Source organism: Ylistrum balloti, unplaced genomic scaffold, assembly GCF_031769215.1.
Source record: "Ylistrum balloti isolate Yb309-2 unplaced genomic scaffold, AGI_CSIRO_Ybal_v1 Utg369662, whole genome shotgun sequence".
Taxonomy (NCBI): Eukaryota; Metazoa; Mollusca; class Bivalvia; order Pectinida; family Pectinidae; genus Ylistrum; species Ylistrum balloti.
The window spans coordinates 78,941-223,119 of record NW_026781912.1 but is presented as its reverse complement, the minus strand read 5'-3'; the positions used below and the strand labels follow the sequence as shown (position 1 = coordinate 223,119).

The window sequence follows — 144,179 nt, the reverse complement described above, 5'->3', positions numbered from 1 at the left end:
ACAAAGTCTCAAGTCAAGTGACCGATTGTGATCGCCGTTTGCCCGTCGCCCGTCGCCCGTCGTCCGTTGCCCGTTGCCCGTCGCCCGTCGTCCGTTGCCCGTTGCCCGTTGCCCGACGCCTGTCGTCCGTTGTCCGTCGTAAACAATTGACATTTTTGACTTACTCTTGAAAACCAAAAGGCAGGTCCAGGGTGGTGATATTGGGCCTGTAGTATGCTGGGATAAATGGTTACCGAGTTTGTGAAAATGAATGACCTTGGCCCACTTTCAAGTTAACAGTGCTTGAACGACTTCTAAAAAAAAACACAAAATGCTGACACTGAGCCAGAAGCATGCTTGGATGAATTAATACTGAGTTTGTTCATATCATTGTCATTGACCTGTTTTCAAGGTCATAGGTGTCAAATACAGTATGTCAAAATCTTTAAATGACTTTTCAATAACCAAAAGGTCCAGAGTATCCATTTTGGTCCTGTAGCATGATGGGATGAAGGGTTATCAAGCTTGTGGAAATAAATTACCTTTACACTTTTCATTGTTACAGGTGTCAAATATATTTAAATGTTTAAATGACCTTTCTCAATAAACAAATGGCAAAGTGCTGATATTGAGCCTGTAGTATCCTGGGATGAAATTCTACCATTGTTGTCTATATCCTTGGCCTTGACCCTTTTTCAAGGTCACAGATGTGAAATGTGTTGAAATGTCTAAACGGCTTCTCCTTAATAACTAAAAGGCTCAGGGTATTGATATTGGGCCTGTAGAATGCTGTGATAAAGGGCAACCAAGTCTGTATTGATTAATGACCTTGACCCATTTTTAAGGTCACAGGGGCCAAATATGTCAAAATTTTTAAACGACATTTCTCAATCATCAAAAGTCCATGGTCAAGATGTTGAGCCAGTAACATGCTGGGATGAAGGGCTGTCATGTTTGTTCAAGATCACAGGGGTCAAATATGCTAACTTACAACATCAGAGAGTGTTATAAGTTTCATTTAATTGAAAATTTTAGGCCTTCAGACTTAGAAACTATAAGTTCTGTTTTGCTTGTCCAAATGCTGGGATTAATGGACAGGTTCTAAATCTGTCCAAAGACCTGAAGACCTCACGTGACCATTTACACCCATGGGCCTCTGATTTCTTTTAAGTTCAATGTTAAGAAATCCTAAAATATTCTTTAATAAAAGAAAGAAAGAAAGAAAGAAAAGCAAGCAACTGGGGTTACATTGTATTCTGCTATTTGGTTTCGTTAAACATAGGTAATCATTTTATATCTTAGAAGTATTGAAGCATAAGTTTTGACGAGAACTTTATCTATCATGCAATAAAACAAATAATTTCCGGATTTCCGAGAGATCCGGAATATCAAGTTTCCATGTATTCATTATGAGAGCGAATGATATATAAATAATGGTGTTCGTTACCTACCTATCCGAGATAAAAAGTTAATCAACAAGTCTAACACAACATCCAATTAGCACACTGTGTGAATACCACATCTGTAACCAACCATTTTACTGACAAACATATTTTAATTTGTACCTTTACAGGTAGTAAGGCGGTATCCACACGCCAATCCCATCAACAAATTTCCAGCGTTTTTGTTCATTATTAGCGCCTTTCTTGCCTTGAAGTCCTTAAATAATACTACATTGCTACATATACTTTATCTTCGCTGGAGATATCTAACTCATATCTAACACGCGTTAGGCAGCTCCAAACCTTTCTCACGAGCCTTGAACAACCCTGTATAGATTTGTTCATATGGAAATGTTCATAGTATATTTCCTGTAAGTTACACGAGAGAAACTAAACAACAATAATCATGATAAATAAAACAAAAGCATATCTTTTAGTATAATGTTCGAAGAGGGGGATGCTTTCACAGTCACGAGGCCTACATGTTGTGTTCCTATTTATTTTGTACAAAACTACATTTGGTCTGTTGTGTATTAACAAGTTCTGTCAGAAACCGGCATCAACAACACCAAAAACAAAGAAAATACCGTCATGTCAACACAATCTTAATTCAAATTGAAATCCAATCAAAATAGGAAAAATATGAACGAAGGAAAGATTTACACTGACACTTCTAAAACCATCTACATGGAGAATAACTAAGACCAGGAGTTCCGGAAGCGTAACCGTCTTCTGCACCATCAAAGTCACCAACCACGTAAATCTTGGTCTATCAAATGAAAAGATGTCAGATAATAACACGATCAAAAACAAACGGAATCATCAGTTATACTAACAAGCATAAAAATCCCAACTTCATATCGCACATCTTTATTCTGGATTTTATCTACATTATACGAATATTACAATTTATTTATCTAACAATTTACTTATAAAGCACACACTAAAATATACCTATAACTAAGTCCTACTATGACAGTATTTATACACGTGACACAGTCACCCAGTCCGACAGGAATATCAACAGGCATGTTTCACGGTAACCCAGTCACACAGGAACAGTAACAAACACGTTACATAGTCACCCAGTCCGACAGGAATATCAACAAACATGTGCCACGGTAACTCAGTCACACAGGAACAGTAGCAAACACGTGACACAGTCACCCACTTCGGCAGGAATATCAACAAACATGTTTCACGGTAACCCAGTCACACAGGAACAGTAACAAACACGTTACATAGTCACCCAGTCCGACAGGAATATCAACAAACATGTGCCATGGTAACTCAGTCACACAGGAAGAGTAACAAACACGTGACACAGTCACCCAATCCGACAGGAATATCAACAAACATGTTTCACGGTAACCCAGTCACACAGGAACAGTAACAAACACGTGACAGTCACCCAGTCCAACAGGAATATCAACAAACATGTGCCATGGTCACAGAGGAACAGTAACAAACACGTGACACAGTCACCCAGTCCGACAGGAATATCAACAAACATGTTTAACGGTAACCCAGTCACACAGGAACGGTAACAAACACGTCACATAGTCACCCAGTCCGACAGGAATATCAACAAACATGTTTCACGGTAACCCAGTCACACAGGAACAGTAACAAACACGTTACATAGTCACCAGTCCGACAGGAATATCAACAAACATGTTTCACGGTAACCCAGTCACACAGGAACAGTAACAAACACGTTACATAGTCACCCAGTCCGACAGGAATATCAACAAACATGTGCCATGGTCACCAAGTCACACAGGAACAGTAACAAACACGTCACACGGCCACCCAGTCAGACAACAACAAACACGTGACAAGCTCACCAAGTCACAGCGACAGCAACAAATACGTGACACGGTCACTAAGTCAGACAAGAGTAACAACATACACGGTCACCCAGGAACAGCGACAAATCTGTGACACGGTTACCCAGTCTGACAGTTACAATAACACACGAGGCACGGTAACCCAATGGCACATGAACAACAACAAAACGTGACATGGTAAAATAGTCCCGTTCAATCACTTCTTAATTCAAGTTGGCATAATGTGTGGAGAAAACAAGAGTCTGGTTGAACGAGACTTTACGGTAAATCAGTCACAGAGTAACAGCAACATGTGCTGATGACCCAGCGACACAGAAATAACGGTCTGGGGTCTGGCTCGTTTACTATGCCGATCATGGTTAAGTGGAAAAGTGTGTCCGTGAAAGCTTCGTATACCCTAATTGCTTCCCTGTTTAGGGACAAAGAACTTGCTCAGTGGTGTTGACAGGCAACAAATAGTGTCCACCCACAGGGAATTGCTTAAAACGTAAATCATTCGCGTTTATATAAACGTCTCTTTGATAAATCATGCACGTACTTTTCTTGAGTTAAACAAATGATGGACATGCATGCTGAATGTTTGTATGGACGGATGATTATCTTTTGACAAAACATACCAGCGTTTGATACACTGTACACGTACAACGGATAGAATACGGTACCACACCTTAAGTCACGTGGGATATGCACGTGCGCTAGGCACGACCGGATGCAAAATATGTCTCCCATTATCCAGACAATACCTGACATCTTTAGATATTGATAAACTTAAATTTCAAATGGTTAGGCTCGCCTGCTGTTTTGTCGGAATGAAAAGAACGACTTTTATTGACAAATGTTAAAAAGTGTCAGGCTTTAATTCTGTACAGCTGCGCATACATCAAACAATATATCATTAGAAAATGTATGTACTCATTGTATTACTGTCAGCTGTTTCAGTATCATGCTTTACACATATATATAGTGTACTGTATATTTTCAAGCTGTTGTCAAATTAATATTTCCTAAGTAGACATTATAAATAATTATCAAATATATATTTCGTCGATAGCAGATAAGTTTTATAGAAGAGAGTAGTAAGCTGTGAGGTATTGTGTCTACATGCACTTCTTAAAAATCGAAGGGTTTTTGTCGACATAATCAAACAGTATGAAACAAAATGTATTTATTTCGCTGTAGAGAAGGGTCTGGACTTTGAGATGATCTTGGATCTTCGATAAGACGACTTTTTCGACATATATATCAACAGTCTATGTCGGAACATAAATCTGTTGTTCATATACATCTTGCATAATATAAACAGGAAGATTTATGTCCAATGAAACAAAAAATGCATTTTCGATTTGTGAAACCAATCATCCTTAATTCAAAAAATCGAAAATCCTGTCATTTAAGCTCGTTCACCTCTCGGGACCTGTTCGTTTGTGCAGATGAACCAGTACGTTTGGTATATTACATACATGTAACATTTCAGGCACAAATAAAATAAGATCAGGTAAAAAAGGGTAGAAAAATCCTGGTCCAACTGGCCGAAGCGGTTTCCGGTATACCTACATGGGTGTAAGATTTTACTGGAGGGTGGAATCGGGGACCAATATTATTACCTTCTACAGATGATGTTTGTGGAGGTGATTTTGAGTTGGAATACGTTACCAAACACTTAGATGCTGTAAGATATAAGAAATAAATATATATAAATATATAAATAATATAAATAATATCGGACGTGAATCTTCCTGAATTTACAGCAAAGAACATATATTGCGGTATACAAAAATACATATAGTTATTATAAAAAAATTGGCAATCCCTATTGTTAGTTCAAAAATATATTGTGAACGCATACTCCATAATGCTTAAATGTGATGAAAGCTACATTTGTGAAGGAAAACAAATCGTGGAGTGTGTGTAAATAACATGTCAGAATTAAGCATTGACAAAATAGATGGCATTCACAGAAACACAATACTATGACACAATTCGCATACTAGTGATTACTAAAACATATTCCTTTTTCAATCATTATCATTTCACATCGCTCCTGTAAGACCGTGTGTTGCATTGACGATAGTTATAAATGTCAAAATATGCAGCATCGCGTTTCAATAGACATAAACAACACGATCGTGATACTTTGTCATTTTTTGACGTCTGCACTATACTTCTTTTCTTTGATGATTCACGAGCCGTTTTTCTGCCATTGGTAATTGATTTTCACAGCTAGGTTGCTTTCCTTTATGGATTTGATTCCACAAAATTGGTTCCTGAAACAAGGATAATGGCGATGGTTTGTCGCGAAGTATTTCGTGTTCACAGTCCGCAAGTAACACTTCCTTCGATGTGCCGACAATAGAATGCCTTCATCTTAACACCGAAAAAAACAACTGATATTTTTATCTTAAAAGGCAGACTATTGGCGTCACACGTTGGATATGTAAAGGCTATGATACCGTTTTCATGTTACTGGTCGCATTATCAATTATATGGATCAGCCTGAAAAATAGACATGAGGAAAACAATATTTTCAAAAGGACAATTTAGTCACGTTTGGAACTGATAAAAAAATCCTTTAACATATGGATGGATGTTGTTACGGATTTGTTTACAAACAGCTGTTCCGCCCTCAATGTATAGGTGATATATTGATGCCGAATCAAGATGAAAGAAAAGTCCGTATACGTCGCCTAATTCAGTTCTTACACTGTAACTTAGTGACAAGGGGTCCGACGTATTTCTTACGCATCGTTCGTAATTTGGTTTGCGCATAAAAATATGATTGGAATTGTCCAATTCAGGGGCTAGTGGTGAGGAAAACATCCCTGACCTCTCAAGTCATGTCGAGTTGTAGCTTCTTACGTCTAAGCCATAGACAAGTGCGTAAAACATATGTGCAACTAGTATGAGATATATCGAATTGTTAACGAAATCTTCATTCAACTTAAAATTGATCAGACAATTATGAAATATGATGAAATGTTAACAATAGTGATAGAGCAACAAGGCGATGTGTTCCGGAAGAGAAAAGATCATTTATATCTACGGTGTTGTGGCTCATCCAAATTCTCATAATCCCAGGCACGTTCGATGCTATTTTTGGCGTACCTAAAATTATAATTGGCTTTCCCAATTATCATTTAATAATCGTAGTTAATTTCATTGAGAAGTGAAATAATTTTAAGACGTGATTGGTTTCTATAGTTAAATAAAATCGCCTCTTTAATTGCAGTCAAATGCAAATTTCAATTAGTTTTTATTTCTCGTCTTCTTCGTGAAACTATCAACGGCAATACCAATACAGGTAGACAGCTGGGCAGTGATGAGGAAAACGACCTCTGTGTGTAATGGGTTGAGATTTCCTTTATATATAGACAGCAATCTAGCAAAAAAATCTATATTTAGCTTCAATGATCCTCAATTATACTCTAATGATGGCGATGACAGGCCATGAAAATTGATTCCGTTTCACAAATTGATCTCACTAATTATTGGTCAGAGAAGACAATTTCTACTGACTGCGGTAACCCACTGATAAATACATGGTATGGATATGGTGCCATTATCAGAAACTGTGCACATTAGATCGATGTGATCAGATCTCCATCTATACAATCTACCGGAAGAACGGATTCTAACATAATTATAGAAGCAATTAAGGTGTCCGGAGCATCATCATCCTGCAGTATATGAACAACATATTAGGAAAATCATAATTATGATATGTCAGTGGTGTCAGTATCAATCATTTTCATCGATTGTGCGGTTCATAGATCGAAAATATTTCTCCTTCTACAATGTATGCCTTTTGCTGAGAGTGCTCTCTCTCTCTCTCTCTCTCTCTCTCTCCACATAAGACATCATTTGATATACATTGCATTATTACATTTTGTTCGAAACTGGATACATACCGACTTTCTTCCACTGTCCGAGTTAAAGAGATGAATTAAAGACAGAACATTTTGTAACCACACATCTTCGTATAGTTAAACTTTTTGCAGAGACAATAAGAGAAAGTCATTCTTAATTACTATGAAATATAGACATGGTTAAAGTGTACTCACAAGAAACCATAAAAGTGAAAAAAATAACTCTCAGTATACCGTTCCGCACATGGCACGACTGCATTTATAGAAGCGATTAGGAATGGGCACAAGCAGAGTACTCTTTTAGGGAGCTTTGTTCATGTGACAACCCATGCTTGACAGGAAAATCACACTTGGCTTCATTTTGAAGACGTATTTAAAACGCTCTTGTATTCTGTATATATACAACAGGACAAATTTTTTCTTTGCTTTAAAAAGGGGTGATTTTAAACGTCACTATGTCCAAATTTGACTACATATTTAAATGAGTTATTTAAATATGCAAATTGGATTTTCCCGACATTTTCCATTTACGCTTGATCAAGATCTACTTATTATGTAAGTAATCAACACGGACTAGATGAATTCGATTTTAAAATGCTGGTGATTGGAATATCGAGAAAAGCGGACTTACCTATTACCTTTTCACTTTTTTCAAGGTCTTATCATCGCAACGCAGTAAAATGTTACAATGAACTTGTTTATTTTTCATTGACTGATATATGACTAACCAGTAATCATTGTTTTATTCCAAAATGAGCTTTTGTAACGATTATACATTTTTCCTAACCAAAAAAGGAAAAGGAAAATGATAAGATATTGTTCTAAAGAGCAGGGAAAGAGAAAACCTATGTTTATTTTGTGATAAGAAAGAAGTCTTAACCCGTATCGTACCTCAACATTTCAGTGGAAGATAGTAGCTAAGCGTAGAATTCATTAATTTGTTATTAGGTATACGTGATGCACTTAATACCCATGTATTTTTTTATTAGAGTAACCTCCCTTACATGAACGTATTCCAGAAGCATTGCAATAATGCGAACAGGTCCCAAATTTTATTTAAGAACGAAAAATACAACTTCATTCAGTGATACCAGAATGTATTTGTCATTAATTTAAAGAATAATTTTATATATGAACAAAGCATATTTTGTAAGATGTAAGCTGCTATGGATTTAAATGCATTGGTTATGCAAATATCTGGGTACCGGAGGAGCAGTTTACAGTATACTTATCTGACGAGAATAGGGTTAAATAAACATTTCTCGCCGATGTTTTTTTTTTTTTTTTTTTTCTCACTTCCTTCAAAATTATTTCTTAGTGGAATACTGCTTCCGGTTTTCTGATCATCAAAAAATGAAGACAACACATATGGGAAGGAAGGTAATTATTTCGAGTTTCTGACTTTATTTCCATACTTTAGTCTTAAAAGAGCTACATTGTATGCTACGCTCTTATTGGTCCGGACGCGTTACACCAGTTTTCTGTTGTAAGTTATAATCGTTGCTTAGAAACCCTACAGATAGTTCATGGGCTCCTGAATCTATGAATAACTGTCTTATACTTCAATATTGTACCGGTAGGTGTATGGCAAGCTAAATCTTCATTTATTCACGTTGATACTGTGCTTAATCGAATTCTTTAAGATATCTAATTTACCAAATGAAGTATTTAATTAAGTACATGGAATATCTGAAAATTAGGTATGTTATATCTGAAACGAGACATGCTGTATCGTACTCGGTGTTCCGTATTTCTTTTACTAGACTGTAATAGACAGATGAACGACCGGACCACATTTTCCCCGCGACAATCCGTGTAGTACTATCACCAATGGTGATATATTCCTTGTCGTATGGAGTAGGTACAGATAGTCCTTGAAACACTCGGGGACGTTGTGTCGGGCTCGATAGTGATGTAATTGTGACTGCGGCTTTGATGAGGCACCATCATGTCAAAATGATTGAGACATCAAGCAAGGTTAAGGCCATCAATATTCTTTCTCGACATTTGAGTCTTCGTGTATCGTGAGTAGCCTTCGGATGTTTGGCACGGTCTCTTCACCAGGACATGCAACGTTGTTCACTTTTTTCGAGGTGAAACAGTCTAATGCTGGAGACCATGAGACGTTGGTCCTTGTTCTAGACAGACATGGCTCGGCCTTCAGGAGTCTGGAACAGTTAGCTGTACAAGGACAATTTAATTTATGATACTAAAGTAAAAGAAACGACCTCTCTTGTATTTCCTTCGGGAGTCTGACGAGAATGGCGTCAGAACCAGCATATTTTGAAGTATTGGTAGCTGCTCTGTTCGTTGATGACATAGCGGTATTTTATTGATCTGTCATAGCAATAGCTCATTGGCAGAATCATTCCGTTGAATCTAGTCTCCATCTTTGGATCAACCCCAAAATTGATATTTTCTGATTGTTTTCAACATTGAGAGCAACTTAGTGGTTCGGTCTTCCACCGTATGCGATATGTAACAACATGGTTAAAAAGATATAGACATTAAAAGACTGCTAATCCTATGGTAAAATTCCGAACTGTCGATATTTTATAAAAAAAAAAAAAAGTACTTAAAATTCTTTTTTTAACAAACATTATCTTCCATTGCTACAATAAAACAGACATGCAATATCGGGTGAAGTTATAGAAGTTGTGGTAGTGAACGTTCGCATGAAAGATGAAAAAAAATGAAACGTGAATCTTCCCATTATCATTGATCATTGGTGTCGCTTTGTTGTTGTTTTATTTGCTTCAAGATAATTATTTTCAATTAAATTTCCATACTTGTTAAAATGTCGTAGCTTGTTAAGGGATTCAAAGTGTATAAAATGATAAAATGATGTATCGCATGGAATGGTGGTTTGTGGGGGATTCGGCTAATGTTAAGTTTTGATGGTCATAAGTTTATGATTCTTTGTCAGTTTGTGAAAGTATACATGTAATGGAAATTAGAGATATTAGAGATATATTAGGCAATATTCAATTCAATGTTAATAAATATCCTGGATACGTCACCAGAACACTGACGTTCGTCGATGAGACAACGTAATAGGACGAGTTACAGAGACGGAAAATTAACAAACAGGAACACTGTTAGTTGGCACTTAGGTCAGGGAACGGTTATCGTCTCTTACTGTGTAGACAGCAGGTGTAATTTTTACAGTAACATCACACTGAGTACACACCCTCCTGTAATATCTAGAGCAAAATTAGGCAGGATCTTGTCGCTGTCTGAGCTAACAATAAAAAGGTCAGGCATGATTCACAATGCTACTTACCAAAAATGTTTTCGGATCATATACCAATGATACATCGGTACATATTAGCATGCAAATTCAATTATTCTACATTCGTTTCTCCACACCTTGTAATAGTCTCAAGCTGTGTTTGTGATACCAGTCAAGTCGTCTGCTGGAGACTGACACGAATGCATGTGATCCCTTTGATATATGTAATACAGGCTGTGGTTGGGGTGAAGAGCCTTTGCAGTTTGAAGAACAACTATGAGCTTCGCGATTGATTTGTATTTGTGATTTGTCAATCAGGACAACCATGAATCTTGCACTTTGCTCTTAAACAATGCATATATATACACTGTACACTGAATGTGAAATCACAGACTTAGATATCTAGGCCCGTATTGAAACCTAGGAGTTTGAAGCTGTTTTTCATACTGGAATCAATATTCGAAAACGATCCCCCTCCCTCCCCAACAAAAAACAAACAAAAACAAACAAATATTAAAAAGAGATAAATAAATTAAAAAAAATATTTTCAAAAAAAAAAAAAAAAAAAGTTTCAACAAAACACTACCTTAATACATTTCAACTGTTCAAATCTCCCTTCGTTTACAGGCCGTCGTCCGTTGGTCTTGGAACAGTTCTCTAATTTCTAATATTAGATGGCGCTTTCTCCGAACAATGAATATAAGTTATTTTTCGATTGAGCAGAAAAGCAAAATGACCGACAGACGTCCCTATTGTATTTGGAAGTTGAAGTTTGTTATCGTATATTTCTTAAGAAGGACACGGTGACCCTTTCTCAAATTTTATAAGCAAACTCCTCTTGGTCCCAAGTGTTGCTGCCATCTTGCATTTTGACAGTTGAAGATTCATATAGCTGTTCACAAAAACTAATTGATTGCCTATTCTCAAATGCCATAAGTTTTCCCTTGATCCCTGGTTGTGCACAGGTAATTTTGAGACTAATATGAAAAACCAAACGTTCTGACAGATTTTGGCGGTTTCCTTGCTAGAGCAGTTCTGAATGAAAATTCTCAAATTGTATACGTTTGTTCCCCCTCGGCCACTATCTTTGCGTTACGCAGAAAGAATTGAAGGTTAAGATCCCACCGATAACGCCTAATGAAGATCCTACGGTGGTGGTCGTGAAGATCCTTTTGGGATCTCGTGTTACATTTTATACGTGTTTTAATTGCTGCAGTGGATGTCTGTGCATGTACATGCTGTTATTAATGGTAGTTTTATGAGAAGCATGTCCCGACACCGACATGCAAATATGACTTAACAAAAACACCCGGTATGCATTTAATTTCTTTTGATCTATGGTATTCGACTAAAGATAAACCAAGAGAATTATTTGTAAAAGAAAGGGTGATTACTCCGAATAATTAAATACAGAAATCGCAATCTAATGTCCAGCACACTCTTACAATCTCTATACATCTACTCCAAGGAAGTAGTTAAATTTCGATTTAAAGAGAATCGTGACGTTTTTAATGAATTACTTGTAACTGGTTAATTAGGAATGTAGACGTGCGTCTTATCTCTTCTTAAAACAACATTTATGAACAGTCTAGATAGTAGTCCGAAATACCTGAGTAGTATTTCGGATTATTTCGCTATCATTTGTTAAAGCGATAGTGATCGATTTTAGCATTAACGATTTACAGTTGGCATATTAGAGACTAGGGTGGTATTTGTGTTGGGACCAGGTAACACACCGAGGTGAACGCGGTACAATTTATCCGGGGTGAGTTATCTAATATATTACTCCACACAGACAGCGTTGTTTATCCAATATCTTGTTTAAATGCCGGTATCGACGATTATCTATTTCACTCACTTTTATATTAAAGAGTAATTTATATAAATTTTGTAGATAAATTACGTAGATATCCTTGGATGTTCTATGGATAATTAACGCTCATTGGGCGGTCTTTTTTCTTTATTACTATTAGATAACACACACAGGACTATGTCTGTTCTCAATAATGGTTTTTAACTCACTATTAGAAATCTGTCTTCGACATCGAAATCTTCCGTACATGGACCCGACGTCTCTCCTATTTCAATTTTTGTATGTTAAATATCAAATATGAGAATTTGCTTTCGAGACATAACTATAAAACTTTCTACGGAAGAAAATGTTCAGATTTTGAAAAAGTGTTATTGACTACGTATGTACATGGCTTGCTCAGACGCACGCATGCCCTATATATCGACCCTCCAATAAATCATGTTTTTCTGATTTCTAATCCGCACGTCTGTCAAATATCCGGGTTATATTTTTTTAACACTTTTGTTTAAAAGCATACCGACAAAAATAAACATGGAACACTTAGAACACTCTGGGCTAATTCTAGCTACACACGGGACACTTCTCAGTGGTTGTATAATATATCGTCGCTATTATATTCGGATGGTGGTGGTGCAGATCCACTGTTTGTCTTCCTCTCGAATCGTACTTAGATCTGGGTATTGTAAATCTCTTGAAGACAAATGCTTGGTCTTAAATCTGTCAACATTCATATCAAAAATACATGCAGTTGAAAATACTCACAGGATTCTGACAGAAAAATCAGACATTCAACTCGAAATATACTTCACAAATTTATATTTCAAGAAGTTTTTAAAGAATGTAAATCGTGTGAGTTTTCATGTATTGACAGAAGGAAAGATATTTATTTTAGTAAAATAGCATAAACTCTTACGCCCAGCCTCGTAAAAAAGGGGTGAAGGAAGGGTGGGCGAGATGGTATGAAGATATACCTGTGGTACATCTGTTTCACATAAGTTGACATTTTTCATTTCCATGTTGTCTATTTCTCTGGCGAAAATTAATAAATGAAATAAAATAATATTTCTGTACATCTGTAATATAAATGTGTGTTTACGTTGACCTTTTGACATCTACTCATATATCCGTTAGAATGTTTCGCCGGAAAGATTAACAGTAATTGGCGTTTTCCATTATAATGTTCGTCTCTGCGGAAGTATTGACGTCTAGCAACATCTCTCGGTACAATGTTTGTTTCTCAGGAAATATTGACGGTAATTGACATTTCAGTGTACACATGCACGAAGACCTAAGAGATCTCCACAAATTGGAATCTATACTCGTTTATAATTGTGGTGTGTATGTCTCATGTGGCATTCACCTTACAATAGAACACTGAAATTGTGTTGTCAGTGTATATTCATTTATATAATGACGATTTCACAAGGATTCAAAGTTGAACAATAATCCTTTATATTTTCTATTGTTTGACTGTGAAAAGTAAAAAACAAATGGATTCGTGACTTCCATGAAAATTACAAAAAATCGATTAGATACGAAAGAAAGCAATTAGATTTTAACGATAACATGACTTAATCACCATTTTATCACAGAGTAAAATAATATTACACAATATTATTATATCATTGTGTTTGCATCAGATATTTTTACATGTACAATGTTTACAAATATTCGAACCGGACGCTATAAATAAAGTTAAAGTCAATCTTATGTCATACATATAAATTCTTATGTTTGAAGTCAATAAAATGACAATTGATTGTGGTCATTACGCTTCGCTCCAAACCAACTTGGGTGTCGTTTAAATGTAGGACCACGGTTTCACCTGTCAGTAACTTGAGAAGATATTAAGTATTAATAGGTGTTTGAAATTGAACGGGAAATTATCATATCGTGCGTTTCAATGTGTATGTAAAATAATTTATCAAATACATGTTAAGAACCACTAGAGGATACCTTACACCGGGATATTTTCGCTACATGGTTTTTTCGCCCTTGTACCATCATACATGATTGCACCCATTAATTGGTTGTACAAAATATTCAACCCATCTTAATTTCGCCCTCCATAATCACAGAGGAAAAGGTCGAAACCGTGGCGAAGCTTTCCTCGTGTCCAATATAGTGAAATATATTGACATTTCACAATACGTTTGTCATTTTGCTGGGGCGTTTCTTTATAGTAACTGTGACTACCACACTGAGCAACAAAAGAGAGGCCCGCCAAATGTTACATGTAGCACAACACGGCGGAGACTCTTACCTTCTTGTGAGACACAACCGACAGGTAATGGGGATCAAACCACACACCTCGCTCCTCCAGCGACTGAACTTTCACCCTTACCCCGCCCTTCCTCTTGACCGCACGCGCACAATACAGTATATCTAAATTGATGTAATGTTATTTCTCATCTTTCTATTGTAGACTTTATATAGAGAGTGGAAAGACTCTCTCCATCATATATTCATACGTTCAATTTTAAATAAGGTAGGATAATATTGCTTCCAATGGATTCTTGAAACCATGTGGGACACCTTATTTTGATCATACTGACCAGTCTATTGAAAATTGACATTCCCTTTACGTGCTGACGTAAACTCTTTTCAGGCGAGCACGCAACGAAAAAAATTCCTCCACATTAAATATATATGTTTTATGGAAAAAATATCTCGCGTGCACATTTCCAGAAAAAAAAATCATATGATATTTAAAAAAAGATACTTTTATCTCTTAAGAGAAAAAGATATAAATATTATTCGCGTCACATCTGTTCAGAGGGGACAGCAGGTATATGAAAGTACGCACGTGACAAATGTGGTGAAATGGTTTTTTATTTCTTCTTTACGTGCGCACGCAATAGTAATTATATACACACGTATTAGAAGAAATATATACTCACTGTAGTGCAGACACGTAATAGAAACAATATATACACGATGTCCACTCTGTACCTCGGTACTGGAGCACTGGAGCAGAAAATTGACGTTTGGAATTTCTAAAGTGAAGTTGATGTGATGAATTTATTATGGAAGTACTCCTTTATCTGAAACATAGAATACTTAGTAGTGAATAATCCACACAGAAGTAAAAGGAAATGTGACGCAGACATCCCACCCTTGTCTGAAGTGTCGTAATGGTCAGGCTTATGGATGCATTCTGTACATGTAACAGAGTGGAATGGGAAATCTAATTGGATTTGATGTACACTTTGTTATATACGGCAATTAATTCTAGTCCTACTCCAACTAAAACCAAACTAAAATTAGCGTAAATCTATACATTTCCTGGGACTGTAGAAATAAACTCTCACCCCCAGAGAATTCGTGAGGACAAACGGGATTGGTTTACTCAATATTCTACAGACACGATAGTCCAAAGTCTGTGCTCTGTAAATGTTAATGTTTAAACAAAATAATAATAACATATGTAATTCATCATAGCATTGCAAATCGTTCGTGAAATCCCGTCAATTAATTGGAAAATGAGTTTTAAGATAGCTATGGATACGGATGAAAACTATGCCATAGTATGGGTGTAACGAGAGCATGGATTCACCTTCAATGAGGGTTATATCCATTCAGTCAATCATTCTTAAAAGAATTAGGAGTCTGAAATATAGAATGATTACAAAATAAAAGTCATTGTTCCGCGATCGTGGTGTCAAATCCACACTACAAGATTCACTGACAAGGATGATATTGTGCCTGCAGATAAGGCGTCCAATAACTTGGTACTTGTCTGTAGATATTATTACCTTTCCTATATATAAAAAGAACTAGACTTACTTGATAACGAAGGAAATTCAACTTATACAATATGCAATCGTCAAGGAAGAAATACTGGCTAATCATGTTTCAACATTACAATCATTTCAATGATTAGGATTAGGACCTCCCTCCTTTATACTGGATATACATGACATGTATAGCATTGTGCTTGAAAATAATGCGTCCTAGAACTTGATCTTAGTCTGCAGACATTATAACATTTCTTGCATACGAAAGAAACTAGGCTTACTTGATATCGAAGGAAATACTACTTATGCGTTATGAAATCTTTTTAGCTTTCAACGACGAAATACTGACTAATCATGCTTCACAATAACAATAATATAGAGTGCCCGTTAATGATAAGGATTTGGGCCTTCTCCGTTTCTTTTGGATATCTAAACCTCATCCGAATATTTATAATAGCGTTTTATTGCTGGCTCGTCTAGTTGTTCAACCAAGCCTTTGTCCAAATTTCTAACTACATATTACTATCAAACAGTCTGAATGTAATACTGTTTACACAAAAAGGGAATCAACAGAATGTGAATTTTATAGAACTCAAAAGAGCATTGGACGAATTTTCAACGCTTCTTCTATAAGAACATTTGGTTTTTCCATTCTGTACATCACCATACCAAATTCTAAATTGAAAGAACGCATTCGTTCTCGTGTTACGAAATCTATCTTTTCCAAGAAAGGGAAACGGTGGTACAAATATATGGTTGTGAACTCTACTGAAGCTTATTTCGTGACAAATCAACGAAAAGATTGTTGGAAAGGAGGACGAAATCATGTAAATGGTCGAGTTTCTGAATGATTATCTTCGTCGAGTTTGATGGTAAGATGTTGCAACAGACTACCGGCATGCCTAAGGGTACACACTGTGCCCCTCTGCTGGCTAACTTGTTTTCGTTTCAATATGATGCCGAATTTACCAAAGAAATTATCAGAAAAGGTCACAAATCGCTTGGAAGAGCTTCAGTTTCAGATATATTGATGGCGTTTTGCCTTTTAATAACTAGAAATTTATTTCCCACGTCAATTGTATATACCCACCAGAGTGGACATCAAGGACATCAGCAACTGCTTACCTTCATCTTTTCTAAAACGAAACCAACATGGACTACTTTCCATCAAGCTGCACAATATGGGTGATGATTTCAATTTCCCTATTATAAAATTACCATTTTTAGATAGCACCCCAAACCCATGGTGTTTTCATATTGCATTTGGGAACGTGACATTACTCACTTGGATTGACCAAGATGGCGAGTGTCGATGCAGCAGGAGATATTTACTCTCAGTATGGCCTTGTTATGATTGTACTTTAAAGTAATTTGTGTGAATGTGTGAATATTTCCCCCCGATTTTGTGTGTGTGTTTTGTTTTTGTTTTTGACTTTGTGTTTTCTTTGTTTTTTATTTGCATTTGGATTGAGATTTTATGTATACATTTTGTATTTTCTTATACATGTCTTCAGAATATCTACATGTGTACATCTGGATATACTAGTGACTGAAAAGAAATTTATACCCATTCATAAAATTGCACTTTGCGTCATACTTTGTTAGCTTGGTCAGATGACATCCAGTCACTATATATACATTTTCTGGACAAGCACATACAAACGTTATAAAGCTACCAGCAATGGCTCTACAATACTGTCATGGAAGCGGTCAATATACCCATACACAGGAACCACACGGTAATGTTGTTATATATACCCACACAGGAATGTTGTTATATATACCATACACACCACACGGTAATGTTGTTATATATACCTATACAGGAACCACAAGGAACCACACGGTAATGTTGTTATATATACCCATACACAGGAACCACACGGTAATGTTGTTATATATACCTATACACAGGAACCACACGGTAATGTTGTTATATATACCCATACACAGGAACCACACGGTAATGTTGTTATATATACCCACACAGGAACCACACGGTAATGTTGTTATATATACCTATACACAGGAACCACACGGTAATGTTGTTATATATACCTATACACAGGAACCACACGGTAATGTTGTTATATATACCTATACACAGGAACCACACGGTAATGTTGTTATATATACCTATACACAGGAACCACACGGTAATGTTGTTATATATACCTATACACAGGAACCACACGGTAATGTTGTTATATATATACCTATATATATACACAGGGAACAGGATATACCTATACACAGGAACCACACGGTAATGTTGTTATATATACCTATACACAGGAACCACACGTTAATGTTGTTATATATACCTATACACAGGAACCACACGGTAATGTTGTTATATATACCTATACACAGGAACCACACGGTAATGTTGTTATATATACCTATACACAGGAACCACACGGTAATGTTGTTATATATACCTATACACAGGAACCACACGGTAATGTTGTTATATATACCTATACACAGGAACCACACGGTAATGTTGTTATATATACCTATACACAGGAACCACACGGTAATGTTGTTATATATACCTATACACAGGAACCACACGGTAATGTTGTTATATATACCTATACACAGGAACCACACGGTAATGTTGTTATATATACCTATACACAGGAACCACACGGTAATGTTGTTATATATACCTATACACAGGAACCACACGGTAATGTTGTTATATATACCTATACACAGGAACCACACGGTAATGTTGTTATATATACCTATAGACAGGAACCACACGGTAATGTTGTTATATATACCCATACACAGGAACCACACGGTAATGTTGTTATATATACCTATACACAGGAACCACACGGTAATGTTGTTATATATACCTATAGACAGGAACCACACGGTAATGTTGTTATATATACCTATACACAAGAACCACACGGTAATGTTATTATATATACCCACACAGGAACCGCACGGTAATGTTGTTATATATACCTATACACAGGAACCACACGGTAATGTTGTTATATATACCTATACACAGGAACCACACGGTAATGTTGTTATATATATATAATGTTGTTATATATACCTATACACAGGAACCACACGGTAATGTTGTTATATATACCTATACACAGGAACCACACGGTAATGTTGTTATATATACCTATACACAGGAACCACACGGTAATGGAACCACACGGTAATGTTGTTATATATACCTATAGACAGGAACCACACGGTAATGTTGTTATATATACCTATACACAGGAACCACACGGTAATGTTGTTATATATACCTATACACAGGAACCACACGGTAATGTTGTTATATATACCTATACACAGGAACCACACGGTAATGTTGTTATATATACCTATACACAGGAACCACACGGTAATGTTGTTTTATATACCTATACACAGGAACCACACGGTAATGTTGTTATATATACCTATACACAGGAACCACACGGTAATGTTGTTATATATACCTATACACAGGAACCACACGGTAATGTTGTTATATATACCTATACACAGGAACCACACGGTAATGTTGTTTTATATACCTATACACAGGAACCACACGGTAATTTTGTTATATATACCCATACACAGGAACCACACGGTAATGTTGTTATATATACCTATACCCAGGAACCACACGGTAATATATACCCATACACAGGAACCACACGGTTGTTATATATACCTATACACAGGAACCACGCGGTAATGTTGTTATATATACCTATACCCAGGAACCACACGGTAATGTTGTTATATATACCTATACACAGGAACCACACGGTAATGTTGTTATATATACCTATACACAGGAACCACACGGTAATGTTGTTATATATACCTATACACAGGAACCGCACGGTAATGTTGTTATATATACCTATACACAGGAACCACACGGTAATGTTGTTATATATACCTATACACAGGAACCACACGGTAATGTTGTTATATATACCTATACACAGGAACCACACGGTAATGTTGTTATATATACCTATACACAGGAACCACACGGTAATGTTGTTATATATACACCTATACACAGGAACCACACGGTAATGTTGTTATATATACCTATACACAGGAACCACACGGTAATGTTGTTATATATACCCACACAGGAACCGCACGGTAATGTTGTTATATATACCTATACACAGGAATGTTGTTATATATACCTATACACAGGAACCACACGGTAATGTTGTTATATATACCTATACACAGGAACCACACGGTAATGTTGTTATATATACCTATACACAGGAACCACACGGTAATGTTGTTATATATACCCATACACAGGAACCACACGGTAATGTTGTTATATATACCTATACACAGGAACCACACGGTAATGTTGTTATATATACCTATACACAGGAACCACACGGTAATGTTGTTATATATACCTATACACAGGAACCACACGGTAATGTTGTTATATATACCTATACACAGGAACCACACGGTAATGTTGTTATATATACCTATACACAGGAACCACACGGTAATGTTGTTATATATACCTATACACAGGAACCACACGGTAATGTTGTTATATATACCTATACACAGGAACCACACGGTAATGTTGTTATATATACCTATACACAGGAACCACACGGTAATGTTGTTATATATACCTATACACAGGAACCACACGGTAATGTTGTTATATATACCTATACACAGGAACCACACGGTAATGTTGTTATATATACCTATACACAGGAACCACACGGTAATGTTGTTATATATACCTATACACAGGAACCACACGGTAATGTTGTTATATATACCTATAGACAGGAACCGCACGGTAATGTTGTTATATATACCCATACACAGGAACCACACGGTAATGTTGTTATATATACCTATACACAGGGTACTTTGTTATACAGAAGTGAATGCATGCACCAGGTACCATAACTGAATATTAGTCAATACGGCAAGACATTGAGTTCGCACAGATGCATTTTTATTCTCATAAACGGAGAAAACCTGGGTATTGTTGCTATTTATCCGAACAATGTTTATGATTATTTGGCCTTTAGTTACCCTGCTGAACCCTACAGATGTTCTCCTAGTTTTCTATTTGTTGAGCTTTTGGACTTCAGACCAACGGACCTTCGAAACACAATGTACACCGTCTCATCTAAATGTTTACATAGAGATTGAGCCGTCAAAATGATATCACTACACAAACTACATACAAACGCACAGTCACAAAAGGCGATGTCCTATTTCATCATTTGTCGACAAATTACCAAGTCTGTGGTAGAATCCTATAGAGTTTACCTTGAACAGACATCCAGTATACCACACACCTACTAAAAGAATATTTCATTTCACATAGATGAGTAAGTATATACACATTTCTATGTCTGAACGACGGCCATTAACAACACAAAACGATTTGTGCACTCAGGTATGTAAGTATAAGTTGCACGTGAGCTGGCCGAGATATATCGTTACCTCTTTATACAACACATCAACTTACCTGTACATAAAATGTATATATGCATGAGCAATCATTTTGTTAAAGAAAGGCCCATCAAGCTCATTCAAGCTTGAGTGACAACTTTAAAGGGTATAGAATCCCCGTGTTACGTTATACGTGATGTTATACACAGCTATCATTGATGTGTGTGAAACTGTAGCTAGTTTAGTCATGTCATGCCGATGTTTTGGGCGCGGTGTTCTGTACAGCAAAGAATGAGAATGGGAGAGAAATGAAAGAGAAGATGGAACTATATAGATGAAATTTATGGGAACGAATGGGGCGCTGGGTAAATGGAAATTGGTGATCAAGAACTACAGTACGGTAGAGGATGGGGTTGGGAAGAGGAGGCATACACTATAAACAGTAATCGGAAAGTTAGAAGAGAATTCCAAATAATTTATTAATGTTTCAAACGGAGACATAGGAAAAGGATACGCTGTTGTATCGAAATAGAATAAAAATACGATGAAATGATTTCGGGTGTTTGTGGGGTGTGGTGAGAGTGCGTGAATACTGCAAATATCAAATATTGAAGAGAAAATATTAATGTGGCGGCAAGGAAGTTTGACAGCGAGAAGCGAAGAAAAGTTTGTTTTACGACCTGGTCTGCCTGTTGCCCAGAGAATTCGTCAGTGTTGGTATATACACTGAAACGTTTCTCATTGACTGTGTCAGTCAGAAATCACCAAAATGACACAACCAAATGGCCGCCTTCGTTCTATTCTATCCTCTACATTTTTAACATGTACTTTAACACATGTCGAAAATAACTCTTCATTTGATAGGAGATATTATGTGAATCGTTTCGAAGTTTTAATTTTTGTTCGCGTAGGTCTGCAAGAATTAAAAAAACTTTTATAGAAAACTCGTTTCACAAAATCTGATATGAAATAAAGCCTCATTTAAGATCCCATATACATGTTCAATAATAAATGGAAACTACATGGAAATAGCTCAAAGTGGGCACCGCAATCGTACAGGGCAGGGAGAGAGGCAGTACCATGACACAGCCAAGTACCACAAGGCATCAGAAGACAAGGGGATACATGTACATATAACACGAAAACGGCGAACATTAAACGGGCAAATATAACTGTGTGGGTGACAATGGAACATGGTGCGAGACTCAAGTAAACGGTGGAATGTAAAAAAAATAGGGGTAAACGAAAAAATAGGAGAAATTCAGGTTAACAATTGAATAACTGCAACAAATATAAAAGTTTATTGGTCTGAAATGTGGCAATGAAGAACAAAATTTACAAAATGGCACATGAAAAACCCTGTGTATCATGTCTCAGTTCTATTTGATAAGCAGATATAGTCTATAATTCATGGTGTCAATACCATACCTTCAGAAGTCAACAATGGACGATTGTTTTACCCATTAGACTTTCGATAGGGGGCGAGGTGATCAGGCTATCATAAAACCAATATGCTTCTTCGTATCATTAAGTATATACAAACATGGATATGTGTCTTATCAAAAGTGGAACTCCTCGTCAAGCCTGAAGATTTACACGTATTTCTGAATTCGGTCTAAACTAATATTGCTTCGATAGGAAGTATGTTTAAATAATCATATATAATGTTAAGAAGAACAAGGAAATCTGATGAAATTGCATGTTTCCACTTGGGTTGAGATAAAAATCGAATCCAGCCTTATTGACATAAAGGCAGTTAAAGCCGTTCGTGGGGATACAACCAATACCTGGATTAGAATTCACGTAACACTGACAATGCGATATAAATTCAATATCGTCTGGAGTATTAGGTCGGTTTATTGATGAAACATTTTTAAAATGAGGTACAAGAGCGTCGTATTATTGCAATAATAGTACTCAGACAACAAATAAACTTCAAACTGGCACATGATACGAGTAGCGCCATGCGAGTACTAAACAGAGAGTAGGAGAAATCTTCATAGTGAACCAATAATTTCCGTCAGTCATCGTAAACTCTTCTGTTCCCAGTTCTACAATGATACTCAAGGCTTTGTCAGAACTAATAAATCGTTCACAAGGTCGGAATATTTATTCTCGCTTAAATCTGATTACAAAACTTCCCAGTAACAATTCAGCATTATTGAAGATAGAAAGCTTGATCGATTTTTTCAGTCTATTAAATTATGCATACAATGCAATTGAACGAATGTACTTATTCAGTATCTAAGTCGATTTGTGTTTTCTCCGAAGAATTCTTAGATAGTGACTTAAGAAGTAAAATAATTTCAGTTCAAATTGCCAATAACCTTATTCTCACCATTTTGCCGAGAGAATTGTGTTGCCTTCCCTTGTGTTTTTCGTTATGTCGTTCAATAAGTAGCAGCAACAGGCTGTTCGACTCCAGCCATGACAAGGACCTAACTAGAATGCCATTTAGATGGTAAAATCGTCCTTAAGCTGGATCTCTGTTTTTTCATGATTATGAATACAATGGTGTTCTCGGTTGATATATTTCACTAAAGTTTATGAAACCACCTCTCCGTATACACATGTCCATAATTGGTAAATATTGTAAACTATCGGGCTGCTTTCTGTTTGTTTCAGATCAAGTAATATCAAAGCGATCATCATTTTTGTTGATGTTTTAAACATTTCTGTCTAGGGAAAAGGCAATCACCTTTTATATATTATCTATTGTTACTGCAAGCCATATAGAGCTCGTTATACCAACAATTCTCAGACGGAGGCCAAATAAAAGAAATCACAATATCTATCAACTCTTGTGTTTTATTCCTGTACTTTGCGGTTTAGTTAGCTTGGTAAAAACTTGTCTGGAAAAATCTTGATAACACTAATTAATCTCCAAAACCACTGTCTGTATGTCGTAAATCTTCTCAGATTCACCAGGGCACCAAAGCTTGTCTGTTTGAATCTATAGGACGTAACCTGCTGTCCCGTGGTATGATCGCAAGAGGCGACAAAAAAAAAACGGATCTCTATATTTTCTAAAAAAAAATCTTCATATCGTCTCCCTTGACCATGCCTCACTTTGGCCTATTGTTAAGCTTTAGCGCTTGTTAAGAAAGCTTTGAGTCTTTAAAATGATCAGTAATTTGGTAGGGTCACGACTGATTTGCCCATTCGCTGTATAATGTGAGTTGTATGCTGAGCTTCTTCTGCAGTACGTTATAAAGTCGGTACCAATTTCACACTATCACAAGAAGGCTTACACAAACATATCGCAGTCTCCCAAAAACATGCACTTATCGCATACATCCATCTTGCATACACCGGAGGTCATTCCTTAAATGACCCTAAAGCTGTTAGTAGGACGTGAAACAATACCGACAAACCACTCACCTAACCCTCAAAGTCAAGTTAAGAGCACCAAGTCGCCGTCAAGGCATTCTCGGCCGCCATCGGCTGTCAAGCTAGTCGTTATATGATCTACTAGAGTAAAGATGAGAGATCTGAAAAGAGTAAAAAACATTACCACCCTTGTTTGGGCAAACTTCAGCGAAAAGGCCGAAAACGATATATTGGCAAGTAAAGTGTTAGTAATAAAGCTCTGCCTTGAAAGGATACATTTTAAGATAGTCAGTAATTAAGTCGACTTTTACGGCTATTCAGTGTGATCAAGCACCATATTCTTATGTCCTATGTTTTAGGTATGGATAAAAATTGTCATAAATCTACCTCACCATCAAAACATTGTGACACGAACATATACTATGTTAACTAGGTACCTGTAGTCCCGAAAGACTACATAAAATACTGTAAAATAAGTCGCGGGACATTTATTTTCGCGATATTTGTTTATTAAGACATTCGCGAAAAATTGACGCCGTGAACATGTTTGTCATGCATTTATATAAGTAAGTGGAAACGTAGCCTTGTCGTTTCCGAGTTATTAAGTTTTATCTGATGAAAAATATGCACGCGCATAACTGTCTTTAAACACTACAAGAACTGGTACATGCATTTCCTTCTCTAGAAACCATTACAAGACGTACACGTACATATAACTTCCCTAAATCCCCTTCAAGTTAATCCTGTGTGAATTTGATATGTACCAACCCACAAAGTCAACAAAATTTCTCTTTGAAACATTTGATCATTAAATTGTAAGAATTGAATCTATAAACATTGCTCTGTTGTATGCAGCTACTTCAGATAAAAAAAAATTATGTGTTTCCTAATTGTTTTCTCCTATTTTCAAGGTTTTATACCTCAACTCATTGTATTTATTGACACAGTTGATATCTCGTTATTTGCTGTTGTCTGTTTCAACAGACACTGACTTATTCTCTCCATATCATTTCTACTCTTCATTTATCATTATCTTATCTCAGTTCGTGTAAACGATATAAAAATCATATTTTATTTGTGTAATTTGGTCAAATATTTGTTTTGTCGTTGTCACGCGGACGTCAGTTAAAGCCACGTTTCTGTACACATAATGTACCGTCGGAGTTGTATACTCAATAAAAAATATGAAAGATGATTTTTTAATTCGATATTTTTAGATTGTATTACTGCTGTTTATGAAGTCTATACTGAGAGCGTCATTAAAACTTCAAATTTTACAAGTGTTCCCTTCTACTTCAAAAAATCAAGCATTGCATAATCATAATATTCTATTGCTTGGATTGATTTCTGCTTTCAACAACTTGCCTTTGAAGTGACGATATACACATATTACATTGTGTTTAAGTGCGCTCTCATGCCGTAAGTACTGTGTGTATAGATAGCAACCCCCAGGAACATCGTAGACTGTAGAATTGGGGGATCGTCATTATTTCACACCTATTCATATTTAGGCTGTATTGAAATTTCAAAATGCCACAAATTAAAATCTGCAAAAAATATGTTCACCCACGTGCTAATTAAAGATATACACAGCAGGTGGGACCAAAATATGAGAGTAAAAATATACATACATAAGACAGAATGATTGAATAGACAGACAATACATCTTTACTTGTCCTTTCCATTCATTTATTCATTCGTTCGTTCGTTTGTGCGTACGTTCGTTCGTTCACGGAATAATATATTGATATACAGTATGTCAGTCGTTCGTTCGTTCCTTTATTTACTTATTTATTCATTATCAGGGACGTGAAAGAGAGACGTCATTGGTTTCAGTCAGGATCCCGTTGTTAACAGAATTCTCGGTCAACCGCTTTACGAAATAGAATTTTTAAAGATTTAAAATGTGGTGAAATAAAACAACATAAAATGTTTTTTCACTACTTCCATCTATATAGCGTTGTTTACGTGGTGTATGGCTTCATAAGTTTATTTGGGTGGTACACGAGATCCTATTTGTTGACTTGATACTATCAGACACCGGAAAGCGGCCTTGCCTGTCGTTTAGACGGTACCAATACTTACATGCTCTGTCACCTTTATCGCCTGTATGTACCTGTCAATTTCTCACCTGACTAATGACGCCCTGTCACACTTCAATAACTGTTTACGTGTGCCCGCTCCATACCTTCCCTAATGAAGATATAAAGTTATTTGTGCACAACTAGTTGAGACGAAACTTTTGCTCACAAACAATGAAAAACCATTGAAGCTTTATCGTCCATTACATCAAAAATAACACCTTTCATCAGAAATTATTTTCTTTTGCGCCGTCAGTTTTTGAAACGGCGAAGTTTCCCTTTCAATAGAATAAGAAGAAAAAACGCTTCTATGCTTTGGTGGTTAGCCCGTTATCAGTATATATCATGGTGATTATAATTTGACTGAACCGATTATGATATGAAATAAAACTTTTTTTTTACATATTGTTGCAATGTGATGCAAGGGTACATGAAAGAAGACAGCTTTCTCAGACGCTTTTCAGCTCTCTTTATGGACCTTATTAGTATGAAATTACTTAAGCTGGCAAATAACACTATTACGTTAAAATAACACGTTATAAATTGTGATGTGACATTATTATGTTTACCATATGACGCATCCTAGACACATCCAACTTACCCTGTTAATGTAAGGAACGACAACTCTGGATACGGTTTGATTTTGAAATTATCAAATTACATAAATTGGAGTATTATATGATATCACTTGTATACCTCTCGATTATGTTATTCAAGACATTCACATTTTTTCGAATATTTCGAAATTCAGTACAACTGACATCAAAGTTGTATTTTTCACATGATAATTTTTTATATCATCATAATTATAGAGATATATCTCAGTCCGTGACTATATATTGTATTATTGAAAAAGAAATCTTCAAATATGACATATTTGCTATACATGTAGAATTAATCTTGTATTCTTCTATTGTTTCCTTAAATTCAGCATTTTTCACAAGAGAAAATTGTTTACGAAGGAATTTTTTTAATGGTGTAATTCTATGCATAAATATAGAAACCAAAAATATGAATTTTTTTTAACATTTTAGCAATTTGGACCCTGCCTTGCCCCTGGCAAGTTTTTAGGAAGCAAAGTGATATTGATAGAATATATAATTCTAATTGACAAATAAATTATTTAGAAAGAACTGCAACAATTTCAATTTTCTAATGAGCTTATTAGATTAAAGTTTGTGTTGATCGAAACCATTATAAAGTTTACCAAGACCTCCCACAGAATATGATGAGTTCTGACCTGTATCGGTTAAGTGATTCCCATGTCCCTGTGATAGAAAACAACGATATCGATCTGTGGAATCAGTTTCGATCCCCGTCCTGCGTCCTTGTTCTGCCATGTGGCACGATATCTCCACGAATCTCTCTGATGTTGATTGTTACTGTTTTTAAAAATTCTTACAGATGATGAGGGAGGAATACATCTCGAAATATTTAAGGTTACCCTATCATAGTGTACTCTTTCATCACTTTGCAACAAACGAGAAAGAGAGCTTGACCGGAAATCGAACCCAAGTCCTTCAAAGACGAAGCAATTTTCTACCGATTACTATTGAACTGGAACCCTCATTATGTCTTTTAAAAATGTAAATAATTAAAATTGATGCACATTGGAAAGTTATGCGTTTAAAGTCGATCGTTGTTTCGCATCCAATTATGCATTTTCTCCTGTCTGAATAAGGAGCGGTCTACTCGGCGTCACAAAGCTAATGGACCTAATGAAAATTGTGACAATTTACTCTTAACGTCTTAGCAATCAAATTTAAGTCTGCAGTAATAGCATGTGGTCGGTTGTCAAGGCTATTTTGTTTTTATTTCAAAGATACATTTTGAAAAAAAGTGTTCAAGCGCTTTATTTTCCCATTAAAAATCAAGTGTGCGCAAAAAGCAATCACCATGGGCAGAACGGGCTCGAAAATAGTTCAAGCGAACATTGACTTAAGGCTATATGCCACGTTCAAATGCATGCCTATGCAAATAGGAGTTGTCTCCCTTCAAACAATTTCGTTTTACCTTAAATACAAGGAAAAGAACATTCATCACATTTGTTCGATTTACTTTATCCATAACTGTATTGCATTAATTATACATTTTATTGTACATGTCATTTCTACTCTGGATGTCTATGAGGTTTTTTTATGAAGAGTGTGGGGAAGTTTTACAGTCGTCTCTGTGATACCATAGAGAGATGTATTTCTTTATGCTAAATGAAGTTATATGTGTTCGATGCTCATAAGTATGCCTGATGGTTTTGTTGTTCCTGTCTTATTTTTTAGCTCATTCTCATTTGAGAACTTGACATTACTTATCAGTGTCCACAAAGATTGTATTCGATGGGTGTCGCTGTTTCAGCACGGAGCTTATTCTCCGTGTTCTTTCTTTGGTTTATATTTTCCACCGTTTGAACGATTTAAGGTTGGAATAAAGATGATTTTGATATGTTGTTCTTTACGCAGTCATTTTACAGTGCTAAAATGAATGTAAATTTTGAATTGCTACCTATCATTTTTCGTTATGAACGTTTTCAATTCGTACAATCTTCTATCAGATATAGTAGCAGTACACTGCAATGATGATGGCAGATGACCTTGAAAGTTGTCATAATTCTTATTTCTACTTTTTGTTCTTGCAACCAATAAATTCTTTTTCAAGCAAAAATATATGTCGATGATCATTAAGAATACGACTCTTGACAAGTAGTTATTTTGTTCGTAAGTTAATTATATTTTACAGAAACATTATGTTTGCCCTTTTAATCAATATCGGGAGGTGGTTTTGTGTAATAAAAACACGGACTTCAACTAGGATGTAACATTTCTGGTAATATTGCAGCATTACCAGCGACATATCATTATAGATATTTATAGATACGATGTAAATAATGACAGTTTTTCTATCTACTGATGTAATCAGTCAGTCTTCTGTTGGAGTTATAATCAACTTAACTAAGCTTATTTACTACATAGACATGCAAATTTCGTTCAAATTACTCAACAGAAAATTAACAATGCAATAGAAATGTTCACTTAGAAAACAGTATTTTGGCATAGAGTTGAAAAAACCGTGAATTTTAGCGACATTTACAAAGATTTTGTCTGCAGTAAATAATTTTGAACCGTTTACAAATCCTTTCAAGTTTGGTAAAATTTACATGAAAAATATTGATTTTGTGTTATTAGCCAGAAAAAGCTGGAAGAATAAAAACATCACATCACAGCAGTTTGTATCAGTACTGTTAAGTAGTAAAATCTAAGGGGGAAATGCATACCTTTAAAAATATTTTTTCTAAATTTTCGATTCAGTTTCGTAAAGCTGACAAATCTTGAAACATTTGGTTCTTGATAAAACTTCTATGATTTCTCGTACGAGATAGTTTCTCCAGCTGGTGTTGACGGAGATAACCCAGATTTGTAGGGCCTATAGAGGTAGATAAATACTCCACTATCTTAAAAAGCGAAATGTATTGTCCTAAATCGCAAACTAATCTAGTTATGTACACTACAATTGGTTTACTGTACAGGGTCCAGCTTCTGATATATATGTTTACATGAATCTGGTTAAAGTTGTAGTGCAGGAAACAAGGATGAGCCGTTTAATTACTAAATACGTCCCATACTGCTGGAAGTATCCGTATCGTGTAAACTGTGGTTTGCAGTAATGACAGATACAGGTAATGAGACGTAGGTATAAATCACAAATATAACCTAATTATTTAAGTATACGCCAAACTTACTTCATGTTTTCAAACGACTTCTGATCATTCACATGAAATTTTACTAAAATTGCAAAAAATATAAACACGGCTCCTTATTGAGTAAAAGTAAATTATGTTCATTGGAATTCAATTTAAGCGTAACTCAATTTACCCTTAATGGCATATCATCGAAATGGGGTACCTTGAACTCATATAATTTGATTATGTTGTGAAAGTTCATAAAACTAACAGCACTTTATTAAAAAAGGCAAGTAAATAAACATAATTTTGATCCTTTTCTAAAACGATGATTTTATGACAAATTCTAAAAAATCTCATGGGCTTCAAAGCACACATACAAACAAAACAAAAACAAAATCGAAATCACACGAATGTGCAATTCAGATAGCGGAATCCACAGCTATTTATCTTTGTAGGCGTGCATGTCTCTCTTTGCCGTTGAAAGCGTACCTTTAACGTGTATTTGAAAGGGATCTTTTAGATCAGTTCAAGTATGAAAGCGAACACACAAGACCAAATATTTAATAGACCGTCCGGACATGCGCGCGGCGGGATTACAAGTGAAGTAACAGTTTCCTCCAGCAGTTGTTAGTGAAAACGATGGTTTGACATGGACGAGGATGGAGTATTCTACACTGGCGACGAGTTCTCTCGCCCTGATCCTCTATCTTAATACTTTGGACGCGGATTTCGCTTATGATGACAGGTGGGTACCTACTTTTCTATCAGTGAAACTGTCAGTTGTTAAAATTGAGCGAGCGGCTCTGCCATCGTAACGTTATATACACATACATGTGTCATCTGCTATACAGCATTGTAATAACGTACTCCCAGCTATCGAGCCGTATCGGAGGTGGTATAGATTTCGTGAGACCCGGTATGGCTAAACCCTTTTACAAATATCTTTTCATGTGGTTCTTTGAGTAAATACCTTAGTAGCCTGTTATAGGAATTGTGAGATTTTTCAAGTGAAAGTGTTTAGTACATTTTCGTCCTTTGCTGAAGTTGTTGGTGTCCCGAGTAGATCTATAAAGAGACGCGCCTAACAAGCAGACGACAGATGAGATAAACAGCGAGTTTGACCGCCCCCTCACCTGTACGGCTAAAATTGACCACAAGTTGTCTATCCAAGATAACAATCCAGAAAAATATTGATCACCACCTTATTAAGATTGAAACTATTCCTGGACAAATTCAACTCAAATCAAAAGTATGGTAAATCAGTAAGGTGATGAGATGAACAGATTATGAAAAAGAAAAAAAAACCAACAAAAATCAATTAAATTTTTGACTCAGTTTTAAAAACAACTCTTTTGTTCATTAAACAATAGTGTCAAAACAAATAAACATTGATGCTATGTTGTAGTTTTAGGTACTTTTTCATACAAGCAAAAATTAATTAATTCATATTTGATTTCTTAATAAGGCACAATTTTATTTTTTTTAATAATAGGAAACAAAAAGTAAATGAGTCATCAAAGTATTAGCATCCTCTCCTTATGTCAGTAACACACTGAGGCATTCCAGAAACGTGTTGAGCAGCTGAACATTCTTAGAAGAAATGACTGAATAGAAAATTCAGGTTTTTGGATTATCACTGTAGAAAAGGATCTGTCTTCTGAAAAAATTAAGTCTTAAACACACACATTAACAACTGATGGTTAATACACAAACATTTCTTTTTTCCCCATCCCAAGTTTTGTGCTTTTAAAAGAAATGAACATTTTCATTTAATTGTTAAATATTTCTTACTTAAGAAATTGATTTTGAAATTTATCATGGTGTGAATGCCATTGTTATTCATTGTTTAGCTTTAGACATATCGGAAATCAAACAGGTGGAAAACGAGATAAAAGTAAAACTTCTGAAGAAGAAAAATATGGGTGATATATATTATATAGCTATGTAAAATTCAGTTTATTTTCAATAGAAACTTAATAAGATAATGCATATCATTGTATTGTCAAAATCAATTTCTTGGTGGATAGACGAAATGGTGAATGGTTCCAAATGGGAAAAATTGGGTACTACATAATTTTGTCAAAAACGCCAGGGTTTCCTTCTGCCTTGCATTTCCACTTATTCAGTTCTGCCATGTACACATGTGAAAGCGATCATTGGCGACTGCAGAAATTCATGATTAGTTTAAACAGTCCATTGTTGTCGGTTCATAACTATCATAAATGTATTCTTCAACTCTTTAATATCAATCGAGGGGCAATCATTTTTGTTAGTTTCTTAGAGAATACTTCATATTTCCTGCCAAGTCATTTTATTATATATATCCTAAAAGTCATTAAGTCTATACTTAAAGCTAAGAGATGCCAGTTATACATTTTGTCAGATCACAAATCAGTGTAGAATGTCTTTTTAATGGTTATGTTTACCGAGAACTGGAGAATATACATTTCAAAAATTCATTGACATATGTACATGTTATAACTTTGTGGCCATTGAAATTTCATTTTTACATCAATAAGACATAAATTCATACTTGTTTTTTAATTAATTTTAAAATTTAGATATAAAAAATGCTTCATCTGTTTGCAGAAAATTAGGCATGTGGATTGAAAGTTTTGTTTAACAGGTAGGGTTATCTGTAATAAAATGTAATTTTTGAGCATTTTCTTATTTCTAATCCTGCTGTAAAAATCAAAATGAATTTGTTTAAAAGTACAAAGTTCCTAGTATATATATAACCTAAAGTATTGAACTTGTAAATAGAATACAGGCAATAATCTTTCAACAAATCTTTTTTTCTATTAAGTCAGTTCTGATAAAATTGGGTAAAAATAAGCCCTTAAAATGTATTTTTGCTTCAGGATATGTTTTTCTGGATAGAATTTTAAAATAATCAAGGAAGATTTTGTCTATTGCTACTGTGTAATATGTGTTCAGTTGAACTAGAGTGTTGGTCTGAGTGAAAAAAATACATTACGATTTATGGGTATTATGCTGTGGGGAAGACTCTCCACAAATTAATTAATTATATATATACACACATGATGTTGGATTGTGACATGATGATATATTGTTGTTGTCCTGTAAAAACTCGTAACTGTACCGCCTTTATTGTTCTTAGGTTTTCATAATTAGAGGGTCAAAACTATTTTCTGGTAATATATATTTCTAAAATGAATATGATAATTAAGCAATAAGGAAACTCCATGGTGAATTGAAATGGCGATTACTTGTACATTTCAACATGGGAGGGGGGGGGGGGCGATGATAGTGATAATATGTGAACACAGAAAAACTGCATTGTTGTTCCACAATCAGCAGACGCTGAAGCCCATGAAATTAAACATGTATGAGTGCCTTGAAACATTTACTTGGGCAGGGATTGGGATGGGATGGGAGCTGGCTGATTTCTAAACATTCTGAAATTGTCTTGTCATACTTTTAGTTTCTGGGACAAGCCCCTGATCTCTAGAATATTTTTATAAAGATTAACTAAAACTGAAATTATATTTTAGATCCCTTAATCAAGGCTTATTATAGGTACTCTGAGTTTTAATGAATGGTAAATTAGCTAGTAGATGAAAAGTTAAGGACAGCTACTAGACATACAAGCAGGTTCTCTAAAGCTTCTCAAACCAAATATTGGCTTCTTAAAGCCATAGAAATTGTCTCCTTGAAGTCCTTGCAGATAGCAGGATCAGCCACAGAACATGGATCATCAGGAGATGTGTGCTGAGGACAGTGACCTTATACAATGCTGTCTGTCTCTTTGTTACCTCATCTACTGTACTACAATAATAAGTTAATGGGATATTTATACATTGGCACCAACAGCTTATTGTTTAAATAACATCAAGTTGCAGTATAATTCACTTGTTAAATTTTGAATCACTTGTAGTTGAGTTTTCAAAGTACATTTTTCATTTTTTTTTCACATCAACTTATTTTGTTCTTAGGTTTTAATTAACTTTGCTGTTTATTCAGAATCCCCTAAGGCTTATATCATATAGGATTTATTATGAAATGGATTGGAATCGCCACAACTTTTGACATAAAAGGAAAATACAAAAACCATAAAAACTGTACGTGAAATATTTTGATATATAGTCTCATATCAATTTCATAAAAAGATGATTCATAAGAAGAATTAAAAGGCAAGTAACCTTAGGGTAAATAGCTTTATTGAAAAATGATTTATCTATGAAATCAGGCTTTCTGAATTAAAAATTGATTGTATATACCCTGTAACACCTTGTTTACTGTAAAAAGAAGTTGTATCACAGAAATCATTATAACTGTCCCCATTTAAAGTCAGGTATCCAAAAATTATGTTATTTATCTGACAATAAGCCCATGTCTGGTAATAAGCCTACCCTCATATATACTACTGTTCCAAAATTATAAATGTCATTTCATTGTCCTGTGAAAAGCCCACCCTCTGACTTTGACAGAGCTGATACATTTATACCTCTGTATTCATCTTTATGAAGATCAATCTTCTGTTTTTATACGCCCGTCGAAAGATGGATGTATTATGGTATGGCCCTGTCCATCCGTCCGTCTGTCCAGGCGTCCGGCATCCGGCGTAAACTTTTATTTGTCCGGAGATCTCCTCCAACATTTTTCAGTCTATCTTTATGAAACTTGGTAGGCTTAATTACCATGATATGAAATTGTTTTTTCCTGAACGGGGTTTTGATTTGGTGATTTGAACAAGAGTTATGGCCCTTTGTTTATTTCACTATAGAAATCTTGTCCGGAGATCTCCTCCAACATTTTTCAGTCGATCTTTATGAAACTTGGTAGGCTTAATCACCATGATATGAAATTGTGTTTTTCTGAATGAGGTTTTGATTAGACGATTTGAATAAGTGTTATGCCCCTTTGTTTATTTCACTATAGAAATCTTGTCCGGAGATCTCCTCCAACATTTTTCAGTCGATCTTTATGAGACTTGGTAGGTTAATCACCATGATATGAAATTGTGTTTTCCTGAACAGGGTTTTGATTAGATCATTTGAATAAGAGTTATGCCCCTTTGCTGTTTGCGATATTCACAGGCGTATTTTGTTCCGCTTTGCAGTACTCTTGTTGATCAGTAGATATGAAGAATGATTAATTTCCATCGTGGATCATTCAGGGAAAAAAAAGGACTGTTTTCTTATATTTTTAAAGAAAATCCTAATGAAAATTTGGAAAGTTTGTTTATGTAAATTCTCTTGATCCAATATGCAATACATATACACAAATACATAAATCTTATAAAGATTTTAACATAAATCCAAATGCTCTCGCACTACCTGTAATACATGTACAATATAGACTAGCTGTCATAAAAATTCAGTTTACAATAATGTCATTTTAGAACCAACAGAAAATGAAACATATCTTCAAACATGCAAGACACAAATAATTTTTTTAAAAATTTCATTTCAATATAACATCATAATTTTAGTGTTCAATTAGTTCGGGAACCCTGAAAATTAGTGATGTTAAAGGTAATTGATTTTTGTATGGTTGGTTTGTTGCATCATTATTGGGATCTGATAATGATCAACACATAAGGTAATATAGATATATAGATAAATGTATATGAAGGGATGTTTTTATTAGGCAGGTTTCTAATTATAGTTTATGATTACCTGTGAAGTTGTTATATTGGTGAATGCCTTAAGTGTTCACAACATATTGGTGAGAGTTTTATATGAAGTGCTTGACAGCTAGCAGTTCGTTTAAATTACATAATTGTTAGTGCATGCATTTAACAACCAAATAAATATTGTACACATAAGATTTATATCGTGTAAAATATGCATTTGATTTGCTGTAGAAAAAAATTAAACTTGAAATACAGAGTTGAATATTTCCTCAATATGGCATTAAAGCAGTGTGGCTAATGTGTTCATATAGATGGAAATAATTTTCGAAGTAATCTGTGCAGAAAGTGTAAACAACCTTACTTAGTGTCACATGCCACTGCACCTCACTGCAGAGACATTTATCTCTGCTAACGAGACATTTGTCTGGAAAAAGTTATACCTGGTTTTAAGCATTATTATGAGCTTTAAAGTTTTTCTTTTATTTGAAAGGATCACTACAGGAAAAGTGATATAAATTAAAAAGGTGCATAATTTGAGAATGTATTCTAATGTTGTTCAATTTGTGTAGTTGCCTGTAAAGAGAAATGCCTCGTAAAACTAAGGCTCAACACTCCTACATATATTCCCTACTGTGTTCTCGGTCCATAAATGAGTAACAAAAGAATTACTGTATAACAGATGTACATTTGAAATTTTTAAAATGTTAGCTGTAATGAACTTTTCTTAACTTCATTTGGAAGAATTTTTAACACAAAACAGAGGGACTTTACACTTGAAACAGCCGTTTAAATTGGTGCTTTTTCTTACCTAATTTACATTTTAATAAAAGTTGAACACACTAGAAAATACTTATATGTATCTTATAAAAACAATAATAAAAACCTGTTATTGTATTTATCTTGAGAAATTGCAGGGAGTGCAATAAGAGGTGTTACAGTCCCATTAATGAATGTCCAGGTATGTCGCTGCATGTCAAAGAAATGACTTATAGTGGACATTCAATGGAGATTGAAGATGGTTTATTAAGATGCCATCTGTTTCAGGGATATCAGAGAACCCAAGATAGGATCTGCTACATTTCACTGCATGTTTTTAGGATGGCATTAAAAGTGGGTCCCCAGCCCCCATTCCAATACCTGGAATCTTGATATCTTCTTTTCTTTCCAACAACATACTCTATACGTCTTTGCTTTATTTTGCACTCTAGGTGTCCATCTTGGCACCAGCATCCTCATATGACTCTGGCTGTTGCAAGGACATTATAATTGATATATTTCATATTTAATTAAAAATTATACAAATGTAGGATGCAGTACAAATTAAAAGACTTACAGCAAAAAGCGGTTTAAAGGCAAAAAAATATACTGGTCTATTCATTGATTCAAAGATCAACTACATCCTAACTATTCATTACTACAATTCATATATACTTGGAAAAAAAATTGAGAATCAATTTGAACGTGCCAGTTGTAATATCATGGCCAGTCAGCTCCGACGTCTCAAGCAATAGACAGTATTTAAATCTGATGTGCAGCACTGGCGGTACTCCTAGATCAGTCTTTTTATATGGCGTGGCTGTGTGGCGAGACCTATGTAATCAGACTTAAATAATTGGATCTGTGACTTCAGGGATGGTCTTTGGTGAAAAAATATCACTTAGTAGATTCCAATATTCTATTACATCTATCTGGTTCTATGTAAATATTTTTTTAAATCATTATCTAAAACTCTTTATAGATGTAACTATAAATGGGCAGTTGCCATTGATCTTAAAACGATGGCCATTTTGTGCTTTTGATTACACTGTACTACAGACAAGGATGTATAGCATTAGTCCTGATTGTAATACAGAAATAGATCTAATAGTTTTGATTTGATATGAGGCTTTAGAAATGTATGATGGATATTTCTTTACCTCCTTTGATTAATATTTCTATCTAGACAAAGAAAACTAACAAAAAAAGACTGGGAACTGAAAACCAAAAACTGAAAATTGTTGTTCGGATAACTCTAAATGGAAAATATCCACCTTTTAATTAGATTTTTTGTTCAGGCCAAATTTGTTCATTACATTGCTTTCCTTCCTGTTTGGATTTCAATTATGAAATGATAACATTAGTTCCTTTCCTCGGAGACTAAGTAGAGGTGGGGCCGATTGAATGAAATGGAGGGTGGTTAGGAAGGAAGGAGATTGGAATTTAGTGGTTTGGTGGTTCAGTTTCCAATTAGCTGAAAGTTTATTTTTAGCCCACCATCATCAGATGGTGGGGTATTCAAATTGCCTTGCCGTCTGTGGTCCGTGGTCCGTGGTCCGTGGTCCGTCCGTCCGTCCGTCCGTCCATAAACAATTCTTGTTACCGCTATTTCTGGAAAAGTACTGGATGGATCTTTCTCAAATTTCAAATGCAGGTTTCCCTTGGTCCCTAGTTGTGAATTGTACCTTTTTTGAACTGATTTGCATTCAAGATGGCCGACAGGTGGCCATCTTGGATTTTGGAAGTAAAAGTTTGTTACTGCTATTTCTTGGAAAGTACTGGATGGATCTTTCTCAAATTTTATATGCAGGTTCCCTTTGGTTCAAAGTTGTGCATTATACCTTTTTGGCCTGATCCTAAATCAAGTTGGCTGACACGCAGCCATCTTGGATTTTGAGAGTAAAATCTTGTTACTGCTATATCTGAGGAAGTACTGGATGGATCCTTCCGATATTTCATAGATATTGGTTTCCCTTGGTCCCTAGTTGTGCATTGTACCTTTTTTGGACTGATTTGAAATCAAGGTGGCCCACAGGCAGCCATCCTGGATGTCGACAGTAATACAGCACAAGCATATTGTCCATTATCCACCTGTAACTGACTGCTATCTAATAATACTTTGGGATCTTTTTCAAATGATATTTGCTAATAGGTGCTTAATAAAAATATCTTGTGCCATCATTGAGTACATTCAATGAAGACCCGTTCATGAACATTTACAACACCTGTAACAAAGAAAAAAAATAAACAAATCTTCAAGAACTGAAAACAGATCCTCAAATGGTGGGCGCCAAGATCCCTCTGGGATCTCTTGTTTGGAATATGTTTAGGAGTAACAGAAATAATTTGATTGTTATAATGATAGCTGAATGTAATTGACATTTACATCTCTTTATTAGCTCACCTAGCCCAAATACCGAACGGCATAGAGTTATCATATTTGGCTGAAATGTTCCTTTGATGAAGCCCAACAAAGTTTGTAAAAAGAAATTATTTTGACCCATATTCAAGGTCACAGAGGTCAATGTGTTAAAACCTTTAACTGACTTCTTTCAAAATACCGGAAGGCCTAGAATTATTATATTTGGCTAGAAGGTTCCTTTGATGAAGCCCTACAAAGTTTTTAAAAAGAAATTACCTTGACCCATATCCAAGGTCACCAAGGTCAAATGTGTTAAAACCTTAAACGACTTCTTCCAAAATACCAGAAGGCCTAGAATCATTATGTTTGGCTAGAAGGTTCCTTTGATGAAGCCCAACAAAGTTTGTAAAAAGAAATGACCTAGACCTATATTTAAGGTCACAGAGGTGAAATGTGTTAAAACCTCTAAACAACTTCTTCTGAAATACTGAAAAGCCTAGAATCATTATATTTGGCCAGTGTGTTTCTTTTATCAATCCCAAGAAAGTTTGCAAAAAGAAATCACCTTGACCCATATTCAAGGTCACAGATGTCAAATGTGCTAAAACCTTTAAACAACTTTTTCTGGCTAACCAAATATCTAGGATAGTGATATTATGCCAAATTAGGTTCCCTATGATGATCGATAATATTTGAGAAAAGAAATGACCTTGACCTATATTCAAGGTCACGATGGTCTAATGCATTAAACCTTTGAACAACTTCTGCTTAAATCATAATATTTGGCCAAAAGGTTCCCTTTATAGTGCCCACATAGTATGTGAAAAAAAAGCTTGACCCATAGAAATATTTAAGGTCACTGGGGTTAAATTTGGTAAAATCATTAACAACTTCTGATTGACCAAAGGCTATCACATGTGGCCAGTGAAAGTTTCACAAAGGCTTATATACAAATATGTAGAACCTTCCAATGACTTATTGAAGGAATATATTTGACGGGGAATTTTCTTGGCATAATTTGGAATGAATTATAAAGACCTTATACAGTGATATCACACTGTTCCAAAAAATAAATTAGGCCAAGCCCCCTGGAGGTCTGAGAGGCTTGAGCTAAGTAATGTGAAAAACTACACGTTAGCCAATTACTTATGTTCTATTCAAAGCATTAAAATATAGAAAACATGATCGGAAAGAGAAATGCACGAGCTTCATTTTGATTTAAGATTCTTCATAATTATAGCATAAATAGATAAGAAATTCTAAGTTGATCCCATTTGCTATGAAGTGTTTATAGGCCTACAGTAAATTGTTATCAGTATATCTCCAGTAACCAGGGCTTAACTGACCATGGTGACATCACTAATGATATGCATGAAACATTTTATTATTAGTTTTGAGTAAAGATTACGGTTTATAAAAAAATGTACTTCAATTTTTCCTGTCTTTATATTTATTTGTTGCTATATATTGTTGACTTGTGCAAGTCTCAAATATGTTGTATCTGTGTTTGTAAATATGATCTAAAGGGCAAGTAAGCTTCTGCTGTCCTGGGTCATCCGTCCAGCTATAACTAAGAGTTTTTTTGCTATATGGTTTGACCATCTTCTTTCCTTGATTTAAAAGAAAGCTATCAATTATATTTAACTGGAAACATCATAAGAAAGTCTCAATTCAACATTGCACAGATGAGGGGGCTGACTACTAAGGGACAGCCCATGTGGAGTAATTTGTCATATTGCTTTAAACATCTACTGTGGAACATATGCACAGATATAGTACTGTTGGTCATAAAGATCCAGGTGAGCAATACAGGCCCTCTGGGCCTCTTGTTTTCTAAGTGTTTAGAACAAATCTAATATGTTGCTACAGTTGAGGGAAATTTTTTTTCAGACTTGCCTTGCCCACCCAAATTCAAGCATTCAATGATATCAATTTTAATTAATTGAAGAACATAGAGGTAAATGTGAGGAAACAGAGTGAAATGGCAGATGTTTCTATGGGCAGGGTACATATCTGGAGCGTAGTTGATATACCACTTGACAAATCTAGGTCAGCCCATGTAAATAAAATGGCAAGGTAATTTGGGGAGTGTTTAATTATGGCATAATGAAAATTCTATTTAACATTTATTCTCAGGTTTTCAGACTTTTATTATAAATGTTTGAACTGTCTCTTTGGTGTTTAATTGACAAATATCCTGCTTTAGCACTGGACATTAGTTTATTATACATGTACCTGACAAACAAAAGGTCCCTGTATCGAGTTCTGTCACATAGATCTGAGCTGGTGTCTGTTTGTGTACATTGCAAATGACCATTCATACAAAATTGACCCACTTGTACTTGTAATGAACGTGGACTCTATTTTCTATTGAAGATGAGAGGTCCATGTTAAGCTTTTCGTTGACAAAGATCTTATCACTATTTTTATGCAGAGTTGTTCCAACAAAGTGGCCTTCGCTTTGAAAACTGAAGAAGTGGTTGACGTAATTATTCAAATTAAAGTGTCGTGTTCTACATTAAATAGGGAAAGAAAAGTTAGTTTGTCTGTAACTCAATACTAACTTTGATATAGGCAAAAGTAAGGTTAGTCTGAAGTGTTGTAACTTTCCAAGATTTTGAAGCTGATTGATCATGTTTATTGATGTGTTGTTTAGTTGATAAATTACTGGTCACAATAGATCAAAATGACATATCTATCATTGCATGTGCTTTTTTTCAGGTGCCCCAGTATATATACATGTATATTATGGTTATCTTCTGTTTATCCTTAAATTTAGAGTTTGAAAGAAGAAAAGAATTTTAGATTAAATCGTGCAAGTAACAGAGAGCAACTGCAGGTTACTGGTTGCCCCTCCTCCTCCTCCACAAGAGTCTGTGGGTATCCCCCTTCCCTTCCTCTTCTCCATCATTTCCCTTCTTCCTACCTCTTCAGCATTTACCATGATAAAAAAAAGTCCCTTCAGCAGTTATACTTCAGTGTGATTAGAATGATTAGATCAAGACGGTGTAGTTAGGTACAAATACACCAAGTAAATTTCATTTCAATACTGTAAAACCATATCATTAAAAGGTATAGACATATTGAATAATGCAATTTTTATTAAGACATAACATAAAGGATGTGATTTGATATCATGTCAGACATGGCTATACATGGTTTGAGTAGTGAGATTTATAATAGGTTTAAGGTGCATTGCAAATAAATAATTATACGACCTTGAATGTTTTGCTGGTTTAATATGTTGGGGATATAAATTGGCTCTACCAAGATTACACTGTATACATTCCTGTTAGATTGAGGGCCCTGTCGGTACCTATCACTGTACACAAACTCTCAACTCTGTAGGTTGATTGTTGGATCATTCTTAATATTAATACAGATATATTATAGAAGGCTGATTGTCAGTCATGCAGGTAGAACACTTGCTGTTTCAATTAATGGAATTTTACTTTCAATCAGGAAATCCTTTTAGACCGAAATAAAAGCGAGTTTTCAGCACAGAGAGACACCCAGGTATGGAAAGGGAATCTCCACAGGTATTGAAAGTACATCCTATCTCCAGGACAAAAAGGACGTCTGTGCTCACACGATCAACATTTAAATCTTTTAAGTATCGGCTGTGCTCTGTTCTGGTTTGTTTATTGATAGCTTTCTGTTCAGATCACTGAACATAGTTATTAACTTAAGGAAATACAGAGATATGTTTGGTTTTTCTTGTACAATGTTTTAAAGGTACATACTGATAATGTTAGTTGTATCAGTGTTCCTTTATTGTGCTGAAGACAGTTGTAGTATATTTGATATCGTATTCAAGCTTTAGGGCTTGTATCTACAGATACACATGTTACTGGCTTTCAGGAATCGTATAGAAAATATATTTATCTCCTTGTGTCATCTGTAGCAAGTGTTGGCAAATATTTCAGATTCATCTATTCATGCATAAAAAAAGTACTATTGGGAAAAATGATCATGGGATCTCACGTATCTCGTATCACTACAGAAATAAAAAAAATATCTATTGTCATAATCCTTAACCTTCAAATCAATTTTTCACAACAAAGTACCTTCTTAATTTCTGGACTATAAATTGTATACAGGTTGCACATAGCTGCAGGGTTCAATTCACAAATGGAATGTTTAAAAAATAAGCCTGATAAAGACAAATGATTGTGAAGGATGATTTCCAGACGAATTCTTAAATCTACAATCATGAAGTGCCTTTAATGCCAGGTACAGCTGCTAGAACATTTGACTCTTTAATAGATTTTGCCCTGGGCATAGTACATGAAGTGCTTCTCCTTTCTTAAATGCTAATCTTTCAACTTTTTGATAGCTTGCAGAAGTGAATGTTACTGGTACTCTGTATATTTTTTTTCAAAACAAAGTACAGGGAAAGTGCTTGAAATCATGTTCCGTTTGTCAGGAAAAAAGAGGTAATAAGTGGAATGTGACATTAACTGCTGATATGTTTTTTTGGACATCTTAATTTGGAGTTAACTTGCTAGAAGACCAAACATTTGTTGGTATATTCTTTGAAATATATAACCTGCTATCATAAATTATAGTGAATAATCATGATGCATGTTTACAGTTTGCATTTTCAAATTTATACATGAAACTACAGTGACATCAGCTGATATGTTGTTGCAATTCATTAATCCATTATTGTGCAGGCTCCATAATAGGACACAAAGTTGATATTTATCAGGTGGTGTCCATCGGCCGAAGGGATTATTGAGACACTTTAATTTGCACTATTGCTCTGGAATTTACTTTATAACTTTGTATTTGTTTTATGTTTTATGTATTGATGTAATTATGTAATATTTGTGTCTTGATAAAAGGGCAGGTTGCCTCGAAAATTAGACAATGCACTTATCCTTACTGTTGGTATTACCTCATTGATCATATATATGTATTATAAGATTCTTTTCATCAAGCATTTACAACAACAATAGCTAACCAATAGCCAAATGCAAATTAAGCACATGGTTAAAACATAAGTTCCTACATAAATGCAGTGTTGAATACAAATTATGTGTACAGGGTATCCTGCTTATTATATTCTAATATGGGTTGCTTGTGTATTAATTATGCAGAGATATTTATGATCAGACAAGCACCTGCATTATTCACCATATGAACCATGTGTAGCCCTGCAGGGATCTAGCTTAATCAGCATGGTCTGTCAATATATGATGAACTTAAGTTTCCAATATGATGAACTATGTGGGGGATATGAAATCAAGTTTTAATGGGGGGGGTGGTGAAATGATGAGTCATTCATTATACCAATATTGATACTTGTTTCGACTGCTATGCAGCCGTCATTGGGACCACATAGCGGTCAAAACATGTCGACGATTACCATACCAGAATAAAAAGAAGAAACGTTCTTGGATGTTGGGATTCCTTTATTTTACTAATATGTTACATACATAACAAGGAACTCTAGTGAATACCACATGGTATTCACCCAGGAACATTGCCGCTTTCTTAAACTTCAAAAGTGTTGGTTCTCTCATCTTATCATGTTTCTCAATATTTATACTGTACAAAAAAAAAACTTTTAACTTAAATTTTATCATTGTTCTATTGCTTGAAATCTGCAGTGTCACGTATAGTTTCTTTGAACAAGTAGACAAGACATGTTGATTTTGACATAAAATTCACAAAATATTAGAAAAAAAATTCTACCTCAACTTGATGTTAATACGATATGAGTTTTTAATACAAAGTTATAGCTTTTGGTGTTGTTTGATATTTAAATGAGGAAAGTTGATATTTTAACCTGAGGGATACTCTGATAGGCTTCTCTCTTTTTATGAGGAACAATTTGCATAATTTACATATTCTTCAGCAGAAATGAGCAGCTGTAAGGCATTGCAGAGAGACCCTTCGGACATGTGGTTAGACAAACTGCAGAAATATGTCAAATGTGATTTTAGCATTTTGTGTTTGTGTCTGTAAAATTTTAATATTTAATGCCAAGCCAAGGTACTTTTAATATGTATGATTGTCAGGCTGTTTCATATCAAGTGTGCTTCAATATAGAACAAATCATAAACATCTATACCTTGAAGATAAATAAAAATATATGCATAGCAATATAATCTAGATAATTTATAAACCAATCACCAATAAAAACCATGAGTTCCATCGTTTTTGTGAGACCACATAGACAGATTGTTAGTATAGCAAGACAGAAGCGATAACAGAAATCAGCTTCGTTTATGTTTATCTGACTCACAAACTTATCTTTACATGTATATTTTCCTCAATATCTTCTTGTTTCTTTTAATTTGCTCCAGGAATCATTCCGGGCCAGTATCTGTGTATATACCAGGTAATGAAAAAATTGGCTCTGCGTTCAATGTGTGTCTCATCAACTTTTTACACTGTCGACAACTACAAATCAGCTGTTAGAGTTTACTTGTAGCTGTTTCCCATCATAAACTGATCTATGATATTTGGCTTACAGTGTAGCAGAAGTTCATAGGGTAGGGGACAAGAGATGTTACAATGTTACAAATAATAAATTTCAATTTTTGCTCCTAAGTCCTCCACTCCAATTTTCCATGTCCAGGTTCTATTCTGGTTCCATCTCCACCCCTCTACTATTTGGAATATTGCACATTCTTTGGTCCACCACCCCTCTACTATTTGGAATATTGCACATTCTTCAGTCCACCACCCCTCTACTATTTGGAATATTGCACATTCTTCAGTCCACCACCCCTCTACTATTTGGAATATTGCACATTCTTCAGTCCACCACCCCTCTACTATTTGGAATATTGCATGTTCTTTGGTCCACCACCCCTCTACTATTTGGAATATTGCACATTCTTCAGTCCACCACCCCTCTACTATTTGGAATATTGCACGTTCTTTGGTCCACCACCCCTCTACTATTTGGAATATTGCACAGTCTTTGGTCCACCAGCCCTCTACTATTTGGAATATTGCACAATCTTTGTTCCCCTACCCAAGTATTGCACAGTATTGGTGACAATTATAATTAGACCTCTACAGACCATAATTATCAGTTAATGGACTTTCAGACCATAATCACCCTGATGGTCAATCAATGAGGATTGAATCTCATTTTACACTGGAACATTGACAGAGGACATAAATATGTTGGTTCAATAAGTAGCCTGACGGGTGAGACACCTGACCGAGGACTTTATCCGGATATGAAGGAGACATTGTAGAATTTACTTGCCAAATATAACTCTTTTGTTATTCAGTCTCATGAATTTAATACCAACTGTATGGTTTCCTGTCAATACTGTAGATGAAAGGGGGTTTTAGGAATAGGGGATGCACATCCAGTCGGGAATGAGATGTCAGCAGTGTAAAAAAAGAATTTCTTCATATATGGATGAGAAGGGGAGATTGTATGCTGTATATTTTTTTTTCAATCAAATTCTCTATTTTTTTTTATTCAGAAATAAAGGAATTTCTTTCCAAAATAGAGGCAATGAAATGGGGATTTAGTGTAGGGAAAGATTTATGATATGATCATGACCCAAAGGTCTACTCAGTCATAAAGTGAAATACCAATGGAGGTATTTTATTCCTATACTCCCAGTGTATAGAAATTTTATGGCCTACAGATACTTTCAGCCATCCTGTTGTCTGGGGACCAGTCAGAAATTTGAAGGAAGGAATTAAGGAAACAAAAAAAACACAATAGTCAATAAACGGTGATCAAGTTTTCACCGTATCGGTCAACCTCTCCTGCTAGAACACTTGCTATGAATGTTTGACTCTAAGTGAAACAGCTGCTGTCCAAACATCCTTTTGACCGTTGGTCAGTTGTCTGTTTTTGAAAGGAAAAGTGATTTATGTGCAATTAAGTAATTAAAACCTTACTGAACCTTTCTAGAGGTGTCTAGGGCTACAGAATGATTAATCAAAACTTGACTGATGCATGACTTGGAAATTTTAATGAGGAATCGAGGGAAATTTTTGCCACCTGGCTCTTGCATCTAAGTCATAAATTAAGCCATATGTATATATATATATATATATATAGCATAATGTTGTTAAACCAGGTACACAGATTTAACTGCTTTTTGTGAATCTGAAATCATATGTAATTTGTCTAAAATTATATGTAACATTTTTTAATGTGCCAATGATTTTGGTATACAATTTCAATGATAAAATGTACATGTTGTGCATTACAGATGCTTACTTAGCATTACTTTATTTTTTACATAAAACTTACATTTAAATATTATATTATATTAAATAAGGTTATCTTATTCATGAAATGGTTAAATGTTTATAGGGACTGGCATTGATTCTGGTGAACTATCACAATTTCTTTTTTTTAACTTTTCAAATGTAATTAATATGTTTGTCATGCATGAGAAGTACTTAGTTGTGACTGCTGTAATGTATAACTTTGATATTTAAATGTTTGTAGTTGAAAAAAAATCTCTTTTAAAAAACTTCTGGGCTGAAAATGTTGACAGCATTTTAATCTTCATTAATTTCATAAATTTATTTACGCTCATGATCTTATAAAGTAATACCAGCAGGGGTATAAATTTTGTCATCAAAAACAAAATTTGAATTTTAGTTTGAACCTTTAAAGTTAAAATTATAAAGTTAAATTTTATGATTTATATGAATGGGTGTGCTTATTGCATGAGGATTAACTTCAATACTGATTGACTATTACCATATATGAATTGTAACGAAACAATATTTTTTAATTCCTGTAGAATTAAGATGTCATAAATAGAAAACTGAAACATGTGGATTTAGTGGTAAGTGCATCTGAAATTTAATTATGCACACCCTAAAATGTTTGTAAGGATAATTGACAGGTACAAGAAGCCTTTGATCCATTATCAGGAATTAGTTTTATGTACTAAAAATTTCTCAAGGAAGTTGACAAGTACAAGTGGCCTTTGATCCCAAGACTTCCTGACCTATGACCCAAATTTATCCCAATGTTGTCATCTCACGGTAAGGGGTCCTTGTAGACTGCCATGTCATGGCTTCCCTGGACGGGCATATTAATCTGACAGGTATTACTTGTTTGACTTTTCACAGCTGACTTTTGTTTCAAGGACAAATTTCAATGTTTACCAAGTTTTCACCGGGTTCAAATATTAGGGCTATCACGTTTTAATTGAAAGTTGTTTGAATTGGAAAGGAAAACTTATATTCTCTGACTTAATTTAAAGTCTAAATTCATGTCCATGGTCCCTGTGTACAATTAGCAAACAAAATGTAATAGAGTCACTTAAACAATGTTTATACACTGCTAGCATGATAACTTTTAAAATCAAATATTGGTTGAGCTGGGACATCCTTGATATCTTATTGCTAAATAAGGTACTGTGAACCATTGGATAACCAGGAGAGATTTATTCCCTCAATGTTTGCGGATTAAAACAGTGGTAAATATTCATCACTGTGAGCGATGTGAACTCTATAACATAATACTGAAAGACTAGTAAATAGTTAAGTATAGCAGATGTTGATTTTGGCTGTTTAAGGATTATATAGATTTATCTTATTAAGTGAAAAATCATAACTGAAAAAAATATGAATGTGAAATTTATTATAGTTGTTTTATCAGAGTTTAGGACTTTCCAAGTTATTAATCTATAGGCTTTGTTAAGACAGGAGTTTTTACATCAGATTGATTGATTGTCAGGATGCATTGAGAATGAAAAATATCAAATGTAACAACATCATAATGATAAAAAAATATAGAAGTTGATCTGATTGATAATCTAATATATGTTTCCCTGTGATTTCTAAGTAACGTTTAAGTTTAAAAGAATTCTAACATGACAAAGCTTGTTTTAAATCACATAACATTTTAAAAGCAGTGATTATACTTATAAAACATTCCAGAATTACTCCAGAATAACTTGTAAGATTTGATATATTTTAAAATCATAAATTAGTTCAGCTCAGTAAAAATTTCAAGCTAAATCTGAATTGTACAGGCATTTTATAAGTGTACAGAAATCCAAGATCATAAAAATGATAGATGCTGTCCAAGCCACTAGACTGTGACTTGTCTAGATGTACATAAATTTCTTATGACTTACAACATAGGTAGAACAAGCCCAATTTTGATGGGAAATAATATAAGTATTGTGTAAAGACAGCCTTGGATTCATCCAACTCATCCCAAATATTTTTAAACCATAAAGATGAGTCTTTAAAATTTTGATATTTTTTCAATATTTCTAATTCAAAGGTTTAAAATAAGGTAAGGTAGATAAGGAATACAAATTTATAATGACAGGTCTGTACAACTTAGGCAAAGGAAAACATGATTACATGATTGAAAGAAGAAAAATTTAACTTTTCAATATTTTTCAACAACTACAAATATTTCAAGCTAAGAAAAAGCCTCTCATTATGCAGTCAGACGGTAAAGTTTAAACAACATATTCCAAACTTATTTGTCACGTTGTTGTTATGCTTGACTCTTCTTTAATAAAGGATAATCGGTTTAAATCTGAATCCTTTTACAGAAACTTTTTGTGATAAAGTTGGGTATATAAAAGATGTGATTAAGTTGGGATCGTTAAACAGCACAAACCTGTTTGATATTTGCCGCCATAATTGATTATTTACAGACTCACCTCATTGAAATGCCAAAAATCACCTGTATTTCAAAAGAGTTCCTAGTTGCTATAACTATTTTAACTATCATGGCCTGATAAGTAGTGTTTTTATACCAATGCATATGGCAGAATGTATATGACTTGATTTGTGTGAATAAAAATCAACAAACAAATAATAAGTATCTGACATATGTCACCTAATTGGGTTTGAGAGAAATTAATATATAGAGTAAAAATTTGATATTTTTGTTTTAATAGAAACAGCATTTCCTCAGCTAAGGAACCAGAAGTTTAGGAGCAGAAAACTGTCAGGCATCTGTTACTATTACATTAAATGAAGATGCACTTTTACACTGGTGCTTGGAGGCGATAATGGGACTTTTGAATTATTTATTAGATTATAATCAAATGAAGTACAATCTATACCCAAACCAAGGGATATAATTGGAGACTATCATTAAATTGTTTTCAGGTTTAATCTTTGTAGATATCTGAATATCAGAATTTCTGCATTTTTTCATGTGATAAGACCTGTTTTCTATATATTGATAATTAAGACTTTGAAATATGTTTTCTGATAAATGTGCTATTGATTTTATATGTATTTGAGGCGAGACTATTATTGTGTTTACATGGAAACACCCAGGGGTCATACTGTATGTTCTGATGTTGTTGTACAGAAATAGTTGTATTTTCCTTCATTGGATGTGATTATTTTTCCATTAGCATGTTCCTAAAATGCCAGAGGAATATTAGGACCATTGAAATATTTATGTTGTGAATCCCTAGATACACTGTAACAGGATGAAGGGATGAAACTGACGCTGTCGTGTGTTTAGAGGTGCTGCATGTGCATAGCACAATTGTCCACACAGCAGGCTCCTAAGGGCCGTTGATACAGACATACAAGGTTACTGACAACACCCAGTTGATATTATCGTATCAGTGGGGTATTTAATGCTGTTAACAGCTTCAAGGTTGGGAGACTAGATAGCTATGCTTTCAGGAACCTGCTGCAATTAGTGCACTACAGGCGACGTATACCGTCACTATCGACCACCTGCGCCCCTTGTAGAGTGGTCTGAAAGCAAACTCTTTGACATTTGGACACGTTATGAAAATAGCAGGGAGAGTCTAGCAAGCCTAACTAAGGGATTGTCTTGTAGGCTTCATTATAAATAGAAATCCACCTCCTGACACCCCCTACACCCTCTAGAAAAATAAGTTATTAGAGAGAAACAAAATAAAATCCATCAGATCTCGCCTTCACTGTGTTGCTGTACAAGCAAACTCCTTGGTACAAATTGCAGGTCCAGGCAATTTTCTAAATGTTTAGATTTCAAATTTTTATTATAATTCAGTCAGTTCATAGAAAAATGTACAGATTTAGCAAGACTCACTTTGTGTTTTTTTAGTTCTCAAATACTCTTTGTAGTGTATGTATAGCCAAAGATTTTTTTGTTCCAGTATCTTTAATTTAAGTTGAACTGAGCTTGAAATTTTAACATGTTATTTATAAGGTCATGAAAATGTCAGGTACATTGTATCATCACTCTCTCTCGCTCATCATTCAGTTAAATCAAGGATGCTAGTGTAGCTGTATCATAAACTGTACTTTATCTCTGATTCAATGTATAACCAGGAAGAGGGCTTATATATGATCGAACAAAGTAAAACGACATTGTACAATTATTGACCCGTTTTCAGGTGAATTCAAGGAATTATTAACCTTCAAAGGTGATAATTGCCATTGGCAGCCAAAAACTGCAGCAAAGATTACTGTTATATTTACCTATGAGACACTCGATTAAGTTTTGTACTGTTGTATTCACCTTATATGCACAAATTCTGCCTGTTTCGTTGTAACATCACAATTTAGTCCTATGAGAGATATTTTGACCAATGAATGTATGAAAAATAACAGTTGATATTTCATCTGGACTGCACTTTAAATTGTTGGGTTTATCGTTACTCTGAATATCAAATTAAGATATTGTTTTTGGATCAGTTTTCAAGTTCTGTAATTTCCTTCCTCTAGGTATACAGATAATAACATTTATGTTTATTTAATTTTGCCAGTGATTTTGTGATTTCCACAACAAGTATACTACATTCAGTCAGAGAACTTTTAGCAATTAATACAATGGAGTGCAAGATGGAATACTGTGGGCTGTTAAACAAGTCTTTAACATACTAGAGTTGTGTTAGCTTTGATTCATTAACACGAGAAAACAAATTTGAATGGAATATTTTGAAACTGATAAAAAATGTTAATAAGTTTTAATTCTGTTGTAATGATTTTCCCTGAATTTTAAGAAACCAATCAGAATATTTACCCAGAATTTTAAGATGAGAAAATTGTACAAGATTAACATAAAAAACTTATCAGACTTTGAGTAATTAGACCTGTGGGTCTGTCAAAATGTTGTCGGCAATGTAATACATCTACAGGGATTTCATTAATGATGTAATTACTGCTTTAGGATAGAGTCAATTTCTCTGACAATTATTTGCATGATATATGAATCGGAAGAATTCCAAGGAAGGTCAAAGCTTCCTTCAGTCAGCACATCAAAACAAAGACTCTATTTGCTTCAGTTGACATGGTGACTCTGTTTTCAAAGACAAGATTAGTTCTGTATCCTATTTGGTTGTTCTGGCTGATGACTGACAGGAAATGGGATGAGAGTGAAGTATCTGATAATATTGGTTTTTCTAAAATCCTTTTCTAATGTCATCCAATGAGCCCAGACTGAATGACCACAGGATATAAGGACAAACAATCTTTAGACCCAGATTCATTGGTCGTGGTACCAAGACAAACATTGTTGAGACCTAGACTTCAGGTCTTCACCTTCAAAACCAGGGAACGTTGCCCAAGGTGAAGTGGATCTAAAGCAGTGTTGACTTAAGTCAGCCATGTTTGTATGGTTGGAGATTGCTTGAGGACAACAAACATCCAAACAGGACTTTTTAAAGGGGTTGGCCATCTTTGTATATGAGTCTGTGTATCATATCTGTCTGTATACACTGAGCAGTCACATTCCTGTGGGGGCTTTGTAAAGGGTGTTTATCCACCAACCCCTATATAAAGGTCTACAATAATTGGAATGAAATTTCTATGTAGGATAGACTTAATGTCTATATGTAAAACTGTAGGTCAAAGGATACGTTAGAGTTTATGTAACAGTTGAATTTGAAATAAACAAAAGAATAATTTGAAGCGGTTTTAAGCAAACACTTATACATGTAACTTAAACCTCTCAAGATTATCTGATATAATCATCATTCAAATTGATTGTTGTTCAGAGAAATGATGGAGCTGGTTGTAATCTTCAGTGACAGATTATCTTCTATGTTGAAGTGTTTCAGAAAAAACATGTTGATTTGGTTTTAGGAACTTCCTTTAAATATACAGTTCTTGACTTGCAAAAGAATTTTTTGAAAATGCTATTGGAGAAAATTCATCAAATTCTTTAAGCTTTTATAAAGTGCATTAAAGACCCCTATTTGACAAACTATCAAACTTTACAAGATGTCTGGTGGACTTGTTGAACAAAGAATTCTATGATCAACTGCTTTGCTGACAATTTACGTCTGCAGTTAAGGCCACTAAAATCATAAGTCTTCATTCAAAATAAGGAAGTTTGACATAATTGTTGACTCAATTAAGTTCAGCGAGCAATTAATGTTATTTGCATGACAATGAAATAACATTTGTTGATATTTGCCAAGAAATGTCTATGGATGGGCTTCTTACCAGGCCATGGTCTACTGCAGCAGAAGTACTAGTAGACACTTTACATGCTTGTTTAACATATAGTTGGTCATTTTCAACAGGCAAAATTTTTGCCAAATTCTCTTGAAACAATCAAATTATATTTTAACAAATTTAAATTTCGCGGTCTGGATGTAAAAGGATATCACTTGTCTCATGATTTCATGGATTAACTGCAAAATAGAGAAAACATCCCTGTGAAAATAACTGGCTCCTACAGTATGTATTAGTGATCAACATATAGGCCTCTTGTTAGTAATGTCTTTTCAGTGGTCAAATGTCATACCGTAAAGTTTGTCATTTGTCATTAATGAGCCGTGCTTTTTTTTTTTTGGCAATTGAGGAGGAAGGATTCAAAATTAGAAAATTTGATACATTAAAAAAAGATTACTCACAGAACAGTCATCTATTTCATGACTTCCATCAAAAGAAAAAAATCATCCCTTTTACGGCAAGCTTTTGGGATGCTGCAAACATTTTGAACTATCTGCTTCAATTAGTGGTTATTATTGACCATTCAGATGTCTTGCTTCAATTAGTGGTTATTATTGACCATTCAGATGTCTTGCTTCAATTAGTGGTTATTGTTGACCTTTCAGATGTCTTGCTTCAATTAGTAGTTATTGTTGACCATTCAGATGTCTTGCTTCAATTAGTGGTTATTATTGGCCATGCAGATGTCTTGCTTCAATTAGTAGTTATTGTTGACCTTTCAGATGTCTTGCTTCAATTAGTAGTTATTGTTGACCTTTCAGATGTCTTGCTTCAATTAGTGGTTATTGTTGACCATGCAGATGTCTTGCTTCAATTAGTGGTTATTATTGGCCATGCAGATGTCTTGCTTCAATTAGTAGTTATTGTTGACCTTTCAGATGTCTTGCTTAAATTAATGGTTATTATTGACCATTCAGATGTCTTGCTTCAATTAGTGGTTATTATTGACCATTCAGATGTCTTGCTTCAATTAGTGGTTATTATTGACCATTCAGATGTCTTGCTTCAATTAGTAGTTATTGTTGACCTTTCAGATGTCTTGCTTCAATTAGTAGTTATTGTTGACCTTTCAGATGTCTTGCTTCAATTAGTGGTTATTATTGACCATTCAGATGTCTTGCTTCAATTAGTGGTTATTATTGACCATTCAGATGTCTTGCTTCAATTAGTGGTTATTATTGACCATTCAGATGTCTTGATTAGGTGTTTCCCTGTAATTACAGTGTGATTTTAATGAAGCTTACTTGTACATTTTGTGGAAGGTTTTCATGGTTGTTTTGTTTTTTTTTTTTCGCTTTGTTGAAGACAGTTAGTTTGTTTTTCATACTGACCTGCAGCAACACTTACGATATCAAAATGAAAGTTCTCTCTTTTTTTTTTTTAAAAAAAAGGTAGAATATTTTCTGTGTAGAATCCTGTACTGTATATATTTTGTTTTCAGATATAATGATAATGAAAAGAACTGAATGTGATAAAAGTTTATATGAATAGCTCTGAGCAGGGTTATAAGCTGGTACACCTGTGGTAAGGGATCAGAAATAGTAAGATATTGAACCATCAGTTCACTTGTGTTCCACTATAGCTTTGTGAGTACTGTATAGATTTTATAAAGCTGAGTTGTGTAACATGTACCTTGTTTACACAAGGTTTCCGTTTCAATGGTGTTTCCCTCAGTGAGTGAGTTTCAAGCAGTTTTCAATAAACTCAATACCAAACAAGGTATTTCTGTGTATACTTGTGTACCCTATTCTAAAAGCCATGTGAACTTGGGTCATTCATTAAACCAGAACTGTATCACAGGTTTCCACATATCAACCTTTACTGTCTGGTGCTGTTTTATGAAATGGTTTTGGTATGATGAAAAATTAGGAAAACAGTGATTATGTGAAGATTTGTAAGTGAACTTTTATATGGAGTTTAATGTGTTAAAAATAAAAGTGGATTAATTAGTAGTACCTTTGAATATTAAGAATTAATACTGAGTACGGGGTAGGTATAAGCTCTGTCCTGTCTGATCTGTAAACACTTGATATTTATTGTGATACCCATGTTGAAGTTTTAGATGCTGAGAATGACATTATTTTTCATTCACAACTGTGTACCATATATGTCCAACTATAAACCCAGGAACCAACATTGTCATGAAGTTGGGCTTATTACAGGGCGATGAGATACCCTTGTTTTAAAGCAAGCTGTATGTATGGACGTTTTATTAAGCATTGGATTTTTGCCAAATGAATATAGACATAGCTCACTGAAATTTGGCAAGGAATGCAAGGTATTTATTGAAACTGAAATTGACCATTGACATGAATCAAAATTCAACTTATATTCAGATATAGATGACCCATATTTTGAAAAAATGAGCTAAATTTAACAGGGATGAGCATAATTCATATCAAACAGTCTGATCATTGATAATATACTTCAAGAAGTATTTTAAATTACTATATCAAATGAAACCAGAGATGGACATTTAGCCTATGAAATAAAGAGGAGGTCAGAAATGAGCATTGGATTTATTCTAGAAATTGATATATATAGACCATGGTATTGTTAGGATAATAAGATATATTGATCACAATTGTGCTTGTACTTGGAGATTGGTGAGTGGGTGACGCGAGGTGGGGACATCGGTAACTTGGGGTGGAGACAATATAGATTAAGCATGGTTAAGGTGAAGAGAGAGTCACTGTCACTCAGTTCCATCCTTTTAAATACCCTATTCAAAAAGTCTTGCTGATTTTATGAAAGATAAAATTCGGCAAGGATCTAGTGACTAGAATGGGTCCCTAATTGCGCTCGGTAATTACCCATGATTTTGTGTTGACGGCCTAGAATACGAAACTTGATACCAATCAATGAGGTGCATACAGTGCATTTATAGATCAGTATTGGAAATATGGTTTTCCCGTGTTTCTAAAATCTCAGCTAATTGGGCTCGTCAGCTATGTTTAAGGTGCATTATAATTAATTTTGATTGTTAATGTGAAGAATATCTTAACCGTGTATATTTGTGTTGGGAGCTAGGACACATTTACAGCATGCACTTTGGGTGCAGTTATATTATAAATAGATGACATTATAATTTCAACTAATTCAACTATGTTGAGCATTGTCAAATAAAATCGTAATCTTCTTGGCATGAGTGTGCAGAGATAGAAAAGAAGATAATAAATGTACTAAGAATCATTAGTTGATCTTTATCGAAAGGATTTGGTGATAAGCATTAGGCTGTATGTGGACTGGCATGATGTTGAGTAAATAGGGTACAAACTATATATCTCTTTAAACTGTTACTTTGTTTTTAATGCCTCTTTATGACCAGCAAGAGGTTGGAGTTGTTAATATTTATGAGGGATTACAACTGTGATATTAAAGACAATTTATGAAGGATTATAAGTTCAAATTAGATTTTGTGTCAGAGATAAGTTTGTTGTTGAAACAATTTATTTCTGTGTGTCTGCTTAAGTCATGTGTTTCATGGTGTCCTCTTTTGAGGTCCAAGTAGATATGTTTATAATCTTCCATATATTAGGTGTGTTATTACACATTAAACACATCTTTTTTTCAATTAGAAATAATTTCATACTGTGGGGTGGTACGTTTGTTATAAATTTGGACCATTTTGGGGATTTTTTTAACAGTAAAATTATAATTTTTATCATGAAGAGTTGCCTTGACGATTTATAGTTTTTTCATTACAGAAGAATTTTTTGTCTGTTTCTTTGACATACAGGGCTATTTATCCCCCTTCTTTTATCATTGTAATATGTAAAGAGTTTAATGCTAATATATTAATGAATTGTATAAAATTTTGCAAAATTAAAATGTCATCATGGTTATTTCTACAGGGGGTTAATTTTGCAGCTTCAGAAGGCAGACTGCAGACTTGGGAGTGTACCTTCACATATCTTATGTATACCTTGATATGTTGTAATATGTCTGTCACAAATTCATGAACATGAGGAAATTATGTAGCAGTGCATTTAGTGTGAAATTCCCCCAAATGTAAATCTACATATATAGTAATTAAAGATAATTTTTGCAAAATTATTGGTTATATTACTCCAACGGCTTCAATTTTCCTATATAAAATGTGAACTGTGAACTACAGTGAAATCCATGCACACATTTCCACCTGTCAAGAAATACATCTCTTTTTGATAAATGACCAAACTTACCTATAAAATGATTAAACTCTCTGACCTCTAAATTGTGTAGTTTTAATGGTGAACATTAGTCACAGTGCCAGGCATTAGACATAGTAATGTTACTTTGGAAATTTAAGTTGTCTCCCCTGTTGAACTGGATAGGCAACATGTGGGATTTTTTATGCTAATAAATATTGCAAGAGTGACAACTAGATGGAACAAAAGTTATATAACACTATTCTTAGGTTTTGAGTTTCGCACATAAACAAGGATTTGATCTTTTGTAATTTTATTGTTTTGGGCTTAAAATGTAATAAATATTTTTATGGGTGAGTAGTTTGGTCTTAAATAACTTGTAAATTTGCCATAAATGTTTTCAAAGACAATTTTAAAACCTGGTCGTAATGGATCATGACATTACTGTGAAGCTTGTCCTTCTAATCTCTAGAATTATCATTGTCAATGGATACTATCATATTCAGTTGAATACCTATGGTTTTTTACGATCATCTAGTTTCAACATTTGAAATGTTTTGGTGTGACATGAATGAGGATATCTGTGTAATCCTGCATCATTGATGTAATAAAAAGTGTCATAGCTTGCTCTGTATATAAATATAAACAAAAGGTGAATTTTTATGGAATTTATGTGTGATTTAGCAAATTTTTGATAGATTTGAATTTAATTATATATGAACTTAAAAGTTTTTAAACCAGAAGGTAACACATTATTCAGATTTATTAAAATTGCCAACATTACTTTTTTAAGCATTCCTGTTATTTATGATTGGATTATCTCCTTGATAGAATAAAGAGTTTTTAATGGACATTGTATCTGTTATTGTTACTTTTTGACAGTTTTGCATACACCAGAAATACACTGACCTGATCTACCATTATTGATTTTGAATAGATAATTTGAATTCATTTCTTTTTTAAGTGTCCTCTCCATTACCTATGAACAAGCTGTATTTATCTTACAAGTCCAGGGATCCAACATACGTATTCTTACCCAGAATCATGGGGTGGGCTTATTGCGGGATAGTAGCTAATTACCAGGTAACCATGTTGAATTAATTGTGAAATTGACTCATTATATAATGATCAGAAGTATTGAATAGCTTTTTTTGTGTTTTGCAGCCGTGCCATACAAAAGAATCAGGATCTTCGTCCAGAGACGCCGATACTCAATGTGATGTACGATGACTTCTGGGGGACACCGTTAACACACAGTGGATCTCACAAGTCCTATCGACCATTATGCGTCCTGTCTTTCCGTCTCAACTACTTCCTTGGGGAACTAAACCCATGGGGTTATCACCTAGGAAATGTTATTTTACATGTCATAGTGACGGCAGTGTTCACACATTTTGCGAGGATATTCCTGCGACACCACATCCCAACACTTGCTGCAGGACTTTTATTCGCATGCCACCCCATCCATGTTGAAGCAGTTGCAGGAGTGGTGGGAAGGGCAGATGTAGGAGCATGCCTTTTTTTTCTCCTGGCCATCTTGGCTTATGTCAAGTATGTTCATCACAGGGAAGTGGGGAACAGTCGTGAAAAATATGCCTGGTTCGGACTGGCAGCCCTATCAACAACAGCTAGTATGCTAACTAAGGAGCAAGGTGTTATGGTGATTGCAGTGTGTGCATCATATGACTTATTTATCTATCATAAAGTAAAGTTGCAGGATATTGTCACATTTAAATGGGTGAGTTTGTCATTCTTGTTCATCATAACTTACAGTCTAATTATGGAGTTTCTGCAAAAGTACAATCACATTGTCATTTATAGTACATGTAACGAGAGACTCAACAATTCTCAAACAAAAAAGAAGCAAAATCTTAAAACTAAGTTTTCAAAGAAATTTAAATCATATGAATATGTTTGAAAAAAATAAAGAATGCAAAAGTATATGTGTAATGTGAAAAGTCAGAGAATATTGTGTTTAATTGGATAGGGATCGCCATCTACTGAAGCTGTTAAAGAAAGCTGGCCCATTAGGAATGAGTAATAACTGAGAAAACTTCCTACAATGTTACATGTTAAAAGATATAAGATTGATGTGTTTTTTGTTTTTTTTATCTTTTGAATTATTGTTCAAAGACAGACTTATTCACCATGATATTTATAGATACTGTAAAATCATGGATTTTCAAGGTTCACTTATTTTTGCTGAATTCATTCAAACTCTTAATCCACAAATTCATATGTCAATGAACTGTTAAATTTCTAAAAAGTTTATTTATTATGCTACATTTCACCACAATATAATTACATTCTTAAAGGCCCATCAACACATTAAAGGTCATTATGGACGATTTCACCACAAAACATTAAGTAATATTTTTTGAAAAATACAAGAAAATTGAACACCACGAAAATATCTGCTTTTACAGTATATTTAAGATAAATCACAAATGTTGTGATCAGTATTTTTTTCTCCAGATTTACATTTTCCTCTAAAAATTGTAATGAAAAAAAATATAATGGTCTCCTGATTGATATGTCATACATTGAACATATTTCTCTGGTATGGCAGAATACATCTTTATTTTTCTTTCATTCTTTGCACTCATGAAAACATAAGTATTCTATTATATTAATTTATGTATATACATTTTGTAGGTATATATGTACTAGTTCTGAAAAGGAGACACATGACAGTAATTGTACATGCAATCTTAGTCCATAAAACTCCCAAATGTTAAATCATTAAACTTACCATAGTTTCAGTTTTTGAAAACATTCAGTGCATGACCTGGTGCTAGGTACAACAAAACAATCCTACATAGACATTGTAATACAAATATCTTTTTATGTTCTACTTTTTGAACTAGTTGAAGGAAAGAGGTCTTGAAATGAGTTGTTCAGGTAGTATAATACCCTAGTGATCGAGGAGCTGTTTGTCAAACATGTGTGATATCTCCATCACACATGGTAAGCGGTAAATAAAGTTCAATTTAGTTAGTGTGATGTTTATACTGCCACTATAGAACTGATAAAACTTTATTTTATGGGGTTGTACAAGTCTTGAACTATTCAATTCTTATCATGATAGGACTGCCCTCTAACAGCTAACAGCCAAATACAACACTTACACCTGTTTTTGGCACTATTTAACACTGAAATAGACCTAATAAACACTGGTATTGATTGTTTTGTATTGTAATTTGTATATATATATTTTATGTTCAAGTGGAAAATCAATGGACCAGTTATCTTTGCTCCAATTTGCCAATGTTTTGCGTTTGGATTCACCAAGAATTCTTTTTAAGTTGACTGCAGTTCACTTGTGTGATTTTATTGTCAGTGAATGTACATGGACCCTCCTCTCAAACAATAAGTACAGACAAACACTATTATAACCCACCAAGGTATTGCCATAAATCCCAAGTGCATCACATCAAAGTGTAAACTTTGTCATAAATGTGATGTTATGACTAGTCTGTACTTGTGTTATCATATGGACATGCTGTAAAATTATGAAAAGTGAACAGGTGGTCTCTAGAGACAAGCTATCATTGACTGATACTGGAGGGGTATCATGTAAAAGGAGCAGTCTCATAGATCACACCCCATCAGCTCAGCTAGTAGAGCCATAGCTCATCATGCTGTGGACCGGTGTTCAATTCCTGTTGGGGCACTTAGCATGAATGTGTTTTCCTCACTTCTGTTACAATAATACTGTTTACATATCTAATGTTAAGTGCATTAGTGATATAAGGCTATAGTCTTCCATGAAATTAGGTCTCTCAGGGTAATGGTTTAAGCAACAGGTGGTGTTTTAAGGCAGTTAGTTTGCCACAGCATGTGTTCATGAAGGACAATTACTGAGTTGTAATGTAATTATTATAACAGTTGGGTCTCTAAGATCAGGTATTGTCATACATTATGTGGTCTCAAGGCAATTGTTTTCATGCATCATAGTGGCTCTCAAGTTAATTGTTGTCTAGCAATATATGGTTTCTCAAGACAAATGTTGTCTAGCAACATATGGTTTCTCACGGCCATTGTTGTCTAGTAAAATGTGGTCTCTCAAGTCAGCTGTTATCTATCAAGCTATGGTATCTGAAGTCAATTGCTGTAGCAACATACAATCTCTCATGACAATGTATGTAGGCTAGCAAGCTATGGTCTCTCATGTAATTGTTTTTCATTTCAGTAATAATTACCATAACTTTAGTATGCAAATACAGTACCTACACCCATCTTTGTATCCCAACAACAAAAGATTCAAAATAAAAACAATCCCGCCCTCCCTACGATCCATGAGCCATCACGGCAGGAACGCAGAGTGATCTCCCTTCCTCTTACCTTTATGGCTGCCGACGAGTGCGGAGGTGTCTGAGCTAAGTGCTTTTCTTACTCCTTCTCTTCGTACTGCCATTGTCGTTTGAGTATATTGTTACTCTATTAGTAGTCTATAAACCCATCTCCCAACGTATATTGTGAAATTAAGTATTGTCATTTGTTTATTTTGACGGTATTTCCGGCCGTTTTTTCCTCCACATATTCGAGTGCGTGACTACTTGTCTCGTTGCTCGGATTTGCGTGAAGCTGGAATTTGTTTTCTTGCTGCTTTTTCGGCCGTTTTGTACGACCGTTTTATTTATGCAGTGCAATCTTGCTGCGTACGGTAGGCTTTGTGCTCTCGTTCGTAGTTTTTTGATTGTTCGAGAACTTCGTTTCCGGCCATGTTTTTCCTCCGCATGTTCGAGTGCGTCTCATCACTCGGATTTTCGTGAAGTTGAAATTGTTTTCTTGCTGCTTTGTCGGCCGTTTTATACGACCGTTTTCTTTTTTTTTGCAGTACAATCTTGCTGCGTACGGTAGGCTTTATGCTCTCGTTCATAGTTTTTTGATTGTTAAAAAACTTTTTGTCCTTGTTTTCATTGTTACAATTTTTCATTGTTTCGATGATGGATAATAGTGCCAGGTTTACGTCGGGGGTCAGCGCATGATGTTCCTATTTCTAAAGATAATGGGAACCCCATGATACCTGTCCCTTTTGCCGACCTTGCAGCCAGACCTCGCGATGTGAACTTTGTTTGCACATGGAGTTTGCTGCTTAGGCTCCCATGCCTTTCCAGCTAACTTTCCGCCGGAAGAGGGATTCGTCCTCTTCTTCCGGTAAGGGAAGTAAGCTTTTTAAGACCTCCTTAGGTTCTGAACCAGTAGGTTTTTTGGGCGTTCCTGCTGGGGGTGCTCTCGTTCCACTGAGCTCTGCCCTTCAGCAGGGGGTGGCTCCCCATGTCCAGGTGCGTCCTGGAGTAGGGGGGGGGGGGGGCAGCCCGACCCTGACTCGGCGCAGTCAAGGGTCGAATTGGCCGGTAGCTCTCAATAGCCGGGACTTCCGGTCGAGGTCTCTGATTCCTTCAGGGACCTCGGCGCCAGGTGGCGTGGTTGGTGGGGGCCGCTTTGACTCCGGAACTGTGCCTTCGGGTACAGGGTCAGGGGCCACAGACTTTTTGTCAGGATTGTCTGTGGCTATGGGGATTAGTGACACTTGAGTTCACTAATCCTGGTGTCAGCTCGGGGTTTGTTTTCCCACCCTCACAGGCTTCTGGCTCTGGCACTTTCCGTCCCAGTCCAGATTTCCCTGTGCAGGGTTTCCCAGGGGGTTTTTCCCAAGGGTTTGGGGCTTCAGGCCAGGGGTCCGGTTTCCGGTCTCCCTTTCCCCCGGGCTCAGGGAGCAGGGGTGCCTGCGGGCACTTATTCCTGGGTCGCCCAGGCCAACCTGCGGATGGTTTTGGGTACCAACAGTTACTCAGCAGTTACAGTCTTAGCCCGTACATGTCTGGGTTTCCACCTGGTGGGAGTGGCGGTTCATCCTGGTCCTTTGGACAGGGTGTCCAGCCCCAGACTCAGGCAGGCCATCTTGGCCAGTTCTGGGGTCACTCCCGGCCCGCTGGACCATTCCCATTCCCTCAGGGGTTTGGGTTTTACCCCATGGATCTTCACTTGTGGAACCCATAGGGGTTGGTCTCTCCTCTAGGAGATGTTATAGCAGTGCGGAATCCCCCCAATGTTCTGCTACTTCAGGGGCCTTGTTGGCCAGTCCTATAAAGGTTTGCCAGACCTTAAGGACTTCCGCCTGCAGCCCGGACCCGTCGGTCTCCTGTTCCCAGGGGTCGGCTTCGGGTCTCCGACCCAAGCCTACAGCTACGGCTGTTGGTTGCGATGCGCCTAAACGCCATATAGAGGAGTTCCCCTCTCTGGAGATGGCTCCTCTGGCGGCCCCTGTTCCTCCCAAGGGGACTTCGGTCTCTATTGAGGAGGAGATGGACATAGAGGGTGCGGGCTCGGCAGAGGAAGACGATGTCATTCATCTTTCTCCTGGGCCAAGAGGATTCACAAGGGGAAGATTGCCCTGAGACTGCTGAAACCGAGGCTCAGCATGTGCTTTCGGGGATGCGGGTCCTCTGGGCCAACATCTCCCGGATTCTCTGGGCGGAGGTTTGCCCACCGCCTCAGCATCGTCGGCGCCTGAATCCACCATCCTTCTTTGTTCCCTGGTGGCTCCTCCTCAGGCTTCCGTTCGCTCAGATCGGTCTCTGCCAGAAGGCAATATCATGTCTTCGGTTCTGGCCACGGCCCGGGCTCCGGTTTTAGAGTAGGACTCCTTCTCTACCCGCGCTCCCGGGTTTGTCGGTCTGCAGCTCAGTGTTGGTGAATTGTCGGAGGCTTCAGCTTCCGACTATGCCACACATGACGGGCAGCTGGCCTCTCAACCAGCACAGCTGGAGTTGAGACAGCTGGCTGCCTGGCCCGGCAAATTAGTGGACCAGGTGGTGCTCGATCCCAAAGAGCTCCACAGGAAGGAGAGAATGTTGCACCTCTCCATCCAAGTTCTGTCATACATAGACTTCCTGACAGTTTGTCTATACAGGGTATCCGATTTGCCTGAGTGTCGGTTATCCGAGACAGAACAGCCGACATACAGGACACGGCAGCCTTGCAGGTTTCTCTGCTCGTCAATGCCGTGTTGGCTAGGCAGTTTTCAGTTCTGAAATTCCGCCCAGTCCAGTAACCCTACCGTTTCCGCTTGTTGAATGCCGCCTTCTAGGGCTCTACCCTGTTCAGGGGAGCTCTTCCTTGGGTTCAGAAGGATATGAAGGAGGACTTGGTCGCATCAGCACTTCTGGTGAAGAGGTTTCAGGCTGAGAAGGCCAGTGCCTCGCAGGGGTCAGGGCCTCCTAAGAAGAAGGCGAAGTCATCGGCTGCTCAGTTTTCTGCACAGCCCAAGTCCCAGCCTCACTTCAACAGCAACAAGGGGAAGGGTAGGAAGGGTAAGAAACCTCCTGGGGGCAAGAAGAAGGGTTCCTGACTATTTCTGCTTCTTGGCCGCGAAAGGCGAAGGGTATGGCCGGGTGGACGGTGGTTCTCCTGTCCCGGGCTCATGTCCTTCTCCCGCAGGCTCAAGCCCCGGGTGGGCAGACAATTTGCTGGTCTGGCAGGGGCTCGATCTGCCCCATCCGGAACTCCCTGTGGGCAGACGTCTCTCTATTTTCCTTTCCCAGTGGCAGAATATTACAGATGACGCTTGGGCTTTTGTCGGTGGTCAGGGAGGGTCTAGGTATTCCCCTTCTTCAGGATTCGTCCCTTGCCTCCCGGCCGTTTTTGTTTCTTTCCTCCTCCCGGGGATTCGGCAAGGGCATGGGTGCTCCAGGAGGAAGTAGGGACCATGCTGCCAAAGCAGCACTTCCCTTGGGGCTCACGACAGCTCCTTTGGTGTTCACCAAGTTGCTGCTGGTGGTTTCCTTCACTCACGCAGAATAGACGTCCACATCTATTTCAACGACTCCCTCATGCTTCTTTTGGTGTGGGAATCGTTAGTGAAGGACACTCGTCTGATCCTGAAACTCTTGCTCAGAGTCGGCTTCATTCCTTCCAGAGAGAAGTCAGAGGTTCCTTCATCTTAGGACTTCGTCTTCCTGGGGAACCATTTTGACATGGTTCGGGGCTTAGCCCTTCCACCTCTGGAGAAGTTCGAGAAGGTCAGGGCTCTGGCTCTGACTTTCATTGCTTGGTCGCTTGTCCAGGTATATTGGTTCCTCAGTTTTCTGGGGTATCTCAACTCCTTGGCAGATGTGGTCCCCCTAGGGGAGGCCTGGATCCCGCTTACCCAGTCGGTCAGGGAGTTCTCTTGCTGGTGGACCATTCAGGAGAACGTTTTCCTCGGGGTACCTCTGACCAAGCCTATCCCCTCTATGATCCTGTTCATGGACGCATTCATGACAGGAATGGGAGCTTACCTCGATGGCCAATGCCGCTCGGGAGAGTGGTCTGGCGAACAGCTCTCGGAGCACATCAGTGTACTCGAGATGAGACTGTTCATTTGGCTCTGCAGTCCTTTAGGGGTATCCTGCAGTCCAAAGTGTGGCTACCGACAACAGTTGTCGCGTATCTGGAGAGACAAGGGCCACCAGGTCTCATGTCCTGTGTGCCCTCTCCATCCACATCCTTCTTCTCTGCCAGGACATGCAGTTGACCATAGCGGTCAAGCATCTTTCTGGCAGGCTGAGTGTGTTGGTGGACACTCTCCAGGCGCCACCAGCCGGTGTTGACGGAATGGTAGCTGTGTCTCTTGATTTTCAAGGGGAATTGTCAGGCGTGGGACAGACCTATTATAGACCTGTTTGCCACTTCCCTGAACAACCAGCTGCTAACCTTCATCTCCCCGGTCCCAGACCGTAAGGCGTGGGCTGTGGATGCCCTTTCTCTGGAATAGGAAGGGACGTATGCATATGCATTCCCTCCCTTCAACCTGGTGGGCAGGGTGCTACAGAAGTTCTGGGAGCATCACTGCTCCTTACTTCTGAGAGCCCTTCTGTGGCCGAGGCAAGCTTGGTTTCAGGAGCTCTTGTCGTTTCTGGTGGAGGAGCCCTTGGCTCTCCCCACCAGACCGAATCTCCTTCGCCAGCCTTGGCCCAGAACGACACACTCTTGACCAGAGATCCTCCACCTTCACGCGTTGAGGCTATCTCTGGAAGCCACGCCAAGGCAGGCTTTTCTCAAGAGGTGTCAGATTGCATTGAGCAATCAATCAGGGCTTCCTCTTCTGCCGTCTACCAGTCACGTTGGATGATCTTCTGTGATTGGTGTGTCGGCAAGGAAGCTTATTCATTCGAAGCCTCTGCATTTGATTGCGGAATTCCTAATCTCTCTGTTTAGGTACCGCTATCTGGCACCTGGCACTATTGCTGGCTATCGTACAGCTATTGCCAGAGTTCTTGCTTGTTATGGCAAGAAGGAGAAAGGTTAGTCCTCCTCTCTTTCTGCCCTAATCAGAGGCTTTGCTCTGGATAGAGTTGTTTTTAGTGAAGAATCAGGTTCCGGGGTTCTCGCACGATCCCATCAGGATCCTGGCTGTGACTAGCTTGGAGGAATGAGATAGGTCTTCATAAAACCAAGGGGGGTGGGGGGCTCTCGATCCCGTCTGTTTTGCCCATCAAACAGGGACAACGAGATATCTCCTCCCAGTCGGTTTGCCAGGTGATTTAGTATGCTTACGAGCATTTTGATGATCTGGCTCGGGCGAGAGCGAAAGCGCGGTCTCACGAGGTCAGGGCCCTTGCTTCATCCTGGGCCCTTCTCTCAATGGGTCCTCCTTTCAGGAGGTCATGTTTGCAGCATTCTGGCAGGGCAGGGATACCTTCACAGATTTTTATCTGCGATCCCTAGCTTCCCACTCAGAAGGCCTGTATTCATTGGGACCTTTGGTGGTAGCATAGTCAGTGGCTGGGCCTCCTCGTTAGCCCCGGGCCATGTCTTTCCGTACGGCGGCATGTGGGTACACCTGCTCTTTCACAGAGAGTTCCCTTCCTTCACTTTGGCACTCTGTTCTCCCTCCCTACTACTTTGGTTGTGCTGAAGGGCTGCCTGGCTTCTAGTCACCACTACGGTAAGAAGAATTCGCATACTAAAGTTATGGTAATTATTACTGAAATGAAATTGAGGTTTTTTAATGTAAAACCAATTTTCATGATGTAATACTTACCATAACTTTATGGAGTCCCATCCTATCCTCCCCTCTTCCTTATCTGCCTGGCTGCCCGTCTGTGGGGAACGCCATAAAGTTTATTAGAGGAAGGGAGATCACTCTGCGTTCCTGCCGTGATGGCTCATGGATCGTAGGGAGGGCGGGATTGTTTTTATTTTGAATCTTTTGTTGTTGGGATACAAAGATGGGTGTAGGTACTGTATTTGCATACTAAAGTTATGGTAAGTATTACAACATGAAAATTGGTTTTACATTAAAAAACCTCAAGTCTAGCAACATGGGGTTTCTCAGGGCAATCTAAAGTTTCAAACAACATTGTTTTAATTACAACATGGTCTCTCAGCACTGACACTTTCTGTTACAATTTCTATTCTTTGGGCTGATGGTCTATTTTAGATGTGGTCTGGCAAGGAATGTTGTGCCTTGTGTAAAGTGGATGTAGTCTGCAGTCAGGTTAGATTTGAAGACAGGTGGAATATAAAATTGAATTGTCTTTAGGTCTCATAGCATCTGGCCATTACTGTAATACTATTTTATGACATACATGTGAACTCTTTGATAGCTACAAGTGCTCGGAACCCTCTATACTGATCCCCAGGATTCCTTCAACTTGATATTTTTCGGTGCAAACCTTTTTATCTTGATATAGACAAGCATTTGTTATTCTTCAAATTTACAAGTAAACTATTGATTCTTTAAATGTCCTCATCATGTTTTTAATTTTTTTTTTCTTTTTAAAGGATTTAACTGAGAGGATTAGATCCAAAATCCCACAACACTTTTGGTATTTAATAAGTTGAAATGTAGTGTATAGGTTTTGTCTATTCTTCTTGGAGAAACAGTTATTTTCCAAATCCCCTAAGTGTTTGTATTATGTATGCCCAACAGCCATACCGTACTATTAGCTTACATAATCAGACGAGTAAAGAGATAGGATTTATGCTTTTATAACCTGAAATAATCTGGGGATGAAGAATGCCTTGAAACTCCCAGGTAATAGGATTTCTATGGCTTAGCTCATATCTATGGTATTACAGTTAAAAACTTTCTCAATATAGATTTGAATTCAGTATCTTTCAGTTCAATTTGCCGGTAAAATCATTTCCCGTTTTTGTAGGCGCCACTAAGCCATTTAAAGCATTATAGATTCATAGCACATGATATTGGGAGATTATTTTGATTCATTCCCGCTTAACATGGATGACAAATTTAATTCTGAAGACGTCAGCATGCTGTGATCCTTTCGTTAACTAACCATCCAAGTTTTCTCCCTTGGAAGAACAGATTATTCCCAAGAGTCTGGATCAGATGGGGCAAATCTTGGCAGTTAACCTTGAATATTCCTGTTTAAAATGCTTCCAGAATATAACTGATTTATGTGCATGACTGCAAGTTTTTCTAGATCATCAGGTAGATAATATATGTTGTAAAACTGTACTGTCAGTTAAGTATATGTATATATGTGTACAGATATGTTCCTATAAGTTTGTCATGGTGTTGAGTAGATCAGCTTTGATTGATAACATAATTACTGTTTATATGGAGTGTTAGCTTTGCACTCCATTGTGTCAGTTTTCCTTTAGTCCATCAGTCTTTGTGGGCTTAGATTCTAGATCAATCTATAGCTTCACTCCCATCAAGTTGATATACTGTAATGGATGTTTTATTTGATGGTTCAGATTTTGGTGGACCTCTTATAATCTTCAGATAGTCAAGCTAGATCAATCTACAGGTTCAGCCCCATCACATTTATATAATCTAATGGATGTTTTATTTGATATATCAAGTTTTAATGTTTTACCAAAAGTTTGTCACAAAGGATATTTTTTCACAGGAACCTTGGAACACCTAGGCAATGATACCATTATATGTTTTGTTCTAATTTCTTGAGCTTATTTGCTGTTAGGCAAATCATACACAAATGACATAACCAATCAATATGAAAGAAAATTGGAGCACCTTGATTCTACTAGCAAAATATCTTGTCTAGTTATGTTCAACTTGATGTGGATCTGTGAATGAAGCTCAACCCATTTTCATGAATGATTTTTGTCCTCAAGAAACAAATCTTCGTCCACCACATTTGATGTCCTCTGTAAAATATTCTTCATCTACAACATTTTCATTGAATTCTGTAAATATAACATATGCTCTATGCTTTCTATGGCAATTTTCTCATTACGTGGGTTAACACAAGCTTTCTGGATAGCTGAGTCTTGTTACGATATGGCCTGTCATATGGATTTATGTCCCTCGACAAAACAGTGATATACATCTGATTGATGTTTACATCATTGTTGCATGCACTACAACAACCCTCCATTTAAGTTATCATTTTGGCTAATTGCTAATGAGGTACATACGATTCACAAACCGATTTTTGAACCACAGGAGGCTATTAAGGGTTAACTGTCTAGTCAAGTTCAGAATTTTCACACTCATTATTGGATTGCAGCAAGTTTATCTATAAAAATTTTGAACTTTGATATCTATACAAATTTTGATATTGATCTGTTCCAATTTACAGGACCTTATCTAGCATCACAACACTGGCCATGTTTTCCTGTCTAGAAATAGTAACAAAATTATGAGCTGAAAATATCTTTGGTTTGTGATCATAAAAATAGATTAACTGATTTTGACATTTTACTCTTGTTTATATGTCTTTGAAATGAATATTGAGGCCTTCATTTCACTTGACAAAGACATCAACAAGATTTTGTGTAATTATAGCTTGTTTCACATTTTCCATAAACATCCAAATATCACAACCTAAAACTCCCAGTTAAATGGCATAAACAAACCTATGTGATTAAGTATTCTTACAACCAAAAGGGACCTGATTATTTACATGGTACACTGATTCAGCAATTCATGACCTAGAAAGAATACACATCACACAAATGTCACCTTACAATGTATAACTTAGCTCTGTGGTGCATTTACACCATTTAACATTTTTCACCATGTCCATTTACTTGCATGTGCTTATAGGTAAAGCCTAATCTTTATCACTTGATTTTTTTCCTTTTCGTTCAAGAAAGATCATATTCAGTGTGGGGATAACCTTTTGGGAGGATGGACTAGTATATCTGATATATAACAAAACCATTAGAAAAGAGGAAATTCCAGACATTTGTTTGGCTGAATAGTCACATGTTTAAAGTTACATATTCTCAACAATATAAATAGTTTTTTGTATCAACTGAATGGTAGGTCTGTGTGAGCTGTTGCTGGATTCTTACCAGTACTGCTTAAAATGATGTCAGAGATAAAATAAAAAACTAACGGAGTGGGAGAGAACCAACATCTTGGTTATCCTCTGCCTTCAATCAGATGGTGAAGGAATCAAAGATGGATACCCAATAGTATTCAACAGAGCCCCATTTCCGTGACTTTGGTTAAAGTAGTGTGAAATCAATAAATGTACAATAGTGTATGTACAATGTATTTCAATTGATTTTACCTGTAGCTATATATAAGTCTGGTTTATCATTTAGTAGTAACAGATATTAATGATTGATGAGTTGAATGTCTCATTTCAGAAGCAAAGCTGTTCATTTATAAGTAAATTGTCAGTTTACAAGTCAACGTGTTGAGTTATGAGTAAATGTGTCAATTTAGAAATAAACATGTCGAGTTGTAGTAAAAGTGTCCATTTAGAAGTAAATATGTTCAATTATGAGTAAAAGTGTCGATTTAGAAGTAAATGTATTCTTTTTAGATGTTGATCTAAAACTAAATGTGTTGATTTGAAAGTAAAAATGATGATTGTAAAAAGTAACATGGTAATGGTAAAAGGTAGAGTGATGGTTGTAAAAGGTAGAGTGATGATTGTAAAAGGTAGAGTGATGGTCGTAAAAGGTAGAGTGATGATTGTAAAAGGTAGAGTGACGGTCGTAAAAGGTAGAGTGATGGTAGTAAAAGGTAGAGTGATGATTGTGAAAGGTAGAGTGATGGTCGTACAAGGTAGAGTGTAGAGTGATGGTCGTAAAAGGTAGAGTGATGTTTGTAAAAGGTAGAGTGATGGTCGTAAAAGGTAGAGTGATGGTTGTAAAAGGTAGAGTGATGGTTGTAAAAGGTAGAGTGACGGTTGTAAAAGGTAGAGTGATGGTCGTAAAAGGTAGAGTGATAATTGTAAAAGGTAGAGTGATGATTGTGAAAAGTAGAGTATGGTCGTAAAAGGTAGAGTGATGATGGTAAAAGGTAAAGTGATGGTTGTAAAAGGTAGAGTGATGGTGTAAAAGGTAGAGTGATGATGGTAAAAGGTAGAGAGATGGTTGTAAAAGGTAGAGTGATGATCGTAAAAGGTAGAGTGATGGTTGTAAAAGGTAGAGTGATGGTCGTAAAAGGTAGAGTGATGATTGTAGAGTGATGGTCGTAAAAGGTAGAGTAATGGTCGTAAAAGGTAGAGTGATGATTGTAGAGTGATGGTTGTAAAAGGTAGAGTGATGGTTGTAAAAGGTAGAGTGATGGTCGTAAAAGGTAGAGTGATGGTTGTAAAAGGTAGAGTGATGGTCGTAAAAGGTAGAGTGATGGTCGTAAAAGGTAGAGTGATGGTCGTAAAAGGTAGAGTGATGGTGGTAAAAGGTAGAGTGATGATTGTAAAAGGTGGAGTGATGGTCGTAAAAGGTAGAGTGATGGTAAAAGGTAGAGTGATGGTTGTAAAAGGTAGAGTGATGGTGGTAAAAGGTAGAGTGATGATTGTAAAAGGTGGAGTGATGGTCGTAAAAGGTAGAGTGATGGTTGTAAAAAAAGTCAATTGAGAAGTTTACCAGTTTATTGTGGGGTAAATGAAAACTTAAGACTTGTATAAATGTGTTTAAGAATACGGCAGGCATGGAATTACAATAGAACATAATTGTTGCTGTTGAATTGATATAGATAAAACTCAGTGGAAATATTCAACAACTGAAGTTACTTGAATTGTAATGGGATTTGATTTAAAACATTACAAATTATTAGAACCAATAAATGAAATCACCTGGTCCACACCTAGAACTGCCTTAACTTTGTAACTATCTAAGTGCTTTTTAATCATATTTTCAATTCTTACAGCTTTCAACATGAGTGTAATTTTAAGAACTTTGTTCCCATTTACCGCTGAACGAGGGTACAAAACCAACTAAACTGATGAAATTCCAGACTTGTACCTCCAGTTTTCAAGCCCTCTCCTAAATGAATGCGTTATTAGCGGAAGAGTATCCCCGGTTTAAAAAGACAAGGGGAACAATATAAGGTTATCTGATAGTATATTGTCTAGTTACAAAACATATTTGTTAATGAGGCTGCACAGTAGACTATATAACCACAGGTGAACCTCTGAGGGGAGTAGTATGATGCTCCCTATCCATGGCAGTTTGTGTTTCCCAGGAAGCTCAAAAACAAACCAGTCCATACTGATGTGATTGTAGACTTGGGCAAGACACTTTACCCCAAATTGCTCTGGACAGCATGCAATACGTTCTTCATTGAGGTAACCTTCAGTTACTACAAGAACACCCTGGCTCAAAATGACATGTGGCTGTTCACGGTGTGATAAATTCACCAAACATTAGCTAAAAGCACTTGGAACATTATGAGGTGGTGACAGTCAGCAGAAAATCATTAGAATTAAAGTTTCATATATATTTATGAAGAGCAACATATATACATAGAGGAGATAAAAGGTCATGTGGTCTAAAGGTTCTGTAAACAAACTTTGTGTGCAGTATATCTTTACTTCACAGTGTTTCAGAAAAGCTCACTCTTCTGTTCAATCAATCTTGTAAACATTTCAAATGTCGTCCTTTTTCCTCGCCTTAAAGTTTCAAAAGTAAATGTATTTCAGTTGTAAAATGCATAATGTAATTACCCAGAGTAACACTTATGGCTTAGTCTGCATATTTATCTTAGTGTGATGATCTTGACTACATTCATTATAGCCAGTAGGTAATAAATTTCTGTATCATTTAGAGCATGCCTGTAAATAAATCACCTCAAGTTTTAATTTATTCTGCCAAAATTACCTCCCAAAGGTCATTGTTCAACACAAATAATTTCATGGGTGTTTAGCTTTAAAAATTGCTACTGCCTTTTTAGTCACCGCAGAGTTTGATATCTCAAATAACTCATTACATTTGATCATGAAAGTTATTCAAATTTGTACAAGCGAAGATTCTTAAAAATGGGTTACACCTATGATTAAATTATTTCTAATGTGACATGGTAGTCAATCACTACTTTTTGAAAACAACTAGTTTAGGTCTGACTAAAAGGGTAAGAATTCAGCTCATAACTGCTGTCAAAATTAAATTAAGTTTTGCTCTTGTATGACCGCATCTATCATGTAATAAGCCCAGGGAGCCAACACATTATTTCTCAATCAAATTAAGGGGTTGGGCTTATTACCAGACAATAAAGTTGTATTTGTTAGTAACTAAGAAGAAAACAATATATATGGCAAGTTTTATTAAAATAAAAGCACTTGCTGCTGGTTTTGAATGATATAGTTAATACATTTAGTATATATTTATTATATCTACGAGTATGAAGTAGTAAATTGATGGGTTTTCCATGTTGTAAACAGCCAGGGTGAAGCAGGAGTGTCCTTGTAGTAGCTGATGGCTACCTCACTGAACAACACATTAGAGGCCAATCACATGCCAAGCAAAAGCAATTAGGATAATGGGTCTTGCCCAAAGACGCAACCAGGACATCAACCAGGACATCACTTTGTGGTGATGATGATTTCATAAGATGACATAACTAAAGCACTGATTGCTCATTATATGTTTCAGGTAACGACCTCCTGTGCACCAACCAGTCATTCCATATTGAAACATACCACTTAGTGTTAGTCCTGTTTTTTTTCGGAATCCTTTCCATATGTTTCTTTGCAACATTGTCTGATGTAAGAGTGGGACCAAATCTTGTAGAATTCTTTTTTGTTTCATTTCGGAATGCCGACAATGACTGTGTCAGAATAGAATATTCCAACTGTGTCGAAGTAATGTCTTCACATTCTGTTTTCAAAATATCCTTAAAATCATCCCTAAAAATGTCCACAAGGGGTATCTCAACTGATCGTTCCCCTTGCTGTATGAGATCAGTCACAATATTAAAAATCTGCCTCGCTCACATAATCAGACATGCTTACACCAGAAGAATTTTCATAAAAATTAACTATATGACCGAGAACAAATAGAAAATACTGCCCTTTTTCAGCCTCTTCCAATCAACGCATTGCCTTACATCGGTTAGCCAATCATGTGCAAGTATACCTTTAATTGGACCATAATTGACTCCGCCTTGTACCTTTCAGCCACAACACCAGAACTGACACCTGCCAGGGTGGTGGGAGAAGGGTCAAAGGTTAAATGCATGTAGCATGGTTAAACGGTTAAATGTATTAAGTGAAACGTTCTGAGCTTTGCTCCGCCCCTTTCAAAACCCTGAAGATTTAACTTAATACAATCTAACCTTTACATGCATTATTACTGACTAGATTTAGTGAGGGGATCGGCTTTATACAGGACAATGTAATACGTCATTCTGCAGCTGTAGAGTTTGTATGGGTGGATTTAAAACATATTCTGGTACAGGCAAATTACTGGAAAGTCTTTACACATCAGATATGGTGATTCAAGACAGAAATATAGGCCCCCATTGTGTTGCTGCTGTTATTATTAAGGAATGGAGAAAGTCAACCATCAATTATTTCTGAACTTTAGTAAAATGAAAAAATATGACTGGAGTAAAGATATGAATCATTCCTAGTTAACAAACTTGGATCTTCACATCCAAAACAATGGAAACCAATTATAGATAAGTAAGAAAGAAAGACAATGCAATAAGGTACTTCAGAACACAATACAATAAGGTACTTCAGAACACAATACAATAAGGTACTTCAGAACACAATACAATAAGGTACCTCAGAATACACTGCAATAAGGTACTTCAGAACACAATACAATAAGGTACTTCAGAACACAATACAATAAGGTACTTCAGAACACAATACAATAAGGTACCTCAGAACACAATACAATAAGGTACTTCAGAACACAATACTATAAGGTACTTCAGAACACAATACAATAAGGTACTTCAGAATTGTTGATTTGTTTTCTTTTTAGGGATGAAGAAGGTTGTATGTGTGTTTGATAATGTGTAAATACTTTGTACAATGTAGTTTGATATATTTGTTGGTCAGAACTCAGTGATGTGTTTACATTATGATAAAACTTTGTAAAATAGATTGAGAGTGCATTTTATAATCTGTGATATTTCCCACCTGAGATAAGGGATATGTACAATGCTGTGTGATTGATAATGACTAGGCACAGATAGAGGCCACAGATGAAGGATACTATGGGGCATGGAAAACACAGTTAAACCTCTTATGCATGACGCTGGTACCTGTTATGACTGATATGCTCTATCAGTGTTAATTAAAATGTCGTATTGGACAGCCTTAACAGCAGGATATTAATTAGCCAGAGATATGACACAAAAGCATGGGGCATTCAACTTGATATCTACAATAAAAAATACTGTCATATTAATTACTTAGCTACTGGTGGGGACTATAGGTGGTGTGTCAGTACATGAAATTGTGTTTCACCTTGTCAAGGGCATAATCATATATTCTTTTCACCCACATCAGGCAAAGTTTTACCAAAGTACCTCTTGTGATAGTCAAGTGTTTGTTAAAAAAAAGAATAGGTTAATTACGGATAATATTCAGAGTTATGGCCCTTACTTTGCTGTTTGTAGAAACAGTTTGTATTAGAAAATGTTTAACACTAAATTTTGACATTAAATACTACTGTTATTAAGTGGTATTTTGTATTGATAAACATTTTTATTAAAGTTGTTGATAATTTAATTAAAATTTATTTTGGGTTCTTTAATGTGGGCAAGACTTTTTGTTGTGTAGAAAGTCTGTGATCACTGTACAACAAAACAGTCCTATTGTCTGTGTATATATTTAGGTTTAGTTAATAGTTGTTTAATAGCTTCATACTCTGACACAGTGTGGTTCAGGTGTATTGCAGGTCATCAAGTGCATTATGTCTGCCTCTGTCTGAGATGTGAACTTGGATATAAATACTGCACATTCATGTTCGGCATTGTTATTATAATTGTCTTTTGTTTTAAAATCAATCATGGTTTGAAATGAAACTATTTCCCTGTAATTGCTGTTTTGGAAACATGAATCATTGTTTTATTGACTTGATGATTCAATTCATATATTTGTCTGAAGGGAAAGTTACAACTGTTCTTAATTTACTCTGGAATTGGCAAAACAGACAGCTGAAAAACAGCTAGTTTTATCCTCCACTCCTGTCATACAAAAGCATACAAGCTTTAGCAACATAACAGAAATGATGTATTATGTAACTCCTTACAATATGTAAACAATTTGCTATAACATTATGATATGAAGGATCTTACATAGAGTGGTAATGTGATATATAGAATTTATTTTAAAAGTTAGATATTGATATGAGGTGAGCAACATTTTAATTTTTAGGTCATCTGACTTGGAAGTGTCGAGATGACCTATAGTCATCATACTTATTCTGTCGTCGTGTGTTAACTGTTTTTTCAAAACCATACCCCTCTTTCATACCTGGATGGATATCAACTATATTTGGTCTGATGCATCATTAGGTGAGGGATATCATTTCTGAAATTCAGAATTTTAATTCAACCCCTAGGGGTTAAGGGACTGGGGCCCCAAAGGGAGAGGTGCTGAGATTAGATTTAAAACCCTACTCTTTCATTTTGCTAGGGTGGATTTCAACAAGCTCTGGCCTGATTCATCAGTTAGGTTAGGCAATTATTTATTGAATTCAGAAATTAGATTCGATCCTTAGGGACTTGGGGGCAGGGCCCCAAAAGGGGAAATTTGTCAATATATTGCTACAAAACACTACTCCTTTTTAATGCTTGAATGGATATCAACCAAATTTAGTCTGTAAAATCATCCATAGTGGGGAATCTTTTCTTAAATTCAGAAATTTGATTCAACCCCAAGGGACTTCACGGCGGGGTCCCTAGAAGGGAAAGAAGACAATATTTTGCTTCAAATTGCTACTCCTTTTTAATGCTTGAATTGATTTCAACCAAATTTGGTCTGAAACATCATTGAAAGTAGGGAATTATTTCTTAAATTTAGAAATTTGATTCAACACATAGGGACTTGTTTATCCTATAACTAGTTTCTGAAAAATGAGGAAAAGCTCTCAGATTGATTTCCCTTAACAACAGAATTACTTCAAGCAGTTGGCTTCTTTCACTATAATTAGACAATCATCATTGATGCCATCATCACCATGACTTATTTTTGTCAGACTAGTTTTATTACATGTTATGTGATATGTATAATAGAAACAAGCATTTACACAATTAAGTTTTTATTAAAAATTTAAGGAGACAAATTTACATAAGTTTGTTTCCAAATCCAATTTGATTTTTTGTAGTATGCATATTGTATATTGAATGTATTGTTAATACGGATGAAATGTTCTATATTAATTTAAGGATGAATTTTAGTATACTACCAGATACAATATTCTTCAGGTGCTTTCCGTTCAAACTTCAGTAAAGATATACCATTTCTATTTTACTATGTCTGTCTTAGAATTATCTCCATTTATGATACAATTTTCATATATCCTTCTTCTAGGATTGGTAACCAGCTATCTCCTATTATCCAGTTTGTATTGAGGATTAAAACAGTTTTGTTTAATTTGTATAATAACTTCATTCTTATTTGGTTGATTTTGATTGTCTGTTACAGGTGAAGAGAAAAGAGATCCGGGAAGGGATCATTCTGTTGGTGCTAGTCGGTGTATCACTCATCACATTCCGTCTTGTGTTCATGGGAAACAAACCTCCAGAGTTTGCGCCGTCCGATAATCCAGCTTCTGACTCGGACAGCCTATTAACTCGGGCGTTAACTTATTTACTATTGCCTTCCCTTAACTTGTGGATATTATTTTGTCCAAGAGTGCTCAGTTTTGATTGGTCAATGGACGCAATTCCATTAGTCGAAACAATCTGGGATGTACGCAATGTATTTTCAATAATGTTTTATTCTCTATTGTTTTATAAATCATATTTGTTAATTTGTGATCTTCATAATAGCAATATCAGTGCAACTGAGAAAACCTTCCAGCCACATCTGAATGGCAATGGTTTATCCCATTACACACATTCCAGTAGTCAAAATAACAACCATCATCTCCATAACAAAAATGTGACTTCATTAAAAAGTAAACTTTCATTGCCAAATCGGCGTCCTTCCAATAGCTCAACAGACAGTGAAGATGACCAAGCCACTGATATCAGAATCTACCGCTCTCAAGACATTTGTGTGATGGCACTTGCACTCATGGTTTTTCCATTCATTCCTGCCACAAATTTATTTTTCTATGTGGGTTTTGTGATAGCAGAGCGTGTGTTGTACATTCCAAGTATGGGATTTTGCCTGTTGGTGGCACATGGTGGCCATGTTGTGTATAAGAAGCTTCAGCGAAATAAAGTGGCACAGAGGGGATTTGTGATCAGCTTCATGGCCCTAGTGGCTCTCTTCTGTGGCAAGACAGTGCTTAGAAACCGTGTGTGGCAGACAGAGGAAAACCTGTATAGCTCTGGAGTATCAGTCAACCCTGCTAAAGGTAAGATACTATCCAACAAATATTTGCAACAAATATTTCAACATTGATTGCATCAATATGTATTAACAAAGACAAGCACAAGACACATTGACCAATTATTTTGTGCTGATATAGTGTTGACCCATGTCCATCCAGTCCCATCAGGTCCCATTTCATGCCCCATCCCCTCCTGTCCTGCCTCATCACATCCAGTCCTATCATGTCACATTATGTCTCATCACATCCAGTACTATCATGTCACATTATGTCACATCACATCCAGTACTATCATGTCACATTATGTCACATCACATCCAGTACTATCATGTCACATTATGTCACATCACATCCAGTCCTATCACGTCACATTATGTCACATCACATCCAGTCCTTTCATGTCATATTATGTCTCATCACATCCAGTCCTATCATGTCACATTATGTCTCATCACATCCAGTCCTATCATGTCACATTATGTCACATCACATCCAGTCCTATCATGTCACATATGTCTCATCACATCTAGTACTATCATGTCACATTATGTCTCATCACATCCAGTACTATCATGTCACATTATGTCACATCACATCCAGTACTATCATGTCACATTATGTCACATCACATCCAGTCCTATCATGTCACATTATGTCTCATCACATCCAGTCCTATCATGTCACATCACATCCAGTCCTATCATGTCACATTATGTCTCATCACATCCAGTCCTATCATGTCACATTATGTCACATCACATACTGTTACATCCCATCATGTCACATCACATCCAGTACTATCATGTCACATTATGTCACATCACATCCTGTCCTATCATGTCACATTATGTCACATCACATCCAGTCCTATCATGTCACATTATGTCACATCACATCCAGTCCTATCATGTCACATTATGTCACATCACATACTGTTACATCCCATCATGTTACATCACATCCAGGCCCATCACATCCCATCATGTCACATCATATACCGTCCTTCCGATGTCATGCCATCTCCTGTCCCGTTCTGTGATGTCCCATCACATTCTGTCCCATATCATCCCATCAATAAGTCTGTCTTTATGATAAAATGTATAAAAATGTGACAATACTATACATGTTCCTCAAATAAGTTCTAAGGTCACCTTACCAAGATCATGTTACCATTTACTGTTCAAACAATGATACAGTTCTTATTTGTATGGGAGTGGGGGCTTTCAAGTCACATATGCAAAGACCTTTTGTTGTTAAAAAAGAATAAAAAATTATTGTTAATTGGGAATTTTACATCAGAGATAGAATTAGCACTTTATTTATCAGATCATCAACATTTGTCTTGTTACATTTAATAATCAATATTTTGCCTGCTTTTGTCGAAATTTGATGGCATGTTTTGGTGTATTCGGGAGGGTTTAGGAATACAACTAAGTCTTCCTTTCAAGTCCTATTTTCACCATACCACTTTTTGAGGAACAGATGTAGTACATTGGGTCACCTATTACTTTCAAATGTCATTGCAATGATATCCTAAGATGGTATAATGTCACTTACTGGTTTTTGGTCCCCAATATGTTATAGCCCTTTGTTTAATTTGATACCAAAAGTTGTCTAATGTTACACAATGATGCTTTGCTTTTTAAAACTCGGCCAGGTCATAGTTATACTGGTAGTTTTCAAATCACGATCAAGTGACATTCAAACGGTGTTATTCTGACCTTCGAATTATATTCCCTTGACATTCCAATTCAATTAAAAATCATTTTATTTTCCAGCATGTTGTAAAGTGAAGTCAAATGTATTTTGTCACTCAAACAAATTGCATATTCAATGGCATTTGAAAGGAGAAAAAAAAAACATTCAGGTCATTTTCTGAAACTTGTGCATGACATTTTCAATGCAGAACTTTGAACTAAAGATAGCAACTTGATGTGATTGCTATCATCGTTGACTATTTTGTACAGTATAGCTGTGATGTTTATAAAAAGCAATGTTTTGAATTTTACAGCGTGGGGGAACCTTGCCAATGTGTTGAACAGTCAGGGAAAATTAGGTGAAGCAGAGACAGCTTATCGTAATGCTCTCGTCCACCGATCCAACATGGCTGACACACACTACAACCTGTAAGTTCTGACATGCCAAACAATATTTTATATGTATATAGTCAGACTTTGCTAAAGACATAGTACATACTATGACCTCTTCAGGGAGTTTGGGTTGCTGTGTACAATGGAATCTTGTAAATCTATTGTACCTTTATTATGTACAGAATCATGAAGGTTGCAACACTTTGGTTTGTGTGTACAGTAGAACCATGTTAGTCTGGACACTTTGGTTTGTGTGTACAGTAGAACCTTGTTAGTCTAGACACTTTGGTTTGTGTGTACAGTGGAACCTTGTTAGTCTGGACACTTTGGTTTGTGTGTACAGTAGAACCTTGTTAGTCTGGACACTTTGGTTTGTGTGTACAGTAGAACCTTGTTAGTCTGGACACTTTGGTTTGTGTGTACAGTAGGACCTTGTTAGTCTGGACACTTTGGTTTGTGTGTACAGTACAACCTTGTTAGTCTGGACACTTTAGTTGTGTGTACAGTAGGACCTTGTTAGTCTGGACACTTTGGTTTGTGTGTACAGTGGGACCTTGTTAGTCTGGACACTTTGGTTTGTGTGTACAGTAGAACCTTGTTAGTCTGGACACTTTGGTTTGTGTGTACAGTAGAACCTTGTTAGTCTGGACACTTTGGTTTGTGTGTACAGTAGGACCTTGTTAGTCTGGACACTTTGGTTTGTGTGTAGAGTAGGACCTTGTTAGTCTGGACACTTTGGTTTGTGTGTACAGTAGAACCTTTTTAGTCTGGACACTTTGGTTTGTGTTTACAGTAGGACCTTGTTAGTCTGGACACTTTGGTTTGTGTGTACAGTAGAACCTTGTTAGTCTGGACACTTTGGTTTGTGTGTACAGTAGAACCTTGTTAGTCTGGACACTTTGGTTTGTGTGTACAGTAGAACCTTGTTAGTCTGGACACTTTGGTTTGTGTGTACAGTAGGACCTTGTTAGTCTGGACACTTTGGTTTGTGTGTACAGTAGGACCTTGTTAGTCTGGACACTTTGGTTTGTGTGTACAGTAGAACCTTGTTAGTCTGGACACTTTGGTTTGTGTGTACAGTAGAACCTTGTTAGTCTGGACACTTTGGTTTGTGTGTACAGTAGGACCTTGTTAGTCTGGACACTTTGGTTTGTGTGTACAGTAGGACCTTGTTAGTCTGGACACTTTGGTTTGTGTGTACAGTAGGACCTTGTTAGTCTGGACACTTTGGTTTGTGTGTACAGTAGGACCTTGTTAGTCTGGACACTTTGGTTTGTGTGTACAGTAGAACCTTGTTAGTCTGGACACTTTGGTTTGTGTGTACAGTAGAACCTTGTTAGTCTGGACACTTTGGTTTGTGTGTACAGTAGAACCTTGTTAGTCTGGACACTTTGGTTTGTGTGTACAGTAGAACCTTGTTAGTCTGGACACTTTGGTTTGTGTGTACAGTAGGACCTTGTTAGTCTGGACACTTTGGTTTGTGTGTACAGTAGGACCTTGTTAGTCTGGACACTTTGGTTTGTGTGTACAGTAGGACCTTGTTAGTCTGGACACTTTGGTTTGTGTGTACAGTAGGACCTTGTTAGTCTGGACACTTTGGTTTGTGTGTACAGTACAACCTTGTTAGTCTGGACACTTTGGTTTGTGTGTACAGTACAACCTTGTTAGTGTGGACACTTTGGTTTGTGTGTACAGTAGAACCTTGTTAGTCTGGACACTTTGGTTTGTGTGTACAGTAGGACCTTGTTAGTCTGGACACTTTGGTTTGTGTGTACAGTAGGACCTTGTTAGTCTGGACACTTTGGTTTGTGTGTACAGTAGGACCTTGTTAGTCTGGACACTTTGGTTTGTGTGTACAGTAGGACCTTGTTAGTCTGGACACTTTGGTTTGTGTGTACAGTAGAACCTTGTTAGTCTGGACACTTTGGTTTGTGTGTACAGTAGGACCTTGTTAGTCTGGACACTTTGGTTTGTGTGTACAGTAGGACCTTGTTAGTCTGGACACTTTGGTTTGTGTACAGTGGAACCTTGTTAGTCTGGACACTTTGGTTTGTGTGTACAATAGGACCTTGTTACACTGGACACTTTGGTTTGTGTGTACACTAGAACCTTGTTAGTCTGGACACTTTGGTTTGTGTGTACAGTAGAACCTTGTTAGTCTGGACACTTTGGTTTGTGTGTACAGTAGGACCTTGTTAGTCTGGACACTTTGGTTTGTGTGTACAGTAGGACCTTGTTAGTCTGGACACTTTGGTTTGTGTGTACAGTAGGACCTTGTTAGTCTGGACACTTTGGTTTGTGTGTACAGTAGGACCTTGTTAGTCTGGACACTTTGGTTTGTGTGTACAGTAGGACCTTGTTAGTCTGGACACTTTGGTTTGTGTGTACAGTAGGACCTTGTTAGTCTGGACACTTTGGTTTGTGCGACAGTAGGACCTTGTTAGTCTGGACACTTTGGTTTGTGTGACAGTAGGACCTTGTTAGTCTGGACACTTTGGTTTGTGTGCTCAGTAGAAACCTTGTTAGTCTGGACACTTTGGTTTGTGTGTACAGTAGGACCTTGTTAGTCTGGACACTTTGGTTTGTGTGTACAGTAGGACCTTGTTAGTCTGGACACTTTGGTTTGTGTGTACAGTAGGACCTTGTTAGTCTGGACACTTTGGTTTGTGTGTACAGTAGGACCTTGTTAGTCTGGACACTTTGGTTTGTGTGTACAGTAGGACCTTGTTAGTCTGGACACTTTGGTTTGTGTGTACAGTAGGACCTTGTTAGTCTGGACACTTTGGTTTGTGTGTACAGTAGGACCTTGTTAGTCTGGACACTTTGGTTTGTGTGTACAGTAGGACCTTGTTAGTCTGGACACTTTGGTTTGTGTGTACAGTAGGACCTTGTTAGTCTGGACACTTTGGTTTGTGTGTACAGTAGGGTTTGTGTGTACCTTGTTAGTCTGGACACTTTGGTTTGTGTGTACAGTAGGACCTTGTTAGTCTGGACACTTTGGTTTGTGTGTACAGTAGAACCTTGTTAGTCTGGACACTTTGGTTTGTGTGTACAGTAGGACCTTGTTAGTCTGGACACTTTGGTTTGTGTGTACAGTAGGACCTTGTTAGTCTGGACACTTTGGTTTGTGTGTACAGTAGGACCTTGTTAGTCTGGACACTTTGGTTTGTGTGTACAGTAGGACCTTGTTAGTCTGGACACTTTGGTTTGTCTATACAGTAGGACCTTGTTAGTCTGGACACTTTGGTTTGTGTGTACAGTAGGACCTTGTTAGTCTGGACACTTTGGTTTGTGTGTACAGTAGGACCTTGTTAGTCTGGACACTTTGGTTTGTGTGTACAGTAGGACCTTGTTAGTCTGGACACTTTGGTTTGTGTGTACAGTAGGACCTTGTTAGTCTGGACACTTTGGTTTGTGTGTACAGTAGAACCTTGTTAGTCTGGACACTTTGGTTTGTGTGTGTGTACAGTTGGAACCTTGTTAGTCTGGACACTTTGGTTTGTGTGTACAGTAGAACCTTGTTAGTCTGGACACTTTGGTTTGTGTGTACAGTAGGACCTTGTTAGTCTGGACACTTTGGTTTGTGTGTACAGTAGGACCTTGTTAGTCTGGACACTTTGGTTTGTGTGTACAGTAGAACCTTGTTAGTCTGGACACTTTGGTTTGTGTGTACAGTAGAACCTTGTTAGTCTGGACACTTTGGTTTGTGTGTACAGTAGAACCTTGTTAGTCTGGACACTTTGGTTTGTGTGTACAGTAGAACCTTGTTAGTGTGTGTACAGTAGAACCTTGTTAGTCTGGACACTTTGGTTTGTGTGTACAGTAGTACCATGTTAGTCTGGACACTTTGTTAGTCTGGACACTTTGTTTTGTGTGTACAGTAGAACCTTGTTAGTCTGGACACTTTGGTTTGTGTGTACAGTAGAACCTTGTTAGTCTGGACACTTTGGTTTGTGTGTACAGTAGAACCTTGTTAGTCTGGACACTTTGGTTTGTGTGTACAGTATTAGTCTGGACACTTTGGTTTGTGTGTACTTGTTAGTGTTAGGACACTTTGGTTTGTGTGTACAGTAGAACCTTGTTAGTATGGACACTTTGGTTTGTGTGTACAGTAGGACCTTGTTAGTCTGGACACTTTGGTTTGTGTGTACAGTAGGACCTTGTTAGTCTGGACACTTTGGTTTGTGTGTACAGTAGAACCTTGTTAGTCTGGACACTTTGGTTTGTGTGTACAGTAGAACCTTGTTAGTCTGGACGCGTTGGTTAGTGTGTACAGTAGAACCATGTTAGTCTGGACACTTTCGTTTGGCTGTACACAACAACCTTGTTAGTCTGGACGCATTAGTTTGTGCGGACAGTAGAACCTTGTTAGTCTGGACACTTTGGTTTGTGTGTACAGTAGAACCTTGTTAGTCTGGACACTTTGGTTTGTGTGTACAGTAGAACCTTGTTAGTCTGGACACTTTGGTTTGTGTGTACAGTAGAACCTTGTTAGTCTGGACACTTTGGTTTGTGTGTACAGTAGGACCTTGTTAGTCTGGACACTTTGGTTTGTGTGTACAGTAGGACCTTGTTAGTCTGGACACTTTGGTTTGTGTGTACAGTAGGACCTTGTTAGTCTGGACACTTTGGTTTGTGCGACAGTAGGACCTTGTTAGTCTGGACACTTTGGTGTGTGTGCTCAGTAGAACCTTGTTAGTCTGGACACTTTGGTTTTTGTTTACAGTAGGACCTTGTTAGTCAGGACACTTTGGTTTGTGTGTACAGTGAAACCTTGTTACTCTGGACACTTTGGTTTGTGTGTACAGTAGAACCTTGTTAGTCTGGACACTTTGGTTTGTGTGTACAGTAGGACCTTGTTAGTCTGGACACTTTGGTTTGTGTGTACAGTAGGACCTTGTTAGTCTGGACACTTTGGTTTGTGTGTACAGTAGGACCTTGTTAGTCTGGACACTTTGGTTTGTGTGTACAGTAGGACCTTGTTAGTCTGGACACTTTGGTTTGTGTGTACAGTAGGACCTTGTTAGTCTGGACACTTTGGTTTGTGTGTACAGTAGAACCTTGTTAGTCTGGACACTTTGGTTTGTGTGTACAGTAGGACCTTGTTAGTCTGGACACTTTGGTTTGTGTGTACAGTAGAACCTTGTTAGTCTGGACACTTTGGTTTGTGTGTACAATAGAACCTTGTTAGTCTTGAACACTTTGGTTTGTGTGTTCAGTAGGACCTTGTTAGTCTGGACACTTTGGTTTGTGTGTACAATAAAACCTTGTTAGTCTGGACACTTTGGTTTGTGTGTACAGTAGAACCTTGTTAGTCTGGACACTTTGGTTTGTGTGTACAGTAGGACCTTGTTAGTCTGGACACTTTGGTTTGTGTGTACAGTAGAACCTTGTTAGTCTGTTCACTTTGGTTTGTGTGTACAGTAGAACCTTGTTAGTATGGACACTTTGGTTTGTGTGTACAGTAGGACCTTGTTAGTCTGGACACTTTGGTTTGTGTGTACATTAGGACCTTGTTAGTCTGGACACTTTGGTTTGTGTGTACAGTACAACCTTGTTAGTCTGGACACTTTGGTTGTGTGTACAGTAGGACCTTGTTAGTCTGGACACTTTGGTTTGTGTGTACAGTAGGACCTTGTTAGTCTGGACACTTTGGTTTGTGTGTACAGTAGGACCTTGTTAGTCTGGACACTTTGGTTTGTGTGTACAGTAGAACCTTGTTAGTCTGGACACTTTGGTTTGTGTGTACAGTAGGACCTTGTTAGTCTGGACACTTTGGTTTGTGTGTACAGTAGAACCTTGTTAGTCTGGACACTTTGGTTTGTGTGTACAGTAGAACCTTGTTAGTCTGGACACTTTGGTTTGTGTGTACAGTAGAACCTTGTTAGTCTGGACACTTTGGTTTGTGTGTACAGTAGGACCTTGTTAGTCTGGACACTTTGGTTTGTGTGTACAGTAGGACCTTGTTAGTCTGGACACTTTGGTTTGTGTGTACAGTAGGACCTTGTTAGTCTGGACACTTTGGTTTGTGTGTACAGTAGGACCTTGTTAGTCTGGACACTTTGGTTTGTGTGTACAGTAGGACCTTGTTAGTCTGGACACTTTGGTTTGTGTGTACAGTGGGACCTTGTTAGTCTGGACACTTTGGATTGTGTGTAAGGTAGAACCTTGTTAGTCTGGACACTTTGGTTTGTGTGTACAGTAGAACCTTGTAAGTCTGGACACTTTGGTTTGTGTGTACAGTAGAACCTTGTTAGTCTGGACACTTTGGTTTGTGTGTACAGTAGAACCTTGTTAGTCTGGACACTTTGGTTTGTGTGTACAGTAGAACCTTGTTAGTCTGGACACTTTGGTTTGTGTGTACAGTAGAACCTTGTTAGTCTGGACACTTTGGTTTGTGTGTACAGTAGAACCTTGTTAGTCTGGACACTTTGGTTTGTGTGTACAGTAGAACCTTGTTAGTCTGGACACTTTGGTTTGTGTGTACAGTAGGACCTTGTTAGTCTGGACACTTTGGTTTGTGTGTACAGTAGGACCTTGTTAGTCTGGACACTTTGGTTTGTGTGTACAGTAGAACCTTGTTAGTCTGGACACTTTGGTTTGTGTGTACAGTAGAACCTTGTTAGTCTGGACACTTTGGTTTGTGTGTACAGTAGGACCTTGTTAGTCTGGACACTTTGGTTTGTGTGTACAGTAGGACCTTGTTAGTCTGGACACTTTGGTTTGTGTGTACAGTAGGACCTTGTTAGTCTGGACACTTTGGTTTGTGTGTACAGTAGAACCTTGTTAGTCTGGACACTTTGGTTTGTGTGTACAGTAGAACCTTGTTAGTCTGGACACTTTGGTTTGTGTGTACAGTAGGACCTTGTTAGTCTGGACACTTTGGTTTGTGTGTACAGTAGAACCTTGTTAGTCTGGACACTTTGGTTTGTGTGTACAGTAGAACCTTGTTAGTCTGGACACTTTGGTTTGTGTGTACAGTAGAACCTTGTTAGTCTGGACACTTTGGTTTGTGTGTACAGTAGAACCTTGTTAGTCTGGACACTTTGGTTTGTGTGTACAGTAGGACCTTGTTAGTCTGGACACTTTGGTTTGTGTGTACAGTAGAACCTTGTTAGTCTGGACACTTTGGTTTGTGTGTACAGTAGAACCTTGTTAGTCTGGACACTTTGGTTTGTGTGTACAGTAGGACCTTGTTAGTCTGGACACTTTGGTTTGTGTGTACAGTAGGACCTTGTTAGTCTGGACACTTTGGTTTGTGTGTACAGTAGGACCTTGTTAGTCTGGACACTTTGGTTTGTGTGTACAGTAGGACCTTGTTAGTCTGGACACTTTGGTTTGTGTGTACAGTAGGACCTTGTTAGTCTGGACACTTTGGTTTGTGTGTACAGTAGGACCTTGTTAGTCTGGACACTTTGGTTTGTGTGTACCTTGTTAGTAGGACACTTTGGTTACAGTAGGACCTGTTAGACACTTTGGTTTGTGTGTACAGTAGAACCTTGTTAGTGTGGACACTTTGGTTTGTGTGTACAGTAGAATATTGTTAGTCTGGACACTTTGGTTTGTGTTTACAGTAGGACCTTGTTAGTCTGGACACTTTGGTTTGTGTGTACCGTAGGACCTTGTTAGTATGGACACTTTGGTTTGTATGTACAGTAGGACCTTGTTAGTCTGGACACTTTGGTTTGTGTGTACAGTAGGACCTTGTTAGTCTGGACACTTTGGTTTGTGTGTACAGTAGGACCTTGTTAGTCTGGACACTTTGGTTTGTGTGTACAGTAGGACCTTGTTAGTCTGGACATTATATGTAACGTAGATGCTTGTTTGCATCCTTTACTTTAGCCATTCTGCATCCTTTTGATGATAGACATTTTTGTTTGTTCTGTTAAGTTTATTGTGGTGAAGCTACATCTTAATTAAGTTTGTTATGGCTTTGGTGTACAAGGTCTTTATTCTACACTCAAAAAACGAAATAAAAATTGTGTTCAATATAATTACAGTGATGAGTTAATTGTGTAGTAAAAAAATTGATTATCTAGAGTACAGGTAGATTTTCATACCTTATTGAGATTTACCTTTATATCTTTTGAGAAATCTGTCATTGACATTTCAATGATACCGTTGAAATGCTTAAGGTGAAACTCTTGTGTCAGAAAGAAAAAATAATATTCCAGATTTAAAGAGAAATACTTGATAGGGTATCATGTACGACCTTGTATGGCCATTAGGTCACCTTAAAAGATCGTTATTGTATAAGGCCGTTGACAGGTATCTTTAATGTAAGACCACTTCTAGGGAAAGAACATCCTTAGTATTCTTTTTTTCTCATTTTACTTTAAGATCGAACATTAAGATGGAGCACCCTACAATGTACACCTCTTAATCAAATGTAGATACTCAGAACAGGTTTAAAGGACCCTAGAGGTTCTACTGTCAAGGAAATATAATGTCAAACTCCCCATTTACACCTGATAACTGTTTGTAGACAAAAGACCCTTAACCAACAAACAACCATCAGATTCTTAATTCATGTAGGACATGTATTCATATGACTTTGTTCTAATATTCACAGGGGAATTTTACTGCAAGACCAGAAGAGATATGAAGAAGCCATTGAAAGCTATAAACGAGCTATACAGTGTCGCCCTAAACTTTCAAGTAAGTTTGCACTGAATGGCTGGTGGCCACATGTGGATCCAATTGATATGGCTGTTCAATGATCAATGGTTGGTCAACAAATGTCGATTCAATTCTCATTTTTCATTTTGATTTTACTGTAAAATCAGTTTTCATTTTCCCAAAAAGCTGTCTAGAAGTGATACTCTTGATTATAAAAATCACAAAATTTCAAATGAAATTTGACATAACTTTACCGACGGTAAAAAAGTGAGATAACCAGACTTTTAGTGATGTGCAGTTTGATGTGTTTTAAATGGCTTGTTCTATATATAGCTTAGGGAAGTCAGGTCTATTACAAGGGGGAATAGGGGAATACTGGGGAAACATTGTTATATAGACAATTGGTGGGATGAATTGAATGATGTTGTCTCCTCTTTGACTACTGCTGGCTAATGAAGATGTAGAAACTCTCTTATATTACCACATAGAATGTGTTTCTTGTAAAATTCTATTAAGAAGGAAGGCATTCTTCTTAGCGCCGTTATATTTCAAAAATCAATGATTTCCTTACAATCTGTCAGAATTTTATGTTAGTGAAATGAATGAAGAAATGACTTCCAGGTGTTTTTTAATTCTATGCCATATAAAAAATTCAAAAATTGTGCACATCCTTAATTGTTATTTCAGCTGTATTCCACAGAACACAGTTCTTTGTGTAGGGAAGTTACATATCTCTAGGTTTTCTCTACTTTAAATCAATGGGTTAATACCTTTCACTATAGAATCATCATTAGTTTGAAGCCCAAGTTAAACAGTTTTTTAGTAAAAACCATGCTTGCTATGCTTATGATGGAGCCTTCACCATCTCCTGGGTTTGATGGGGTTTTTGTATGAAAGTAATAAGATTGTCAGGAAAATTACTTGGTACGGGAGCACTAAAGAAAAAAAATTGAAACTTGGTGTGGGCGGTTGTATAACAGCTGGTACAGAACAAATAAAGTGGTTAGAAAAAAAAATTTCTTTGCTTTTATTTATTAACTATTCAAATAAAAGCACAAATGATTAAGATTGGGATTTGAAGAGCAATAGAATCCAAGTCATATATACACTGTGAGATAGAGCACAGAAATAAGCTTTTATCCTCATCGGAACAGTACTGGTCACCCACAAGTCACGATTCGGAAATGTTAAAGGAAAATGGCTAGAAAATTATGCAGATGTTAAGAAGTGAAACAGTACCTTATACAAGCTCCCATTTTATACATATAAGACCCCAAAATGAAAGTCACAGTTGCTAAAAATTGTCTTGGATTTCCCATTGCTACACAGTCAACATATTACCAATTTCGATGAAACATGGAAATGTTGGTTGTAATCAAACAATACTCTGAACATTAAGAGAGTTTGTTATGAAATTCTAATGCAAACTATTTCACTCAGTTGAACAAGACTTGAACAAAGAATCATGTGACCAAAGGTCCTAGGTCATTTGTATGTACAGAAAGATTGTAATCAATTGCAAAATCAATTTTAATAGATATATTTCTCATTTCCTATGACAGTTATATGCCTGTTTCTTTAAGGAATATTAAACAGCACTAAATCAAGGATGAAATAGCTTTTGACATCTTCTTAATTTGAAATTTTGGTCCAAGTATAAAATCATATAATTAAATATGAAATATATAAAGTGTCTTCTTCATTTCTGGGTCTTCAGTGGAGAACGGTTCTTCTTTCTGGTCAGTTCTAGGTTTTACCTTGAAAAAGACTCATGTTCTGTCGCTTTCAAAATGCGTTTGGTATGCTATGTGAAAAAAATCCATAACAGTTATTGTCCAAATAATTGAATATCTGTGTAAACAAACTGTAGGAGACACTTTTTGTCTTGTCAAAAATCATTTCGAATTTAACTTGTTACTGAAATCATTTTTATGACAGGTTTTACACTAGATAAGCCATTTTAGCACATGTACAAATGGAAAATTGATCAGCTTCTACTTTTGATGTTATCGGATACATCTGGATTTAATCACAAGTTTTAATAATGTAATTACCTTGACAGGTTGTTAGGACCTGATTTAATTATTTTTCAAATGCTTAAATTCCCCTCTTTTCATTTACACACTGCATACAAGATGTCACTATCCCCAGAGACCAAGGCAGAGATGTTCTTCCTGATGTCTGCATCCCTATGCCACATGTGCTATACAGGGTCGCCATATAGGGTGATCCGTGTTGTATCATATTGATTCCCCATCAAACAAAATCGAGAATATGACAACCTTATAAATTTGATTTCAAGTGTGTGGTGTGGGTATGCTAGACAGACGGTGATCGTGTGACAAGCTTTTGTACTGGCATTGGAATCATGTAGTTAAACTGGACTCAGATGTCGGTGTCTAAAATCAATGTTCACCAGCATAGCCTGCTTTCGTCACCCGCTCCCAATCATAAACATTCTGGTAGACAGAGGCTTTTATTCTTGATGCAGAACTTCTGGCTTCACACAGACGGTCTCTGACTCAAACTAGAAATAATTTGAAAATTCAGATAAAAAATGAGAAAGCATTTAGTGTTCTTGCTTTTGCAATTAGAGATGATTTTATAGGTGGTGATAATAGTTCTTACTGGTTTAACAATAAAAACCAAAAATCAGAGATCCTGCCACCATCCTGACAAACTGGAACACTGTAGACATTTGAAATATTCATATGTAATACATTACTTGCCATTTTTGCTGCTTTAACTTTGACCAATAATTGTATACATTAATGCAGAGATGCTGATTAAATTAAAGATTTTTTACTTGATCACGGGCAATCGTAAACAATACAAGACAGTTTAGTGTGATTGTAATAAGTCTAAACAGCCACCTTGCAGCACACAATCAGAAATACACTCAAATAGAAATCTGTGCTGTAATTTTCTTTTCAAACTTTTATTAGAACAAATTCTCTGGATTTTAATTTTGTTCTAGGAGCACCTATAATATCTTCTGACAATCCAAAAATAACTTAATGTTAGAAAAGGAAGACATTTTTTGTAGTTGACATTTTCAAAGTATGTTGATATATTTTATATCAAATAAATAACGTATATCTTTAATATATAGAATCTTAAGATTCATATGTAACCAGAAATACATATGTATGTGCTATCCAAGATGTATATCTGTTGAATAAAAGTACATGTAAAAGTAGATGACACTTTTGGCAATTTTTTTTCTTCTTTTTATCAAATTTGTAAACCAAAATAGATGTTTCAGGTTCTAAAATCAATGTTATCTGCCCTTTTCCTCAAGATTTTACTTATAAGAGACATAGGAGCTTCAGCTCCAGCAGCTGAATCAAAATGCACAGCCAGTCTAACATAGATATACATTAGTGTGAATCCTGCTTCAGACTTTTTGGCAGTTTTGCGTTTTCGGGCTGAAGGTATACTGTATATGGCTTTTAGGTAAATAAGGCTTCTGAGTTAGACATGGACTTGTATACAGCTTCAGTAATATGTTGACATGTAGATGTCTTTCACATTTTCTTTTATTCAAATCCAATGATCAATATTTCCCATCTTGGTACCAGACAAGTTTCAATCAAATCTGTGGAGATATGAGGCATGAGTATGACAGTGATATGTCTTTGAATGAGATACCAGAAAGGGGAATGGGATAGGATGGGGTGACAGTGATATGATGTCTTTGAATGAGATACCAGGAAGGGGAATGGGATAGGATGGGGTGACAGTGATATGATGTCTTTGAATGAGATACCAGGAAGGGGAATGGGATAGGATGGGGTGACAGTGATATGATGTCTTTGAATGAGATACCAGGAAGGGGAATGGGATAGGATGGGGTGTGTTGTTAGAGAAAAACAGTGTCAGTGTTGATGGTTCTCCACAGACAATTACTCTGTATCATTATATTAACCTTAGGTTCAGCTAGAATCTATTGTATGTAAATAGTTTTGTCAGCTGTTGCAGCAATTGAAATATGGCCTCATTCCAATTTAGATGTGATACCATCACAATTATAAAGAAATCCATATATAGAGATGATAAAAGTACACCATATTTACTTTGAAGTTGGTTATTGAATTCTCTGTATAGTCTAATTAAAAATATTAGATTATTGAATTTTCTGTGGATTGGTAGTGATATCTGAACAGTATATTGCAGCTAAATATTATACAGGATCGAAGCCATAATTTTCTTCAACAATGAATCATTTAAGACATGAAGAGTAAGCATGGGACTCAATGTCTGGAAAAGGCAGCCTTTAATTATTATAAGAACTAAATCAGAGGAAATATTTCAGCTATGTACAAGCTCCATGTAGTTGACTTATTTTATGCATCAATCTGTATACCTGAAAGGAATTTCATTTTCATAATTCACTGAAATCGTTGTTAATGAATTCACCGTCATCCTTTAAATTGGAAGCAGGGTTTTAAACATAAGATTTATGTATGCGTGATTGCTGTCTCTATGTGGCTTGGGCTTTATATTGGTGGGGTGTTTAGAAAAACATGAATCGACACTACAGATCACAGAACGTGGTGCACATGAATATTGATCAATCCCCGGTATGGAACACATTATCCCACCATTTGCATGCTAATACTAAATCAGGTGATGGAAGGCATGGTACAATTTGTCACATAAATTCTGGAGCGGACATCTCCATGATGTATCAGTTAATTTAACACAGATTTGTGGATCTGATAAACATTCAATGTTTACACCCTGCTCTAGACCTGGACTCTTTTAAAAATTCCATTTTGAATTAATCTGATTTAATGATTCCTTTATAGGGTGCAAAAGTACTAGTTTCCAACATTTAAACCCTGTACCAGGTATATAACATAACCATGTTGTACATTTTGTAGACTTCAAAGGGCATAAATGTTCACATGTATTGAAGGGGATAGCATGACAAGGGACAGTTTCAATGATATACACAATATTATGGCATAAAAATCCTGCTGTTGTCAGATGATTTTTAGGTATATTGTGCTACTTGAGACGATGAAGACAAGTAAGAAAGATTGGAATTATAGACAATCTAGAACTGATTTTTATTGTAAATACTCATGGGAACCATTGAGTGTTGGAAGAGGACAAATTTCTATCAATGTAGTCAAAATATGTATAGGCAGATATTGTACAGATGATGAAGGCAGATGGCATTTTTTATACAAATAAAGTAGATAAAGGCAAATGTTAGAGAGATTTAGTGGGCAAATGGCACATGTTGTATAGATAATGAGGGTAGAGGGCATTTTTGTACAATTAAAGCGGACATAGGCCATAGTATACATGTAATGCTATACAGACAAAGAGGGAAGTGAACAGTTGTACAAATAGGGAGCAAAGGGCACCTGCTACACAGGTAATGAAGGTAGAGAACATATGCTTTACAGATGAAGGAGGCATAGGACACTTGTCCTACACATTAAGTGGGCAGAGGGTATACATGTATGTTATACAGATAAAGAGGGCATAGAACACTGTTAGGTAGATAAAGTGGACAGGGCCAGAGGGTATACATGTATGTTATACAGATAAAGAGGGCATAGAACCCTGTTAGGTAGATAAAGTGGACAGGGACCAGAGGGTATACATGTATGTTATACAGATAAAGAGGGCATAGAACACTGTTAGGTAGATAAAGTGGACAGGGGCCAGAGGGTATACATGTATGTTATACAGATAAAGAGGGCATAGAACCCTGTATGTTATACAGATAAAGAGGGCATAGAACACTGTTAAAGTGGACAGGGGCCAGAGGGTATACATGTATGTTATACAGATAAAGAGGGCATAGAACACTGTTAGGTAGATAAAGTGGACAGGGGCCAGAGGGTATACATGTATGTTATACAGATAAAGAGGAAAGAGGGCATATGTTGTACAGATAAAGAAAGCAGAGGGCATATGTGCTGAGGCATATGTTATACAGATAAAGAGGGGAATTATATATAATAAAAGCACTTGTTATGTAGATAAAGTGGACAGAAGGTATGCCTTAATGTTATAAAGATATAGGGAAAAGAGGGCATATGTTCTATTGAAGAATGAGCAGGAGGATTGAAAGTATATGGTATATAAATAAAGTGGACAGAATGCATATGTTGTACAGATGAAGTCAACTGGCAGAGTGTTGCATCATTCAGTAGGCAGAGAATATTGCTTCAGTTAAGATAGATATATACTAGAAGTTGAAATAACTCTTTTTTTTTCTCACAATGGACTGCTTTTTGCTTTCAACAGGCCCCAGATGGCTGCCAGAACATTTGATTAATACTAAACCTCTGATGCCAGAAACCATTTGAAGTTTAGAAGGTAGAAACAGTTCATGCCCAATAAATTGATCTATGTCTACTACTCACCTTACATGGTGGGGGATATAGATCCAGGGATCAGTTGACTAATTTCTATCCTAAACACTGGTCTGTTGAGTCCGGTGAGACTCCTTGTCTTCATGCACCATTGTAGTCAGAATACATTGCATACTTTCCTGATGTAATTGACCTTTGAAGTTATGCTGTTTTAAAGACCTATTTTTTTATACATGCTGTATGTTTCAGTAATCATTACACCTACCAAAGGGAACATAGTCTTCAAACAGAATTAATGATAAAAGTCTGCGTTAGAACAAGTGTTTTATAGCCTGTAATCTTCTCTGTAGTCAAGGATCATAAACTGTTATCTCGACATTTCTACCTTTTGGGAAAGGAATTATGTAACAAGTGTTTTTAATTAGCTTCGCATGCAGAGACTGATTGAATTTGGGAAAAAAGAGTTGAGAACAAATGATAATTCTTGTATAAATCGAAAGAAAAATCTACTTAATGCACTGGATTGTCATGGTTATGATGATTTAAATGCATTCCTTTGTTTTGATTAATTCTTTAAGAAATTTTAAGAAGGTAATTTAAGATTCTGCTTTTCATTGTAGCTGTATCAGCATGTTTATGATTAGTTACCCACTCCTTGCGACCGGATCAGTTTTGTATTTAGAATTTGAGTAAACAAGATTGCTGTGATAACATTGATTATTTTGTTTTAAAGGCTGTTTTCCATAACTAAAATGTGTTATTTTTCCAAACATTAAGAAGGTGGATATCAGATTAAACTGCCTTCCTTATTTCAGAGAAATTTATATTACTTTATTTCCTGAAATTACTCCAGCACCGGCTGTTGTAAAGCCACACCCAAGAACCAAGTCTAAAGTACGAAAAGTTTGATGAGTACATGTGCAATTAACACATTTGGAAAATGTCAATAAAAAGTGTCTCTTAATATATTTTGTGAAGAAAATAAATCATTATTAATAGTTTTGACATTAACACTGCAGATTTTTACTATGAAAGACATGTCTGCTGAATAATTAACTGTAAAAAAGCAATATCTTATGATAAAATCTCGGTCTAGGGTATGTGATATCATGAAATGAATCTGTAGATACTATCAGCTTGTGATATTATAAATCCACCTATATATCCATATACCACACCTTGAAATTGTTCCTGGTCGCTGGAGGTGATATTCAGCAGACAGATAATACAAGGTTTCTTATGTAAATGGATTGAATATCAGTCTGTAAGATGATACCTCAGAAGATTCAGAACGGCTGTGGTGCCCAATTGACTCCATTATTTCTTTCTATAAATAAGAACATTTGCAAGTTTATACATGCAAAGGCAAGAGATAAATGGAAACTCTTGTGTGAATATTTAAAAGGTCAAAAGTTCCTGAAAGATGTTTGATTTTTGTTAAATATAAAGGGCTTGTGGGTTTTGTAGATTTTTGCAACAATTTCGCATAGAAATTGGCCACTTTAATCCAAAATTGAACCAACATGGTCACAAAGTGAATGACAATCCCCCTCCCTCCCCCACCCCCCTCCTTTCCCTTTGCAGTTTTAGTAATTACCAACAAATGTATTGGCTATTTCATTATAAGATATATGTTGGACTCCTCACTCCAAGGTATTTGATTAATATACACATAAAGATTTCTTTTGTCCCTCACACAAGATATAAATGATGAGGGATACAAGCAGTACCTAACAGGACAATATTGATGATAATGTATGATATACGTGTACTTATCATGATTTAAACATTTGATTACAGTGGCCCATCTAAACCTGGCTATAATTTATGCCCTGCAGTTGAGGTACGAGGAGGCAGAAAAGGTATCTATATTATAATTAATAGTAACTATTTAGGGGATTGTTTTATAGGTTTTTAAGGGTCGTCAAGATTTAATTGCTAAAAGCATGCATATTAATGAATTACTTACAAAAATTCATTGTTCAGGGTACACTGTATCAGCAGAACATTTAAACCATTTCTACATGTAATAGACATGTCTCCACATTCTAAGTGACAACCAAGTCTTCTAGACATGCATTAATGTAGCATCTGTCCCACCATACATCAGTCTTAATTATTGTAAAATGTTTACAGGTTTATTTACACTGTGCTGACTTGGACACGTCAGGTCTAAAGGACCCGCGTCTACATGAAAACACCAAGATCTCTGCCTTATACAACCTTGGCCGTCTGTATGCTGAGATGGGAAGGAACAAGGTATGCAAACCTTTCATGACTGTTTCCATCATGGGACAGATTCTTTATTCAAACAAACATTGTTCTGATATAGACCTAGACTATGTTTGTTCATGAAATAAACCGCCTCATCAAATTTTACTTTCTAATGAGCCTTGACATAGCTTTTTATCTGTATAAATAATATCTACAGATACTTTATCATATTAAAAACTATGAGAAATAAAATGTAGAATTTTATCACATATAAGCTACTGCTATTCACTGAATTCATCTATGTCATATTCTTGCATTTGTCACTATAATTAAAGGCTGTGTCGCTTGGAATTCTATTGTGATGTTGTAATATAGACAATTACCTGTCAAAATGTAACTTTTCTGAGTGATGAGAGGTTTGGTCAATTTGTTTTTATTTCATATGATATTTTATGAAAATTGTCTCGAAGTTTTTCATTTTTGTTTTCCAAGGCTCACAAAAAAAATTTTAAAACTTGAAAGACTTGTTTTATAAAATCTCATATGTTTGTGGATAAATGCATTATGATATCAATTTATACATAATACTTCATTTGTAGACCTGATCTGAATACATTAAAATGCAAATTTATGAGTTAATTAAGATTCAGAAGGAGAGGAAAGTGTAGATAAAAATCAACATTTCATCTGCACAAGAAATCTGTTCCAGTATTAATATAATGCCATTCCTAGGAGAAATTAACAAGACATCAACAAAGTGATGTCTTTCATTTCTGACATCCTTATTTGGAAGCATATTACCATACAGATATTCAGATTTATATACAAAACATTGAAGTGAGACATAAGATATTCAGCACCAATCTAGTTAACATTCAACGAAACCCTAATTATATGTTAAAGATATGAGTCAGCCAATGATAAATCATATGGAAAAGTACTTATTTCACCACAATGTGTATCAGGTTTATACAAATTGCTAGTCTTAATGTTTGTGATGTAAGTTATGTAAATTATTGGTAGGATGATATTGTCTGCTATGTTCCATCCATGTCTCACCTGTACATGTATAACCTGCCGAGAAGTTGTTTCCTTATCATCCCACCTGTACAGCTTCACCTTTGTCACCTGTTCAGAAACCCAACCTCACATTTGTCAGATTGTGTTATTCACACCTGTTTTGAACAATACTATTAGGCTTCAAAATACTATCAAATTGGTCATGAATATATCTATTCCTCTTCCAATATTTTTTTTAAGATTTTGAATATTTTTTTCAAGTCTAAATAAATGGGAATTTCTTTGAAATTGTACATCTCTTAGTTTACCAGCCTGTTTTTAAACATTTCTATATAGATAAATGGAAATTATAAACAAAAAGTTTTTAAAAAACTTAACAGGTATACTGAATTGCAATTTTTTGTCATCATGAAGATAGTAATCAAAAGTAATAAATACCTGTCATTCAAGAGTCAAACTTGGCCTGAAAGTCAACACAATCACATCTTAACAGGTAATTATACATTCTGCAATGATGATGCTGTTTATTTCACAAGCACATGTGAAATGAAAAAGAATATTCACAGCAGCATTCACAAAGCCTGATATTAATTGTGTTGTAATGTTATTACTTGACAAACACATGTGAAACAAGGAAAAAAGCGACTATATTATGCACAAAGTGATCTCTTGGTTGTTAGAGATTTTAAGAGCTGCATCAGGTGAGATTTTTATACACATGGCAAGAAAATAGTTTAAATACCTTAACACAATATGGTAATTGTTTTGTGAACGGTACAGACATTAAGGCGATAACATCTGTTTTACTACTAACTTCAAGTGACTCCCTTCCTACCCCTGCAGTCTTACTTCAAACAACTGTCATTACAACAATAGCTCTCTTCCACCATTGAAATCAGAATTTGAAAAGGGAAAAAAAATGCCCAACTAGATCTTGATGTGATCGCAAAATAGTAAAAAAAGGTGATAGATCTTGTATACAAGGTATATATACATCTCTAAAAAGTTAAAAACTATGACCTTTACTACTAGGTAACATGAGCATTGTGAGTGGTGCAGAATAGACAAAATGGGACTTTCCTTCTTAAATATGTATTTAAAATGCGTATGTACGAAGAAATCTGGTATTTACACAATCAACGACCCTACCAGTCCATCATTCCAATACATGCAGGCTAAAATTGGTTCATTTTACAACAACAAATTTCAAGACCATCTTAACGTTAACAGGTCTTGTTGATAGAGGTAGGTGCATGCAAGGGAGGAAACTTGTACAAACTAGCTAGAACATTATGCTACCTGTCTGGAGAGGTCTGAAGTGATGCCATACCTTTTCACATTCAGATGGGTAATCAAATCCCTATCACCTAGATGAAAGGCAGTTGCATTTTCTTCTGTGACACCTGTCCTACTTTATCATTGGGTGTACTGTTTAATTATTCCAATGTTTATCGACTGTGTTACTACAATGCTACATTTTCAGGTATCATGATTAGTCATTTTGAGAGATATTGTACAATACTTATTGAATTGACATTGACAATTTGATTTTGCTGACAGGATGCTATAGCTATATACAAGGAAGCACTGAAGAGACGGCCCAGTTACTACCAGCCACAGAGTATCTACAACATGATGGGTAAGTGATGCAGGAATTTCAACAAGGAAAGGGAATCTCATTACCATATTTCATCATGTTCCATAATTTTTTAAGATAAAAAAATGCTGCAATTTTGAAATTTGGCTGTTTAGTTACAGATTATGTAAAAAGGTTGATATTGCAAATCATAGATATATTGTATATTATGGCATCTTTTGAAATCTATTCAAGCTAGGCCAGTAACATTGTTGTAAAACTAGAGAGGCAATGTAAACAGCATTCCACCTGGTCATCAGTAACATTGTTGTAAAACTAGAGAGGCAATGTAAACAGCATTCCACCTGGTCATCAGTAACATTGTTGTAAAACTAGAGAGGCAATGTAAACAGCATTCCACCTGGTCATCAGTAACATTGTTGTAAAACTAGAGAGGCAATGTAAACAGCATTCCACCTGGTCATCAGTAACATTGTTGTAAAACTAGAGAGGCAATGTAAACAGCATTCCACCTGGTCATCAGTAACATTGTTGTAAAACTAGAGAGGCAATGTAAACAGCATTCCACCTGGTCATCAGTAACATTGTTGTAAAACTAGAGAGGCAATGTAAACAGCATTCCACCTGGTCATCAGTAACATTGTTGTAAAACTAGAGAGGCAATGTAAACAGCATTCCACCTGGTCATCAGTAACATTGTTGTAAAACTAGAGAGGCAATGTAAACAGCATTCCACCTGGTCATCAGTAACATTGTTGTAAAACTAGAGAGGCAATGTAAACAGCATTCCACCTGGTCATCAGTAACATTGTTGTAAAACTAGAAAGGCAATGTAAACAGAATTCCACTTGGTATGTTGTTTTACAGGGGAAGTGTATTTAAAACTTGGTCAGTTTGAGGATGCTGAGTACTGGTACAAGGAGGCCTTACGGGTCAAGACTGACCACATTCCTGCTCACTTGACCATGGCTAAGCTCTTCCAAAAAAAGGTACATTTGAAAATGGTTGTATGGTTTTATTGTATATATGTTATAATCTGTTCATCAGAACCATTCATCAAAAAATTCATGCTTCATCATGTATTTTAATTTCATAGTATATGAAATGTTTTTGTTGTATCAATGATCTGTTTACCTGAAGAAAAGAAAATCATAAATCTAAAGCATGATTTAATTGTTTATATTCATAGAAATAGTCTGCCCCAGGTACCTTGTATGTACAAAGGGAGCTAACTCTTGATTCTTTGAATATTTTCCCATAGAACATGCTTCCTGAAGCTGAGGAATGGTATCAAAAAGCCCAGGCTATAGACGCAGGGGATTTAAGTGTTCAACATCATTATGGTAAATCATACACAACAAATTCTTTCTCACAACATTTTTATTTTTTTGAATTTTCATGATCAACTTTTCTTTATTTATCAACTTTCATATTATTGTTTTGACATGTCTAAGATAGTTATGTATACCAGGTTATGGTTATAGAATGTTTACTAGGCTCTATCTGGGGAAACTTGGTAAGGAAAATAGTTCTTATAAGAATGTTACTCCTTCACAGCTCAGTTTGTAGCAGAATCTGGCCGTCTAGAACAGGCTGCACAGATGTATCTAGCTGCAGTGGAGAGAGCACCAAATGACTTTGAAGTTGTTTTTAATGCAGCCAATATCCTCAGGTTTGTCAAATTGTTTTCACTCATATAAAATAATGCCTTATGTTACCAGCCATATCAACAATACAAACTTCAGTCACACATTATATGATATTTAAATATAATTTCTTTTTTGTCCCACCAATGGATAATCAAGTTTTTAGCAAAGCCTTCATAAATGTTAAAACAATGCAGGTTAAATATTGTATTCATCAGAATGGATTTTTTTTGTGGTAATGTTTCATATGATAAGATTAAATTAAAAAATTCATTAAGTGTCTTAAGCCGAAATCTGTTACACACTTTGTAAATTTCATTGCTCCTGAGTTTTTTTTTTTTTTTTTTTGTCATGGAGGAATGTTTCTGAGTTTGCTTTTAAACTTATGAATCTGTTCTGTTGCAGACAAATTCAGGACAACAAACAATCTGAGGACCTTTATCGACGGGCAGCCTTCCTCAAACCGAATGTAAATATTCTATGTCCTTCAATACTTTTATTTTAAAATATTACTAATGTTTTCAGACATATTACATAAGCTTTGCCATCGGCCAATTCAAATCTCCTGATTAAGTCAACTGTTTGTCTTTAAATAAAGACTTGTATTTGAGTAACATTGTTCACCTCATTTTAAGATATCAGTAATTAAATGTGATAAGCATTTCCCAATTTTCATGTGGTAATGTCCTTTTGAAAATATCTGTATCCCTACCTGATGGCCTCCTTATTGTTAATTAGTAAAGTGTGCTGTATGAAATTGAGACATGTTTGATTCTATTATTACAGGTTGCAACTGCTCACATGAACTTGGGCGCCATGTTGCATCTAAATGGAAAATTAGTGGAGGCAGAGCTCAGCTATCTCGAGGCTCTACGACTGAAACCTGACGATTCAACAACCAAACAAAATCTTATCAAGTTACGCAATCTCATGAAGAAAGACACCGCCAATGGCAAGACAAAACGATGACGCCAGTAACTTATAAAAACATGCCATTTAGAACTGTGTTTGTAAACCTGGAAATGTCCCTTGAGCCTGATGACTGGAGGTGATCAGATGTCACCAGAGTTCAGGTGTAGACAGCCCTAGCTCACAGTCAGTGTAACATCAAGTGTTTTTGTAAGTGCCAGATCAACGTCACAGGAAGTGATATAAGACTGGCTCAGCATGATGTGGACAGAAGATACCTGACATGTGACAGCATTGTAAACTAATGGACTGTGTCACTGTCTTGTAGAGATTAAATCATCTCTCAATGAAATCTGTGTTACCAGAGCTTTGCTCCAGAATTGAACATTCCATCAAAACTTAATACCAATATACATGAAGAGGACACTTAGGACTAAGCATTATTTTCAAAGGATATTGGTGCCTTTTATTGTTCATTGTATATATAATTCAGTGGTTATACATGTGGTCAGCTTTGTTAGAACAACGACAGGTCATATTCTGTCATTAAATTGTCACCTTGTTACAATGGTCACGCAAACAGCTGTCTAGCACTATTTATCCTTTTGGAACTTTGTCACACTAAGAGAAAGAGAAATGTTGTTTTATCTTTGGTGTTCATGTTATGATGTTGATGGTACATAGTACTTGTATGTAGAGACAGACATGGAGAGAGAGAGAAAATATGTAGGGGAGAGAGTCGAGTGAATAGAGAGAAAATATGTAGGAGAGAGAGTCGAGTGAATGGAGAGAAAATATGTAGGAGAGAGAGTCAAGTGAATGGAGAGAAAATATGTAGGAGAGAGAGTCGAGTGAATAGAGAGAAAATGGTCAAAATCCTGGAAATAGCCAGACAAATACAGAGAGAAAGATTTCAAGGTTTGCCACTTTAAACTATCATTGCACTTAGACGAAGGATCCAAAGGCAAGGTTTTAAAACCAAAATTCAAAGGTGAATAAAGGGAAACTTTTAAAATAAAAAATCGAAAAGATAAAACAAAATATCAAAGAGTGTGTAAGGCTCAGCCTGGCCTACGCCAGACTTAATGCATGGGCTTATTACGAGGTGATGAATTATTACGGTATAAATAGGTATGTGGAAGTAAATCTAATTTAAATGCCATGATATGAATGTTTATGTATGTGTAGTACATGTAATTCTCGTTAACCAATAGCCCTGTATAGTCAAGTCTATGTAAATCACTAGTAGTGAAATGTTGCCAAATTTCTATTCCCTTTGTAAATTTCTACCTAGTTGCTTTCAAACATGTTCTCTCTATACATACTATATATTTCTCTGTAATATCTTTGTTTAACATTACCATGTTGTGATGTTCTTTCTATACATACTATATATATATTTCTCTTTGTTTAACATTACCATGTTGTCATGTTCTCTCTATACATACTATATATATATTTCTCTTTGTTTAACATTACCATGTTGTCATGTTTTGTTATCATTGTATTTATCATAGAGTTGTTCTATTATTTCTACATTAATTTATTTTGTACAATATGTTCGATTAAATCTGTAGCATTCAGTCTCAGCATGAGCATTACCTGTCAGTTCCATGTCCATTCAATTATCGATTATGAATATATGGTGTTGTGTGCAAAATTCAAATGATTTCTGCCAAGAAAAGAAAAAAAAACAGCACGTTTGTATTTATATTTTAAGAGAAGTTACATCAAAGATGTAATGAATGTAAATAAAATCATAATTGCTCTTAATGACAATTATTAAACAGTCATCAAACCTACCCATATGTTACAGAATTCTCGTATAAGCTGACGAAATATGAAGTGAAATATAATAGAAGATTCATTTACAGGGAGTGATAACAGGAGCAATTGGATACTCATGGGACTTTTTAAGAATTCCCAGTAAAAGACCAATAGCTTAATTTTGGCAGAAATTTTTTATTTGAAACCAAATCCCTTACGTTTCTTGTTTTCCCTGAACTGAATTGACTTAATTATGTGAGAAACACAGTAAAAGGAACAGTTTTGTGTACAATAGTTCTGCAGATATTCTGAAGATGCCATAACTTTCACAGATAATTGATATGATCAACATGCCAAATTTTTACTTTGTATGATTCCAATTTTGCTTTTTTTGTCAGTGTTGTCTAATACTTGTCTTGAGTAGGTACTTAATATGTAGTCATATTGTATACATGATATATACACAGAGATTATCATAACATATGTTCCTAACATAGTAGTTACTACATGGCAAGATGTTGTGGTTTAAATGGATCTGAAAATACAGAAAATAATATTGATATATGTAATATCTATGTGCAATTTTTACCTTATGAATAAAAGGTTTAGGGACATTTCATTGGTTGAGATAGTGTGGTGAAATTGCTGAGTTACTGGCTGTAAAAGAAGGTTTAGGAAGCTATCATTGGTCGAGATAGTGTGGTGAAATTACTGGCTGTATTGTCAGATATAAGATATGATCTGGCCTCTAGTCTTTTTGTTCAAATGTTGACAAACTGTTTGGTTGCTAGGTTGGTTGGGTGGTTGACAGGATTTCCGTCTCTGCAACTCCTTCCGCTGCTGGGTATTGTTCACCAACGAGCGTCAGGCAATGTTTTGTACACCGATGTTGGACTGAAGGTCAGTCATCTGGAAAGGTTACATGAATATCATTATTTTGTGGTGATCATTAGAGCTTCACTTGTTTCTCTTCACTTGTAGTTTCTCTTGTCTCCATATTATATGATAATTGGTTCTTGTATTCATAAAAGTTTTCTAAAAAATCTACGCAAGTGACAACAGTAAGTTTTTGGGATTTTTTTCTTTAGGGTCATGTGTCCATTAATTAACTCTGTCCAAGCATTGTGTACACTGTTCATAATCTGTGTTTAAAAACTGCATGTTTCAATGGTGTACTAGTCAGAACACAGACTTATCAGAATCAGAGGTCAAAGGTTGTTATTTTTTTCCATTATATCTTACTTTTAAAGCCAATATTTGTTTGCCAATCCATCTGTATGATTCATTGAAAATCATTTATTTATTGTGTAGTATAAATATAGGGTGCTTCTGTGTTGGACTTTGAGAAACACTTGGTAACCTAGGCCAAAGAAGTTCTTTCAAAATATAAAGTGTATCAATCAAGTAGGAAAACATTTGTGTTGGATGTCAAGGTCATCATATAAACCTACTTTGTTGTGTAACAATTCTGATGGACATCTCTTCGGTAGACTGTGACTGAATGGTGTGTTCAGTTCCACTGCTAAGAATACAGTTAACTTTTAAGCTATAAAGATATCAATTTTGTTTTAGAAGTGTCTTTATGATTTTTATCAGAACTATCCACATGCTACTAGGGCTAGTTACATTAAAGGCTACATACCATTTACATTTCCTGGTGCACTTTTGGCTCCTGTTGCCCACTTATATATATACATGTAAGTGCCTTAATATTAAAATGTCCCTATTTCTGAGATCAGTTACAGTGGTTACTCACTTATATAGTCTAAAGCACATGGTTATTTATTAACACAACATATTACATACACTAAATTCCTCTGAATTGGTTTGTGATTTTTTAACCAGCCATCATCAGATGGCGGACTATTAAAATGGTCCTACATAGTGGTCTATCATCCATCCACACTCCATTTTTCTAATGACTTTTTCTGAAGAAGCATGGGATGGATCTTTCTGAAACTTCTATGTTGGTCCGTCGTTCTAAACAACAGAATTGTTAAACCATTTTGATCTTTATCATATTTATCATTGGTTGTGATTTTACACTTATTTCTTAGGTGTCATTGATACATGAAATATGGTACACATATCTTTTGAAAACTTCATTTTGTATCATACTTCAAGATACAGTGAGATTTAACACTGCACAAATGGCTTATGTTTACTGATGATATCCAAAGATGAGTCTGTAGAACAAGAGAGACATACAAATGATTTCTGATCAGTGCTAGTTTCATGGTGCACTAACCTTATGTAATTGATGTAATTACAAAAGGATCATTCTGGGAGGACATATACTGGTACTTCTGGCCATGATTTCCTGTGATTACTTTTAAATCATTTATTATTGATTTAAGACTCCATCTCTTGCGGTATTCTTGCGGTAACATTATACAACAGTTAACTCTAACAATACTTTGAGGTTTTTTCAGAGTTCCAATGTCAAGGTCACCATTACTATTAATAGAAATTTACTTCTAAGATTCATACTTCAACTCTGGCATCTCGATACATTTGTGCAAGTTAATGTATATGTTAGTGTATTAATTTATGATAATTTAATCCATGTACAACCAAATTCACCCTTAATTTCTCTGTTTTCCTGTTAATCTGTTTTTCATATACAATGTATAAATATGTATGTGACCAAAGAACTAGTCAGCATATTCCAGAACAAGTTTAAAAAGGGTGCTTACAACAGCTGATATTTGTCTGGTTGGAAAACAATTAGAGTAAGTCATTAAATAAGTCCTTCTTTACATTGCAGTGTAAATACTAGGGAACTGAAGTACAGACAGAATTTCCTAGAAAATGTTATATATCATTTTTACTTGAATAAATTAGGGTTTTCTTGACAGTGTCAAATGTTCAAACGGATAAGTGAACATTGTACATAAGACAGACTGTCTAGATATCATTCCTGTATTCAGTTATGGTTCCTGATGTGTGGTCTGTATTATACAATGCTGTTGAGGTGATACAGTGGATAGTATGATAAAACTGTATTTATTGGACCAGACAGACCACATATCAGTTTGGTCTGTTGACCAGACCAAACAAATCTTCCATTTATATACATTATTGGCCTAAACAGACTGACCTAAAGGCCTAATTGACCTGTCTGTTTGATCTTTAATCTGTTGTCAGAGTATATCATCCATACATTATGCAAATTTTCAGCTCATCTAGTATTGTTGATTAATATGATTGTTGTTAAAATTTTTATTATTTTTCGACATTCCTGCGGTTACATTATTATGAGCAATAAAATTTGCTTCCTTACCATTTGACTCTTTGTCTTCAATTTATCTGTAACTGGCATATATATATTTCATTGTCAAATTAACATACTTATTTACATAGTCTAGCTAGAGTAAGATTTTCTCATTGTATCAGTGTGTATATAGTATCTCCTTGTAAAAAATTTTCAATGTATGTTATTTCAGGACTTTACACAATCTCCCATAGCATGATTGAATCATAAAGATAAAAGTTTAGGTAACATAGAGAAGTAGAAATGCCTTGTTTTACTTACTGTGTGTAAGTACAAAAACTGATGGAAGGATCTTTCATACTGATTAAGAACATGAGAAAGTGCAGAAAAAGAGAGGAGACTGACCCTGCCTAATGATATGATCATTAATTTTATAAATGATGACTCATTTCCTTTTAATTTTTACAATAGTAAAATCCAGTTTAGATATCAATCTAAATTAATTAAGCTGGCTGTTGTATAGATGGATCTGGTAAAAGCATGTGATCAAGCTCTTATGAAAGTTCAGATCATGAAGTAAACTGTGTGTTATGGCTTAGTAACCTAAACATAAAGGGGGTAAAAAAATCAATAGAGTGGATTTATACATGTTACTGATAAAAGAACCACCATCCTATTGTTAATGGAGCAAAAGGTAGTGTGTTAGATCTCATAGTTTTCTTAACTTACCATCGATCAGAATACATCACTTGATCAACTGTTTTCCTATTGAACTTAAACAGGGACCACTGACTGTCAGAATAAATATAATTCATTAATGCATATAAAAGTTTAGTGTCGTGCGCCCTTAAAGGACTGTAGGGCGAGTTGACTTTGAGACATTGTTATTGCGAAGAAGTCCGAGGGGTTCGGAGGATCGGCTTGAGTAGAGGGCGCGGCAAGATGGCGAGCGAAGAAGACGCAGCGTGATACCATGATGAAGGAAAGACAGACCTCATGTGTTGTTTAAGGGTTTAACTTTGACTCTGTGTGTGTGTACCATGACCGCGAGAGCTCGAGCGCTGTGACCCAGTGTTATCACGAATCGAAAGTAAGGACGCGCTGCATAGGGAAGTGACTTTCACCCACTGTGAGTAGGGAAGAACATGTGATCGGTCTATCTACTATTGTGTAGTTTGTATATTGAATTTTTTTAGTTTATTATATAAACTGTTAATTGTTTATTGGCTTCTGTGTTGTATTTTACGTTCCAACGAAATACTATCAAGTATACCTGAATGAAAGATCCCAAAATTTATTGTCGTCTCAGACACTGACCTTAATGATGAAAGGTGCTCCAGGGATATTTAAATAATAGGATAAAGTAGTCTTATATATAGCCACTGAGATTTTCTCTATGTTCAGTCAACAGCTGATGCTTTCTGATGAACCGGTTAAAGACCAGGAAGAGGTTGACCAACTGGAAAAAAAACCACATGTTGTAAACCAGAATATGTACTTAAATACTGCCGCCAAGGAACTTTACTACATGTAATACCTTTGGCTGCTGGGGCTATGAAAACGAGTCTAGACAAAAGAACTACCTTAGGCATAGCTTTGCTCGCTGTTCTCAAGCATTACTTACATAGATTGACCGAGATTTACCTGGCGGATGTCCTCAATGAAGCGAAAGACGCTTAATCTACCGGAACACCTAGTCTTATTCTCCTTGTATTTTCGTGTCCGTGACTTTCAATTCTAGCGGGTATATGCAATGGACATTGTCAATAAATCAGTGTAACGTTGTATACAAAAAAAACTACCGTTTCTGAGATAATCAACCATGTCAGAACTAATGCATCCGTGGACCTCTGAAGGTTGTCAGAAGTGTTGCTTACTTCAGTATCTATAATACAAATAATGTAAACAAAATTTCAACTGTTTCCGACATTTAGAACATGGCTACTAGCACTGTTTCAGTTACCGAAGTCAAGGGTCATAACTAAAATATAATGGCGCTGACGGCGACACAAGAACGTGTCATTTATAACCAACTTGTACGTCAAAGTTTCCAACCCCATATATAGGCTCAAAATAATTAGTCATTTAAGAACTGTGACACATCTGTAACATTTGACCCCATGACCTTGGAAACTTCATACTATTTCGCATGCCTTTCATTTATAATCCTCTAATGTATATCCATATAAAGTGTACAAGGCACAAAACACCCATCATTCAGAGATAATTAGCCATTTCAGTACTGTAAAACATTCATGACCTGTAACCCCATGACCTCAGGAATTATAGTGTATATGCATGCCTGATATACTCTAACATACATGTGTAAATGTATACATAATAGTAACCGTTTCCGAGGTAATTTGGCCATAAGTTCTTTGCGGCATCAAGGGCCAAAATCTTGGAGATCATGTCCTGTAGGTAAAGTGATCTTACAAGGTACATCCTTGGTGTAGGGAAAGTAAGGGTCGTCTTCAGCAGGGCTGGCAAATAGATCATCAGGACTTGTCCGACATCTGCTAAGAGCATCCTCTACAACCATCTCGGTCGCAGGTTTGTATTTTATTTCAAAACTAAATTGCTGCAGTATTGACATCCACCGTTCATATAATGCCCCAGAGAACTTCTTCTGAAATAGAGGCTTCAGAGCTTGGTGGTCACATTCCACAATAAAGCTGCGTCCGCGTAAGTAGTCTGCACAATCTACAATACTTGTGACAACTCCCAAAAGTTCAAGTTTGGTTGGCCCATAAGATGACTGGCCTTTATTGAGAGATCTAGATCCAAAACGGACAACTTTATGGACACCAGGTAGAGCACATTTCTTGTCAATGTTTGTTTCAGTTTCAGGGTGAATTTGATAGAGCATATAGCCTATGCCTTTAGATGACGTGTCAACTCCTAGGTGAAAAGGTAAGTCATACCGTGGAAATGCGAGAACATCGAAAATGGCAAGAAGGTCTTTCAATTTATTGAAAGCGGTATCCTGTTCAACCATCCATAAGAAAGCCCGATTCTTTTTCATCAGCCGAAGTAAAGGCTGTGCAACCGATGCATAATTGGGAATATACTTCCTAAACCAATTCATCAGGCCAAGAAAACGTTTGAGTTCATTTAACGTTGATGGTTTAGGGAAATACTTAACAGCGGTAACGCGATCAGGCGGAGGACGGATTCCTTCTTTGGATATCAAATGACCGAGGTAAATACACGATTGTTGCGCGAACGAACACTTTCTTGGTCCAAGCTTTAATCCAGCTTTACCTAACCGCTCGAAAACCTCGTCAAGGTCAGAAAGGTGTTGTTCAAATGTCTCTGAAAATATCAACACGTCATCCAAATAACACAAACAAGCGTGAAATGTTAATCCATGCAACACCTTATCCATGAGAAGCTGGAATGTATTAGGAGCCGTTGATAACCCCATAGGCATGCGTTGAAACTTATACGAAGCAGGTGTTAAACGCTGTATAACGCTGGGACTCGGGTTCGATACTCATTTGGAAAAACCCAGATGACAAGTCTATTGAAGTAATGAAATTTGGAATTCTTTCACTGAAAGATTCTGTCAGTTCCTGAAGGTTAGGAATTGTATAGTGAAAATGTTGGGTTGAGCATTTAAATGTCTAAAGTCACAACAAAATCTGTACTGAGCGAGACTTTTGTCACGCGAAGTATCGTAAAGCTTTGACGAATCTTTACATCGCTCGTGATAGGCAAATCTTCCTTTTCCGACACAGGCGTAATTATACCTTGAGATAAAAGCTCATCTAATTGGTGCCGAAGTACCTCGCGCTTATCTGGTGACAATCTATATGGTTTCTGGGCTTTTGGTACAGCGTTTGACTTCAACATAATTTTATGTTGGGCTAAACTGGTAAATCCTAGTGCTGGGCTTTCAGGGGTAACAAATACATCTTTGTGTTTAGTCAAAAGTTCTAACAGCTTTAACCTTTCCTGTTCTGACAACTTTGATGAAATATCAAAATAAGATTCAAACTTACTGTCAACAGAGTTACTCCCCTTTAAACCTGAGCTCAAAACTTTTCCAGGGCACCTCTGGCTTACATCACATTCATTATGTACATCTGAATTATCTGAGCTTACTGATGGGTTATCATGACATATATGACTACATTTCAAAATATCTCTGTCTGTACCAGAGGCTGAACATGCATGACCAGGAAAACATTGGGCATCAGTCTTGCATTTGGGCAACATTTGACAACATCTTCAAAATTGTGACATTTAGTATCATTTGAATTCACTTTCACAGAGTCAAAAGTTGAACAATTTTTGTCAAACACAGAAAAATGCACATTGTCTGACTCTTCATCTCTTACACATTGATCAACATAATTTGTAATATTTACATTCTGTACAGAAAGACTATGATCTGTCAAAACTTCATCATTGTTCAAGTTTAAAACATGAAACTGACCAAGTACTTTCCCTCGAGCAATTGTAACATAGTTACTGGTAGGATTTAAAATTTGTACAGGTACATTTCCCTTTTGGTTTACATTTACAACACTCCTGGCTATTAACAAACCACTTTTTGCCGTTTTCATATTACCTGTACATAAACCCTGTACACCATGCATAGATTTAGAAACTGTAGCCCATAGGCGACATTCACTGTTTGGGGCTATAACACACCTTCGAGAACATATAATGTTGTTTTTCCTGGAAAAATATGAAAAATTGTCAAAATCTAAAACAAGCTTGTGTTCAGCAAGATAATTGCTGCCCAATAACAAAGGCTGAGAACTCTCTTTGATAATATAAACATCAACATGGTGTTTTCCTTGTGGTGACTTCATAATCAATGTAGCCCTACCCTCAACATGTATAACTTGCTTATTAGGCAGAACAATTTTTGTACAAGGTTCCAAACTTATTGGAGATTTACATCTATCTGGTAGTGAACTAAACAAACTAGATGACATAACATTAATCTGACAACCACTATCTATAAGAGCAGCAACATCAACAGTTTCAAATCTCACTGGCATATACATAAAATTTGAGTTCTTTTCAAATTGTTCCTTGTTACCATTACTCAAAGATAATGAATCAAAGTCTGAACTGCTGGAATCTGTCTCTAATGTGGGAAATATGGTGGCACCTGAAATGTTGGACCCGGCGAGTTGTGCCTCAGATTCCCCGGGGGTACCAAGTTTTTTAAATGGGTGCACGATGCGGCAGTGTGTCCATTCTGACTGCATAGCTGACAAACCGTGTCAGGACATGCCAAACCCTGTCCTGACCAGTTACACGAATATTGTTTGTGGCCTTTCCCGCGACAATTGTAACACACAGGGTCAGGTACAGGTTCACGTCTGTCCGGTGCGCGTTCGCGAAAGTGAGATGTGATATGTTCACGACTCCTACCTCGGAACACATATTTGTTACTAACTCAGTCAATTTGTCAACCCGCGATGACAGATCTTGAATATGTTGATCATCTGTGGCTGGTCCCGAGCTTGATTCCATAGAACATGATACTTGTGACATTGAGGGATGAATCTCTCTGTATCCATATACTTCCCCTATCTTGGCAGACTGCAGGGCCATATGGCTGTCGATTGGGTGGCCAGCTCTGACGAAAAATGCCAGTCTTTCTGGAAGAGCTTCAATAAACCTGGCCAGAATTTCAATATCTGTCTTCCCAATTCTCTCTCCCTTTTCAGATAATCTAGCATAAAAGTCTTCAAGGGGGTCCTGAGGGGATAGTTTCATTCTGTTGAAATTGTTAGTTTCAAGTAACAACAATGGACTTGAAGAATTAAAGTTCACATACTCCTCTTCAAAACTTTCCTTTACCTCCTAACCGCGAATAAGGAAATTCCAAAGTGATGGAGAGGTAGTCCCAAAATTAATGGAAATTCGTAATATCCATACAACTTTTCAGCCGAAGGTCATGTGCATGTGTATATTCTGAAGCCTGCCACTTTTCGAATGAATGAAAACATTTCATGCAGGTTACGGCAAACTTTGGTGACTTTAAAAGTCTACCAGCAGTATCTGCCACCTAGCTACAATCTCAAAGATTGTACAAAAACACATAAGGGAATGTCACATTTTAATAAAGATTTAGAACTATACTGAGTGGAAAAAGAAATGCAATTAGGAATTTCCAGGTCAACTGCGGGAAATAGAAAAGGGTTTTAGAATGTAATTATGGTGTAACTGGAAGATAGTTGACCACTCTGTCATCTACGAGAATTTCATTCGTGTACGTTAAGTAAACCTTTCAAATTTGACGTTGATTCAAGAGTACCCCACTCAAAATGAAGTGCGTTCTGGACCCATCAATATCGTGTGTGGCCCCCCGCGAGCTGCTGTAACTGCACGAACTCTTTTGTGCATTTAATTGATCGGGGTATTAACCCTCCTCATTGGTATACGATTCCGTTCCTCATCTAGCGCCAACGCCAACTGAGTGACGTTGATTGGAGGATTCGGTCTACGTCTTATCCTTCTGTCCAACTCGTTCCATAAATGTTCTATTGGGGAGAGGTCAGGGCTGTATAGGGGCCAGTCTAGGATGGGCACAATGTTTGCTGCGAGATAAACACGGCAAACCCTCGCTACATGCGGCCGGGCGTTGTCCTGCTGAAACGTCAGTTGACGCTGCTGTACTAGAGGAACAACGTGTGGCGCTAGGACTTGATCTCTATAGCGGACGGCCGTGAGATTTCCTGAATAACGACCAGAGGAGTCTTGATACCATGCACAATCCCTCCACATACCATGACCGATCCTCCTCCAAAGCGGTCATGCTCTACCACGCAAGCATCTGCATAGCGCTCGTGGGTATGTCTATAGACACCGAAAACCTGGACTCATCTGAGAACAGGAACCTTCTCCAACGTTGCATTTGGAAGCGTGTTACGGAATGTCCGGTCATCCATTGCATTCGTCTGGCACGTCGCCGCGCATTAAGCTGTGGTCGAACATATGGCCGCCGCGGTCTTAGATCAATTGGATCAATTGGAACATGATGACGCCGAATTGTATTCCTTGCTATTTCCATGGTCGTCAGAAAGTGATTGCGTAGGTGCAAAAGTCGCGTTGACCTATCCTGCCGACGCGTCGTCACACGAGGGCGACCGCTTCGGGAATGGTCTGCAACACTTTCGGTGGCATGTAGTCTTTGGATGAGACGGCAAATGTTCGATGAATGGACTCCAAATTGATTAGCGACCTGATTTTGCGGGGTACCTTGCATAAGAAGTGCAATGGCACGACCCCTGTCGACTTCCGACAGTCGTGGCATTTTTTACGGTGAACTGTTTATGCTTAAGATGTGGGAAATCAAGACGGATATGTCTGAAGATTCGCACACATAGATTTTGAACCAATTCTTTACACTGGGTTCGAGATATCGTGCTTTTGTCTCTTATTCTTCTGTACAAGCGGCGTGCGCAGTTTAGTTATGCATCAGTGATTTTAATACGGTACCATAGGTACCTAACTCAAATGCACACATTTGTCAAGTTTCAAGGGTGTACTTCAAGGATTTAATTTACAATATTAACTTTCTGCTAATTGCGTTTCTTTTTCCTCTCAGTATAGATAAAACAGAGCCCAATAATGAATTAATATGTAGCACACAGCTGTTTCGTCTGTATAGACCTCGTCAATGATGCTTTAGGGTCTTGATTTTGAAGCCTTGATTTAGATAAATACGACCAATCATATATCAATACCTATGGATAAGTTAATCACAAAAAATCGTATAAAGTTTACAAATATTTGACATGTCGTCCTGGTGTTGATACCATTGACATTTTATAGCTTTTATAGAAACTTCACTTTGGTCTGTGTAAACGACGTTTTATCTAAAAAAAGATTGAAGTTGAGAAGTTAGATATATAACACAAGTCTTTAAAACATCAACTCAAAAATGTATTGTTTTAAAACACACCGTGTTGATAATGGTACGTGGGGATGAGAGACGGTGCATGGAAGGAAAGGATGCAGTGATGAGAAGATGTGAGGGAGAAGTGAGAGAAGTGAGCATGCCGTAGGAAGGGAGATAAAGCTGAAGAAAGGAGATGTTGCAAGTGGGAGGGGTTGTGGGGGTAGGAGGACACAGAAGAGGAGACTAGGGGTAAGAAGAAGATAAGGGGACGTAAGGATAGTGTGTGTAGCCTAAGGAGAAAGAGTGGAGAGGGATGGGATATTGCATTAAAGAGAATGTTCCTGGAGAGAGATGAGGTGGAAATAGGGAGAAGGTGCTAAGGCTCTTTGGGGGTAGAGGTAGGGGAGTGGGTTGGTTAATTGGTAAACGCATAATATTAGAAAGAAGGAGCTTAACAGTCCATCCTTTTTTAAAAAATCCTCTCCTTAGCCATCGTTTTTCGATTTCAACACAAGATATTTGAATGTAGACAAAAATTATTTACAGTCAAGTGCCCGTTTTAGTAGATTAGGCTACGAAATGTTGTTGAAGACTGTACTGGAATATTATCTACTGTTTTCTTGTCCTTGTATTATCTGATTATAGTCGGGAACTTGTCAAGATTTCTCCGATTTCGTCCGATGAAAAACACATAAGTGAATGCAGACACCGATTATTTGAAGAGACTTTGACAAATATGCCTCTTCAGAGCCATGAAATGTAGTTTAGTAAATTTTATCACATCGGGAAAAGCATGGTAAAATAATTCCGTTCACTTTCTATACAGAATTGTTTAATATATTTTCAACTTCAGTGTTATGATTGTGACAAGATCATTATAAGAAAACACATGTAATGTAGGGTCATTATCCTGAAATCATCAACGGATAACATCCTTTACATAGCTGTATGAACGGCGCGAGGGGGGAGGGGATGGTGTTGGGTGGGGGAGGGGGCCGGGGTATGCCAATCCCCGAGTAAGATTAATGAGGTCATATAAATAACATAAAAAGAAGAATAACACTTTCAAATCTGCTTCAGTTCTGTTGAAATAAAGGAGCTTAAACCTAATTTGGTCAAGAGTTACCATAGGTCAGGTAACGCCTAGCGACATGCAGTGTCGCGGAGACGAAAAGCTTGTATGCAACCGACCTACCAACCAAGACCCCAGATAAAATGGTCTCGATCTTGTGAAAAGAAAAGCTTGACATCTCTGGGGTCAAAAGGGTGTTGCCTCGTAGCGGAAATTTAAGTGAATTGTAAAAAGTATTCTTCTGTTCGGATGAAGGAATCAAATATACGTTTGTTGTAATTTTTAATTTACACACAAGCACATAGACAAAAGTGCGGAAGCGTATTCCGGAAACGTTGTGTTTTATTTTATCTCGAAATTTCGAGATAGCAACTCGAAATTTTGAGTTAGTAAGTCGAAATTTCAGTAAGTTGAATTATCTCGAAATTTTGAGTTGCTATCTCAAAACACAACGTGGCCGGAATACGCTTCCGTACAAAAGAGCCACCGGTGAAAAGAAACCCAGGTATCAATGGGCAAAGTGATTCGACTTGGAAGTGGGCTGCAGAATTCTTGTTTCCTAGTTCATTCAAATGTTAATTTATGTATCCATCGAGGGTAGCACGATTTCCCTGTCCTACGCTACACTAAATATCTCGTCTTAAGCATATGGAAATACATACCCCTTCATCTCGATTCAGATTTGACCCATTTAGAAATATAGAGACAGCTTGTAATATCTATCGTATAAATATAGTGTTCTTTATGCCTTTTTAATATGTCTTTTTTCTTTTGGAATTAATCAATGAAAATCTGAAAGAATTGAGCTGGAAACTGTCATTCGGTGTAATGCTCAGATATCATAAAGACACAGATCATTGAGTTCATCTGATCATAATCGAGACGAATTTCAGCAGGCATTCGGACATTCATAACGATGTCTTCACTGGTTCATGTATTTGAGGTTTAACTATGATAGGAACATATTCTTAAAACATATTTAAATGAATTTTTAGTATAACCAATAAACAGCAGAAATAAGATTAAATGCAACGGAAGTGCTATAGATGAACAGGAAGTGGACAATAGGTGCATGCTGGGTACTTACTTGGTATCTTCTCTTGTTCTTTGTTTATCGTCCCGTTATCAGTCAGTTCCATTATATGGAAGACTTGACGCATGCCTTTCTATGGTGGCTGATATGTGCCATTTCGTTATTTCGTTTTTTCGCCGCGAAAGAACGACAAATGTCGTTTGTTCGCCGCGCTAAACATCGTCTTTTCGCAGCAACAGAACGAAATAACGAAATAATGTAAGGCGAAATAACGAAAATATAAAGTCGCTGTTTGGCGATCCGAAATTCTTTGTCCCGCCGTTTGTCGTTATTTCGCCCCGCCGTTTGTCGTTATTTCGCCCCGCCGTTTGTCGTTATTTCGTAGCGTAAAGACGACGTTTGTCGTCTTTTCATCTTCCGGGTTGGCATGCGTACAGACTGTAAAGGATATAACAGAACTGAAATAACAATGATGACACGCTGTTTTGACTGGTAAGTTGCAGGTAATATCTGATTTAAAATCTTATTTTCGTGTGAAGATCAAACGAAATACTGCACTTGAAATGTTGTTCATGAACTGACGTACGTCTCGCTATACTGCTTTAATATAAACTATGATTAAGGTTGTAATAGATGCCTAGTCAGGCCTGCCTAGGCAAGCCTTGCTATAGTATGCTGACGAAACAAATACTTGATGATACTCATTGATATTTTGATATATTTCATTGGGTTAAGAATTTCTGACGCATAAAGTTAAGCAAATCTGATTGAAACCGGCAATGGACTTTAACATCCGGAATATTTTGATGATATTTAATCATGATGAAACTAAGATATGTGGGCATTTTTACCGCACTGCCTGGGACAATTAACAGGTTGTCCTTATCAAACAGGTATTGGAGAAATTTCAGGCCTAGTCTCTGAAAAACTCATTTGTAGTATCATACACAACTTTAGGGGAAAACAGTCATCTGGTCAGTTCAGTTCAGTTCATTTATTTACTTAGCGCTTCGAAAAGCTCATCAGTTGTACATTTATTTATGTATTTATTTTTACTTTTAATTCTTTTAACATTTTTTCTGTCAATTTATGCGATATCTGTCTTTATTAATGTCAGACGAGCAATCTTTGTTTCCTATCGATCATAGTTTGAATTATAATTGTTTTTTACATACTTTTTTTTTCTTGTTTTAGATCAAATGAACGAGATAGTGAATACAAATGCTGCTGATTCAAACGTAGAGAACAAGCTACTTGATGCTCATAAAACACAGTTTACTCATTTATTTTTTATGAAGTTGTCACCATGGAAAACATACTTGAAGAACTAGGGCTGGTCGAGCTGAAGGATGTTTTTCTAGCAAACGATGTAAGTATTGAATACATTTTAGAAATATTTTCGTATTATTATGACGTTAGCTGCCGTGCTGACGTAAAACATAAAGTTCAACCACCATTTACCATGTTTTGTGTACAGTAAAAGAAGTTTTAATCAAACGACATTAAATAATGATTCATTTTGAATGAAAGTCTAGAAAAACCAGCATGATATCTTCTAATGCAAGATCATGATGTGATATTTTCTCTCACAAAGTGACATCACGGAAACACGCGTGGGCATAAGAATAACTATTTTGAGTAAGCATTGAAATAGAAAAATAACCCCTGTTGTTTGTTATATATTCGAACTTATATGAAAAACTGCAACCATTAAAGAAAATTTATGCGTTTCTCTGTATCAGTAGGTTATCAGATTCCTTTAAATTTGTGTTGCAGATAACCCCGAATGTAGTACTAGGATTAAAGGACGACTAATTCGCAACCCTTGGAATATCGTCAATCGGTGACCGTCTAAGAGAACGTTGCAGAGATTACCTCAGAGGTGAATTGTTATTGGAATTTGTTCCACAAAATAAAAATGAAAACATTCGCTTCTTTTGAAACTTTCTAACAATGAAACCAGTAGATGAGACCTTGTATACAAACCGAGAAGATAACAGCATTTTAATTTTGTTGAATTTTTGCAGGTTGGATATTAAGCCATTTCATGAAACTATCTTTCCCAACGGCACTGGAAGTTATTGTCATTTATTTTTCAACTTTTGTATCGTGTCCAAGTATCCCTTCCATAAGTTTCTATTTCTTCATATTAAAACCAGCGAATAGTTTTTTTAACCTTGTTATGAGAATTTTTTTCGTGGATTTCAGTTAATATGCTGCAATGCATTCGCCTTTATCATTGTCACAATTTTTTTAATTCGTACAAGTATGTCTTACGATAAAACAAATCATAACAGCGTGTGGTATTTTGTGCACCAGTGTTTTGTCAGATGTAGATACAGGCAAAGAAAGCAGATACCACAAATACACAGGAATAATTTTGGATGTTTTTCATAACCGTCACAGTCCATTGTCCACACCCTAATTTTGTCCTGCCATCAATTCAAATATCCAGGGTAATTAATATCTTCACAAGGCAGAGGTATCAAATACAATTCCAAATTTGTTGTCTGCTGCTTTGTTTCGTACATAAATGTACATATGTGTATTAAGTTTGTTTTATTCTTTTTATGCTAATTGTACTATTGGTTGAAATATGTACATGTGGTAATCAGTTTGTGGTATTGTTCAGGGTTTATATCTTAATTGCTTAAAAAGAACGGATGTTTGATGAAGCTTTTATCACAGTTAATTTTAAAACAACAGCATTTAATGTAAACTTTTTGATGTTATTGTCACATTGTGTTTAAATTCTGCAGGCAAAGACGAACACGAGTCACCATTTGTAAAAGGAATTAAGACGTTAATAAAGAACAGGAGTGGAAATAGCAAGGTACGTTCACCTTTTATATAAGTAACCGAAGAAATCAAACTAGAGCGCGTGTTAACCGAAATTATATTTCGCGCATTTATTTTGCTGTTACGCACAATTATGTAAGCATTGAAACAGCTCTAAAAGGGTTTGGCGTAAAATGATTTTTAGGTCACTTTGTCTCATGGTGACCTATTCTGATTGCCTTTTGTCCGGCGTCGTGCGTCGTGCGTCGTCCGTCGTGCATCGTGCATCGTGCGTCGTGCGTCCGTAAACAATTTACATTTTCGACTTCTTCTCCGAAACCCCTTAACCAATTTCAATGAAATTTTGCAGAAAACTTCCATGGCCAAAGGTTAACCAAAATTGTAAATTATATTGTCCCTGACCTCCAGGGGCCAGAGGGGCGGGGCCAAAAAGGGCCAAATTGAATGAAATTTTAAAAATCTTCTTCTCAACACCCAGGTATGGTAGAATCAAATACTTTCCATAAGTAGAAAGATCTTAAGGTTCTTTACCAAAATTGTAAATTTCATGACCCTGGGGTCTCAACTTTCCCCCTGGAGAGGGGGTAAAGTTTACTATAGTTTATATTCGGAAATCACATTTTTGACCATTATTTGATCAATTTGCATTGAAATCAATTAAGATTTGGGTAGCATTATCGGTACTGGATAACACTTTGACGATATGCACATATTGGCCCTGACTGACCCCCAGGGGTTGATGGGCGGGGACAGAAAGGGCCAAATTGACTGAAAGCTTTGAATTTGGCATCTTTTCACTGATGAAAATTTTGTTATAACATTATGAAGCAAAGTTGGTCAGAATTACTAAGTAAACAAGAAGCCAATAGACCAAAGGTCAAGGTCACCATCAAATTTTCACTGACAAATATTTCATTATGGCATGATGAAGCATAGTTGGTCTGGATCAAATGAGAAGTAAAAGGACAAAATGTCAAGGTTTCTGGATCAAAGGCAAGTATTGCTGGGTCAAAGGTCAAGGTCAAATTGGGTGAATTTTCACTGATGAATATTTTGTTAAGGAATATGATGAAGCAAAGTTGGTCAGAATTAAACAAGAACTTAATTTACCAAAGGACGAGGTTATTCGGTTAAAGGTCTGAGCTTTGTTCAGAAAAAAAAACAACAACAACAACTTTGTATAAGAACTCAGGTGACCGTCACAAGGCCCATGGGTCTCTTGTTTATACTTGTGTATGTGTTTTTATGCCCCGCCATAAACTGGCCAGGGATTTAGCGTTGCCCATCGTTAATTTTGGTTAAGCAGTGATTTAGATCTATTTGACACAATAATGCAGACAGATTACGGTAAACCTCGGATAAGTTTAAATTGAGGGACCAAGCAAAATACTCCAAATATCCGATGTATCCACCTAACAGTGTTTCAAATGACCCAATTGTCGCCGATTGTTTGCGCCCGATAGGAAGGTGTTCCAAAATAATAAATCAGTGTAAAAACACCTGTATTTCTTATAACAATAATTTTTATTAAAAAATGAATATTGCATGTATAAAATTAAACTACATGTACTTTGTGTCATTATCGTAAATACACATAGAGTTAAGGAACGTACACATGATGTATACAAACCACACTGTGAGAGCGTATAACACTTGTAAAGTACACTACAGTCACTGGCTCTACGATATATTTTCACTACCACGTAATTACTCCACTTTGTTACGGTATCATCTAAGTATAGCATCTGATTAGCAATTCATTTCATTAGATAATTTCTTAAGTGAAGAGGATTACTTAGAGCAATGTTTTATGATTTTAAGTCTACTATGATAACATCACCGCTCTTGTAATCAGATCTGCTAAGACAAACAGTCCTATTATTATCATTCTCTTTATTCCTCCATAATGAAGATTTTACAAACAGAATAATACATTCAGTATATCAAATGCCAACACAATATAACACATTGTTATGAAAAATAATTATCAACACAAATGATAAGTAATGGCAATGAAAAATATTGCATCTTTGGAAACACGAAAAAAGAACATTACGTTTTTCATTAAGTAATAATTAAGCAGCATTCGATAATTTAATTTTGCGAAGAGTCCTACATAAATATCAGTATAGTCAAAATTTAAGAGATATTATCTGTGCATTAAATATTTACATGTACAGTTTACATAATATCACGGTGTAAATAATGTACACCCGTTTACAGAATATAACCATCCGTTTACGGAATACAACCACCCGTTTACAGAATACAACCATCCGTTTACAGAATTCAACCATCCGTTAACAGAATACAACAATTCGTTTACAGAATGCAACCATCCGTTTACAGAATACAACATGTCCGTTTACAGAATTCAACCATCCGTTAACAGAATACAACATGTCCGTTTACAGAATACAACCATCCGTTTGCAGAATACAACATGTCCGTTTACAGAATACAACCATCCGTTTACAGAATACAACATGTCCGTTTACAGAATACAACCATCCGTTTACAGAATACAACTTGTCCGTTTACAGAATACAACCAACCAAATATCCATCACGTTTCATGGAAGAAGTCGTTACGGATACACACTCTGAGAAGCAAAAACATTCTGTTATTAAACTTTTTTTTCTGATGATAATTTTTTGAAAATTTAGGTTTTAAAAAGGTAGTTTAAAAGCAAAAAATCAATATGTCACTGCATTACTTTTTGCGGTACAGGCGCTAGAATGTGTAAATAGTGATAAACGGCATTTTTCAAAATATTTCTTATTTTTTTTCCTTAATAACACACATTCATTCTTATTCTAATGAAAACCTTTTCTAAAGTAAATTTTCTGTTTATATCTTAAGACAACTGAATGAAAATTTAATTTTAAGGAAAAACAGAATGTGAACGCGTTAAATTTTATTTGATTTGACGGGTTTAAATCTCCATAGTAACCAAAAGATGAAAATTCAATAAATCTTTTATCTGACCATGTTCTAGTATTAAACTTTTTGCCATACTTTATTCCCGGAGAGAGAATGCCGTATTATTTTCTTTATGAAAAAAGAGGAGGTCCGTGTGCTTGATTTTTTTGTAAAATTTGCCTGTATAACCGAAAGTTTGTACAGTAGGAATAAAAAGATGCATTTGAAATAGTTTTCAGGACCTTAAAATTAAAGAAATTGGCTTACGTGGTTGTTATTCACAAATTCAAAATCTGCGATTTGTGGTGATGATTCATGTAAAATTTTATGGAAATCTACCAACTATGTTGCGAGTTATACCCAAATGAATTTCCTTAGCAACCAGAAAACGTCAAATTTTTCGACGTAATTGACCGAATCACGCCGTCATCTACGCCGTCAAAAAATATAGTCCACAAGCGAAAATTCTTCAAAACAACGTATAATGCGCCGTTTTTTAGCTTACACGTACAACATATACATTACTAAATTACTAAGGAGATTTGATTGTAAAAGTTTTAAAATTAAAGTTATGTGAATAATGTTCTACTTCCGGTCAAAACCTCAGGAGAGAGCCTCCTTAAGCAATATGCCCCAATTACCTCTTTTTGGCCCCGCCCCTCAGTACCAAGGGGGTCAAGCCGCTTCATTTGTATAATTTTGAATCACCACCAACTATGGATGCTTCCACCCAAATTTGGTTAAATTCCAATTGGTAGTTATGAGGAAGAAGTCCTTTATAGAAATTGTTGAAGGACGACGGACGCCGCGGTAAGGCATAAGCTCACCCTGGACCTCGGCCAGATCAGCTAAAAATTGATTGGTAGGTTTTTGAGATGTATTTGACACAAAATTCTGGACAAACGGACGGACGGACGGTCAGACAGGAAGATTCCAATATACCCCCTTAATTTCGTTGCGGAGGTATAAATGCATTTAGCATATTGATCATATTAAGCATATTGCCTGAATGCAAATGTGTAAAGCAAAGTTCATGAATATTTCAGTTTACCGCAAAGTTCACCGGCGTTTCTGGTAGTAATCATTATGTCCGTCCGTCCACATTTTCTGCCCTAGGTTATACCTTAAGATGCCTAGGCCGATTACACTCAAACTATATATATATTGCTTCCTCATTTTAAAATGCTTGCTTGGGAACGCTTTACAGTTTCAGAGGTCAAAGGTCAAGGCTATTGTTTCTATACATGTAACTAGAAACTGCGGGTATGGACAGGTTTAATATATACTGTTACTATAAATAGAAACTGTATTGGTATAGACAAGTTTAAAGGATTACCAAGTCAACCGTGTGGGTTTCTTGCTCACTGGACAGATTAAAAGTTTCTGATTGGTCAAAAATTCGATAATATCCGATATGTTTGTCAACATGTCACAGATGTGAAACCTCTTGATGTTTTTTCCGAACAGGTAGCTTATTTATGTTGTTTTAAAAGTTGAAAGAAAAACATTACCAACCGTTTAGGTACAAGTCGTTAAACATAAAAACCGAAGAGACAGATTTCATTTTTAAATTTTAACTTTTGGAACGAAAGGGCCAACATTTTGGAGGCATTGTATTTGTCTCATGTTGGATATTGTCCAATGCTCATGGAAATCAGCTTTCTATCTATTTTCAAATGTGAAATATCAGCCTCTGTAACAATCAACAAACTACTATTATCACAAATGTAGGGGGTATATATGGCTGTGATAGGGGGCCCTTCCTGACAATTCAGTGTTCTAGTAGTCCTACATTTTCTAAGATAAATACTACTAGGCGAACAAACAAATTGTAAAACACCAGAAGAACGTCAACATCTTCTAGGAAGGAAAATACCTATTGTTTCTACTAAAATAAATAAATAAATAAATGAAAACAAGAATATAATTTTTAAAAAATTCGTATTAAGATAGTTTGGTGCGGTGACCAGTTTTCACTTCAGTATTCTATCGTGACCATATCACTGAAACGCTTTTCTGAAACAAAATAAAATAGATGTTCATATGAATACTTCTTATTGGTTACCTTGTTATCATAATAATGATGATAAGCAATGTATTCATTTTTATTTTCAGCGGTGCATGCTGCCAAACAACAACAGGAAGACAAAAGAAACAAGGAGAGTGGTTATAGGATGGAAGCATAATGACGGTGCCAATAAACGATCGTCATGTAAACTGGTTAACTGTGGAAAAGGCGGGGGAAAGCAAGAAATAGACGTAAACAGAAGTTTTACAGTAGAAGAGACTTCTAAATTATTCGCGGATTGTTATTTTCCAAATGGCCTGAACACGGCGAGTGGTCTTTGTTTAGAATCCCTCACACATTTCGTTGCCACTTTCACTGGCCAACCAATTTCAGAACTCGCCCATGAAGTTTGTCCATTTACTTTTGGGGATGTAGAAAATAAAATCGGCTCAAGTCCAATACGGCTTTATCTGCACACGAAACTAAAGGTACAGTAGAACTATAAGTAAAATCTGATAACATCTGAATCAAAGTTACAACGAAAGTTAAAAATATCACGATTGACAGAGCCAGTAGCTAAGATGCATGTTTCAGGTGCTTGTCTGTGTACTTTTGGAAGCTGCGGTATACTCATGTTAGGGGCGAAAAAAAGAACTGAAAGAAGAAGAGAGGCAGTACAGAAAGGAAAAACCAGGGACTGGGAATTAAGAAAAACCAGTACACTACCCAAGTGTGGTAGTTCTGGGGTCTTTAGAAGCTAGAAAATGGGTTATTATAATAATAAAGGTGCCGCTTCATCAGTTTTCTAGTTTAACTAGCTTAAGTTAATTATGGTGGCTGATTTTTGCCATTTCTTTGTGTCATTTTGACATCTCATCATTAGAAAACGAGCGGAGGCGCAATGACGAAGATGAAAACAACGTTCATGCTATCTAACGGATCTATCGGGTTGTTAGTTAACCTGGCTCGAAGGGCCAAGGTGAGCTTATGCCGTACCGCGGCATGGTGGATATCAGCCATAATTGGCATGAAGCATTGTTAAGTGGTGAGGATTCAAAATTGTACAACAAAAGGGGCTAGAACCGAAGGGAGTCGAGGATGGGGCAAAAATGGATAATTTGGTCATGTTGCATTAAACGACTTCTTCTCGTGAAGCATTGCTAGGCATTGGTAATTTAAAATTTTACAAAGGAAGGAGAGGGGCCAAATTTAGGTAATAGGTCATAATGCTTTCTGTGACTTCTTGACATGAAATATTTTTGGATCATGAAGTTCGTTGAAATGGTTTAGATCCCCGCCTCTCAAAAACTATGTATGCATTTACTATGAGATGGATACAGGTTATGATTCCCACTCCATAAACCATTGCTTTGCCTAAACAGCCAGGTGAGCGATACAGGCCCTCTGGACCTCTTTTATAAGTCATGCTATATTATTGGTTTTATTGAACTCGCACTCACAACAAAGGAGGATCGGTACGGCTCACCACACGTTAGCGATCACGGCCACACTATATGAGAACATTGGAGGTGTGGTCGCTCTGTTGACTGTATGTCGTTTTTATCCGGATGTCCATCGAGTTGGCCATTAGAGTTTCATCGAATATAATTCAAAATAGGTTTTGTTTTGTGATAAATTCTTTTATTAGGTTTTAGACTGGTAATATGAAACTAATTATTTACAAGCCTGAAGCCCGATTAACTAATTCATTCCTACTAGTTCTGCCCTGTCCGGTAGCAAGATGCAAATTATTTTATGAATTCTATCAAAATGATATACATTCATTTTCAAAGGATGCTGGAAATCAACCAGGACCAACATCAGAGGATGATGACCTGACAGAGAATCCGCCAGTGTTGCCTGATCTGCCAGAGGATGTGACAGAGAATCCGCCAGGTGTGTTTGACCCACAAGAGGATGTGACAGAGAATCCGCCAGTTGTGCCTGAACCACAAGAGGATGTGACAGAGAATTCGCCGATTGTGTCACCCACGCCAGAGGATCAGAATCTGTGTGACCTAATAGTGTTGCCGGACCCGTCAGATGATCTCCCGGATATTCCTGCATTATTTGAAGATGCAGATACACCAACGGTGTCTTTTAGGACACGACAGGTGATTCTTTTTTTATATCACCTAGCATACACTTTGCATATCTTCTCGTCAGATGTGGTGACTAATTTATGAGGACAACTGTTAAGCATGTATAGTGAATCGTTTTTAAGAAAGGCTTATCAACAGTGAATGGTTTAGAATTGCATACATTGTATGTACATGTATATAAGATATTAGGATTGGTCTAAGAGTCAATATCCAGATTTGATCAGTCTGAAAATAATTATTCGTTGCTTCTTTTTTTAGAATAGACTTCGTTTGCGCCGTCTGCCACCGGATATTGGACCGTAAGTAAAATGTAAAATTAATAAATTATGAAGTTTGAGTTAAATGTAGGTGAGTTTGTTTCATTTTTACTCGTGTGTTGCTTTAAAAACCGAAATGCGGTTTGAAAGACTCTATAATACACATTTTGCGAATAAAGACGAAACCACGGAAACGAAACGAGGTATCGCTATAAAAGGACGTATGAAAGGGGAGGCTGTCCAGATCCGTAGCTCTTCGCAATATTGTGCACTGGACTCTTTTTTTTTAAGTAAAAAAAATGTGTTGTACTGAGTGATACACTGATAAAGATTATGTGTTTGCAAATTTAAGTGAAAATGAAGCGTTGAAAGCATCATTATTCTTCTGTCAATTCAGCAATTTTGTCTTTTTTACATGCATTTCATAAAATTCAACATTTTAGTTTATTATTATTAGTTATTATTGTTGAATAATATACATGTACATTACTTAATGATATATATACTCTTTATTTTAAACAGAGTTACGGTTCTTTGTGGTCAATCTGATCCACCTCCCTATTAAGACCACCTCGCTATTAAGACCACTTTTGTCCAGTCCCCAAAGTGGTCTTAATAGCGAGGTTTCACTGTAACACGCAACAAGGTAAAAAAATAAATAATCCGTAAACACTTACCCTTACTGCCTGGACGACTTCGTTATCATTTGTTACTCGACTCCTCCGTCTAAGCCCCAATAAACGCAGAATTCTATGTAATTGTCGCAAACTGTAAAACAATGCTTTAATTGCAAGATTCCCAATCTTTATTGAGATGATGTCCATTACATGAATATAAATATAAGTTCTTAAAAATGCAAACATTTTTAAAAATCATTAAATATTATCTTCGGCGCTTAGTATATCGGTGAATGCTTTGTCTATATATGTATTAATATTCAAAGATGTATATTGAAATTTTTCACACAAACAAAAATAAAAGTTGATAAAATGAAATTATGAGAACTTATACTAACTTCAAACTGCCTCACTAAATGCTGAAACACACTATTGGACATACAAACCTAATCGAGATGTCGTGACGATAAAACAGAATAAGCAAAAGTTCATTATACGAGTACCCGGCAAAGAAATACTCTCGTATCAAATAATTCCCTGAAGCATATCTAAAGAAAATAATCAAATCTGTTGTGTTACTAAATTGCAATGTGGAATAGAGGACGTTCTTTGGTAAGATTTTTCATTAGACTCGTAACATATCAACTAGAATAACCGAATTATAAGTACCTGTAGGTAGTTCTGTCTGTCCATCTGCCGTCCATGCCATGAAATTGTGTTTTCATAAATAACAGTTTGATAAAAAAAATATTTCGAAAAGTTAAGGCCCTTTCATTGTTAAAATATCACATCATTCATTTTTTGTGCAAATTCTTTAAAAAAATTTAATGGATTATACTAGATAAAAATTTAAGGGCTACAATTAATTCATATGTATCTAAGACTTGACTCTTCTTCTTGTCCGTTATTCTGTAGGGAAGTGTACCGTCGAGACATCTGTGCGTAAAACCAACTTTCCATTCCTGATAGCATCAAACAGTAAATATTTTGCTTTATTGAACCCCCATCCAAATCAAATCCTGCTTATTAAATCTTGACTGAAGGCAACGATTCTATCATTAAATAGTTCTAAGATTGCCCAAAGCGTCCAGGTATTTTTTTTCAATCGTTTATGCTTCGTTTGTGTACCATGGTACTTTTTAGTGTTGCACGCAAATGACGAATTTATACGTTGCTTTTGTACCGCTGCACACATTGTAATATATATAAACTTAATTTATTTTTACAACAATTATGCAACAAGTTTTGACAACTTATATCAATTACTCTTGTTGGCCCGGATGTTCGCGCGCGAACAAAGCAGGATTAAGCTCCAAAGGTAATTATCTGGCAGTGTAAGTATAACTCCGGTCAAATTTTGTAAATTCTACGTACATAGAAGTACATGTCCAAACACTGACTAGGGCAATATACAATTTATACAGAGATATTCTAACTAGTACAATACTAAAAAGTACAAAATAAGTAAACTTCTTTTTTTTTTTTTTTTGTTTGTTTGTTTGTTTTTTTTTTTTTTTTTGTAGTTTTTTATCTGTTTTGCTGCGAAGAGTACTAAACGGGCGCACAATCTCTCTCAGAATTAATTGCATTGCTGACGGAAGACGGATCAGTGAAAACTACATTATTTACTATCTGAATAAATTCATGTATCTGGCTAAGTTTTCCTTTTGCTCAGTTTCTCGTATTGCATTATAAATTTGCCGGGAATTAACAAAGGGAGCCAACTGGAAAACGAGTAAATTATTCCTCTTTATAAACATAAATAAGATATGTTTAAGTTGACAAATAGGGTAAATATAGGTCATTTGACGTCGACGGCTGCTTGATCACCCAAACTTCGTTTACACATGTTTACTGCGGTACAAAAAACGAATTATAAATGCTTCAAAAAAGCTTGGTCGCTGTCGGCTATCATACAGTTCTATCATAGAAAGTAGACACACGCTAGCATGAATAAATTTATACAGTTGACAAATTTCATGTGCAGTATTTCGTTTGATCTTCACTGTATAGCAGGATTTTGAACATTAATCAGACATGTCCCTGGTAAATACGATCGGTTAGGCAAGGTCGCGATACTAGCTGCAACTTACCTGTCAAAACAACGTTTCCTCATTATTACTTTCAGTTCTGTTTTATCATGTACGCATGCCAAACCGGAAGACGAAAAGACGAAAAACGTTGTCTTGTCGCTGCGAAATAACGACAAACGGTGGGGCGAAATAACGACAAACGTCGTCTTTTCGCTGCGAAATAACGACAAACGGCGGGGTGAAATAACGAAAACGGCGGGGCAAAGTATTTCGGGTCGCCAAACAGCGACTTTATATTTTCGTTATTTCGCCTTACATTATTTCGTTATTTCGTTCTGTTGCTGCGAAAAGACGATGTTTAGCGCGGCGAAAAAACAATTGTCGTTCTTTCGCGGCGAAAAAACGAAATAACGAAATGGCACATATCAGCCACCATACCTTTCAGAACAATTGGGTTATAAAGTGTCTTGTTCAATAAACTAACTTTATGAGAAACAAAGATCGACCTCAGATATTCAGCTGAGGTTGTAAAATCCGATGATCTGATACACATGTTCGGGTATCCAAAATGTATCACCAAGAAGCTGAATGTTATGAAGTGATTCCTGCAGTTTTGCTTCTTTCTGTTATCTTCTTTCGGTCTTTGATGAAACACGTGACAACTTGTGTTGGTAGAGAGGGAAGGAAAATTGACAGGAAAAAACCTAAAACAAAACAAAAAATGTACATCTTTTCCTACAGAGTCCCAAAACATATGTCATGTAAACAATAACCCATTTATTTTATTTACATTGTATTACTTAAATTAGTTAAATTTAAATATTTCAGGAGGAAACCGTAAAAGACGTACATATTTCGTTGGACGATGGGAACATGCAAAGGGACTCACTGTTTTTTCTTTCCTCGTGTTCGAAACTTCTGAATATCACAATAGTCGTTGATACTGTTTTTGCACATTTAAACTGCAAAGCCTCCTTAAGAACTGTGTGTGTATAATGGCTTTCTGTTGTACTACCCAATATATTTCAATGATGTAGACTATAGATAAATGACATCGATTTCATTGTCAATCACTGAATTACAATAACTGCTGTCGCTGATGTCACGATTACAATCATCAAACAATTTACATGTTCATGTCAAGGTTGCAACAAATCTTAATCTTCTTTCGAGTCACGACCAGTCCGTGAGCGATAGGTCTTTCGACAACGGAGTTCGTTCACTGCATGGCAAATGTTTATACTGATGTGTTGACAAATGCACGTGATAAACTTGCCAGGTCATGTGTTTGTTTGTAAACGCGTTCGCTACTTACCTGAAGGACGAACACGATCATTCACCGTGAATCATAAAGTTTCTGGACAAATCGACTTTAAAAAAAAGAACAAAAAAAAACCAATTACGTACTTCTGTACAAAACGAGCATGAAACTGACATCTTAATCGGACTTTGAAGTTCCCCGTGTATTTGAAATATGTATACATAAATATTTAAAAGTACAGCAGAATATTTATCCTTTGGTATAAAAGGTACACAAAATCCACCTAGTTTATCATGCGAGTTATCTCTCCTTAATTGTATCTACGATGCTACTAAACGTGATAGTTTCCTATATTTGCTATACTGTTTTAGACAAAAATGGCACTTATTGCCCCTGGGGTAAGATCAAAAGTGACCCGAAATGGGAAATAGAATCCCTTTTCCGTTTGGTAAAGGGGGCTTTAACCAAAACTGGTCCAGAGCATCCCTAAATGTCATGCTTTCCTACTTAATCATCTTACCCCACAGGTTCATTTCTCCGATCTCACCTCCAAGGGGATGAAAGAATTTTTTAGTCTCAACCAAGAGCTGTGACGAGAGGACTCCCCCTTTCATACTATGATGTAAAGCTTTAGTTTAACAACAACACATATCAAAGAAGGCAAACAGAGTCAGAGAAAAAATATTTACCGCCTTCTTGTTGAGATATGGGATTGCAACCATAAGGAGAAATCGATGAAATTAGAAATACTCAAGGGAGTCTGAAGCTTTTTTCCCCAGATCCTAGTTCCTAAATTCAGGTTTCCAAGCCTCAGAGTAGGATGTTAGCAGCTTGATCATCTCCTTCGGTTTGGTGTTAGCCTACTTCACCTCTGTAGAATGAACGATTCTTCTAGCCATTCCTTATGACTGAGATCGATAAAGGCAAGGATCTGTTTTCTGTAGTCTAAATACGAACTACAGAGAAACCAATTTAAATGTATCAATTTTTTTAAAGGACTATGACAGAAGTAGAATAAGCTCGTCATTTTCGAATGTTCGTCCACAATGACTCCGACATATTTTGCTTTCTTTGTCGACTAAATTGATCACCGTTCAAGCTATAAATATACATCCTTCTTCCCTTTTCACTGAATAGTTTTCTATGTACACGTGTTTACCCTATTTGGATGTCTTACTATTAAGTGGCCCCACTCCTTTTGAAGTTCTTGGACTTTATAGAAAATGTCAGAAAAACTTAGTCAGTAGTGAAAAGAAAAACTTTTGTCTGGACATTTTTTGAAGATCATTGGCGTAAATTAAAAAAAAGGTAAAGTCCTAAAATCAATCACTGAGACTTATTACTCCTCACTTTTACCAATTTACCTCTAAAGGAATCACGGGGCTAAATTATGATTTCTCACCGCTAATCTAATCATCTTACTTAGCAGACGCTGGTCAGGAACTGTGGAGTCCTATAAACAAGGTCGATCACTGATCTAATAGGTTTTCGTCTTACTTAGCAGACGCTGGTCAGGAACTGTGGAGTCCTATAAACAATGTCTATCACTGATCTAATAGGTTTTATATCTTACTTAGCAGACGCTGGTCAGGAACTGTGGAGTCCTATAAACAAGGTCTATCACTGATCTAGCAGGTTTTATATCTTACTTAGCAGACGCTGGTCAGGAACTGTGAAGTCCTATAAACAAGGTCTATCACTGATCTAATAGGTTTTATATCTTACTTAGCAGACGCTGGTCAGGAACTGTGAAGTCCTATAAACAAGGTCTATCACTGATCTAGCAGGTTTTATATCTTACTTAGCAGATGCTGGTCAGGAACTGTGAAGTCCTATAAACAAGGTCTATCACTGGTCTAGCAGGTTTTATATCTTACTGAGCAGACGCTGGTCAGGAACTGTGAAGTCCTATAAACAAGGTCTATCACTGATCTAATAGGTTTTTGTCTTACTTAGCAGACGCTGGTCAGGAACTGTGGAGTCCTATAAACAAGGTCTATCACTGATCTAGCAGGTTTTATATCTTACTTAGCAGACGCTGGTCAGGAACTGTGAAGTCCTATAAACAAGGTCTATCACTGGTCTAGCAGGTTTTATATCTTACTGAGCAGACGCTGGTCTGGAACTGTGAAGTCCTATAAACAATGTCTATCACTGATCTAGCAGGTTTTATATCTTACTGAGCAGACGCTGGTCTGGAACTGTGAAGTCCTATAAACAAGGTCGATCACTGATCTAATAGGTTTTCGTCTTACTTAGCAGACGCTGGTCAGGAACCGTGGAGTCCTATAAACAAGGTCGATCATTGCAGTATTGTCTATGACTTGAGTTCATTTATCTACCACTTCAAGAAGTTGTAGCTAAATGGATCTTCCTGGTACAAAACCGTACTTAAAGGTAGACAAACAACATCGATATCATTTGTTTTTGTAATTCCATTCTGTAAAGAAAAGCTCCAGTATTTTACTTGCAAAACAACAACACTTGGTATCCGCTCGTGTCCTCCCGAACCGACCAAAGAACTTCATAGCACATGATTCTGATTGTTTTATGTTTTAGAAAACAAATACATGTACTTATTTATTACTGTACGCAACGCAATGCTTTTAGACACGTATCCGGTAAACAAGCGATGAAAATAGGGTAATTCTTCCATGTTCGATGTGAACCGTTGATAGAAACACGTTCAAGTCGAACCATCGGATAAGCCGAACATTTCATTTGATCCCGTCGAGTTCGACTTATCCATGTTTTACTGTACATTAAACGAACACTGACTTTGTATTCGTCGGCTATTGTTGTCGTTACCAATTCATCGCCTCCATTTAACGTCCTTCATTCTTTCGCTGTTACTGCTATATGTTAATACTAAAACACTGTAAAATTACACATTCTATAGAGAGTTTATTTTCGTGGGCACCCTTAATCAATGTGCATGATATAATACACAGCTAAACATATTTTCTTGAGTTTCAGCAGTAGTGGATTTGGTGAGTAACTACATATCTATGAAATCATATATAAGCGATGATGTATTTTTATGAATAATCACAAAATGTGAGACCCACGAAAACGTGGGATTTCACAGTACGCATTGTGGTAATATCATAGGTTTCTTCTTAAATTTCAAAACAAAAAAGCCAAATGGTTTGAAAATAAAATTCATATTGCTCATTTGTAGTTCCATTACGATTGGTCAATTCGACATTGATAAAATTATACTTTTCCGTCAGAAAGGGGGACAGACACAGCATTTTATCACTTGCATTAAGGAAAGAGATTCTTAAGATAGCAAATGAACGGTCGTTACAACCTTTCATCCATTCAACAGTTGATTTCATTATAAACTATATTTTTGAAGTTGCATTATCCCGCTAATAGTCCCTCCTCTCCACTAGTCTTGCCTGTGTGATAATAATGTGTTTTCATAGTGTGGAGTGTAGGAAAAAGTACGACATGAACTTCACGTTTGCTCCTGCTTCAATCGCAGAAAAAAATACAGCCATATTGGAATTCGTAGTCTGTCACTATTTCATGCCAGAAGTAAATGAATGTTTTGTGAAATACATGATCTTGTCACTAATTCAGTAAAAAATAAAATGTCCGTCATGTCACTTTGAATTTCCGGTCCTGTTTCTGAGCTTCATCAGAAACACATACTGCCCCGGATGTTCACCCGAGGATGCAGTGTAATCAGGCGCTCTACCGATGTAGCTCCCTCAGCCCCATTCACATTGGGTACCAAATATCTCTTTAAGTTTACTTGTATATACTTCATAACGTATTTATCCTGATGTGTTGACAGATGTGGTTTTATTTGACATATAACAAAAACATTCAGGTTTTCGTCACGTTTTACTCAGATGTAGTCGGAGACACATACAAAACAAATGTAGAAGAAATTAAATGGTAAAACTTAGTATGACGACGCTGTTTACAGCTTACAAATATTCTAGCCTTCTACCTTCAACGTCCTGGGACGTTCTACACACATAACGGTGACGTCATTGAGTCACGTGGTGGTAACCTTTATAGACTGCATTGGAAATAATGTCATATTTATTTAGACATAGGGTAGGCAGCATCCCCTGATACAACGATGTACATATAGTGTAAAAAGTCAGATTGTGGCAATCTAGATGTCGGATACAACTCCCTTCCGGCTTGTTCCATCCACTCGTTCGTACTCCTCGTTTTCGATATTGTGACGTCTGAGAGAAGATGGACTTCCCGTGATTTTTTCGCCCTTAGCTTCCTCGTACGAGATGTGAGGGATACCGTGTGTTACTTCATAAACTGGAGGAGGGACTCCTATCGTGTAGACTCCGTCCAACAATTTTGGTTTTTCAGGCTGTCGCTCAATATAAACCTTTTTCTTTATTCGTCGCCTGCAGCAGATACACAAGAGAGCACTGAAGAGTAGGATTACAGAGGCAAGACCGATGGCAGTGCCTATAAGTAAGGGGAGGTAATACTCAGGTGCGAGCTCCTCGACATGAATGTCATGGGAATGCTGGAGAGCGTTCTGGTCTGGTTCACCATGCTTCTTATCGCTATCACTGGGAACGGCCGTGTCCTGTGGTGTAGTGTGATCTGTAAAAAAAATAGAAATAGGAAGTGTTGAAACAGAAACGTAAGAAAACAAATGCCGGAAGTGTTTAAAACAGGAATAACAGGAATAGTGAGCTGAAAACAGAAACCGGAAGTATTGTCATCGGAAACGTGGTCTTGGAAGTATATGCTATTAAAGAAACTAAACGAATGTTTATATGAAAAACAAATATCTTTCCAGTACAGTGCTCACATTTTTTCGTGTGATTTTGCGTATGATTATGATGTAGCGTTAGAACAGAAAAATGTGTATAATGCATAGCAGGTGTATCACTTACTGAATGTATGTTTTGTCATAATTTTCTTCTGCATAGCGAATGATGCATAGAACATCCTTTCCCATTGGTTAAGAATATCACGTGATAACATGATAGGCCGTGTCAGTAGCATTGAATAACATTTAGGTTACGTATAAGTAGGCCGGGATCTTTTCTACAGCATGGTTTTGGTTTCATGTAAACAATTTGCAAGCTGGTGTCACGTGTCAATCCGATACCATGTTACAGTTTTTATATTCCTCATTGGTATCATTATCACGTGACAGGATGTTTCTCAATAGTGAAGATATATAGACATCTGCTAGTAAGACTCACGACAGTTTTATTGTCGTTTTTATTCTCCTTACCGTCATTGTCATCATTTTGTTTTGGTTGTTCCTCGGTGGTGATCTCGGGTTTGGAGGTGGTTTGAGTGACTTTCTCAGCGGTTGTTGGTTGTGGGAGTGGCTCCAGAAGCTCCAGTTTATGATGTACAGCGTCAGGGCCTGGTTGGATTTCGCCAACTAGACGGCTCTCAATGGACTCGACTGTGAACCATTAAACATCATTTTTATATCTCGTGTTCTACTGCATAAGAATTGTACATATGCACTAATTAATATTTCAGGCTATATCACTTGAAAAGGAAACATGCATAATTCTTGTGTAAATGAAACCCCGAACATTCTCTTCCTAAGCTCTGACTTACGTTCGTGGAGACGGCAGTCTCGGTTCATTTCGGCTAAGGTTTCGGCCAATGTACGCCTCACCAAGGCCTGCTCGGTTAAGCTTGTACAAGGTCGGAGGTTACCGACTATGCATTCTGTTATCATCTGTTTCTTACTGCAAACAGAAGAATCACATTATTCATACTGTATTTTACCAGCTGGTAACAGTTTGTTGCTTAAACATATATGTTAATTTTTACATTTGCCAGCTGCCGTCCCATTAGAACGGCATTTGATGGCCAATGCAACTGGTCCCAACTGTGACGTAAATGCTCTTGTTGGCCTTTCCCATTATTGGATTTACTGAACAGTAGAAGGGTTTATATAAACGTTAATGAAAATTGTTGTTGAAGTTAAAAATATGAATATAGAGTAGAACAGAGTATTTTCTTAATGTTATTATAGTCGATATGAGAGTTTCTTGCAAACCTTTAATGAAACACAAGCTGATAGATATTGGCAAAAGTTCACTTCCAATTATACCCACTATCAAATGTTAAAAAAAACATTATTTAAACAAATATAACAATGTTTCATTGTTGTGTATCTTGGAAATCAACTTAAGTCAATTGTTACTATAGACAACCTTTATCAAAGTTATACATTTCAAAATGATTATCTTATCAAATATAATCAATTTTGTAAAATAGTTTTTGCAGATATCAAGGTTTTTAGCAGAATTTCATATCTAGACACTTTTTCAAAAAATCCTAACGTAAACACACTCCGTCCGAAATATCATTGCAGACGATATTGGCGCAGGTTGTATAATTGCCCTTGATTTGTAGTGCTATCCGCAGTAACTTACTCGCAGACACCTCCTTGATCGTAGCTGGACTTTCCGGGGAGAAAGTTCTGTGCTGCCGGAAGCTCTACATTAGCGTCCTTCAGACATTGCTTCACAATTTTCACGTACTCCGCGAAGCAAGACTGCGGTGGAGGAGGTGCTACAAAAGGTAAAATGTATGATAAGATGAAGAGAACTGCTTTGTCTGCGAGATGTTATTGGAAAGACAACAGGAAATAACCGGGAACTAAAAATTTGGACACAACGTTGGAAGTACGTGACCAGTTCCCGCCTGCGATACTTACTATGGAGTGGTGAGTTTGGTCCAGGTTGTACTTGTACGGGTGGCATGTCTATCGGGAACTTGGGAAGGGTAGGGAAACGTACCACGTCCAAGTTCGGTTTTGGGCGGAGCTCGTTTGCCGAGATATCAGGGATGGGCGTGGGCCCGTCTCCTCGGGATGACATTACGCCAGGCAGGAATCCGCGGAGGAACATGTCGGGTGGAAGTCTTCCCATAATTGTGTTAGTCTGTGGCAATTCGACTTCCGGTTGTTGCTGTTTGGGGATCTGTGGGAAATCTTGTGGTGCTGCTGTACTCGGTTCAAGCTTTTTGGTGATGATTACTTTTGGTTTTTCTGCCTTTTCCATCTTTGGTTTCAATGTCTTGATAATATGTAATAACTTAATGCCTTTAGGAATGATGATCTTGCTGAATATATCCGGTGGTGCAAATGACATTCTGCGCCTCATGATCATTTGCCTGTTGAGATTCCTCATCATCATGGCTCTCTGTTGAATGACTCTTTGCGCAGCCTTTAATCCCATTTGCATTTCGCGAAGATACATAGCACGAGGTGCCCATTGAGCCATAGAGTTACCGTACTTGGCGAGGGGAGACTTCCGGTATGCTGACATCAGACGCATCCTCTTCTCCATCGCGTTAGAGGACGGGTAAGGAGTTAGATCTTCCAGACGCTTAGGCATCATTCTGGGTTCGGGCTGTTGCATCACCGCTTGGTTCTGTAGTAATGCCATTCGATCTGCCATCTGTGATGCAGTCATCTGTGGGGGTAGCATGGAGGGAATCTGTGGCGGCATCTTTGGTGTTAGAGATGGCATTGGGGGCATGGTGATAACGGACGAACGGGACTTCTCCAGCTTTGGTTGTAACGACTTCTGGATAATCAACTCGCCTTCATCACCTAAAATGTTGTATAAGGAAGCGTTAGAAAGGTGATAACATCAGTCGTTTGATCAATTAAACCATTAACTCGATAACTTGTGATATATGTAGCCTTAGAAATTCCCCCTATCAAGTAAGCAACTCTAAACATGAAGTTGTATTTCGATCATGTCATAAGAAAAGCACTATGTTGAAGCACAATTTATATTTGTTTGTGTCCCGTCATAAACACACCACAAAGGGGTAGTTTAAGATAGTAGCTCTATAATTTCCCATCAGATTGACCAAAATTGACCAATTTTCAGAATCAGAGAGTGTTCAGAGGAAATATACGAGCTTATGTGCTGTTTCATTCTAATGATTCAGTCCTCTCATCGGTCCTCCTTTTATCATTCTATCCATTGTTGTTTTGTCGACAACTGCCACGTGCCCAACGTATGTGATTATGTCCTTATTTGTAATAAAAAAACAAAAGCTAATCCCTGACTCTTTATGCAGGAAGCTTTTCTGCAAACGCATCGAAAAAAACACCTAAAAGTTGTAACTGTGAACAAATGCTTGGAACACATTTGACATCAAACGACGCACAAGGGAATGACATAACTGAGTATAATAAATGTTCTGTCATCTCACGATCAGGGATCACGTGTATACAGGTTGCGGTCGGAAAATAAGTGTTCAGATAACTTGTATGGGCTATACTAGTACATCGGACCACTGGAGGTCACGACTGTGTTGGTCAGGTTATAAATATATATATTACATGCTTAATCAATTAATGCCTACATGTACATGGGCGTTTTTGTTTGTTATGTATATAGATTTATATGGACCATTGGTAGACGATAAGTCATTTGTTGTGCTAAATCTTTTTAATTTTGATATTAGTTTTAACTTTTTTTCTGAGGTTCTGAATAAAACCTACTTTAGTTTTCAGATATTTGGCGTCATTTTGATTTTGTCAATGCGCCCATGGAAAAGAGTAGGTAATGATACATAAAGATGACTAATACACGTTATTTATAAAAGGAGATTAGTGATATATAGAAGTAAAGTGTTAGATAATTTTATATTGAGATAAATAAATAATGAACATAAATAATATATAAATAGCATGTTAGTAGAGATACATTGTTAAAAGAGAAATTTATCATCAGAGATAATTCATGATAAAAAGATGTTAAACAGAGAAAAGGATAAATTATATATAGAGATAAATCAAAATAACAGATAAAGATTACTCATATAAAGAGAAATTATAATAATTTAGTAAAGATCAGTATGAATATGCACAAATACTAGATATTGTGACGATAAAAGTAAAGAGAAAACTTTACAGAAAACTTTACAGAAAACTAACAGATGGGCATTTATCTTTGGTGGACTTCCTTTTAATTAATATTGTAGAAAAAGTATAGCTGTTGTAAATCTTTATACCTTTCTACATACTGAGACGTTGACTTGCATAGTTTAAAAAATCCTTGATTAGAAATTCTCATTCAAAATTAATAAAACGCATGTCCTTTAAATACTATGTCAAATATTTTAAGCCAGTAAATGTGTAAATCTTTACGACAACAAAATATTACTAGATGTTTATTTCCATTGTGAATTAATTTTCATGTATTCCGATGTGTGTTGGTAATATTTTCAAAAATATCTATTCATGTAAACAATGTTATCAGTAGATGGAAACATGATATAACAGTATCAAACCTGAAAATAAAACGTGTAAGTTACATTACAGAGAAAACACACAAACAAACAAACTATGATACCGTGAATCCCATTCAACTGCTAATCTCAACGCTACAAAACGTTACCTCGAGTAGCTAACTGTCGAATGCGTGTCCAGATAGACGACAGCAAGTGATGCATGCACGCTGAGGAAGGAAGCAACATAAATCTATATATAGATTCACAACATTACACACATATGATGTCTTGAGCAGAGACAACAGGGCAGGAAAACAGAAATAGCGATCAAACAAAAAAAATGCAGTCATTTGTTTTTACATTCTACATAAAAAAACAGAAGAATTGACGTGAAATTAACAAAATGGAAAAGCGTTCCATTCATGGATTTTTAAAAAAAAAATTGATTTTTTTTTTATTTTGACGAACAACTACATAAATCAGACAGAAAACTGTTCTTGGAATATTAAATTATATGTCTATACTTTGATTGAATGGTAGAAATGTAGAAAATATTACATTTATCGAAGTTTCTCAACAAAATGTTTCCAGCTACTCTTAATACCTGCAGGGACAGAAAATCAATGAAAATGGAACTCTGAGTATGAAAGCATAATGAAAACAGGGGAGGGAATTCGATCTATTTAAAATTCCTACAGGCAATTAAAAAGAAACGCTCCTTTCTAAGGTCGAAATTAATTTGAAAAAACGATGTTTGACATGTGATATAAGTGTCCCTTATATACATAGAGCATTTTAAATAAGACATATCATAACAGTAAACGAGCACAGGCAATTAAAGCAATTTAAACAACACATAAAAATGATGCAATGCCGGAATATACTTCTGTAGCTATTCAACACGTTTTAGATGACGAGTGATGTCTGTCAAGTGTCAAGAGACATTGTGTTATAAAGAGGAATTATGGTCTGTTAGCGGAGTTGGATGAAAATGAAAACCCAATCAATTAGTTAGAGAGATATAGTTACAGATTAATTCATTAGAGATTAAAAAGTGTTGCATGACCTTCTGTTGAATGGAATTAAAACTCTATCGATAATTTCCCATCTTTTCGAACTCTGAACGTTTGGCAGTGTTGCACGAAATTTAATTTAATTTAACTCGTCCCATTTATTATACAACATTCTGGGATTGTCAACACCAAAGTACTCTTGCTATTAATAGTTATGACGATGACAAAAATATAGCTTGCATACACACACTTTAATCAATACAAATCGAGACATATACATTCCACATGATAGCTTCTTGTGTCCATGCTTCGTGCGTGCAAATGAACGTGAGACTATTTTAAACAATTCTTCTTACTTTTTACGCATGCGCCAGATGAGCTTCGTTTCCAGCCAGGACAGCAAGTGTGGACACGTATGTACTCAGCCCGTGGGGCGCGGACCAGCCCCTGACAGATCAGACCCATGGGACTGAAATACAAATAATTTCTTTACGATTAGAATAAAATATTCTTCTTATTTAATATTAACTTATTCAATTATTCTTTTTGCCAAATCTATATGATTAAAAATAGAATATTCAACTGACATTTCGCCATTCGAATGTCACCTTACCAGAAGAATTCGAACATTCGTTGACATGTCGGAATGACATACTAACCGTTCATAATAAAGATTTACATGACATAAATAATTTTCAAACATTTTGATTTCAAGAGTTTTCTGTAGTTTTTCCTGTGCAGTAACTTAATGAACAAAACCAGATGTAAATGAATTCATTTGGTTATGAACGCAAATAGATTATTCCAAAATATTTGATCAAATCAAAATGATTTAATGGGAATTTGAACAACAGGCAATGCCTATACTACACAAGTCCTCTGCCAAATATATCATTGTCAATTTGAATAATTTCTTTTTGGATTGTGTAATGTAATTCCGTCATATGATGTAACATGTGGATGACATTTTGTTGTCCCATGATTGACATTGGTGCTTACCATATTCAAATTATCGTAAAATATCATGGAATTTTTACCGTTTATCACATATTTCATAAGTTTTAATTACAAAATTTTAATTTAAATGTGTTTGTAGAGTTCATTTATTTAGTTATTCAGGTATAAATAATACCAAATATCATTTATTGCGCTAATTCGGTCCTGTGTTGTTGTTTCC

General features: G+C 36.4%; 2 protein-coding genes across 2 annotated transcripts; one reads left to right on the top strand and one right to left on the bottom strand.

The window, feature by feature from the left end:
• The first annotated feature begins 31,119 nt into the window (after positions 1 to 31,119).
• Positions 31,120 to 103,914, top strand: LOC132559498 (protein O-mannosyl-transferase TMTC2-like). Its single transcript, XM_060224128.1, has 13 exons — positions 31,120 to 31,205; positions 58,860 to 59,433; positions 78,521 to 79,400; positions 81,388 to 81,502; positions 90,039 to 90,124; positions 98,224 to 98,285; positions 98,560 to 98,682; positions 101,218 to 101,296; positions 102,122 to 102,243; positions 102,516 to 102,597; positions 102,812 to 102,926; positions 103,306 to 103,369; positions 103,687 to 103,914. Exons 1-13 carry the CDS (start codon positions 31,120 to 31,122, stop codon positions 103,867 to 103,869), a joined length of 2,571 nt encoding a protein of 856 aa, XP_060080111.1. The 3' UTR covers positions 103,870 to 103,914.
• Positions 103,915 to 136,899: 32,985 nt separating this feature from the next.
• On the bottom strand, positions 136,900 to 139,666 carry LOC132558812 (uncharacterized). The gene is made up of 5 exons (XM_060223424.1): positions 139,453 to 139,666; positions 139,169 to 139,307; positions 138,342 to 138,475; positions 138,001 to 138,180; positions 136,900 to 137,357 (listed from the first exon to the last, which is right to left on the bottom strand). The coding sequence occupies exons 1-5, from the start codon at positions 139,664 to 139,666 to the stop codon at positions 136,900 to 136,902; spliced, it is 1,125 nt and encodes a 374-aa protein (XP_060079407.1).
• Positions 139,667 to 144,179: the final 4,513 nt, after the last annotated feature.

Coding starts and splice junctions, on each gene's coding strand:
- LOC132559498 (XM_060224128.1), top strand. CDS start 31,120: ATGGAGTATTCTACACTGGCGACGAGTTCTCTCGCCCTGATCCTCTAT. Junction 102,244..102,515: donor CTAAGCTCTTCCAAAAAAAG/GTACATTTGAAA, acceptor ATTTTCCCATAG/AACATGCTTCCTGAAGCTGA. Junction 102,598..102,811: donor AAGTGTTCAACATCATTATG/GTAAATCATACA, acceptor ACTCCTTCACAG/CTCAGTTTGTAGCAGAATCT.
- LOC132558812 (XM_060223424.1), bottom strand. CDS start 139,666: ATGGGAAGACTTCCACCCGACATGTTCCTCCGCGGATTCCTGCCTGGC. Junction 139,308..139,452: donor ACCAAACTCACCACTCCATA/GTAAGTATCGCA, acceptor TACCTTTTGTAG/CACCTCCTCCACCGCAGTCT. Junction 138,181..138,341: donor AGACTGCCGTCTCCACGAAC/GTAAGTCAGAGC, acceptor AATGGTTCACAG/TCGAGTCCATTGAGAGCCGT.